General features: G+C 41.2%; 8 protein-coding genes and 2 non-coding genes across 16 annotated transcripts; 3 read left to right on the forward strand and 7 right to left on the reverse strand.

The window, feature by feature from the left end:
• Window positions 1–9,403: 9,403 nt before the first annotated feature.
• Window positions 9,404–29,651, reverse strand: rpl37 (ribosomal protein L37). Of its 2 annotated transcripts, none has more exons than XM_085169263.1 (4): window positions 29,642–29,651; window positions 12,635–12,764; window positions 12,261–12,345; window positions 9,404–9,514 (listed from the first exon to the last, which is right to left on the reverse strand). In XM_085169263.1, exons 1-4 carry the CDS (start codon window positions 29,648–29,650, stop codon window positions 9,445–9,447), a joined length of 294 nt encoding a protein of 97 aa, XP_085025389.1. In that variant the 5' UTR covers window position 29,651; the 3' UTR covers window positions 9,404–9,444. The 2 variants fall into 2 exon arrangements, with proteins under 2 accessions (XP_085025389.1, XP_085025388.1); XM_085169262.1 differs by lacking the exon at window positions 29,642–29,651 and adding an exon at window positions 13,504–13,618 and having other exon boundaries at window positions 12,635–12,770.
• On the reverse strand, window positions 10,930–11,009 carry LOC146514092 (small nucleolar RNA SNORD72). The gene has a single exon (XR_014875535.1). It is a non-coding gene; the product is annotated as a small nucleolar RNA SNORD72 (small nucleolar RNA).
• Window positions 12,843–12,923, reverse strand: LOC146514093 (small nucleolar RNA SNORD72). Its single transcript, XR_014875536.1, has one exon. It is a non-coding gene; the product is annotated as a small nucleolar RNA SNORD72 (small nucleolar RNA).
• Window positions 17,721–34,494, forward strand: st8sia5 (ST8 alpha-N-acetyl-neuraminide alpha-2,8-sialyltransferase 5). Of its 3 annotated transcripts, XM_085169252.1 has the most exons (9): window positions 17,721–18,518; window positions 23,141–23,248; window positions 23,577–23,672; window positions 26,887–26,979; window positions 28,752–28,838; window positions 30,163–30,307; window positions 30,447–30,559; window positions 32,243–32,335; window positions 32,430–34,494. In XM_085169252.1, the coding sequence occupies exons 1-9, from the start codon at window positions 18,373–18,375 to the stop codon at window positions 32,890–32,892; spliced, it is 1,344 nt and encodes a 447-aa protein (XP_085025378.1). In that variant the 5' UTR covers window positions 17,721–18,372; the 3' UTR covers window positions 32,893–34,494. The 3 variants fall into 3 exon arrangements, with proteins under 3 accessions (XP_085025378.1, XP_085025380.1, XP_085025379.1); XM_085169253.1 differs by lacking the exon at window positions 23,577–23,672 and having other exon boundaries at window positions 17,722–18,518; XM_085169254.1 differs by lacking the exons at window positions 23,141–23,248; window positions 23,577–23,672.
• Window positions 34,495–34,628: 134 nt separating this feature from the next.
• Window positions 34,629–74,793, forward strand: loxhd1a (lipoxygenase homology PLAT domains 1a). Its single transcript, XM_085169250.1, has 41 exons — window positions 34,629–37,018; window positions 42,081–42,195; window positions 43,873–43,953; window positions 45,692–45,876; window positions 46,531–46,629; window positions 46,894–47,042; window positions 47,130–47,253; window positions 49,314–49,564; window positions 49,644–49,779; window positions 49,875–50,035; window positions 50,173–50,259; window positions 51,678–51,813; window positions 51,928–52,082; window positions 52,184–52,344; window positions 54,508–54,584; window positions 54,667–54,863; window positions 54,960–55,152; window positions 55,265–55,425; window positions 55,513–55,849; window positions 55,984–56,135; window positions 56,844–56,977; window positions 57,234–57,385; window positions 57,502–57,606; window positions 57,690–57,818; window positions 57,918–58,085; window positions 58,173–58,354; window positions 58,501–58,617; window positions 60,420–60,582; window positions 60,834–60,988; window positions 61,121–61,330; window positions 62,041–62,167; window positions 62,286–62,494; window positions 62,628–62,813; window positions 64,343–64,470; window positions 64,583–64,700; window positions 66,130–66,307; window positions 68,376–68,561; window positions 68,668–68,838; window positions 68,933–69,065; window positions 69,349–69,504; window positions 69,620–74,793. Exons 1-41 carry the CDS (start codon window positions 36,286–36,288, stop codon window positions 70,098–70,100), a joined length of 7,278 nt encoding a protein of 2,425 aa, XP_085025376.1. The 5' UTR covers window positions 34,629–36,285; the 3' UTR covers window positions 70,101–74,793.
• A 465-nt stretch (window positions 74,794–75,258) lies between these two features.
• ark2ca (arkadia (RNF111) C-terminal like ring finger ubiquitin ligase 2Ca) lies at window positions 75,259–87,916 on the reverse strand. Its single transcript, XM_085169260.1, has 8 exons — window positions 86,885–87,916; window positions 79,816–80,116; window positions 79,599–79,724; window positions 79,329–79,458; window positions 79,145–79,249; window positions 78,814–78,909; window positions 78,614–78,714; window positions 75,259–76,323 (listed from the first exon to the last, which is right to left on the reverse strand). The coding sequence occupies exons 1-8, from the start codon at window positions 86,943–86,945 to the stop codon at window positions 76,206–76,208; spliced, it is 1,038 nt and encodes a 345-aa protein (XP_085025386.1). The 5' UTR covers window positions 86,946–87,916; the 3' UTR covers window positions 75,259–76,205.
• A 3,870-nt stretch (window positions 87,917–91,786) lies between these two features.
• ark2n (arkadia (rnf111) N-terminal like PKA signaling regulator 2n) lies at window positions 91,787–105,120 on the reverse strand. 4 transcript variants are annotated; one of them, XM_085169257.1, is made up of 5 exons: window positions 104,893–105,118; window positions 103,139–104,044; window positions 96,142–96,312; window positions 95,594–95,705; window positions 91,787–95,465 (listed from the first exon to the last, which is right to left on the reverse strand). In XM_085169257.1, the coding sequence occupies exons 2-5, from the start codon at window positions 103,977–103,979 to the stop codon at window positions 95,276–95,278; spliced, it is 1,314 nt and encodes a 437-aa protein (XP_085025383.1). In that variant the 5' UTR covers window positions 103,980–104,044; window positions 104,893–105,118; the 3' UTR covers window positions 91,787–95,275. The 4 variants fall into 4 exon arrangements, with proteins under 4 accessions (XP_085025383.1, XP_085025382.1, XP_085025385.1 ...); XM_085169256.1 differs by having other exon boundaries at window positions 103,139–104,047; XM_085169259.1 differs by lacking the exon at window positions 96,142–96,312 and having other exon boundaries at window positions 103,139–104,047; window positions 104,893–105,115.
• A 436-nt stretch (window positions 105,121–105,556) lies between these two features.
• On the forward strand, window positions 105,557–110,444 carry atp5f1a (ATP synthase F1 subunit alpha). The gene is made up of 11 exons (XM_085169251.1): window positions 105,557–105,707; window positions 106,824–106,902; window positions 107,084–107,253; window positions 107,641–107,814; window positions 108,139–108,305; window positions 108,853–109,153; window positions 109,248–109,472; window positions 109,548–109,655; window positions 109,745–109,889; window positions 109,981–110,131; window positions 110,218–110,444. Exons 1-11 carry the CDS (start codon window positions 105,648–105,650, stop codon window positions 110,294–110,296), a joined length of 1,659 nt encoding a protein of 552 aa, XP_085025377.1. The 5' UTR covers window positions 105,557–105,647; the 3' UTR covers window positions 110,297–110,444.
• A 627-nt stretch (window positions 110,445–111,071) lies between these two features.
• hwa (huluwa) lies at window positions 111,072–115,261 on the reverse strand. The gene is made up of 3 exons (XM_085169261.1): window positions 114,275–115,261; window positions 113,457–113,652; window positions 111,072–111,857 (listed from the first exon to the last, which is right to left on the reverse strand). The coding sequence occupies exons 1-3, from the start codon at window positions 114,854–114,856 to the stop codon at window positions 111,691–111,693; spliced, it is 945 nt and encodes a 314-aa protein (XP_085025387.1). The 5' UTR covers window positions 114,857–115,261; the 3' UTR covers window positions 111,072–111,690.
• Window positions 115,262–115,364: 103 nt separating this feature from the next.
• LOC146514100 (dnaJ homolog subfamily B member 5) lies at window positions 115,365–119,173 on the reverse strand. Its single transcript, XM_085169255.1, has 4 exons — window positions 118,947–119,173; window positions 118,103–118,361; window positions 117,225–117,757; window positions 115,365–116,313 (listed from the first exon to the last, which is right to left on the reverse strand). The coding sequence occupies exons 1-4, from the start codon at window positions 119,052–119,054 to the stop codon at window positions 116,080–116,082; spliced, it is 1,134 nt and encodes a 377-aa protein (XP_085025381.1). The 5' UTR covers window positions 119,055–119,173; the 3' UTR covers window positions 115,365–116,079.
• Between the last annotated feature and the right edge of the window lie 13,721 nt (window positions 119,174–132,894).

The raw sequence follows: 132,894 nt of genomic DNA on the forward strand, positions 1-132,894 counted from the left end.
TGTACAGAGTGAGTAAAGACCCGCTCACTGGCAAAAAGCGCCATCAGTATGTGACTCCATCCACATTAATCAGTCAAGTCCTGTCAGGTGTCCATGATGATGCTGGCCATCAGGGTCAAAGCAGAACTCTGTATCTAGCTAGGCAGAGATTTTTCTGGATCAACATGGAGCGTGACATCCGTGAGCATGTCAAGTGCTGCAAACGTTGTGTTATCAGTAAGACACTTGAGCCTGAAGGAAGGGCCCCTCTTGAAAGTATTAAAACTACCAGTCCTCTTGAGCTTGTCTGCATAGACTTCTGGTCCGCGGAAGATCACAAAGGCAAGAGTGTGGATGTTTTAGTAGTGACTGATCATTTCACCAAGATGGCCCATGCTTTCCAGTGTTCAGATCAGACGGCAAAACAAGTTGCGCGTCAGTTGTGGGACAGATATTTTTGTGTCTATGGCTTCCCTCAAAGGATCCATTCAGATCAGGGTGCCAGTTTTGAGAGTGAGTTGATTCAAGAGTTGCTGCAGGTAGCTGGAGTGCAAAAGTCAAGAACAACACCTTATCACCCTATGGGTAATGGTCACACTGAAAGGTTTAACAGAACCTTGGGAAATATGATCAGAGCCTTACCTCCAAGGGAGAAACACAAATGGCCTCAAATGCTGCAGACACTGACTTTTATCTACAATTGTACTGCTCATGAGTCCACTGGCTTTGCACCGTTCTTCCTAATGTACGGGCGTGTCCCCAGGTTACCAGTGGATGTCATGTTCCACAATGTTGCAAGGGACAATGATGTAGGAGATTATGACAGTTATGTAAAAAGAATGAGAGATGACCTCAGAGAAGCACTCACACTGGCTCAAACTAACACCGGAATCAGTCAGCAGCGTCAAACAGACCTGTATAACAAAAAGCAGAAAGGTGCTGACATTGAGGAAGGGGATCGTGTTCTTTTGGCAAACAAGGGCGAGCGGGGCCGTAGGAAGTTAGCTGATAGATGGGAGTCGACCATCTATACTGTGGTCTCCAAGAACCCCACATGCCATACGTATCGCATCAGGAATACCAAGAGTGGACAGGAGAAAGTTGTCCATAGGAACTTGCTTTTGCAAGCTAATTTCCTGCCCATTGAAGCTGAGGGTGAACCAGAGATGTCTTTTGCCAGTGAATCAGAACTCGGCCAGGAGCAGAGTCAATCTGATGGAGAATCTCCTGTTGCTGATTCTGAGGTTGACTGTACTGAACGCACAGCTCACTGGGTAGCTAAGATGGCAGATGATTGTGTCCCAGCTCTTAGAGGACCCCAAGAGAGTGACAGTGTTGGGGACAGTATCTGTGCGCAGTTTGATGATGAGGAGCATCAGGACAGTCACAGTGTTGACAATGAAGTAGCTGCTTACCCTGAAGTAGATGATGACAATGGCAGCAGGGTTTGCGCTACCCCAGTTGAGGAAAGAGCACCACCAAGTACCAGTTATCCTGAAAGTCAGCAGGCCAGTGAGGTTGGGAGCCTCAAGAAACCTGACAGTGTGCCCCCAAGTAATGCAGTAGGTCAGATCAGGACAAGAGTGGGCCGAATGGTGAAGCCTGTGAATAGGCTGATCCAAAACATGACACAAAGGAACCTACAAACAGGCAATGTGGTCAGCAGCTTTGCCAAGAATCTGTTTCTGTGAGGACTACTTGTTCCATATATTAGGTGATCTTCATGTTGGATGTCAACATTTATTTTGAGATTGTTTCAAGCTCAGGGTAATATTCATTACATAGTAGCTGTCGTTGTATTGTTTGTTCAGGATAGTGTATAAGGCACTTTCTCTTGCGAGTAAACATTAGGGGGTCTGGCCAGCTTTCTTTTTTCTACTCTCCCAATGAGTTGGGAAACATATTTGTTGCATGTATCACCAGTAAATTTGCAGATCACTGACAGTTACGAATTGTTATTTGCGATGCTCAGTTGCTCGCCCTTACCTAACGAATTTTGAGAAGTTCAGGGGGGAGTATGTAGCTGGGATATAATATACTGAGTGTGAACATTCTCAAAACTGTATTGTATATAGTTTATTTTTTTTATTGTGTAAATTTAATTTTTGTAAAACTAAGGTTCCACGTGTCACTGTTGAAGTGGGGCATTAATCAGTGTGACACCACTTGTAAACGTGTTGCATGTGTGGGGTTTCCCAGCCAGAGCGGCATGGATTCCACACTGGTGAGGCACACTTTCTGCAGCTCCTCTCCCTGTACTAAATTATACGTTTAAATTTGGTGTATTTGTCTTTGCTAAGTATTAGTTCTTATGGCTAAAAGCTCCCAAAGTGTTTTTGATTGCTTTGAACAAGGAAAATAGTAATTGGAACTGCGTTTTATCTGTTACACCATCCGTTTATGTGTTGCTTACTTGTGCTACACAGGAATGAGGAGAGGCCTGCTATTGCTGTGTGACACTGATTTTGCTGCTGCACTTTGTCTTTTAGGTATGTGTAAATGTATAGGTTTTGTTTTATGTATATAATGAGTTCATGACCTGAGGCTGCACACTGAATAGTATTTTCAGCCATGTTGGGAAAAGTTAAAGTTGTTTGAATATGTATTGTGTAATTAATCCATCTTAGTGGGGATTTAAATATTACAAGTTATTATTAGTGGCTTCATATTTGTCTCTGTTTTACCCCATTATAACATTTGATTTTAAAGTGGCTGTTGTTTTGATAGATTGTATTTTCTTTTATATATTGTAAGCAGAGCGGCATGGATTCCACACTGGAATGAGGAGAGGCCTGCTATTGCTGTGTGACACTGATTTTGCTGCTGCACTTTGTCTTTTAGAAATAAATCCAGTTTCCAGCCAGTCTGTGTCTGTCGTCACAACGCAGTCGACCATTTGAAATCTGCTACATCAGCTGTTTATTTGTCCTTATACCATTATTCAAGGTTTCCTAAAGCTATTTATTATGGCAAAACATAACCAGATGTCCTCACACATCTACCCTGAATTCAGTTGTTTGTCTGTGTCAGAATATGACAGAAATAAGAATCGCCTCAGTTCCCTGACTCAACATTTGTCTGCTCTAAAACAACTGGCTGGAGAACATTAATAACTAGAAACATGGAGGTCCATTGTTTATTAAACCTTAACTCTTTCCCTGTCCACACGAGCACTTTAAACCACTTCACACACGCCCTACAAAGTCTTAATAATAACACTTGTAAGCGAATCCTTTTAGACATTTACATTCCCATGAGTCTTTGCAGTGCTGCAGCATTCAACTGTATTTAAAAAGAAAGAAAAGCATTTTACTGTCAGTTTAAAGTGACTCATTCATGCATCATTTTTGAATTAGGTTGTCTGATATATGCTAAGTCACTGAGTGACTATGCATTGGCCCATTGACTGTAGAAAACATGGACGACGCGACCCCGCCTCCTACCATTGTGCAAAAATGAAGCCAAAATACCCCGCTTGTGGAGGCTGCCATCTTGCAAATTTGGAGCCAGAGTCTGCGCAGTAGTGACTTGAGGTGGAGCGACTGTGTAACGCTCCTGCCCACACACCCGCTGGACGTGACCGCAAACGCGCCCCCCTACACTTTTTACGTAGCCCGGCTGCTCGAGTTTTTTTGCTGGTTTACCGGGACTGACGACTCGTTTAATTAAGGTAAATACAACTATGTCACTGTTATAAAAAAGACACACAGCTTATCATCTTATAGTTCTAAAATCACTCTGTTGTTAACTCGTTAGTTAGATTAGCCGCTAGCATACGCACTGTGTTGGAGGCTTGTTGCTAGCTAGTTAGCGATGCTACACACCTGCTACTCTTAATAGTCTTCAACACTTGTTTTTAAATCCATTTTTAGACAGCAATGAGATCAGCTGCACACTCTACAGAGGCCCAGAGTTACTGTTAATATCAAAAATATAATGCTGTCCTTTGATATTTTAACATAAGACTGTGAGTATAATGGATCTAAAACTGTTTAAATCTTCAGAGCCGTCTACATCCTGGTAACATGGAGACTTTAAAAACATCAGCAGAACGTTTCAGTAGTGTAGTCTAATTTGTTCTTTTCATTTAATAATAGAGTCCATATTATATCAACAGCTACATTCACCCTGCAGAGAAACTAGTGAGGGAGACCATCAGGACCAAGCTGGGTTTCCTGGGTCCAGAGGTTTGGAGAAACTTCTTCCCTTTCTTTCATCACAGCTGTCCTGTGCCATAAGTTCTGTTGACCTGCTGTAAGAGGCATCATTTAAGAAACACCAGGAAGACTGAAGCTCATCGCATTGATCAAGCAGGACTCATAATCTTCACCAGCAGCTCCCTCACAGGGAAATCTTCAGCACTCCTCCGTAGGCCCGCCCCAGGAGATGGATAAACCCAGCATTTCATAAACACTGTGATGAGACCTTTGGTTTGTGTAATGTTATAAATACTCAGATACTCCCCAGAGGCTCCGGACTTTTACATAAAGATATTATATTCAGTCCTGTAGAAAGTTATATATTTAAAAATATGTGATCCTCTCTGGTTACTCTGGTATGAATAACTCTGAATTACTTTATGGTAAATAACACACTATGTGTAAAAAAAACAACAAAAAACTGTGAATAATTCCAGATGACAAGTTTGTAGTTCAACATTCAAGTGACGACCTTTGACCTTCATCGGGTTTTATTTAATTGTGTTAGAGAAAATCTCATATGCTCTTCATGCAGCTGAGTACATCAAGTGTTTAAAACGGAAGCTGTGCAGGTGTGAGATCAGCAGCTTTGTGAAACACCAAACTGAGGTCCTGTTAATGCTGATATATAGTGACACAGTTACATGAGTGATTAATCCTTTTGTTTTTTTGTCTTTAACTTTATCAATAAAACAGCTGCAGCTTTCACTACAGCACGTGTGGTACTTTAACCTTTGTACTGTTTTCATCAGTTCATTTTGCAGTGAACATGTTGGATGATCTGTCTGCTGTCACTGGGTGGTGCTGAGGTCTGAATCTGAGGGCAGCTCCTGTAATCACAAAGACAACAGAACCATCAAACTCAGATATAAATTTTATCCCTCAAAATTGAAATAAAGCTGATTCTTCTGTCCCCACACACTCAGGATCTGAAGTTCTTCTCTTACATTTTTTTTCAGTATTACAGTAAACTACAGTACTTTAATCCATAGTTCCTGATTAATGAGGAGTTACTGAAGTACAAGCTTTTTTAAAAAAATGTTACTGTCTTTACAGATGTGGCAAGAGACTGAAAACATGCTGTTGTTTGCACATATTTAATATTCAGCTCTGCACAGGAGCTGAAGCAGGGTGCAGCCTGTTGCATTTACAGTATAATACTTGTAATAAAAGTACAGTAACAGTAATTAGTGACTGAGCAGCCCGGGGCGTTTCTCTTGATTTCTTTAGTAAATTCATTCACCTGCACAGATTATCTAAACGAACCCTGACAGCCGAATGCTCATTTTAGCTAGCTAGGTCTCAGGAGCTAGCTAAGGACGGTAGTTACGGAGTAGCTTACAAACACATTTAACTTACCGAAAAAGTGCAGCAGGGCCTCGGGTCCTTCTGTCGGGTAGTCCAGTTTACTGAAGAACACCTCAGGCTGTCAGGTTAAAACACTCGGTCGTGTTTTCGTAGCGTAAACGCTGGGCGTCCTCTCAGAGCCTACGCTCTATCTGCTATTCGCGAACAGAGATACGCAAGTTTCCCCGTGACTGCAGCTGTCAGTCAAAGCTCTTATGATGACGTTTTACCCCAATTTAACATCACCGCGGTAGGAATTAGAATCAAACTTATGGGAGAGGAGACCCCTTGAACATCAATCAGCGTGATGAGAACTATTGAAAACAAAAGAAAGAATCTTTGGAAAAAAATTATCTTAGGAGAATTTATTTATTTTAGTCTGACCCCAGTCCCATCCGCTAACATGGAGGAGGCGGGGTTTATGACCTATACTGCAGCCAGACACCAGGGGGCGATAGAGACGTTTTGGCTTCATTTTTGGGGAGCTGTCGTGTCATCCATGTTTTCTACAGTCAATGCATTGGCCATGCGGCAGATTTACAAGTTAAAAATGTGAAAGGACAACACAGTTTTCACAGAGGTGGAGGATTATTTTGCCAGTGCAAAGGAGAAACTCTGCCACAGCATCAGGAAGAATGTTGGGAATTACTGCTGCTGCAAAAGCCTTCGAGGCTTATCTGTGATTGAAGCCATCCTACCCCTACACACAAAGAGGCTGTAAATCAACTTGACAGACTGCCCGGTAGATTACATTTGTCAGCATACGCATACATAAGCACAAGGAATTGGGAACAGTGCTGAAAGCAGCTCCCGAGGCTCTGGTGTTGTATCTGCAAAGTTTTTCTAAGAAGCTCTCCACTTCTTAGAAAATGTTTGGATTTACTGGTAACAGGAATACTTTGAACATCCATCATCACTATCTGGTAATCACCATATTCAGATTGTTGGTAATTTCATGTTGGATCTCAAGGAAACCTCTGTTGAGAAATCACCACATACTTCCTACAGCTTGTTTTCTTGGGGAATTTCCAAATCGCAGGAATAAAAAAATCTGTATTTTGACTCATTTGTAAACAGACTTTCCTCTGAGAAATTTCTGCATTATTTATATTATTTAAATATTTAGACATGTTTTGTCATTGAGAATGTTACACAGCAACTAATTGCTATTCGCCTTCCAGCTGCACTTATACTATGCAGGCATGGGTGCTGTTAGCGACTTTGGGTAGCTTGAAAAAAGGCCAGCTCTGGGACCACCGAATACTAACTCTAGTATCTAGATCAGTTCTGTCCGAAAGCAATCAGTGGGCAGACTAATTTGTATTTAAGCAATGTTATATCCAATAAACAACTTCGCTGAACAGATGTTCAGACCAGCTGCGGCTTGGAAACAGTTCAGCCCTCAACTGAATTCATGTCAATGAAAACACTGCACGCTAGTATTGTTACGCTGAACTATGCTAGGATACTATTAGCTTTAGCTTTTCCACAGAAATGCATATTTTCTTTTTCTTCTATTAATCTCTGGCACTTTTCCACAGCACGTCTTTTGTCCCGTTTTCTTCTCCTCACCCCCAACCGGTCACAGCAGATGGCCAACCCTCCCTGAGCCTGGTTTCTTCCTGTTAAAAGGGAGTTTTTCCTTCCTTCTGTCACTAAGTACTTGTTAAAATTAGTGATGGGATTTCCGGATCTTTTTAGAAATCCGGCTCTTTCGGTTCGGCTCACTAAAAAGAGCCGACTCTTTTGGCTCCGAACCGGCTCTTCAGGTTGTTTTGTTGCTTTAATTAATTTATTATTAACAATAATATAAAATTATGCACAAAAGGAATTACTATGGTAAAAAAAAGTGGTTTTATTTATATATGTTTATATATAAATATATGCGGTGGCCCCTAGAGACAAAACACGTACAAACTCCAAAACACATTTCTAGCATGAAATGAACTTCCAAAGCAGAGCTACTAGATCACTTAAATTACACAATTGCAAGTATGTGTGTATTGTTTGTGTATTTATACACAGGCACTCATATACATTCAAATAATTTAAAAAAAAAAGTTCATTTACCTGTTACTACCACACACCAAATCCGGTCGTTGGTACTTGCTGGCTTGTGTAGCCACTAGGTAACAAAAGCTCAACACTGCGCCCTAGCATCCTGGAGCACTTCTGTTGTCTTTTGTACGTGTTTTGAGTTTTTACGTACTTCGGAGTTTGTACGTGTTTTGGAGTTTGTACGTGATTTGAAGTTTGTATGTGCTTTATCTCTAGGGGCCACCGTAAATATACTTTTATTTATTCACTCCACATAAAATGTAATAAATAAATCATACAATGCAAAAATCAACTATTCACATTTCAAATTTTAACTATAACAACACAAAACACTGCAAACCACAACACAATTAAATATAAATTAAAATATGAAAACAAAAAGAACATGCATATTCTCTGTCATATGGGCCTGCATGAATAAACTTTCTGAATCCTTTGTCATCTGCAACCGAAAATAGTTGTGGATGATTACTATACCTTTCTAATGTGACGTTGTTGTCCCTGGCTCTCTTTCTCTCCCTCCGGCTCTGTTCCTGTGCTACTGAGTGTAACTACCGCCCCTCCCCCCTCTGCCCAGCGTAAAGCACAAGGCTCGCGTGCTGAGTGAAGCGGAAAAAAGTGCGAGAGAGAGGCTGAGAGAAAGGAAAAAAAAAAAAACACGTGACGGCTGCGATAAGGAGTCGGCTCTAAGAGCCATTTCGTTCGCGAACAACCCATCACTAGTTAAAATAGGGGTCATTTGCTTGTTGGGGTTTCTCTGTTATTGTAGGGTCTTCACGTCACTGGAGTTGGTCTCTTTTCTTTCACAACACTTTTATAAGCACAACTTTTTCTCACCAACATTTTTCCTACACATACAAACAGATTTGTGTTTCCCACAAGAAAATGGGACAATGAGGATTACACAACCTCCAGATTATTGTTACCCCTTTATGATTTCTCTCTTCCCTGTTAGTGTGCGTGTTTTGGGGCTTCTGACTACATGACTGGCCAAGAGTCTGTCTCCATTTTTCTGTTTCACACAGCCTTTCAGTCTATCATAGCGTTATGTGAGCAAATAAAAAATATTTTCTTGTGAAGCTTAATGTTAGATATTTCAAGCAGATAATTTAACCTTACAAACTGTTAGAACAATATGCTTTATTTCCCTCAGATCTACTGTGGAAAAATTAAAAATATTTTACTTGGAATAAGATGCTAAAGTGTTTTGTAGTGTCTTATGGCTTGAGTGATTTTGCTTCCTACTAAACTGATTTAGCCAGATATTGTTCTTTGAGATTTAAGAGACAAGAGATGAAGAAGAGAGATTATTGTTAAAAGGTAAGGACTGCTCAGTGATGTTTGATAGACTCATCGGCGTAACTTTGTGCCTAACATTGGTGGGGGTGGGATCAAGATCTCTGTCTAAATAAATAAATCTGGGTAAATTCCCACATGATTAATGACATTTTCTATCCCCACTTTCACCACCACAGTGTCACTTTAAAACCATTTCACAGTGTCACAGGTGTTCTTTCACGAGACTGTTATATTTTAACCCAGTATTTCCATAAACCAGACATTAGCTCAGATAAAGCTGGTCTTGTAAGAAAACCTCCAACATTAAGACACCAGCTCATGTGTCTGAAAACCTTTTATTCAAAGTTTGTTTCCACTTTTCACAAACCCCTGAATTTTTTTCCCCCTTTACACTGGAGATGTATACAATGTAATCAAGAAGAAACAAAGTCAGTGTGTGTATATAAATCTGTTTACAACAACACTGTTTATGGCCACTGATGGATGGATAGACAACAAGGACCACAAAACGAGACTGCAACTCCTGTTTATCATCACATTTATTTAACCAAAAATGTGTCTTTTAGGATGAGCTTGAGGCGGCCACTGCAGCGCGTCTGGGCTTGGGGGTGGTGCCTTCCCGGAAACCATTCCTGAAAAACAAAAACAAAACTGATGATGCTGTTGACATATTAGACTAGTCTTACTAAGAGGTAATCATGCTAAAGAAGTCCAAGTCACGTTGTTTGTTATTCTACAAAAATGCTAAAACCACTACATCGATCCAAATATTATTCCCAACTAACCTGCTTGAATGCTGATGATTAAATCTTAATATAAATAATGATTTTAACTTGTTTTATATGAAGAATGAATAGAAAGTGCAGGAAACCTTGGCACAACTGAGACTGGAGGAAGTTTGTGACGTTAAGAACGCAAATGTTTATTTCACCAAAAACGTCATTCTGGAAAACACATCCCTGAGTCAATGGAAGTAAACCATTTTCATACACAAACTACACACAATGTTGGTACTGACGTGGTCCTCCCCTACAGGCAGCACGCAGCAGATAATACTTCTCTCTACCTCAAACACTGAAAGACAGAGCGCTCAGGAGGGAGGAGACCACATGTCAGGTCCAAATGAGTCAGACATTTTAGATGCTTCACTTCTGGAGGGTCACCGCTGTACCACATGTAAAAGCTTAAGATCATCACGACAGGAGAAAACACCCACGCAACTACTAAAAATATTTACTGGGTTCCCTGATTTGTCCCAATTTAACACAGACACGATGCCTGCTACCTGGACTGGGCTCAGGTAAATTATTCATGTTATCAGAAGCAGTGGAGAGGAGATTAAAGATAGTTTGCCCTCAGATCTACTGTGTTTTGTAAATTTTGGCCACGTTTGAACTGTTGTGAGGCTGGCACGCAGCTTTGACCAATTATGCCACCAACACACACACATCGCCATCCCTTATTTATTTACACTGAATATTTTCTAACAGCTAGAACTGTGAAACTGTGCAGTAACTGCCAGCGTTAATGAGCCAGTGAAGGTGATTAAACTGAATTGCAGCTAAACAGGCATTCTGCCTGAGACAGTGGAAACTCAACAGCTGCCGCCAAGGTTGTGTTGCCAGATTGGAGTACAAGTAAGTTATTGGCATCATTACCCACACACACACTTAAAGAAGAGATGGGAGAAACACCCTTTAACCTTACACGCACTTTGTCCACCAGGGGGCACCCTAAAACTTCCTTTTTGGCAATGTGCCACAAACAACAAAAAGCTACTTACTACACACAACAAATCTTAGGAAAATGTTCCTGTGCTTCACGTGTCTGGAAATAATATCAGCTGATATATTGACATCAGAATAAAAAATAATTCAATAAGTAAAACCCCAATATAGGTCGACTTGGTTTACATAAGCTGAAATGGGATAACTGCTCACTGTGCAGCTTGAATGTTTTGTAAATGATAACATAAGTTTTAACCACTCACTCTCAAAAAGTCGTAAGACCGACAAAATTTCCTTCTGTATGACTTGTCTTGAAATGCCACTCACCTCAGAGAAAAGAGTGATGTCATACTAAGTTCATTTGTTCAGACATTTTTTTTTCCACCATCATTGGTGAGCAGCATTGAGGAAGACAAACCTCATTTTCATACACCCTGTCTGTGAGACAGTAAAACTATCTGGGCTAAATATGACAAGACAACCCTGATTTGCATCGGGCCACAACCCTGTTACTCTATGTTCAAACGGTTTAATAGGAAGTGTGAATACTAAATGTTTGGCAACTTTTTTCTGCTGTTTTCTGCTGCAAGACGAGTAAGTGGGAGAGGGAAGAAACAACCCCAGCTGCACACTGCAAGCCTAACACTCTGTTTAAAGTCTACAAATAAAAAAAAGGGGGGAAAAGGGTGGTATGCTAACTACAACTGCCAAACAAGTTCAGTATTGAGAGTTTTCTTAGATTTTGTAAACACTTGCTTGAATTGTTGATACAAATACTTGCTTGTGCACACAAATTTTACCATCCCTTAAAGTCAAAAGGCAAATATTATGGTCTTATAAGACATCTTTATATAAACTATTAATCTTTTATGTCAATTTTTTTTTGTCAAAGTGTTTTTATCGAGCTGATAGAAGATACAGAAATCCTGCTTATATTTCCTGTTGGAAACACATCAACACAACTTGTCAACATATCCAAGGTTTATAGATCAAGCTAGTAAATCAAGTGAATTTACTCCAGGTTTACTTGTGTTTAACAAATTGTGATTTCCTGCAAACATTTTCATTGAGGTGTTTAAATTCATTACATGTTTAAGAGTCCTGGCATCAAGACAACTTTGTAATACTGATGCTAAAGCTAAAAAACAATTTAAGACTCAGAAAGCGAAGAACTGAAGTAAAGCACAGACTACATGCAGGACTATTTGCTTGAAGTGGAACTTATGTTTACCCATTCAGCACCATGGGAAGTTTTTTTAAACGACATTTTCAAGCTAAAGGGAAATTTTAACCTGTATCCCTCAGGTACAAGTAATTAACAATAATTTACCTTGCAACCTCAGTTGTAACCTATTATTCTTTAAGGAAATAAAAACCGCCACACAAAACAAAGGCTACATTCACATGTACACAGGTATCATTGTAAACCATTTTCTATATGTTTTGGCCTTTCATCCACACCTAAATGCTATTTCAGCAAACAAAGCTTTACAAAAATAAAATCCTGTCGGTGTGACGATTTTCAAAAACATGTTAAGGGGAAAAAGGAAACGAGGTGTGCACCTGTTAGATTTTGACTGAGAGAAGCATGATAAATTAACACACAGAACACCTTGAAACACTTTGTGATCTGCTCCTTTTTACATCTTACCTGAATCTGCGGTAGACGACCTTCATGTGTCTCAGACGGCCTGTGCCAGTGGTGTTCCTCCTCTTGGCCTTAGCGCTCCAGTTGTCTGAAAATGAACAGCACCATAAATCAAGGCAGCATGGCACTTCACATCAATGAAGAGCTAAATAGCATACTGACAGTGCTGCTCATAATAAGGAGTTAAGTTCCACCCTTTTTGACAGGGCATGGGTGCAAACCAGTGGGCTGTTACACTAAAATATGCTGGAAGACAGCAACCTGCTGGTTTTTGCCATTTAATATAAAAATACACCAACACTAGAAGCAAGCATAAAGTTTGCCAATATCACATTTAAAAACAGTGTATTCTATTACATGCGTTAAAGGTTACTTACACTTTCTCTTGCGCTTCTGAGGGTAGCCACACTTGCCGCAGGTAGACTTCTGCAGGTGGTAGGCTTTGGACCCACAACGACGGCACAGAGTGTGCGTCTTGTTCCGGCGCTTACCGAAAGATGATGTCCCCTTGGTCTGAGAAGCAAGACAAACATGTGAGATCAGGGACAACTCAAGGAGATCTGATTGTAGACCAGGCCTGGGCCAGTCTTGTCTCAGTGAAAAAGGAGGAATCACAGGCAGTCATTTGTTCAGACATTTGTGTTTTAAAAACATCACTGACAAGACTGAACTTCAGGTGGTAGCAAACACTGAATCACGGTGGTTGCAGCAACTCGTGGCCTCAGCTTGCCACAAATGCTCAAATGATAGTTACTTTACGGTCACTGAACGCCGGTGTGCTTTCCTCAGACAAAATCTGCAGTGGCTGACGACACTAATTTTGTACACGTTACCAAAAGAAATTGACCACATGAAAAAGATGCTAGCTATGCTAACACCGGCGACAAAAACCGGTTGCCATTTTGCCAACGAACAACCGTAAATGTATTTTCCATGCATTTATTTTTCTGATTACCGGAAAAAAACACAATCGATGATAAAGTCAAGCTTGCGATATTTTGTCCTCTTCTAGCACTATTTAGCCCATTCAGTGCAACTGTGCTAAAGGCTAACGGCAGCAAACAAGTGCTGGATGGATGTGACAGGAACAACAGTATTTTTTACTAAAATCAAACTTTATCTCAAAAATACATCATCCAACCAGTTACAGTGTTTATTCGACACAGAAGTGGCTTCAGTTCGTGTCAGATACATGGCACATTAAACAGATGTTACGAGATTTCTGTCTACCAGCGCTGCAACATACCATTTTTCTCCGGTGGCTGTGGGAAAAGAGACCGGAAGAGGAGCTGGAGCTGCATCAAATTACATCCGTGCTTTTTCCTGTGTAACAAAGAAATGTGACCCCTCCGTACAGCATTTTGTGCAAAAGGTAAAACAAAAAACAAACAAAAAAATATAATTTTATTTTATTTACCGGCTGACTGGTGGTCTGAGTGGCGACGTGCATGTTTTTATTTAATGAAAACACGACCTTTCAGACGCATGCCCGTATGAAAGAAAAAACTTATAGTAAAAAAGTATTTTGTTTTATTTTGTTTTCTATAAATTGTATGTCGAGTAAGACGTGTTTCAGATTAGTATTTATTTAATATTAAGAGTGATATTCAAAATATAAGAATTTGATGAGTTAACAGAAGAAACGCACTCATTATTACATCGTAGTATGACACATGTCATCTTTATAAGGCTTACATTGATATTGTATATAAAAACATCAAGAGCTGGAAGAAATACGAAGTGTGTTTTTATCCTTTTGCTTTTTTTAATGTCTGTAGCCTAAAAACTAAAAATACTTGTACAGTACTTCATAATATTTATTAAAACTCAATATTTAGTTAGAAACTAGAACAAATTTTTGAAACCCTATCTTCTAGATTCAAGTTACACAGAAACATGTTTCCTATGCAAGGAAATCCTTTCTTTTTTTCCGCAGAAAAAAATAGAAAAAAAATCATAATTTAAAAACAATAGAAACAATTATAAAGAACTACACTAGGTACAATAAAAGAAATGCAATAGAAATATAAGATGCTAAATATATATAAATAAAATAAAAAGACTGAGCTGCAAAAGGCTATGCACACATTTACACAATTTACATTTTAGCATGCTACAGTAGCATGTGCAGTAGAAACAGTAATGAGTGGCAATCACCCTTGTGTAACTTGAGAAAAAGCAGACGGTTGTAAAACCATGGTTGTACGCTCATGTCAGATGACGTCTAATGGCCCCATTATACCTGCCGTGACACCCATGACAGGGGGTTGTCATGGGTGTCGTGCGGTGAATTTGACATCACATCCTGTGTCACTTTGGCTGGTTGTGCACCTCTCGATTTTTGTAACCACCACCACCACAGCTGGGCTGAAGACAGGAGTGTAGAATTGTGCTGGTTTTTACCACCACTTTAATGATATTCCAGTACAGAAGCTCAGAGACATGCAGATGTACAGTGAGATATTGGAACGGTTTGGAAACCTGAGAATTTGTGGGGGGAAAAAAAGCTTGACAATGGCTTCCAGTTTTGACTTCTTTTCTTCCTATATCAGCACTTATGTAGCAATATTGTCTTAGTGGTCACCCCTGTTGTTCAGGAGAATACTGCAGCGGCTTCTTGCACCTTAATGGTTTGTATGAATACAAGTGACTGTGAGATGAAGTTGCAGCAGGTATAATGGGGCCCAAATGGGAGTAGCAAAGGAAGAGTTTTTTAGTTTGGAGATTCTAGGTTTCATGTTTTTATACCTCCAGCCTGAGGGTAGAAGTCTGAACAGTCCATGTTGGGGGTAGGTAGAGTCACTGAGGATGAATACAGCTATCCTATGAACTCTATGATGGTAGATGCACTGCAGAGAGGGCAGTGGAGTTCTAGTCATCTTTTCAGCAGTCCCAACCTCTCTCTGCAGGTGTTTGTGGTCCATAGCGTTGGTGTTGCCACATGGTGGTTCCGTAGGTTTTGTCGCTGCCAGTCATGCGTCCTGTTACTGCAGTATCATCCGTGAACTTTAGGATGATGCTATCTTTGTGATAGGTGACCCATTTGTAGGTGAACAGGGTTGAGGATGCATCCCTCAACGCATCCCTCAGCCCATGTTTGTAGTAATGCTGACTGAAGTTCTGATAGGTGTGTGTCTATATAAGTGAGGGAGAGAAAAGTGTAGGATCTGAGGTGGACTTGTTGGATCAGTAGGCATACTAAAGGGAGTACAGAGTGTCTGGAGTTTCTGAATGTGGGCCAGCACCACTCTCTCAAAACACTTCATGATGGTCAGAGTGAGTGCTCATGACAGGTTGGCGGGCTTGTCTTGGGAAGCAGGACACTGGTTGCTTTTTTTAAACAAGGGGCGGCAGTGCTCTGGCTGAGGGTAATGTTGAGGATGAAGTTGAGAACATCAGCTAGCTCACTGGCACATGCTTGAGGAGAGCCTGCCCAGGGATGTTGTTTGGTCCTGCTGCCTTGTGAGGGTTGACCTCTTTCAGTTCTTTATGTGCCTGACCCAATGAGCCAGTTAGGGGAGGGGGTGAAGGGCAGGTTGTCCTGTATGCATGCCTCCTCTCTGTGCTATACCTGAGGGTCTCAAAGCGGGTGTAGAAGGTGCTGAGATTATCTGGAAGACTGTCTATGGAGCTGATGCTGTAGTCTGTGATGTGCTGTAGGCCTTGCCACATCCACCTGGAGTTAGCAGTAGAATAGAAGCCATCCAGCTTCTCTCTGTACTGCCTCTTGGCTGCTTTCCTTAGTCCATACTTCGCAGTACTTTCCCAAATATGCTGTTATAATGAACATTATGAAGAATAGTACAAGTACAACCTTAAAGTCCTCACTCGCACTGTGACCACAATCATGCGCAAATGTGTCGGTAGACCTTACAAATGCCAAGAATTAAAATAAGTTAGGTTTTATATGATGCTTCCCTTATGTGTACTATAAAAATAATAAACAATACTATTTATAAGTAGTTTATGTTTTTTCCCCATTTGTCTCCCACTTTTACTCCAACTGTCCTCAATTGTACCCATGTCAAGTGCAGCTGAAACAGTAGTGTGGTGCTATTGAAACATCCATTCATAATTCTGTATAGCTGCCTAACAACTTCAATGCAAATGCAAAAGTCTTAAAAAATGAATTAAATTTTTTTTATTTCTGTTAACAATTTAATTTAATGAGCAGCAGTAAAAAGTTTATAATTTCTAAAACACAGAATAGCAACTGCAATTGTCTAGAAGTATTTAATTACATTTAATTTAATTTCTAGCAATACTTAAAAGTTATTCACTTGAAGAGTGATTGCAAACAGCAGTAATAACACTGCAGGGTACAACCACATAACAACAGCCTAATAAACTATTCAAAAAACAAAGATAATCACTCATTAATTTACTCACACATTCAGCTAGACTTTGTGCCAGACACTGTCTCAACTGTATCTCACCACCACGCTGCACACAATTGTCCCGATTGTCTGATAACCTTGAATAACACCATGTCGTGCCATATATCAGGCTTTAGAGCCCTGCATGAAAATGACAAAGATTCGGTTTAACAGTGATACAAGCACAAGGAACTATTCAGTCTGATGGGACAATAACTTTTGGCTCGCTACTACAAATTTCCTATGACCAAAGTGAATGCTAATACACATGTGGACATGTTTTACATATTTGAGGTGTTTCAAATATGGTAAACTGGCCCTCTGTTCCATCCGTACTCTGTCTACCTATTGAATAAAAGACTACATGTTAGTTAGCTTCAGAACAAAATATAATACTGACATAGTCTTTGTGTGAGGTGCACTTGCTGATTATTCGCCAGACAGAGGACAACTTAATGAATCAATCAATCCTCCATCCATCTATTCATTTTCTTAACCTTGTACCCATTTCAGGGATGCTGGGATTATTGTAGCTGCCCTATAAGGCAAAAGGCTAAAGGTGGGGTATTAACAGGTAGAAACAAGGCAAGCTGGAATGCCTTGGAGTGAATCTGCACAGGCCCCAGGAGATCTTCCAAGTCCATACACCCACAACCTTCTTGCTGTGAGGCAACACATGCCATAGGATGACAAGACACATTTTTAAAAAATCTTTTATTTTTTAGTTGTATGTATTGTATGTACCTTGTATTAAAACGGGTCAGTCAGAAATAGGAGAAGTCAGAAGGAGTCCTGCAGATACCGTCCAGTTACAGATCAGCTTGGCATCGATGGTCTGGCTCTGCAGGACAGTCTTTACTCATAGTACTTCTACTACTTCTCTAGTTCTTACTCCATCCGCCTACTGCTAGTGTGGTTTTTGTAATGGAAGATAATCTGGTCATTTCTTTAAGTTTGCCCGGGCTCGCAGTTTAGAGGTGGAATATGGTAAACTTGTTTTTGTTTTGTTTTGTTATCAGCTTTGCGAGGTCATGTGAAGTGGGCGGCTGTAGATGTCGTGTCTGCGCAGACGCATACTTGAACGGCAGACCGTGACCTTGGGTTTTGGCTGAGTATGGAGCATCTAAATGAGTTACGGCGCGCCCCCGTCCGCCTGGCTGGGAAAAGGCGCATCCTCCTTCCTTTTTAGATTTCAGTCACGCACCTTTGCTCAGATTTGACAAGACGCACGAGGGATGTGTTTCGCTGTTATTCTCTCAGCTCCCCGATTTAAAGAAAAAGAGCGAGAATCGCGCTTGTAAGAATCGATGCCTTTGCTTTGTCTGACTTGAGATTTCTGGATTTAATCTGCACCCAGCGCGCATTTTACACAAATCTGCACCGCTTGCACACGACGGAGAGACTGCGCCTCCTCGAAGCGGGTATAGGGCGATAACCGATAGGCACCAATAATATCCTCCGGGCCGTTCGTGCTTTTCTACTCAGACATTAAAAACAAAAACAAAACATAAGAATCGCGTCTTTTAAAACAAGGTCAGTAACAATTTGAGATCTCAAGCGCAGATCCCGGTACACATCACCTTCCTCCGGTGATGCTGTGGTCAGAGAACAGTAAAACAGACTAAAAGGGAAAACAATGTGATGGACAATGTCCACTCCAGCGGGTACGAGACACCTGCCATCCTGGTTCTGAATGCAGCGAAGAGAGACACCGAAGCGGGTGTCACCGTCAGCCCTGGATGCTGCGCCGAAAAATGGGATACTCCGACCCATCGTCGGGTAAAGACTTGCTCGGCAGCAGATCTCTTTGTTTCATATTTATTTGCGCGTTTGGGCTCGTCACACTTTTGCAGCAGATTCTCTACGGGAAAAACTACATCAAGAGGTAAGTGCTGATATTTTTTTTTACCCCACTCCTTTCTTCTCTTCAGCCACGATTAGAAAGCAAATTAGAGCGCAGTCAGTTTCCAAGAGTGTAAGGATGACAGTGAGCGGTAAGAAGCATGCCTTTGTAGTCGTTGTTGATCATATTAGTGGCTTTTAATGGAAAAGGTAAAAATGTGAGTGATGAGGTAAGAACATGCTCAGTAGAAATGAGAGTAGTCTGGATGGTCTACATGTCGGGACAAGCTTTAGTGGCTGCAAAGAACAATAGCAATTAACCATCCATGTTTTTCTTTCTCCCCAGTGGCATAGAAACAGTTTCCATTGGATTTCTTTTCCTTTTTGTTCCTTTTATTTTTGTTTTTTGATCTTTTCAGAAAACGAAGCATCACATTCATACCATACACAGTGCTTCAGCTGTGCATGGTAATGTTTTCCCCTTCTTTTTCGTTTTTTCTTCAAAGACCTTTCTTTGATTTTCCGTTTCAGCCTTCTTGACTGGTCGTAGCCTACATCTGACAGAGGCATCAGATTTTCATAACACATATGAACGCTACTGGAGCTGATGATGGTGATGATGATGATGGTGATGATGATGACAGAAAGCAGCATGTTGAAGATGATGTGTATTTCTTTTTGGTCCCTGTTAAATAATTCATTTTACCAGGCTGCACCCTAGTGCACATGCTGCCACTGCAGAGCCACGTTTCATGCCTCTGCATCAGTATTTAACCCCTTGACAGGGGCGTTCTTTAGTTGGACCCTGGTTTGTAGTCCACTGTAAACCCACTGTAAGATTTATTTCCCAACTTTCAGGTCACTTTCTTTTATACTCTGTGCTTAAAATCCCCGTGAGACGAGCAGATGTTGAGAAGCTGGGATGTTTGAGCTTCAGGTGCTTCAAAAAGAAACATAAAACTTTACCCCCCTCTCACCACCACCTCCAGATACTTTACCGACAGGACATATATGCTTGCTAAAGCAAACATATATGTGCTGCAATCTGAAAGTCCCCCTCCCTCCCTCCCAAAAAACACACACGCACACAACTAATCCCTCCCTTGCCACCCTGCCGGGCTGGTCTGATAATACTCGGCATGGATTCATGGCATCCTGACTTCTTCAGTGAGATGCATGAATTCAGACGCGAAGCACACACACTTTGTTTCGCCCCTGCGCCTTTTTTGCTTTCCTCTTAGAGCTCGGCCTAGGAGAGAAGGGGAACAAGCCACACAACAGAAACCAGTTGGCTCAGCGGCAGCCATTTTGCTACAGTCTGTCTGCACACACCTCAGTGGGAGCGAGGGAAAGAGGAAGGGGACTGTGAGACACCCAAGGAGTGTGATAAAAGGAATGTGTTTTCATGCATGCGTGTGTGTGTGTGTGTGTGTGTGTGTGTGTGTGTGTGTGTGTGAAACAGAGAGAGAGAGAAGGCGTCATCTTATGATACCTACCCATGCATAAACAATCAAAAGTCATCCACATGGATTCGGCCACACCCAGCCTCTTCCCTCCTCCAAACCTTGGCCGGAGAACACATTGGCAGGATGCTTGCTGTGCACTTCTTTGCTTCAGTGCTTCACAGAAAAAAACAAAACATAAAAACAGATTGGTAATTATGTGAGGCATGTAGGCTGGCTAGGGTGGTTGCAGAGGAGACATTTGGGTGCTGGCAAACTGAGTGATGGCTTATGGAGTAACAGTTTAGATGTATCATCACTCTTACATCAACTCACTCTGTGTATACGTCAGTGTTATAGGGGCTCTCGCTTCAATGCATGAGGATACCCATTAAAGTCAAACAGTACGACGTGCACATTGATGTACTTGATAAATCTGTCTGTGAATCTGACCGTTCAGTTTGAAAGGAGGCACCTTAGAGAGACACATAAATCCGCTCCCTGTCTGCCATCCTGGTGCCATCCAAAGGGGTGAAGTGGAGAGTGTAGGCTTATAAAGTGGCAGCCTGAGATCGTGGAGGGACACCGCTGACACACTTCTGAGAACGAAGACATTAACTTTCAACTCCGCTTGACTTGAGGAGGGCGATCTAAAAATACTCTTGGATAGAGAGAATAGCACCCCGGGCTGCAGGGAGGAAGGGATTAAGAAAGGCACAGATGATGAGTGGCGGTGTAAATGCAACTAATTATGATAGTCATTATCAGTGAGTCTATTACTGCTTCAATTAATCATTTCACAAAATTACTGGCTGCACCGTGGAGTCATGCACACACGGCTGTTTATTAAATCTTCCGGTTGCATTATGTAAGTGAGCTGTATCTCCCTGATTTTGAGCCTTTTCTCTTTGTGCGTGTGGTTTTTTTGTTGGTTTTTTTTTGTGCTGTTGACACAGCTGTAACTGAGCATTGATGTTAGCACATGGTATCAAGTCACCGCACTTTGAACATGTGGGAATATGAAGAGAAAAAGTAAGAGCACAAGCAGAGGAGAGGCTCAGCTACAGCCCAGTTTTCAGTTTTGGTCTGAACAACAGACGAGGTCGTCTTAGAGAAACACACAGCAGTGAAAAAGCATCCAGATCGATGTGCTGATGGAGTCAGAACACATTAGTGCTACAGGGCAACTTAGTGATTGTTGCTTGTCTACAAATGCTTGCATTAGCGTCTCATGTGGAGTTATAGATGGGCTCCTAAGGGCTGATCCTGATCCTAAGCTGATCTGTGAGTCAGAAGTAATATAATGTAGCTACATTTGTATGGAGCTTTTATAGTCTTACCAGCCTGTCAAAGCACTCAAGTAATCACTTTTGGAGTTTGGATTTTTGCTACAACACTAAAGTATGTCAGATTAAACTCAAGCCTGCAGTAGGCTTGTTGTTTTGACTATGAATAATTAAATTCTATTTATATCACAGCAGCAGTAGCCCCATGGTGCTTTATACTGTAAGAAAGAGACCCTACAACAATACAGAGAAAACCTCAACAATCAAACAGACGACTTTGAGCAAGCCCTTGGTGACAGTGGGAAGAAAAAACTCCCTCTTAACAGGAAAAAGCCTCAGGCAGAACCTGGTTTAGGGAGGACTGGTGGTGATGGGAGGAAGACAGGACAAAAAACACACTGTGGAAGAGAGGTTTATGGGTTTAAGGTGTAGGTTAGAGAACCTAATGAACCAAACGGTGCCGCTTTGAATAGTGTTGATTAGCTTTTGTCCTGTCTGAGGCACAAGAAGAGGGACAGAAACCTCTCGAATTTTAGCGTTCGATTCTGCAGCCGTTGCCATGGAGATGTTGAAGTGGCACTCAGAGCAGCTAAGCGCGCCTGCGGATTGGTATTGATGCGAGCCCCTGATGATAAATGCTCCATCACATAATGCATCCAGAAATGCTCTTTGGGTTCAATCTCCTCCTGCTGAAATTAGCACGACACCCACAAAGCACTTCTAGAAATGAGTCACGCATGAGTACTTGCATAATAGTCAGCATAACAGGAGAAGTTGTACTCCTCCAGATATTTGGATGTATGGAATGTGATTAGCGTCGTCACAAGTGGAGATATATTAATATGTTGAGAAAATCAAAGAAAATCAAATTTTAAGTAAAAAAAACAACATGTGAAAAGCACAAAAATTTTCAAATCACTGGACATTTTTCACCACAAAACTAAGGACTATACTTTAACGTGCTGACATTTCCCTTCATAAAGATCACATTTACCATTTAATCCTGGTGCCAGAAACCAGGATTAAATGCACAAACACTGAGCTGAAAATAGCTTTCAACACATTTTCCTCCTGTCTAAGTAACATCTGCTGCATGTGCAGCAAAGGAGGAGGATGGATTTATTGAGAACAACAAAACAATACTGCCATTTTCAGATTTGATTGACAGCTAAAGATAGCTGCATTCCTCCATTTTCTCCCTCAAAGAAATCCTGGCTCTCGCTCCTGTAGAATGAGCTTTTTTATTCCGGGCACATTTATAACATCCTATAAAGCACATGCACCAAATGACCTCCTCTGATAAACGTATTGTGATGGCATCCTGCTGAAGTTAACATAGCGAGACCAAAGGTCAGGTTAAGCTTCTGCAAGCCATTGCATCTTTTTATTAAGTACAGTATTGATGTATTAGTCTTTAGCTCTAAATTGAGATACCTCACCTGGGTTAGGTTCTTCTCACTCACTGAATACTATTAGATCTGGTGGCTTAAACCAATCTTCCCTTTGTTTCTCAGTAATATCTGGATGACAAGATGGTCTAGATTGGCAGCTTAATACTATATTGGCAAATCTGCTGGCCAGTTGGAACTGATTATCGCTCGTCTCTTAAATCACTCACTTCAATATATTGATTTACAAGTCTAACGCTCGCGCAAGCAAAGTGTGAATGTTTGAATCACACTCAGATTAGTGGCATCAACCCAGCATAAATGTATCATTCAGATCACGGTGTCACTGTAACCCTGCTTGGTGTCATATACTGTCTTTCTTTAGCCAAAAAGCTGGTCCCCTCTTCCTCTGTATGTGCATGTGTGAGTGTGTAAAGGTACAACGTTTTCTGGGTTTTGTGACTGAACATATGCGATTGGGAGTATGTGTTTGACATTTGCACAATGGGGAAAATAAATCCCAAATAAACTGACTGATTTTCTTACTAGTGCGCAACAGTTTAGCCGACTCAAAGGGGACGAGACAGGAAATTGGACCGGTCCCGTTAATTTCTCCGATGACGGATCTCTGAAGCCTGCCAGAAATGGAAGGAAAAGGTACCTTTCCAGCGCCACTGACTGCACAACACCTCTGACAAAAGAGAGTGTGTGTGAGAGAGAGAGTGAGAGAGACTGAAAGGCAGAGTGAACGAGAGATCACAAGTTTCAAATCCACCCTCTCTAGTGACGACCCAGCCCTGCATGCGTGGACTGGGCCGCTGATACCCCATGACTCCCCTCAGATGCTGTAGAAAGGGCAAATTTGCACTTTTTTTCTCTACTTGTTATTGACATCTGCAGGTTTAGGAAGCTAGCAGGGGGTTGCTGATGTCACAGGGCTACATCACAAGTTTAACTCTAACTTAACCTGTCTGCATGTTGACAGATGTTTCCGTCAGAATTTTCAGCCAGATTCACAGATCTCCGTAATAGTCACACCCTGCCTAGCTGATATTAAGAAGAAAAAAAAACGCCCTCAAAGGTAGGCCAGTTTGAAGGCATTTTTAGCATTTTCACAGAAACCCAAGAATATCTCTCTCTTTTTTTTTCATTAGTTTAAAAGGGATAAACTCTCATATTTTTTTCAGTGGTGGTTGCACTTCAGATTTGCTCTTGCATGTTGTCTGATCCCGTCCACCTCGACCCCTCCCAAATCCCTAAATCCCACCCCCTTTCCCCACCCCCTTTCAGAAGCTGGTTGAACCACGGTCTCCTGTTGATGTACTGGCTTCTCCTTGTATCTCTGTGTCGCATCCAGCACCCATTTCAAAATGCCTTGTCAACCTATGTCTCATACTGTTCTGCACAGCTCTGTGTGTATACCATATGCATAGTGTGGACACTCTTCTCCGCTCCTCCTATCTCCCCTTCTCACATCTGCATTGTCTCTCTCTGCGACCTGGATTTAACCCCTTTTCCCCACTGTACTCTCTTTGTTACAAGAAGACAGGAACGTGCCCGATGTTTTTCCCTCCCCGTCTCCCACACCCCACAAAATTGTGCTAAAATGCTCATCTTGGATTGGTTTTTTCAACCAGCAATTGCGCAGTCAATCTAAGAAGCCATAAGCGACGAAATTCACCTCATGGAGTAAATTGTTGTCTTGATTTCAGACCTGAACAGAGAACACTTGCAAAGGTTTTATCATCTTAGCTAAAACAAGAATGAACAGCCTCTATTCAGCGTGTCAAATATATTCTATGAGACCACCGCTCCTCTCTGTATAACCTCAGAAATACACTGCATCATCAGGTGGATGTAGACAACCAGTTTCATTGTTCCTTATTTGTACAATCTTATCCCAGCATCTTGTTCCTTTAATGCATCTCTCCATTGTATTGCTTGTTGCATCCTTTTATAATCTTTTTTTTCTTACTTTGTTAACTCACCTCATTTACCTCACAGCCACAAGTAATATGCAGCAGTTTTATTCATCTTTCAAAACAGAATGCTCCATTTAATGTGCGACAGATACCAACATTCATTCTAACAAAGACACATTGCAGGTTGCCCCAATTCACATCATGTCCCCAACCAAGCATTATCAAAAACACTGGTAGCATTGCAAGAGCCCTCTAAAATTCTGATGTAGTTCTCCAGTATATAAATTCTTTCAGTTTAACAATAAGATGTAAAGAAAAGTAAAGTCTCTACCACAAGATATACAACAGATCAATATGTCCTTTGGGTTAAACAAGCCAACAAAAAACATTTAGGTGAATGAAGCCAGAAAGAAATGCATGAGTTCTGTGGCTCACTGCCGTACCTTAACAGGAAGATTTTGGATCAGGATAAAGATAGCAATCTCATGAGGGTAAGACAGTTTACAAATGCATCATATTGATGGTGTAAGAACATGTGAGTATAGAGGAAAAAACCGCAAATGTGAAAAAAACCCATCTAAATAACCACTAAAGCAAGACTGGGGCCTACAGTGCTAATGGCAGAATAACTTTATATAGTGCTGAATTTTTATTGAGTCCATGCATGTTACATGTACTGTCAAAGAAGCGCACGTGGAAAACCCATGACAGATTTCAGTCGCACATCTATTTACAGTTAGCTAGGGTTAATGTTAGCAGGCATCTGTAGGAATTGAAGGCATCGCAGCAGAAATATAGCAAATGGTGCTGTGGTAATAGGATAAGCATGAGGGAAAATATATGTGTTTCCTTATTTTTTTTCCCTCAGAACCTAAATCATGTAACATGTTCAGTTCAATTTACATCCGTGGCTTCTAAACATGTGCAGTGTGAGAGATGGATGTAGCTTCTGGGTCTGAAGGTGAGGCCACCATGGCTTGCATTATTTTGAATGGTCAGCAGGGGGTGAAGTCCCTTACTCTTTGAACAGTCGGAGCCTGCTCACCACACCTGGTTTTTAAAGCACCAGGATGACCACGTGAAAACGTTCAACTTAATAACTCCTGTGATGGTGGCTACGTGCAGCTTTGATACTGTCTGTGCTTCTAACCCTAGGATGAAACCAAACATCTCCATAACAGAGTCTCTTTGCTTCACAGATGTATATCCAAACTATTTCAACAAAGCATTATATTAATTAGTGATATTTAAAAATCCCTTTCGACTACCCAACAAAACATAATACTAGCAGGCTCCTATTCCTCCATACTAACCACGCCCCCCGCCACACACACATTTTATCCTGACCCCTTTCTGATCACGTTTAAACAAAAGGCTGGAAGAAACGAGGCATCAGTACACAGAAATACGACAGCCGACTTTAATTTTCCCAGCCAGCATGGCTCTTTTTCCAGCGTTCTCCACACGACCATTTTGTGAAATCAACCAAAAGCACACCACACATTAAAGACATTATTTTTGTATACTTTTTGGTTAATGTTGCCATTCCAGTGTAACGATTGTTTCACATGTGTCTAAAAGAAGCTCTTCCAATTCTTTAGTCCTTATTAAAAAAGATAAAATTCCTCCCAAACTCTTTGTTTGTTATTACCTCTTTGTTATGGTTACTTGTTTGCATGACTACTGTTGTATGTGTTCATGTTTACAGTGTGACAAAATTGTAATAAATCAGTCAAACTGTCACGTTACTCCAGCCAGCACAGCTGATATACTTACTCCTCACACAAAAGCACCGACATGGCCACGCTCATAACCACCAGATGCTACACCGCTAAACCGTCTAATCCACCATTTTAGCAAGCCAAGCACTGGAATCAGCCCTATTTCCTTGTCTGTTTCCCTCCTAATTCAACATATGAACATACAGTGTATGCACACATTTTAGCCACAGAGTACCAATGGTACACCATGCAAGTTCTCATCATAGCCAGTGAACTATATAAAAATATGAGAGGTGCTACGTTTCTTCACTTAGTGTATGACATTGGTTTAGACTAAGATGTAACAGAATCTGGTGCAAGTGTCCAGTAGACATGTTACTATCTTGTTTGTGACGCCTAAAATCAGTGACATCATTTCTGTCATTTGTCATTCCACAATGCTCTACTGATATTCTAGTATTTCATAAAGTCAAACCATAGACATTTTATATTAAAAATGAAATATTTTTTTCTTATTGTGACCTTTAAACACACTGTTTTACATATATACATATATTATTTAAGCATAGTGTATTTTATCTCTTCTGTTTATTGTTAAATTCTCTTATGTTGAATAGATGTAAGCAGAGGATGACTCTTTTTATCCCTCCAGGTATCTGGAAAACTATGATGGCTCCTTTGACTACAACTCTACTGCATGCAGGGAGCTCAGACAGGAAATTATAGACGTCAAAGTGCTGACAATGTGAGTGTCCAATTATGTTACATCTAACAAGGTAAAAAAAATCTCCAAGGTAATCCTACGTGTTTATCATGTATGAAAGTATTCATGTGTCAGGAGTAGGGTTTACTGGTACAGTGTCAGTGAAGATAAATCGAGTAGCAGAAGAAAAAAAGTAAAGTATTGGTTAGGTTTTAGTGAAGTTGTCCTTCTTGACAACCTTGACACATCTCAGCAGATTTAAATTCTCATTAGTTTACAGTCATTATAGCCAACTAATGACTGCAGAACTTTTCATCTGTATGTCACACATTACAATATCATGTGAGTGTGATGAATGCAAGCTAAATGTGTCAACAACATTCTGATTATTTCTTTGTAAGGCGAGGCTTTGTTGGCAAAAATGGGCTTAATCTATTCTAGCATGTTAACATTCTCAGTGCTACAACTTAATACTGCACAAGGCACAAAATAAATCTGAAAAGGATAGTATGTGAAGATACTTGAACATGATTCCATTAAAGATGGATGAGAGCTCTGTTACGTTAACTAGCTGTCTTTGAAGCTCTGTTTTGGAAGCCCCTGTGTTAGCATTTTGACTTCTGACATGTTGGTTTTTTAACGCTAGAAGTGGCTATTTTAAGATGAGAAGGTGGTGTGTTATCAGCTAACATTAGCAGGCTTAATTTGCAAAGTCTCCCTATATACAGGGTGTTTTAGTGCGTAGTGTAGAAAGCAATACTTGCTTATTTTGGCTAAACTAGCACTAGCACCATGAAACATGGTGAAGAGGCCCACCAATAGAAGACCAATATTATTTGTTTTCTTGCTGTTGGGCAGCAGTTTTTGACACTGTGTGCCAACATTTTTGGCGTGATGAAAGATTTCAAGGCAACCCAATGAATTTTGTCAACCATCCAGTGGTGCGAAATAAAACAGGATCATAAAAGTTCACCGTAATAGTTATTGAGTTATTAAAGGTCAACCAGCTAAGTAAACAACACTTTCAGGTCTGGAGTCATGCCATAGTGTGACCAAAAAGACAAACAAAAATAAGTACATGTTTCAGTAAGTACACACAGTGTCAATACATTTGACACATTTGCTAGCGCAGATTATTTTATGTTGTTACTTCAGGCAATTCTTGACCATTTGAGCAGTTTCATTACTCAATAACATCCATTTTGTTGCCAACACTATTGAGCCAAGTTGTTGCTCTCCTTATTTTCTTATCACTACAGGACACTATGAATAACATGCTTACAACATACAGTAGATCACTGGCCAGATTCATTCAATGAGCCACTTGCTCCAAAGGCAATCTGAGCAGCATCTTTCCTCTTGTGTGAATATGAACAATGTCCACTGACCTTTTCCATGTGGCCCTCAGGCTGGCAGCTTAATTATCAAAATCATACTGAGTGCTCAATGAAAGCCCTAGAATGACTCTGGCTGCGGCAGGGAACAGCTGTTGTCACTCTGGCAGGCAGCAAAATGAACGCACAAGCCTGACTCCCAGAGCAAATCACGCTGCCCCAATCATCTCCAAGGAAATGTCAGTTCAAGGACATCTATTTACAGATGTGCTTTCTGTTAATGAGTCGAGATCCAGGGTGATCAGTAAAGTTGCAGTAATTTTTTTGGGCCTCTGGTTTATCTTTTTGAAACATTTAAGGTGTTTCTTCAATTTGTTGCCTCTGCAGAAATAATGGTTAATTGGAAAAACCATGTCAGTCGGAATAAAGTCGTCTTTCCTCATCCCACAAGTCTCTCGATCCTGTCCGTCTCTCTACCAGGGTGAAAACGTCAGATCTCTTTGAAAGATGGCGAAACCTGCAGGTGTGTAGGTGGGAGCAGAACAAGGAGGAGGCCAGCAACTTTAAGTAAGTGTTACTCATTCTGAGCAGAGGAATTATGTATGTAAATGTCTGCATTTATCGAAAAGGTCTTTTTTCTAAAGACTGTGTTTTTTGTGAAGTGCACTGGTTACCTTTTGAATAGTTTAAAAGAAACATACTTAACATTTTTATCTATTATCACCTTGACGTTTATTGGTTTGGAAGTCCTCTACAGAAAATGAATGATTACTTCTGCTGATAAAATGTAGTTAAAATAGAGTAAACTTTACAAGCCAAATATGTACAAATAGTACAGGATATGGAGAATACCAACCCCAAATTTTATAGAACAACATTTCGATGAACTGACTGTTGGGGAATCATAAATAGCCAAGTAGAATAAGATGAAGAATTAGTATACTGGATAAAATACTGTATATTCTGACATGGAAAAGAAAAAAGCAAACATGTTCAGGATCTTACCATATACACTCAATGGGAATGTTTTTGGTTACACCCTGCTAATACTGGGCTGGACTCCTTTTTGTCTTCAGAAATAATTTAACTCTTGGTGTCACAGCTTCAACAAGGTGCTGGAAACATTCAGAAATGTTGGTCCCAATTGACATGATAGCATCACACAGTTGCTATAGAGTTTTTAGCTGCACAGCTATGATCTTGATCTCCATCACGTCCTTGGAGAGCCCATGTGAACTTTAGCATCAGTTTCTGTAGCCCATCTGCTTCAAGCTTTGATATGTTGTGTATTCAGAGATGCTTTTCTGTATACTTTGTATGCAATCAATGGTTATTTGGGTTTCTGATGTCTTCCTGTCACCTCAAAACAGCTTGGTCATTTTTCTTTGACCTCTGGCAACACCAAGACATTTTTGCCCAGAGAACTGCCACTCACTAGATATTTTATCCTTGAGATAGTTGTGTGGGAAATCCTTAGCTCCTGAAATACTCACAAATACCAGCCTGTATGGCAACAACCACTCAAAGGAATTCACCACCTAGTAGGTTGTCTTGACCAGCTCTACATGCCAAAAGGCATTGAATTGCTGGATGACATTTGCATTAACAAGCAAGTGTATTTAACAATGTGACCAGTGATCTATAAAACTATCATCTTTGGGTTCTGGGCTCTTTAAAAAATGTGCAAACTCAGTAATCAAAGGTATGTTTTAAGAAGATATCAAGAGCTGAAATAACATTTTATTTAAAAAGACATTGTTAATTTGTAATTACCATCTTTTGATAAACAACCCAAAGCAATTAGGATGTAAAGGTTGAAATAATTTTGGTTTTGATCTTACCGTGCATCTTCTAAAGCTAAGTTTTACTTTTCTTTGGTGTCGTCCTGAAGGATGTCTCTGTCGCGCTGCTGTAATGCTCCTAACTTTCTGTTCACAACCAAGAGGAACACTCCTGCAGGGACCAAGCTAAGGTATGAGGTGGACACCAGTGGTATCCTTCCCATTACTACTGAGATCTTCAAGATGTTACCAGATGTGAGTTCACCACCTCTTTATGAGTGTTTGCTATTTTCTAATGTATCTGTGGGCATTTCCAAACCTGCTGATCTGATGTGTTTTATTTCAAAAGTTCTTGTGTTGTGTTCATTTGACATTACCACCTCATGTCTTTCAGGATATGCCGTATTCCAAGTCGCAGTTCAAGAAATGTGCTGTCATTGGAAATGGTGGTATCATCAAGAACAGCAAATGTGGAAAGGAAATTGACTCAGCAGATTTTGTTTTTAGGTATTCACGATGCAGTCTTTTAGTATTTGATATGCAAGAGTTGTACAGTGTTACCTGGAATTCTGTTCTGATTTAATATTCTTGATCTTTATATTAATTTCGAGGAATACATACAAATTGTCATTGAACAATTGATGGTTAATTGAGAATGAATAATAAAAAATAATAATGAATGAATATTAAATATTAAAACTTTAACTTGGGAAAAATTACATGACAAGAAGTCATCAAATAATAAACTAGCACTAAATTCTGAAATCTATACACTGAACGGCCACAACATCAAAACCACTGAAGTGTATTACTTGGATCATTGTAGAATCCAAGTTTCTGCTAGTAAATCCTTGGTTCTACCATTCACAAAAATGGAACTTCGTAACTTTGACATTTAACTTCCAACCAAGTATCGTTGGCTTCCCAAAAGCCCAAGGTATTGACAGAGCCTTCAAACACCTTAAATCCCAATTTGATTGAGTGTCTGGGGATTCAGCATGACAAGCTGCCAATGTTGCAGATCCACATTGTTAATTTCCTGAAGGATCAGAGTTGTTTTAGCAAAATGAATATGAAGTGGTTTAACATTGTTGCTGATCAGTGTAGTCCCATAGACCTCGCTTCACCAAGAGAAATTCAAATGTTAAAATTCCTGTTTATTCCAGTTACAGTGGTGGAAATAATTATTGATCCCGTGCTGAATATGTGAGTTTTCTCACTTACAAACAAATGAACACTTTCTAATTTTTATGGTAGTTTCATTTTGATAAAGATAAAGAAAAAAAACATTACATAAAAGTTAGAAATTGAGTTTCATGTCATTGAGTGAGAAAAGTATCTCAATACGTTTCTTGTAGCTGGTCAGTTTTCACACATCTCAGGAGGGATTTTAGTCCACTCGTCTTTATAGAAACTCTCTAAATCCTTTAGATTTCTTGACTGCTGTTTGGCAACTCGCAGCTTCAGCTCCCTCCATATATTTTCTCGGACTAAGTTCTGGAGACTGGCTGGGCCACTCCATGGCCTTAATGTGCTTCTTCTTTCCCCGCTCCTTTTCCCTAGTGGTTTGTTTTGGGTCATTGTCACGCGGAAAGACCCATAACCCATTTTCAGTCTTCTGACTGAGGGAAGTAGGTTCTCATCACTTTATGATTTTATTTTTTTTTCTTTTCTTAATAATTGCACCAGCAGTTGTCACCTTCTCACTAAGCTTCTTGCTGATGGTCTCGTAGCCCATTCCTGACTTGTACATGTCTACAATCTTGTCTCTGACGTCCTCTGACGAGTCGTTGTTCTTGCCCATGGTGGCAGACAGGTTTGAATAATAGAAACAGATTGTGTAGAAACGGCTTTATGCACATAACAAACTGAGATCAGGAGGATCACTAATAGTGGGAGTCACAATTCTGGCTGGGTGGTAGGGGATCAATACAGATTTCACTTAATGACCTGCAAATCAGTTTATGCCTTTTGTGTAATGTGTTTTCTTCTGGATTTTTGGTTGGTTAGCCAATTTATGTAATTTATTGTAAAAAGAAAAATACCCCAACAACTTCTTATTAAAACTATTATATGATTACTTGTGCAGCTCTTCAAGTTGTCTCCTCAGCATGCCTCTTTTTAAACATATCAAGTCAAATCTAAGTGATTATTAAACTCTAGTGAAGCGTTATTTTCCTTTTTTTGCAGATGCAACATACCGCCCATTAATGACAAATATTCAGCAGATGTTGGGACTAAAACAGATCTGGTGACAATAAACCCGAGCATTATAACTGAGAGGTACTGTAAATATGGGTCTGAGAAAGAACACCTCTTTAGCTCAGCTTCTGCCACTGATCTTTTCCTTTTATCACACGAATCACTTTCTCTGCAGATTTCAGAAGCTGGAGAAATGGCGCAGGCCGTTTTATGACGTCCTTCAGAATTACGAAAACTCCTCAGTGGTGCTACCCGCGTTCTACAACACCCGCAACACCGACGTGTCATTCAGAGTTAAGTATATGCTGGATGATTTTGACTCCCAGAGAGGTGTGTTCTTCTTCCACCCGCAGTATCTGCTTAACGTGCAGCGCTTCTGGGCGGTGCAGGGCGTCCGCGCCAAACGGCTCAGCAGCGGCCTGATGCTAGTCACCGCCGCATTAGAGATGTGCGAAGAGGTCCACCTCTACGGTTTCTGGGCGTTTCCTATGAACCCCTCTGGCATCTTCATCACACACCACTACTATGACAACGTCAAACCACGGCCGGGCTTTCACGCAATGCCTCATGAAATTTTCAACTTCATTCACATGCATACACGTGGGATCATCAACGTACACACAGGGCCATGCGCATGATCCCTCACTCTAATTAGTAATTTGCTTTAATGCAACGGCTCAAGATTTTACCTTTTAATTTGTGTTTAGGCCAGTTTTCATCACGGCAATCTCAGTTCAGGCAACTATTTTGACCCCAGTTCAAACAGAGTTGGCCTTGGGACACTCTCATCTACATGTTGAAGATTTCTCTTCTGCCAGCATCTTTCAAGTTTTTCACTTCAGTAAAATCACCATGGTTATCTCCGACTGTCAGACCATTGGATGCTTGTTTTTAATGTGAACAAAGTGGTCTTCATAGTGATGTTGTTTCTGTGGAGTTTTCTAGTGGCTCGGCTGTACAGAGGTGTTGTTTTTCTACTTGGTCACACAGATATTTAAGCCTGTCTTCTTCTCTCTTTTTCTCAGACACTCTGTGGGTGTGGCAGCTTTTAATGTTTGTGTAAAAAAAACAACAAAAAAACAAAGTCTGAACCTTAATATTCAGCTAATATTTTAAAAAATATGAAAAGAAAATCAAACTGTAAAATTCAGTTGTCTACTTTTGTAATCTATTTCCTATTCACCATATTCCCTCGGTGAATATTTTAAAAACACTCTTGAAACGGCCTGTTTTCCACGGCCTTCTTTCTCCCATTTCCAAATATTTCTCATCATTTCCGGTGGAAAAGAGGCAAGATTTTCTTTTTGTTTTTTGGGGGAGGAGTGGGGTGTCATAGATTAGGGTGAAAGCTAGAAAAATATTTTGCAATACACCAACTCCACAGAACTTTTGGCTTTCCAGTTTTTAAAGCAACCCAGCCTATCGCTGTCTTTCATGTCTTAAGCCTTATTGCCTTATGAGGTATGGAATCCCTCTGTATGATGTGCAGACAAAGTTTTTAGTTTGCCTCTTTTCATCCAAGCACAACCCTAACATGCTAAGGTAAAGCAATTCATGTGTAGTTCATGGCTTGTATTCTACTGGAGTCCCTCCCTGTAAACTCCACTCATAACCACGTAGTGCTCTGCATGACTTTACTCTATACTTGGCTTTGTGTGTGCCTGCTTCAGCGATCACTGATATAGCCTATGTTTACACTTAAGCCTCAACTGAAGCTCACAGTGCTTTTGGAGATGTACACAAGACTCTTGCTTGGAGAAAGATTGATGGATATGTTAAAGTGGCTGAGATGATGTGGTATCATTTTCACTTATGACCCCCAAAAATGTATTATGCTACTGTGGTACACTGGAAAGTCATAAAAGGTTTTGCTATTTGTTTTGTTGTATGCAACAAATTATTTCACTTGTAAGACTGTAACTTTACTTTTCAGTCACTCCTCTGTTCATGCTCAGCTGTGCTCTTGTCCATTATTTCTTTGAATGCATTACAAATAAGATAAAAAAAAAAAAAAGCTGTTTCCTTCATGTCTTTATACAGATTCTTTGTGTGTTTATGCAGCACCAAAAAGTTTCGAGCTAAATTGCTCTACAGTCACAGTTAATGAGCAAGAGTGGAAATAGAGGGGATCTGGTCTGTGTAAAGAATGGAGGTAATATATAACACAGTGCTTCTTAAATGACTCTGGATCATTCTTTATACTGCTACTGTGCTTGTAAATAAACTTGTCTGAATTTTCACTTGTATGTTCATTATTTTGTGTTGGGATGAGAGCGTGAATGAATGCACTGCTGTGTGAAGTGAAACCAAAATGTGACCACACATGAATAAAAACATGCATTAAAACTCTGCATTAAAAAAAGTGTAAAACAATAAACTAGTAAAACCACAGCCTCAATGTGCACTCCACAGCTATCCTAAAAAGTTGATTCTGTTCAAGAACAGGCAAAAAAAAGGCTAGCTAAAACAAATACATGTCCTCAACTCACAGGTATAAGTAGCCGAGTGGTGCATTTTTCAAAAAATTATTACACACCTGTGAAACTGAAATTCTAGGGCAGCTGAGCTAAATGTGAATTAGAAAAAAGTTTGAAATTTTGGCAGGCGAGAGAAAAACGATAACTCCTGGGGAGGAAAAGTGCAGTGAAGCAATCCAATGAGGTTTGACTCTTTGCTGTCAGCCAATCTTTGGGTAATCTGATGTTGAAAGACCAATATGACCAAACTCTGCCCTTCTCCTTGATGCCTGCATCATCAGGTGTCAGATGGCAGCAATAAGGCTAATGAGATGATTTGGCACATTGTCAAATGCAGATGTGTATGTCAGTGAGGCAGAGATACAACAGCAATGCAAAGGAACTTATGCATGAAACAGGGTGTCATTATTATTTATTTCTTAAGTTTATTTTTCTTATTTCTATTTAGAATTTATTGTATAAGTCCCTGATATATGGAAAATGATGCTAACGCAGATGATTTAACTTTTAATTTAGATTCAATAGTTCCTTCAGTTCTTCATCATTAAAGTACAACAGAAATCGTTTTTTTTTCTGGGCAAATGATGTGATGAAATTTCTTCTGTATTGTTTGGGGTATTAAATATGTATATATTTATTTGGTTTTGACTTGCATCATGAATAATGTCCAAAAACTAGAAACTTTCTCATTTACTTCATCAATTTGTAAACTACATTAGAGTAATTTTAATTTTTTTAACTGATTTGATTATTTTTAAATAACTATATATGATGTTTATGGTGTTTGTTTGGTCTGTAAATAAAGAAGAAACTGTAAAAAAAATTTTTTTTCTAGACATCAGCCAGAGCCAGTACTTTTTTTTCCTGACTGAGACAGGCCATAGCCTGTTCACAAGCAGCATATTTCCTAAAACGTGCTGCTCTTACCTTTGTTAGAGTTCATTATAAGTTGCACTGAGTAAAATAAATCAATGCTGTCTGAGTATTACATAGAGGTAGAAGTTGCTTTTACCCTGTGAATGTGAATTAGACACACTCGATGCAACAATAAACAAAGAGAAGTAGTTGTAAAGTTGTGTGTGTGTCTGTGTGTAGGGGTGTGTTTGGATGTGTACATGCGTGTCTGTGGTCCTGTCTGTATGAGTGTGACTGCAGGTAAAAGCGAGACACCCCCGGCCCGTAAAGCGATCCTGACACCATGAATAATACAGGGTGCCGTGGCAGAGAGGATAAGTTGTCTGTGCAAGGCTCCTTTTTCACAGGGCTTTCTCCTGTGGGTCATGTGAGTGCTGAAGTGACACTAATTTTTCATGAGTGATGTGTGTGTATGCATGGTGTGTTTGTGTGTGTGTGAGTGTGTGTGTCTGCAGGCTGTGTGGCCAGGTAGGAGACGTCCAGGCAGTCATCCTTCCATCTGTATGTCCTCAGTGGCTGCTCCGACCCCACGATCCAGGAGCATCTCTGCAGCCAAGGGTCAAATGAATTGTCTTACACCATTAGAAACTCTGCGCAGCTCTTACGAAACTAAGGGCCAGGGAAGTGAATGAATAAAAGATGCCGTCCAAACAGAAAAAATCCACAGCTTCAGGAGAAACTGAAGAGGTTGATGACGAAGTGGAGGAAACTGAGCCAAAGTTAAAGGAGAGGAGCAACGGTTTGACCCGAGGGGACACCACTAAAAGGGGGAAGAGTCAGAAGAAACACAAGAGCTCAGAGAGCACTGAGAATCAGGAGCTTTCAGAGAACGTGAAAGCTAAAAAAGAGGGGGAAAAGGGACGAGAGACAAAGAAGAAAAAGAAAGCAGATGAGGACGAGGATGCTGAGGCTGTGATTGAAGGCAAAGATGATGAGGGTGAGCAGAACAACAATGATCCCTCAACCAATACCAAAAAGAAGAAATCACAGAAACTCAAAGAAGAAGTGACCGAGGGAGTGAAGGAGGAAAAGAAGAAAAAGCACAAGAAATCCTCTGCAGAGAACCCGGAGGGGGACGCGGAGATGGGTTCCAAGGATAAAAAGTCCAAAGATGGCAAGAAAAAGAAAAAGTCTCACAATGATGATGATGAGGAGCCTTTAATTGAGGAGCAGGAAGAGGAGGAGGAAACAAAGAAAAAGAAGAAAAAGAAGGCAAAAAAGGGATCAGCAGACAGCGATGAAGATAAAAAGAAGAAGGGGAAAAAGTCCAAAAGCAAACAGGTGGACTACTCTGAAATCTACCAGAATGAACTGCTGAACTACCACACAGACTCATCCGATGGATATGAAGATGAATACTTCAAAAAGAAAGGTAAGAGCATCTGATTGCAGAGCAGATGGAGAAGCCTCGCATGTTGCTTTTAAAATAAAAAATCTGAGTCAATATGTTGGAGTGTATCAGCTGCTCAAACCTTGACTCCAGTTCTGTCAGCATTGAGCAGGAGCGCTCCGGGGAATCCCTCTGTTATTGTTCTGGGTGAAAGCTCAGTTATGTTCTACATGAATGACGCCAAACAGTGGCTCGGGGGCAGACAGGTGCTGGGTGCCATCCCAGTCCCAGGGGCTGGGAGCACAGCCGGGGCCAGAATCAGGCCTGCGAGTCAAAGGTGCTTTCTTAAAGCAGATCAGAGGCCCTCAGAAAGATGTTAATCAACTCTGCAGGACTATTTTGTGTGTTTTTTGTTAATAATGTTAATAGCATAAGATTTTCTTGTCATGTAACCTATTTTAAGCATCCTCTGATTAGACTAGACTTATTTTTTACACTGATTTCAGATATGGAATTCAATTTAAGCTTGCAAGTCAGGTTTTTGTCATGCAAATCATTGACTTTTTGACACAATGTTGGAATTGTTTCCTACTTAAATTGTTTTCATTGTTTATTCTGAAAACAAACCAATACCATAATATCATAGCATAGTTGCCTCAAGCTGGTTTATATTGTAAGGTAGAAACGCTACAATAATACAGAGAAAACCCCAACAATCAGATCACCGCCCATAAGCAAGTGTTTGGTGACAGTGGAAAGGAAAAACTCAGTCTTAACAGGAAGAAACCTCCAGGAGAACCAGGCTCAGGGAGGGGTGGCCATCTGCTGTTACCAGTTGGGGACAAGATGATGATAAAGAAATTTCTGTCAGTTTAGCTAAAAACAAAAACCAGGCGGGTAGCGTGCCTCAGGGTAAAGTGGTCCAGCGTTCAAATTCATAATCTGGCTGAAGCTTTTCTGTGTGAAGTTTGCATGTTCTTCCAATGTTTGCATGGGTACTCCAGTTTCCTTCTGCAGTCCAAAGACATGCAGTTAGTAGGATTAGGTTACAAATGCCTTTTCACGAGTACTGCTGATGAAATAACCCAATATAAAACATGCTTACTAGAATATTTATCGCAGTTTATCAGTCATCATGAATATCCTAACACAATGTTCTTTGTGTGCATCCAGTGAGAGAAATTAATTAGATGGCGTCATAGTTCAAAAGGTCAAGCTCAAAAGCCCCTTTATTCCTTCTTGTCCTTCTTGTGAGCTTTTTACAGTGGAAGCTATTTGCAGAATGAAGAATTGAGCAGATTCCTAAATGGTAAATGGACTGGCTCTTATATAATGCTTTTTTACTGTGCTTTAGTGCTCCAGACACAAACGCACAAACACTTATACACATGCACAAGCACTTTTTTCCATATATATCTTGCTGGATATATATTCAAAAAACCTTGGGAAAGGCACAGATTTAGTACTTTTGCCCCAAAAGAAGTTTTGTTTTGTTTCATCATAATTTGTCTATTACATTCAATTACATTATTTATGTGTTTCCACATAAACACCTCCATAAAACTGACTTTATATAGTTAATGATTTACTTGAAGCTCTTGATCATCTTGCAGATTATAAAAGGAACATTAAGTATTTGTAGCTGTGATACACCTCTACAGTGAGAACATCTTTGTTACCTAACTGACCCACTCAGGTTTCTGACACTCCAAGGAGATTATCATGGTTGAGTTTTACCAGGCCACTGTCTATCTGATTTTATCAGGTGTCTCTCTTTCTCCTTAAGCTGGTTTTAATAGCTTGCCTCACTGTTAATTAGGTGTCAGATTGACTTTGATCAAATTGCTCCTTTATCAGATCTGTACATTTCCTCTCTCCATCTTCTAGAAGGTTTAAGATATTCTCTTGCTGTCTAGCCTTCTTATGTATTTATCCTTAGTATTTAGTTTTATTTAATATGACACCTCAAACTGGCATTTTTAACATTTACCTAGAACAGTGGACACCCTGCAGCATATATGTCAGATTCACTTTAGTCTAGTTTTGTAGTCCTATATAGTAAAAAAAAAACGTAAAATTAAGGGAACGCTCGATAACACAAAGCCACTTAATTTCAGGGATATCAATCCAACCAGTTAGAAAGCACTAACCATTATGAATTTGTTTTATCTGCTTTGGTGCAAAGGAAAGAGACAGTAGGTACCCTGCAGAGGCAGCAGGACATTCTCGAAACAGCTCCTTATCCACTAACTCCAGCTGTAGCTCAGGAGATAGGACAGATCATCTCATTTTATCCCTGGATGCCTCAGTAGGGGCAACGTAATAATCATCCGTAAGAGTGTGAATGTTAGATACAAAGCATAACAAAGTGCTTGGGTGAATTAGGCCTGTCATATGAAAATGTAGAAAAGAGTTAAGAACCAGTCACTTTACTATCTCATGTGTATGTAGTCTGAGTACCTCTATAAACGCAGACATTTTTGCATTTTGCTGTTCTGGAGCATGTAGATGTGTTGTGTGCTAACATAATGCTATCATTCCAGATTCTGCAGGCCACGGTTTAAATTTAAATGTTAAATTTCATGACAGCTCAAGTACAAAAAGACTGAACATGTATGGCTTGTTTGGAAGGTTTGCCAGGAGAAAGATTCTTCCGTCTAACCAACATGGCAGCACAGCTTAGGTTTGCAACGTTGCATCTGAACGAACCAAAGAACTTCTATAACAATGTCCTTTGGAGACCAAAGTGGTCATAATTAATCGCACCGTTTATGGCAAAAACCAAACACAGCATATAAGCACAAACACCTCAAACCAACTGTGAAGCATGGTGGTGGAGGGGTGATCATTTGGGCTCCTTCTGCAGCTGTAGGACCTTGGCACCATGCAGTCTTTGAGTCAACCATGAACCCCTCTGTATATCAAAGTATTCTACAGTCAAATATAGGGATGGGTACCGGTGCCATTCTGACATAAACGGTAGTAACCAGACCGAAAAGCAGCGCATATTTGGGTGCTTTATTTCGGTTCTTTTTTCCCCTGAGATGTCATACACTTTGGATTCTAGCCAATCATTTTACCTTTGCGAGCGTAGTAGGCGGGCCCAGGTACATACGTTCTTTTAGAGCAGAGCTACAGATTAAAAATGCCCAAGGCAAAGCGGTCAAAGTCTGGCTGTACTTCACAGCAAAAGATGCAAACTCAACAGCCTGCAACAAGTGCTTTAAGGTGATACTGTGGAAAGGAGGTAACACCTCGAATCTGATGAAACACCTGGCGACGCATAGCGTTTTTTTAAAAGCCGAGAAATGCGCTGTATTTGATACCTTGCTGCAAGACCTCACATCTAGCACATCTACTGTGGGTGTGGTCTGTTATCGGACCCGGAGTTTGCAACATCCCCCAAAAACCCGAAGAGGAGAGTCCTGGCCCCTAGCCCTGCCAGTGTAGCAGAAATGATGATGGATGATGATGGCAGCAGCAGCCGTTCTTCTCTGCGTGAGTAGCTTAATGTTGTCCCTGTGTAATTTACCTTGAGTAGGCTAACCACGTTATTAAATTAATGCACGTAAGGTGAACTAGCAAACACCGTTGTAGTTACATGACTGTCTTCTTGTTTGATGGCAGATACTCCCTTCACTCCCTTCAAACAGTTAAACATGAGAGGTTTTTGGACAAAGTTTGTGTTTTGTCCCATTGATTAAGCACTGCTTCCAGCCAAGAGTGATGCCATATATGCCCTATAGCTGCAGAAAAGTCTAACATTGTTATCGTTTTACAAAAAAACAGCTAAACATGAGAGGTTTTTGGACAAAGTGTCTGTTCTCCATTCTTTAAGGACCGGTTCAAGCACCATTTAAGCACTGGCACCGTTTCAAAAGTACCGGTTTGGTACTCATATGATAAAACCTAAACGATAACCATCCCTAGTCAAATATTAGGTCATCTATTGGACAGCTAAAGCTTTGCCCAACAGACTGACTGAAAAAGAAACGAGTTAAGGTATTACAATGGCTCACTTAAAGTCCAGACATCAACCTGATTGAGATGCTGGACCATAAGAAAGCATAAACAAATGTCCACAAACATCAATGGAGTGAAGCAACCGTGTAAAGAAAAGTGGGACAAAATTCCTCCACAGCTATGAGGGAGATGGATAAAGCCAAATATATATAAACTTCTCCAAATCTATCACATTTAATGAGCCACTCATTTACAAAATAGATGATAAGGCTAGGAACTTTTTCAAAATGTTACACACATATTAGAAAGGGTTAGTGGTGCTTCTCATTCCCGCACTATGTATGGCATACTTTATACTGGTTGTTTCATCCCTGGGTCAGTAGACTTTCATCTCAAAGACCAATACTTTCAAATGAAATCAAAACAGAAGAAATCCATTTGATACTTTAACGTTGCTGGACCAAAGTGTTACCATTTTATAGTCTGTAACAGAATAAACATCCTTTTGAAATCTTCTCTAAAACAGCAGATTTTTGTTTAGATTGTTACCCTAAAGATCCAAAACACTAAAACTTTCGTCATGGATTAAACCAAAGTATTACTTTTAGGAAAATAGTTATTTTGATCTGCTAATGAATATGAATGTAAAACAGAGGGAACTTAAATGCTGCCAACACTTATCCCGTGCCGTACTTCATGATAACCCACAAATTGAAAGGGTGTTTCTTGAGTAGAAGTCGAGCGATCAGCAGTCAAAAGAATTTATTTTCTGCACGCCTTGATTTTTTTCTTAGTTTGATTCATCCTCTCTTCTCCTCCATTCAAATGATGTGAATGTCACCACCTCAGGTAGATTTTACAGACGGATGAAATGTGAGAGAGGATTGGCTGGTGTATAATGCCAGACATGGATTCGTTGCAGTTTCGCCGCATTGAATTCCCTGGCAACTGTGCATGGAAGGAAACATAATGCTCCATAATGTTTATAGATTATTGGACACTGAGGATGTGACTTTGTGTTCGTCCTTTGGTTCAAGTGATTATTCATTAAGTTTTTGTATTAGATATAATGTAATTTGTGACTGTATTTCAGATTGTATTTTCCCTTTTATTCTATTCTCCCTTCTCCTCTCTCTTCCAGTGTATGAGGTAGTTACTGTCACTGGTGATGTTAAAGGAGCTGGGACAGATGCTAATGTATTTGTTACCCTTTTTGGAGACTTTGGCGTCACGCCCAAGGTCCACCTGGCAAGCAAGTGAGTTTAAAAGGGGTTTTGGTGGTGTTCTTGAATTCGTTTGATGAATATGCTTTTTTTTTGTTTGTTTAAATCAGATCTAAGTGACTTACTGAGCTCTGTTTCACCATTTCAGTTTAAGTTATGCCAGTTTAGCACCTTTTCAATGTCAGCTGTTGACTTTTTAATCTTTTCTATTCTTCTCCATTCCTTCAGCACAGAAAAGAGGTATTTTTTATTTAATCAAACTGTAAAATGATGCTTATGATCCTGTCCTTGTGTTGGCTTGTATTGTCAATATCACACTGTATGTAAGAGAATTCCTGTTTAACATCAAAACCTGATGTCCAAAGAACCAGTGATGCAAGATAAAATGAGTTTGCACACCAGCCATTAAAAAAAGGTATTAACCAGCAAATTCTTTGACGTCAGACAACAGAGCAGAGGTTTGTTGGTAAATGGGAATGTCTCTTATATACAGTGCATTAAGTGTTGGACACAGGATATCTGGAGTAAGGAGGAACTATGTGACATGGCTGGTCTTCATTTCCATTTAGAGATAAATGAAAGTAGACCACGATGTCATTTCTGGGGACGATCAAATGACTCTCAGGGGATCTTAGCAGCAGGCTTCCTTTATCTCTACACACATTGATTGACAGATAGGACTACCTGTGAAGCGTAACGGATATACCATGTTACTGTCAGCCACTCTGGACCATGTCACCCACACCTTGTGGTGGTCTCGCTCATCCACTTCAGACAGCGTCCACATCCTTTGCATTTACTGTCTATCTGCTGTGTGACTGTAGTGTTGCTCAGCTGATGAGCTACACACACACACACACACCTACACACACACACACACACACACACACACACACACACACACACACACAGATGTTCAGGAGCCCCTTTTGGTGACATATTAAACAAACTGCATTGTAAGGAGTTTCACCTTACTCCAATATAAGTTAGGTCCTGCCTGTATTGTGTTATCGTCACTGGAAACGTTAACAGCATGATACAGGTAAGGGAGGGTTGCTATGTCTCCGAGAATATTTGCCCTACTGATCAGTGAGGCAGATTAAAAATGCAACTCTTTGGAAATTCAGTGTAATTATAAAACACGTTCAAATTGCATGAATTCCAAAGTTTGCTGTGAGTTTTCTCCACCCCTCCACCGGATAATCAGTTTCTCCCCATCATTCTCTTGCAGGTGATTTGACATTGAGAATGAGGGCATGTATTCATGTGTGTTGTACAGTATTTCAATCTTGGCAGTTTGTTGCAGTATGATGACACTGTGCACCTTATTTTGTGAGCCTTGGCATTGTCTGTCCGCTGAATGTTGCAGGAAGATGAGAACAGATGGAGATATGGGTCAGACACAAAGGCAGGTATTCTCTGTTAATGGAAAAGAGGGTGTCTGATTCACGGTGTTGGGCAGAGGGGGGTCTGGTGTACTCATGGGCCTGGTTCAACTCCGGGAGGGGGTAAATGTACTTGAGGAGGAAGCAGGAGAGGTGAAGGTTTCAGATTATACCACTGCCACGAGACAACCAGGGTACCCTAAATCTGCGTCATTAAGGGGGATACGATTTACTGTTCCAGAGTTTAGTTCACGTGTCTCTGGGTCTCTAGACTGGGACATTCAGAGCATTGTACTGATATTATTCACATTTTGACATTTTCCAGAAGCCGGACTGCATTTGAGAAGAATAAGACGGATGTTTTCCGTATCAAAACACACAACGTGGGGCCTCTAAAGAAACTGAGGTAGTGTATCGCTAATAGTCGACTGTGATAACTCGTATAAAAACTCACATGTATGCACTGCGCTTTAAATACCCCATTACTGTGTCTGGATTAAATACCCAGAATGCACAGCTACAGGTCACTGACAACATCACAATTTCTGCTTCATAGTTAAGCATTCCTCACACAGCATAACAGCAGCTTACTAAGAGGACCCCACAGGAACATTTCTCGCTGTGCGGCGGGCCATCAAAGGATTTCATCCAGTGACAGAAGGTTAAGCCCCATCTGCTGTGTGAAGTTTATCTCCTCTAGAGAGAAAGACACAGAGTTACATCGCAGCCACAAGACATGACCTCTGAAAACAGGCCCCAAGATTTAAACATGCTGAATTGTGAGGAATTGCTAAAAGAATAATGTTGCATTGTGATTTAAAACTTTGCAAGAGTTTCTATTTCTTTTTCTAGCATGCCAGACACAGTTTTCTTACCTGTTGTGGAGACAATCCTCAGTCAAGGTCCACCTATTTGCTTTTTTTTTTCAAGGTCAAGGCAAATCAGCTTAAGACATTTTAAGAAGAACTTAAAATTCTAAGGGCTACTCAAATTGCATGTGAATAATTCAACATTTGCTGTAGAAAAAAGCAATACAATTCAAAACTCTGGAAAAAGCTAAAATGGTAAGGAGATTATGTGCGGGGATTATTTGGCCAAACTAGAACTTAATAAAGCTTCTTCTGTTGTAGACATTGCCAGGGCAGTGTGAATCCTTACTGTAATGAAAGTGCTGTCATATATATTGAAGTGGGCTGAGGTGGGGACCCAAATGCAAATACACAGGGAGGCAAAGATCAACACAAGTAAGCTGTTTATTTGGCCAATAAAGATCTACAGATTAAAAAAACAAAACAAAACAAAGACAAGCCCAAACTACAAAGATAATAAATCCAGGAAACATGCTGGATGTAGACCAGCAGGCGATAGGACAACACAACAAGGAACACAAGCAAACTGAGGCTTTAAATACACAGAAGAGATAATCGGGGAGATAGGAACCATAAGCTGAAACTAATCAAGGATCCCGAGACAAAGGAAGTCACTAACTAATGCCGCATTCCAGGTTAAATCAGACGTCGACATTTCCAAGTTCCCAGTTATAGTTTCAATTTGAGACACCCCTTCATCTCAGATTTCCTACTTGGAAAGTCTGAGCAGCTCCACCAATCTTGAGTTAGCAAACCAAACATAAACAGCAGTAAAAGTGTAAAACTTTTAACCTGTCCTGTCATTGTTGTTTGTGACTCACTATATAAGCCACACACAGAGCACTGACCAGATGCTGAGATGGTTAGTTACCAATGTTGTTCAATAACAGCAGAGCTCTAAACCTCCTGTGGCAATAACATCAGCACAAAAATTGTGCACCAGGAGCTTCACACCATGTGTTTCTATGGATAAGCAGCTCCCGTTGTTGTAATGTGTAGGTGGCTTGGTATTTTTATCTACATAGTGTAGATTTCTAGATTTGACATGGGAGTGCATTATTCATTTTGTTATTCTACCCCATCGTATTCATTTTCAGTGTCTGATAGTGTGAGCTGCAATACGTAAACACAACAACCATTGTTGTATAGTATTAAAAACTGAAGACATTCAAACAGACATTTAAAATAAAAAAAACAAATGAGATGTGAGGCTCTCATCTGATATTACCTCCAGGCTGCATTCGTGTCTCTCTCTGAATCTGCTGATTTCCTCAGGATCGAGCACGACAACACAGGGATGAGTGCCAGCTGGTTCTTGGATAGAGTGGTGGTGACTGACATGAACCGACCCCATCTGCGCTTTTATTTTGCCTGCAACAACTGGCTGAGTCGGGAGGAGGGCGACAACCTGTTTGTCAGGGACCTGCTGGGCAGCATGAACCCCATGGACGTCCCGAAATGTAGGTCAATCCGGGACAAACCTGTAATAATAAGCAGACCAAAATGTTCACAGAGGTTAAAACAAAATAACAGTCCTAAATACCTTCTCCACATGTCAGAGAAACCCCGGAGATTAGAAATGGTTGACTCTTGTAAGAAGATGTCTAAAAGCCAAATATTATGTAATGCCTCTAGAAAGCACTCTGGTCTCTACCACTCAAAGTGGACAATCATTTTAAATATTTATATTTATAAATATCTATTTTTCTAAATGAGAACTACGTCTGATGTTCAGGCATTTGTTTTTATGTGTTAGAGCCATGTGTCTGGCCAGTTGCACACAACCAGTGCTCGATAGCTTAGTGTTTTAGATAGAGTTTCAGGCTGTCATTGAATTCCACTAGAGAGTAATCCTCAGGTACAGCCCATGTGTCCTCTGTGGCAACGTGATCTAGCATTTAAGCGACTGTAGCCAATCAAGCAAAGCACTGTGAACGCAAAGACACAAGGGTGCTGTGCGGTGAGGGAGTGGTCACAGCAATATAACTGTAATGAACAGACACGCACTGTCATGAATATTTAAAATGGAAGCCATCTGAGTGTAAAGAGACTGCTATGTGCTACTTACATACCATTCAGATTGCTTGACTTGTTTTATGTTCCATGTTCTGCAGTGAATAAATATATAGTGAGCGTGTTTACTGCTGATATGAAGGGAAGTGGAACCGATGCTGATGTCTTCCTGAATATTTTTGGAGAGAACGGTGACACAGGTAGGGTGGGAACGAAGGTTTTTTTTAATATAGTTGACAAAAAAATGTAAAGCTGTACAAAGTAATAAAATTTGAAAGATAATACTGTAAATTTACAGTTACACAAGCAGAAGTAACTGTGTGAAATCTTCATAGTTATTAAGCTAAAGCCAGAAAGTGTTCAACATTTGGTACATTAAACCATAATCACTGGTAAGATTTGCAATGACATACGTGATTATTGTGTGTGTGTGTTTGCGATAAACTGTGTGTTTATCATCAAAGGGGAGAGAAGACTGGACAGTGACAAAGACAACTTTGAACGTGGGTCAGAGGACAAGTTTACAATAGAGGCCCCAAACCTCGGGAGGCTGAAGAAAATCACTATAGGTCACAACAACAGAGGCTCCTCAGCTGGATGGTTTCTGGATAAGGCATGTAAACCAGCATACGCAATCTGCTCAGATGTGTACAGATATATATATAAAACGCTGATGATAGTGTGTAATGTTCCTGTGTAGGTGGTAATAGATGACATGGGTAACAAAGAATTGTACGAATTCCCGGTGTATAACTGGTTTGCCTTGGATGAAGGTGATGGCAAAATACAGAGAGATGTGTTGGTTGGATCCACGCAGCCAATGGGTGAGAAAAAAAAACTGTTGGAACCAATTTTTCGAGGGTAACTGAAATTGCAAATAGTTTAAACTAATAAATATATAATAAAGCTAATAATAAAGCTCAAAGTCTGTGGAGACAGTTGGCTAGAAGGCCAGTTTTTCAAATTCGTAACATCTTTAAAATTGAAGAATTTTTAACAGCCCTGTTAAAACTGCAAATGCTGACAATGTTGTGTCAAGTATTTCTATTTCCATGTAGAGGTTTTTTAGGTCAAATATTGAAATTCTACGAAAATTAATTCACATTGGAGAGCATGTAAACAGTCATGGCAAAAATTCAATTCAATTTTATTTACACAGCTCCACATCACAACGACAGTCGCCTCAAGGCGCTTTATATCGTAAAGTAGACCCTACAATAATACATACAGAGAAAACCCCCACAATCATATGACCCCCTATGAGCAAGCACTTTGGCGACAGTGGGAAGGAAAAACTCTTTTAACAGGAAGCAACCCTCAGCAGAACCACATACAGAGGGGTGGGCATCTGCTGCGACCAGTTGGGGTGAGAGAAGGAAAACAGGTTAAAAGACATGCTGTGGAAAAGAGTAGAAAAAGACAGTAGACACTATGTCCATTTTCAGATTTTACATATCAGGACATAATAAAAAGTGATCTAGTCCTTAGCAGGTCTTACCAGTTTTTTCTTTTTAGCTATTCTGTTTTACATTTGCTGTTCTGCTTGGAATCTTTCCCTTATTGCATGACACAGTTTCAGCCAGGCTTTAGCTCTTAGACAGATGGCTTCACATGAGACTATAGGATTCTTTGGTGTATAGATGAGTTTACAATCAACTCCATGAGTACAAAGTGTTCAGGTCCTGTAGCTGCAAAAACAAACCCAAATCATGAACCTTCCACCACCGTGTTTGGCAGTTGGTAGGAGGCATCTGCGCTGATCTGCTGTGTTTGGTTTTTGCCAAACGTGCCTCTGTGCATTAACGCCAAACAGCTTCACTTTGGTCTCGAGAGAACATTGTACCAGAGGTTTTGTGGTTTGTTCAGATGCTACTTTGTAAACCTTCACTATGCTGTCATATTCTTTTTAGAGAGAAAATACTTTCTCCTGACAGCCTCTTCAAACAAACAATACTTGTTTAGTTTTAAATATTTAACATGCTAACTGAGGTCTGCAGAGTCTGTGATGTAGCTCTTGGGTTTCTGCTGTTTCTCTGAGCACAGCAGTCTTACCAAGAGGGGATTTTTACTGTAATTTCCACCTGGCAACTGTCTTTCTATTTGTGAATAATCTTTCCCACTGTCGAATGATGGGCTTTAAATTATTCATAAATACCCAGCTAAACAGCAACAACTGATTCTTTAAGATCGTTGCTAATGTCTTTCCTCCTTGGCTTTGTGTTAACACACCCTTCACTGTTGCTGACCAGCACACTGACTAAACCTCTGCTCTTATAGACGTGATCACAATAGCTAATGATCAATAAATCAAGTGCATTTCATCACCCTCCTAATCCTAATCGAAGCAGTAATGGTGGACTGCATTTTGGCTTTTTTCCCCTTAAAAAATAAGTAATGACACTGTGTAATATGCCATGTTTGGATGATCATTTGATTGTGCTGGCCTGAATTTAAGACTTGCTAAAGACCAGATTGTTTTCATTATGTCCTGAACCCTTAGAGTTGACTCACCTTACTGTTTGATGCCACTGTAGGAATAAAGAAAAAAAAACAAACAAACCATAAACTCCTGAGAAACTTTTAAAGGGAACACTGTTAGTGGTGGACCTATATGAACAGTAAAATATACCAGTTTCACCTGCTTTTTTCAAAGCAGAGTTTATAAAGAGTTTATAGCTCTAAAAAAAATGTACTGCACATTATTTTCTCAGGTGTGACACTGGGTGCTTAGTCAATGTAGTGGAGCATTTAGCTACTAAATGAGTCAAGAGGACATCAGGAGCTAGAAGAGACTATTGGTGTGGATGATGATGATGCCAATGTTGATTTCAGTGTTAACACTTTGGACCAAAAATGTGTCGTGCATTTTCCTGTCGCTCCTTAGGAATTGTGTACAATGTCCAAGTGATGACTGGAAACGTGAGGGGTGCGGGGACCAACTCTAAGATCCACATGGTGATGCATGGAGCTAAGGGCATAAAAAACAGCGGCAAAGTCTTCCTTGAAGGTGGGGCTTTTGAGCGCGGTCTCATCGACATCTTCAATGTGGAGATCTGTGAACTGATGAGCCCACTCAGCAGGGTCACCATCGGGCACGACAATGGCGCAGTTGGTGCTGGATGGTACTGTGAAAAGGTATTTTTTTTTCTTTTTCTTAAGTATGAACAGATCACTTCTCAAAGTGTCATACATCCATCAACCATTTCTCATCCAGGTGGTTATATACTGTCCGTTCACGGGGATAGAGCAGACGTTTCCGTGTGGGATGTGGCTGGATGAGGATGAGGGAGATGGGCTGATTGAGAGGGAGCTGTATGAGATGGTCTCTCTCAGGCAGAAAAAACAGATGAGTGGGTGTCTTCATTCTGCTTTACTCAGCAAATAAAACATCAAAACATAAATCTTCTATATGTACTTTAGTGTCACACTTACTGTTTCCATTTAGAGTACCCATGGTCGCTGTGGATTTGGACCTCAGATGTAAAAGGGTCAGGGACAGATGCCCAGGTATTTCTGCAGATCTATGGAGAGAAGGGCAAGTCTGATGAAATGAAACTAGAGAACAACTCGGACAGTTTTGAACAAGGCCAGGTTGATAAATTTATGGTAAGTCTTGAGTTCACCTGATAAGGTGAATAAAACAGCTTCATCTATTGTCATTTAGCACAATAATCATAAAGTCTGTCAAAGAAACTTTTTTCCTAAACTATCCATTGTTATTTTACATTTGGGGATAATTGTAGATTGAAATGCCAGACATTGGGAGACTGCTGAAACTGCGGATCTGGCACGAGAAGAGACATCCATTCGCTGGCTGGCATTTAGGAAAGGTGAAACTCGTTGCTCTGTCTGTCTGAATTGTCAGTATAAGCTGTTAAGTCTGTTGTACAGGGTCACCTTTGAGCATTGAATCTGGCACTGAGCAAGTGTTACTTGTACTGTGGATGTTGAAGTCTTTGGACCAGTTCAACTATCTCATCAATTGTTTGGGAATGTTTGCCTTTGGACTTTGTTGATTCCCGTGCTTTGACAACTATTAAGTGAAACCTTAAAGATTGCTTTAACTTTATATCTTCAACTTTATCGGACAAATGCTAGCATGCTATTATGTGTTGAAATAGTAAACAATGTATCTTGAAGCCGATCTCATCAGTGTCATGGCTACTGGACGGACTCACGCGCAGACAGTTCTTTCTTTGAGAACAAAAGGAGATTATTTATTTACAACAGGGATCACCTCAGTGCTATATATATATATATATATATATATATATATGTACAGTGAGTTGGGAGGGGGGGTCCAGGGCTCCAGGGAGAGAAGGGGGGGGGGGGGTTCGGAATCCACACACACGCTTCCTCTTCCACACAGTCACCACCACAGCTCCTCCGCACACACGCACTCCTCTTCAGCCGCACTCGCTCCAAAACTCCACACACGCTGCCACACCCGGGCAGGTCCCGTGATTTGGTCCAGAAGAGGGATATCTACACACAGAATTCAACGTTAGTTCCACAACAAAATACATACAGGGGATTCTTCTGATAATGCCGAGAGCACGAACTCAGGAGGTTCAACGTTCCAGCGGTGAGCTGCTCTGTGCCACTGCCTTAAATAGCAGCTGGGGAAATCAGTCAGATCAACAGCAGGTGGAGACAATCACACAGGTGCATGGGCCAAGAGCGAGAGCCCGTAACAAGCTCCACCCAGGTAGAGAGGAGAAGGAGAGACAAAGAAAACAAAAAAGAACAACAACAACAAAACCTGTAGCCAGCGTGAGCCAACCAGAGAGACACGGGGACCGTGACAATCAGCTTCAGCTGTTTTGGTGTTAATGAAATTAACATTTGGAGAGGTTGACATTTTTCCTCCTCATCTTTTCTGGCTGTTTCTTCACTAATTTTGCATTGGCTAGGTTCAGTGTCGCTGCTGTTAGCATGAGGTCATACCTGGATCCTACAGAGGTTGCACAAGGCGTCCATCTCATCCAGGATGGCACATCAATGCATGCCATTGGGAGAAGGTTTGCTGTGTCTCCCAGCACAGCCTCAAGAGCAAGGAAGAGACAGGGACTCTAGAAGAGCTGGACAGGGCCATATCAGTATAGATATCCAGCAAGACTTTTGTTTCCCTTTGATGTGTTTTCAAAGCATTCCTTTATTTATTTCTTTTTTTGAGCAGTGTAGATGCTGTCATTGCTGCAGTCCTGTTTGAAAGGAATATTATGAACCAAATTATGATTTTCTGCAGGTCACCTTGCTCAAGACGCTAACCATGGAGAAATATTCTTTTGAATGCGGCCGTTGGCTGGACATCAACGAGGATGACAATGAGATTGTCAGAGAGCTTCCAGCGACAGCAGTACTTATCGATGAGCCGCTGCCCTGTAAGAGGGCTCTGCAGAACACTCTGCAGATGTTCAGACTCCATGTTCACAGTCAATTACAAACAGTATGTCTTGAGTGAATGTAGCTCCTTTACTCTGTCTTTGTTTCTTCAGTGATTAAGTACAGAGTCACCATCTGCACAGGAAATGTCAGTGGCAGTGGCACCGATGCCACCGTCTTCCTCAATGTTATTGGTGACCTAGGTGACACGGGGGATCGACTCATGATTATGAGCAAAAACAACGTTAACAAATTTGAAAAGGGAAACGTGAGTGTATTAATAAACAAGAATAAACCCAATAATTAAGTAAATATGTGTGAAATGCACAGCAAGCATCTTTACATGGCTGTCTCTTTCTCTTCCCTCAGCACGATGAGTTTCTCATTGAGTCCGTATCCTTGGGCCAGGTGCGCAGGGTCCGTGTGGGTCATGACGGCCGTGGTGGAGGCTGTGGTTGGTACCTCGATAAGGTGATGGTCAGGGAGGAAGGCCAGCCAGAGAGTATGGCCATTGAATTTCCTTGTTACAGGCAAGACAATAGTTTCCAAATAACTCAAATGCTCTCACAGACACGGTTTCTTTGCACTGTTATGTAATGGCTGTGTGCAGGCAGGAGAAGGACCCAAAGGGCAGACTCCGGAGACAAAACTTGAACTCAAAACTGCTTTAATGTTAAACTCAAATATAACATAACTGGAAATATCAAAATAAACTTACACCGGAGGATAGAAAAAACACACAGCTAAATAAACAGTAGATCGCGACAATGACAAACTGAAACACAGGGCTTAAATACATAGAGGGAGCAATCAGGGAATGGACAACAGGAGGGAAACACAGCTGGGGCAAATCAGAACTGACGAGACAAGGAAGCGTAAACTGAACACACTGAGATAAGACAGAGACCTTCAAAGTAAAACAGGAAACACATAACACAGACTGAACAAAAGACACAGACTCACATGCAGGCACTACAGAGGGAACAGAGATGTGGGACCAGGGCAGACACAGACACTGACTGGACACGGGGATATAGCGGACAGAGGAGACAGCAACTAAGGATTACACAGAGACAAACCATAAGACATGACTCTAACGAAAACCCAAAGACTAGAAATATTAAATAATATAATAAACTCAAAAAACCCTGGGTCAACGACCCAGGCATCCTAACATGCACGAGGTAGATTATTAATTTCATTGCCACTATATGCTAAATCTTAAACTAAAAGCACTAGGAGCAGCAGGATGCTTGACTCTATTAAAAATCACTTAACAGAACTCCTCAGGTTTGAACCTTGGACAGTGCCCTAGCAGTTTTCTCCTGTTTCCTGTTTTAATGCTAGGTTAAGTTAACCAATCGTTGGCTGGAGCTTTAGTTAGCATACAGTCATCTTCTCTTTTCGGCTGTTCCCTTTAGGGCTCACCACAGAGGACCATCTGCCTCCAACTCACCCTATCCCTCCCATCTTCCTCTGGTACATCAACCCGCTACACGTCCTTCTTCACTACATCTCTGAACCTCCTCTGTAGTTTTCCTCTTTCGCTCCTGCTTGGCCGCTCCGTATTCAACGTATGTCCAGTATACCCACTATCCCTCCTCGCTTTGCCTCCAAACTACTCAACCTGACACCCTGAGATATACTAATTTCTAATCGTGTTCATCCTGGTCAGTCCCAGTTAAATTAGCATCTTCAGATTCTTCAGTGGATCCTCTCCGGTACTCCGGCTTCCTCCCACAGTCCAAAGACATGCAGTTAGTGGGGTTAGGCTAACTGGTAAATCTAAATTGCCCATAGGTGTGAATGTGAGTGCAAATGGTTGTTTGTCTCTATGTGTTAGCTCTGCGACAGACTGGCGACCTATCCAGGGTGTACCTTACCTCTCTGACAAAGTCAGCTGGGATAGGTTCCAGCCCCCCCGGCGACATTGAATTGAATAAGAGGATGGATGGATGTCATTCTTTTTACAAGAAGCTTAAAATTTTTTATTTTGTATATTACATACATATTTATATATGTTTTATATACAGAAATTGCATACATTTTGTAGTGTCCACTTTCTTCTGAAACCAACACAGACAGAATCCAGTCAGACAAAATCCTCCCACCAGCTCGAAATCTCTCTTAAGTGTTGTAAATTGACCGCTCTTACCTTCACTAGCTCTCCAGTGGCTTGCGTGCAAATAGTTAGGCAGCTGATGGACGAGTGTGCCATTACAAATGGAGACTAAATGAATGTGGCCAGCTCTGTGCTTCTAATAGTGGTGCCAAAACCACAAGGCTGAGGTGCAGTGTTACCTCCTCCTGTCTGTTTGATTTGCCAGTCAGGGAAAATTGATTCCCACTTTCAGTGTGGAAATTGTTACATGAATAATGTTAGGCCACTTAAATGTTTTGTAATTATTAAGTTAATGATTGGGATTTTAATCTGGAAAATGTAACCGTTAAAATGTAAGTCAGTTAATATCATATTCCGTCTGTTTCCTCTTCTTTCCTCTTCTTATTGTTCAGTGGCTTCAGAGGTTCTGTCAGTCCTATAGCATCATTCTTCCAGTGAAGTTATGAATACATAAATATTATGTCATCTTTTTAATATTTCCATTTCCAGGGATTTTCTAAGTGTGTAGGAAGGCTCCTCTGATTCTGTTTTTACTCCATTGAGGTACATTTACATGTGTGTTTTTCTTCAGGTGGTTGGACCGTAATGAGGATGATGGACAGATTGCCCGTGAGTTAGTTCCAGCGGGAGACGGCCTGCGTCTCTTCAGTGAGTACATAAGAACATTTTAAAAAGCCCAGTTTTGTAGGCATACATCAGTTTTTTTAAACCAATTGTTTTTACTCCTCAGATGTCAGCTACCAGATAGCAATCAAGACAGGCAGTGTGAACGGGGCCAGCTCGGACTCCAAGGTGTTCGTCAAGCTGTATGGGGAGAAGGGTGATACTAGCAAGGTGATTTTAGCAGTCTCCGACAATGACCTCAGGAACTACTTTGAGACAGGTCGCACGGATATCTTTACCTTCGAAACTTCTGACATTGGGAAGGTAAGTTTGCAAGACTTGTACTGCATGTAATTAAAGACCAACATTAAGACATTTATTTATGTTTCTTTTTGCCTGTGTGCTTTCTGATGCTCGCAGATCAACCGACTTCTGATAGGTCACACCAACGAGGGACTGCGGGCCGGGTGGTTTCTGGACAGCGTGCAGATCTCTGTGCCGGTTCACGGAAAGCAGTACATGTTCCCAAGTCACAGGTGGCTCTGTAAAGATGAAGCTGATGGAAAGGTGGAGGTGGAGCTCTATCCCAGCGAGACGTTGGACATTGAACAATGTAAATGGCACAAAAGCAAAAAACAGTTTGCACAGCCAGAATTAATCATTTTTAAAGTGATAGGTTGAGATACACTGCTTCTCATAATGCTTAATCCTTTTGCCTATAACAGTGATCAACTATGAAGTGACAGTAGTCACAGGTGACGTGCGTGCAGGTGGAACTAACGCCAAAGTCTTCTGTCAGATCTATGGATATGAAGGAAAAACTGAAGTTCTGCCTCTAAAAAGTCGCTCCAACAGTTTTGAACGTGACACCACTGACATCTTTAAGGTCTGTATTAATACTGCTTAGGTTATGTCAACGTCTGTCAGAGATTTGAGTTGCTGGTTTGACTTTTGTTTCATGTCTGCAACCCAGATTGAGGCTCAGGATGTTGGTAAGATCTATAAGATACGTATCTACCACAACGGGAAGGGTATTGGAGATGGATGGTTTCTGGAGACTGTGGACATCAAGCGCCTGACGATGGCTATGGTGCAGGTTGAGGTGAAGAAAGAAGAGACGAGCAAAAAGGACAAGAAGAAAGATAAGAAAAAGAAGAAGAAGGAAGAGGAGGAGGAGGTGGAGATAATTGAGGAGCTGCAGGAAGTGGTGGAGACATTTATTTTTCCTTGTAACCGCTGGCTGGCTAGGGATGAGGAGGACAGGGAGATTGTGGTTGAACTGCTGACTGAGGATAATGAAGACTTGGAGAGTAAGTAGAGCATGAATGTGGTCATGTTGACTCACTGATATCTGCTGCTGAAGCCCGTGAGGCTGAAAATCAAGCAAATGCCCTCATGTGCATTTTCATAATGTCGCTGATGATTTACCGTGTTTCTCCGACAGTGAACTCCTATGAGATACATGTGTTCACTGGGACGATGTGGGGGGCAGGGACAGATGCCAATGTGTACATCAACATCTACGGAGAGACAGGCGACACGGGAGAGCGACACCTCAAGAAATCCAACAACCTAAACAAATTTGAGAAAGGCCAGGTAAACCCGGGTTTGCTGAAAATCCGAAGGAAATCAATTTGTTAACTCTTGATTTTTGCTGTCTTCCTCCCCTCACCCCCAACCAGTCGTGGTATTGACTCCTGCTCACTAAGCCTGGTTTAGCTGGAGTTTTTCTCCTGTTAAAAGGGAGTTTTTCATTCCCACTGTTGCCAAGTGCTCATAGGGGATCATCTGTTTGTTTGGATTTTCATTGTATTGTTATAGGATCTCTACCTTACAATTTAAAGAGCCTTGAGGTGACTGTTATTGTGACTTAGTGTTATATACAGAAAACTGAATCACACTGACTCATGTATTGACATTTTGCAAAGAGTTAAAGGAGAATATGGATATCACTACCATGTCTGTCCATGAAGGATATTGCATTGGCTTTGCAGAGACTTTGTATATGGGGAAAACAGGCAGCCCAACCTGACCAAGGCCTAAAAATCAGCCTTATTAAAATGCTAAATCTCATGTTGATGTTTTTATAATGCTGTCATGGATGTGTTTAATCCACTGGCATTGTCAGGATTGCTGTAATTGATACTGTTTTCCTGGCAAAGTCTCTCATCAAACAAATGTTTGGCCTCGGTAGCCTTCTGGGTTAAACAAAGATCAGATGAATAAGTGATGAGGTTCTCATGGTCCGCTAACCTGTGGCATTTCTTGACCCTTTGTCACCGGGCTTGTTGGCGGGCGACGTAGGAGGACGTTTTCGACATCTCTGCAGTCGACCTGGGGACCCTGAAGAAGCTGAGGATCCGCCATGACAACAGCCAGGCCAGCGCCGGCTGGTTTTTGGACAGAGTGGAGATTGTGGACAACAAAGATGACACCACGTATGTCACCAGCACATCGATTTTTATATGTTTAACAGACCCCTTAATGGAGAAAGCAAATTTGCACTTTGCTGAGTCATACTAGACACAAATTCAGAAACACAAAGGGTTCACAAACAATCCCCATCCTACATAGCAGACAGAGCCTCTGCATGTGTGGTAGAGCACCACTGTGTGGTGTGAAGTGGGAGTCGGAAATATTTTAAACAAATTTTTTGACATGGAAAAATTATGTATCCTGGCATATATATTTTAGGTACTTTTTTCCTTGCAAACGGTGGCTGGCTGTCGATGAGGATGACGGACAGCTTGCCAGAGAGCTTGTTCCTGTGGATGAGGCGTTCATGAAGAAGGGAGATGATGATGACGAAGATGACTCTGAAGCTACTCTTGGTTTGGAACAGAAAGGTGAGAGCAACGTTACTGCGTACGAAGAAAGAAGTGTCTGACCGATGTCAGATATCAAGCTTTTTCTTGATTATTATTTTCTTGAGATTATTAAATGTGGTTACTTCTTCCTGCAGCCATGTCAACAACATACACAGTGAGGATAAAAACTGGTGACAAGAAGTACGGAGGAACAGACGCTAACGTCTTTATGATCCTGTATGGCACCAAGGATGACACAGGTAGCTTTGGAAGTGACTATGCTGCGCTTTTTGCCTGCTTTCTGTGTTTAAAATGATAATTAGTCTGTGTTCTGTATCCACAGGAATTATTAACCTGAAGGCTTCAAAGACCCATAAGAACAAGTTTGAGCGAGGTATGATTGATGTGTTCACTGTGGAGGCTGTGAACCTCGGACCCCTGAAAAAGCTACGTATTGGACACGACAACAATGGTACATTAGGACCAACTGGCTGCCTGTGCCGAGAATAATGCAGAAATACTCCGAATACATCTACATAAGTGATCACAGTCTTTTCTGTTAATGTTTAAGGGGGAGGGTCAGCAGGCTGGTTTCTTGACTGGGTGGAGATTGATGCCCCATCTCTGGGACAGAAACTACACTTCCCCTGCGGCCGCTGGCTGGACAGAGGAGAGGATGATGGAGCCATCGTCAGGGAACTTTTCCCTAATCCTCTTCAAACAGAGTTTTACACACCATGTAAATCAACAGTAAATTGCAGAAAAGTGCACCATATTCTAACTGTATTAAAAGTGTAACTTAATTGGTTATTATTCCATTTCATAGTCGTTCCTTATGAGATCAAAATCTTCACAAGTGACGTGTTTGGAGCCGGTACAGATGCAGACGTCTTCATCATCCTGTACGGCCGAGATGCAGTGTGCACCCAGCAGAAGTCCCTGTGTGTCAACAAGAGGGAGAGGAGAATGTACTTTGAGAGAGGAGCTGAGGACATGTTTATTGTTGAGGTAAGTTAAATAAGGGAAGCAATAAATACATTCATCCTGCTTTGGGGACTAGAACAGCAAAGTCATGAGCGTGTTTGTGCATTTACAGCAATGAACTGCAGTTCTGAAAGTTGTCCATTTATCCAAATGTTCTGTTGTCTGTGCAGCTAGAAGATGTTGGAGATGTAATTGAGAAGATTCGTATTGGCCATGACAACCGTGGGGTGAACCCAGGCTGGCATCTGGACAGAGTGGAAATCAGACGCCTCCTCAGGAAAGGAAAGGTACAGTCTGTGGAGAATGCATGAACAGAGGGAAAGTGTTTTACTGGCTTAAGTAAAAAATATGATAGTAGCTGATAATAGGAGTTTAGAAAACTTTGGTGAATATTGCAGTAATATATTGGTGAATTAATATTACTGATGGCTGACAGCACAGAAAGTGTGCAAGTAGCATTGTACTGTAGAAAGAGGTGAAGGTAATTTGAACTACTTGATATACTCAGGGCCACTTTGTTGGGTTTGTCTATTCAACTGGTTTGCTAAAGTAAATATCTAATCAGCCAATCAGATGGCAGCAACCAAATGCATTTAGTGATGCAGACATGACTGTAAACTGCTGAAGTTCAAACTGAGCATCAAAATAGGGAAGAAAGATGATTTAAATTACTCTGAAGGTGGCATGGTTGTTGGTGCAAGATATACTGGTGTGAATATTTCAGAAACTGCTGACCTACTGGGGCTTTCCTGCACTAACCTTTTTGGTGTTTACAGAGGACGGCCTGGACAAGAGATAATATGCAGTGAATTCACTAGGCAAAAATGTCTTGTTGATGCTGGGAGTCAGAGGAGAATTGCCAGACTTTTTCCAGCTGTTAGAAAGGCAACAGTAACACAAAAAGCTACTTGTTGCAACCAAGATATGCAGAAGGCATACCTTAAAGGCACAATTGGGAACCACTGCTGTCAGCTATGAGCAGGAAACTGAGGTTACAATTCACACAGGCTCACCATTATTGGACAATAGATCATTAGAAAAATGTTGGCTTGTCTGACCCTCAATTTCTCCCACAACATTCAGATGATATGGTCAGAATTTGGGTAAACAAATATGAAAGCATGGGTCCAGCCTACCTTGTGCCAACAGTTCAGACTAGTGGTGGTATAAAGGTGTTGGAGATATTTTATGTGGGCTCCTTAGTATCAACTGAGCACCACAGAGCAACACCACAGACTGCCTGAATATTGTTGCTGACCATGTCCACCCCTTTATGACCACAGTTTACCCATCTTCTGATGGTTGCTTCTAGAAAGATAGCTCATCATATCATCTAAAACTGTTTTCTTGATCATTACAATGAGTCCAATGTCCTCAAATGTCCTTTGGGATGTGGTGGGATTAGGGGTTCGGCATCACGGATGTGCAGCTGACAAATCTGCAGCAACTGTGTGATTTTATCATGCCTATATTGACCAAAGTCTCTGAGAAACATTTCCAGCACCTGACTCTATGCCATGAAAATTTCAGGGAGTTCTGGAGGCAAAAAAGGGGTCTAATAAGGTGTACCTAATAAAGTAGCCAGTGAGTGTATATTATGAGTACTTCAACCTAGTACAGGTGATCATATCTTATGAAACTGTTGCATGTTTTGTGTGTAAATTGTGAATCTAAAACATTTAAATACATAAAAAGAACCATATTTGCTTTTTAAATTAAATGTCAGCACTCAAGTTTTTAAAACTGTGCAGCCGTATATCAAATGCCCAGAATTACATTTCACCCCGCAGAGGACTGACACTCTATTAGGGCTTATTTGGGCTGCCACACCCGAAAGCCTCATTCACAAGATTGATTTCAGCACTCAGGAGCACATCCTCTGATTCTCTTCTTCTAATAACGGAACAGTTCTGTTTTTAATCAGCAGGTGGTGATGTTGTCTTCTTAGCTGGTCAAGCAGCACTGTGATTTCATTTGTGATTCAACATATTGGGTTGCTGCTCAGCCAGTCTAAATATTCTGTTTGCTGATCCTCCTCTGAGACACAAACACACAGATTAAACCGCAGAATTTAATCGTCTCTTTGTAGGGCTCAGAGACCGTGATCTTCCCCTGTGAGCGGTGGCTCGCCAAGTCAGAGGACGATGGAGAAACGGTGAGAGAGCTTGTGCCCTCTGACATCATCACAGAGAAACTTTCAAGAGATGGAAGCCTGAAAGTGACTGAAGTCGAGGTGGAAGACGCTCTGGAGAGTATGTTACCTGCTGGCTGCATTATTAGAAACACAAAAACGATTTGTCATCCTGTCTTTTTATCTGCCCTTCTGAGCATTAGTTTGGAGACAGTTTTCCCTTCTGGTCCTTTATACCCCCGAATAAGTCTTTGTTATGACAGCAGCATCAAACTACGATGGAAAATTGCTTCATTTTCAATCTATTTCCTGGCAGCAGCCTCACACAAAATCCCCTGCCTGTCTGTCTGTGATCACTGTCTCCCACTACAGCCCACACATACAAAGTTTCCGTGATGACAGGTGACGTGTATGGAGCCGGCACTGATGCCAATGTCTTCCTCACCATTTACGGGGACCTGGGGGACACGGGGGAGAGAAAACTGAGCAAGTCGGAGACAAACAGCAACAAGTTTGAAAGAGGATCTGTAAGAAAGCTTGAATTTTGTGACCTTTTTAATTCTTGTCTCCTACACTGTAGATATATATATTCCAGATTATAGAGCAAAAAAGAAGTACACAACACTGGTGTTATTTCCTGAATGTTTCTCGTCTCCCAGGTGGATAAGTTCACTATAGAGGCAGTAGACCTCGGTCAGATTTTCAAAATAAAAATTCGCCATGATAACAGTATGGTGAGTCCTGACTGGTACTTGGACCAGGTGGAGGTGCTGGACATTGATACAGAAGAGGTGTTCCTCTTCTTATGTGAACGCTGGCTCTCCAAGAAGAGAGAGGATAGACGCATCCAAAGATACTTTTATGTCAAGGTAACATGAACAATCTAAAGTGCTACTTCTTACATGAAAGAGGTTTTGATATACTGATTTCTTTTATTTCTTACACCAGTCGAGCACAATTAACGTAATGTCGTCACTTCTAGCTCCATATTTTTATTCTTAGATGTTTTTACAATAGCAAAAAAATAATAACTGCCCTTCAATTCATTTACAGACCAAATAAAAGCCATTTTAGCTCCCTTTTATTCTCATTGGCAGCCCCTCAATTACAGAGAACAGCAACTGGGTGGGGTTTCTGTGCTCACAGCCAGACCTGTGTGCCTGAGAAGACCATATTAGGGAGATCTTCTCCCAACAACAGAGCCAAGAGTAAAAAATTAATGAATTTGAAAAGTTTGAAATTCACATGAGTGTTTGGCTCATATGAATTACTTGCACATACTTGATCTCATTCTTTGAAGCTTTGGCTGTATAAACACATTTACCACTGTAACACAGAGCCCTGCTGTATATGTTACATAACACGAGGAAAAGTGTGACAGGTCCACTTTAAAGTGAATGGCGGTTGATCACCAAAGTGACTAGGATTCATTTTTTGTTCTTTCGTGGCACACCACCTGAAATAATTTCAGCACCTTTTTGAAGTCTTAGTAAAAAATTTAGTGGCTTAGCATCGACTTGGGTCTGTATCTCTGCAGATATGGCTGCTGCATCGCTAATTGTCCGTTCTGTTTTCTCAGGGTTATGAAGGAGTTCGAGAGAGCTCGGCCAGCAAAAAGAAGAACTTGGCTCTAATGCAGAAAAGTGTCGACAATAACATGAACAAGAAGAACAAGAAGAAGAAAGAAGAAGAAATTGATCTTCCAAGTAAGAAAACTCAAGTCTCTTCTGCACTGCTAGTTCACCTGATGCTCTCTCATGTGTTTGTTGTTAATCCCTTGAATGCATCAAATGAACAAATAGTTGCTCGGCCCTTTCTATGCAGTCATACCTTATCACATCACCATCTACACTGGACTGGAGAGGGATGCGAGCACCACCAGCAGGGCTTATGTCATCATTATCGGGGCTAATCACACCCAGACTGATAGGTTGTGGTTGGACCTGCGAGATGGGAGGAAGGGCTTTGAGGCCGGCTCTCTGGAGAGCTTCGAGTCCCACGGTTCAGATGTGGGGGAGATCAAAAAGGTTGAGGTGAGTGACAGGTGAATTTGTTTCACTGAAGATTGTGCACTAACATAGCTTCTCACACACACACACACACTGAAACACACAGAAAAAAATACACCCACGTTCCTGGCAGTGATTGTTTCTCTCCTTCCTGCAGCTTGGCCATGATGGGGCCACTCCAGAGAGCTGCTGGCTGGTTGATGAACTATGTGTTGCTGTGCCAACCAAAGGGGTCAAATATATATTTGCTTGCAAGTGCTGGCTGGCCAAAGATCGAGGAGATGGGTTGACTGCTAGAGTATTCAATGTGCTGGATGCAGAAGCCATTTCTATCTCCCATAAGGTCTGTAAATGTAGACGTGTTATTGAAAGCAAAGCCATGTTGCAGGCAACATACATACATCATGGTTTTACTGAGTTAAATTAAGACAAGAGAATAATTTACATCAAGAAAGTACAAAGTAGTAAACTTACCATAGTACATGTATAATAATATATAATAAGCTGTCCACAAGAGGACATCATTTCCACTGATTTCAAGACATGAAAACACCTCACATTGCACAGAGGTTTTTGCAAGCTGAGGCTCTACTAAGCAGGAGGGTTATTATTAGTGACTGTCAGAGCCGTGATTCAGGATAAAACGAAGAGCAACAGCATCTCAGGCAGCTGAAGGGAGACTGTGATAAAGAACAGGAGGAGGAAGATCAAGGCCCTCCATGGGGTCTACCATCAACAGACTGAAGAAGTGGAAATTAAGAAATCCTTTCAGTGTCTAGAAAAAGCTGGCATAAAGGACAGCACAGATGGTGATCACGGCAGCACAGGAGCAGGACCTAAGCATTAGCTCCATAGAGACAAAACCTAGTGGCTAGGATAGTGTAGATCAGGGGTGGGCAATTCCAGGCCCTGAGGGCCGGTGTCCTGCAGGTTTTAGATCTCACCTTGGGTCAACACACCTGAATCACATGATTAGTTTGTTACCAGGCCTCTGGTGAACTTCAGGACATGTTGAGGAGCTAATTTAAATCAGCTGTGTTGGTTCAAGGACGCATCTAAAACCTGCAGGGACACTGGCCCTTGGGGCCTGGAATTTCCCACCCCTGGTGTAGATGAACATCTGTGTGGCATATAGAGAAGTCCACAAGTCCTGGTGGGAGACACCTCCAGAGGTAGTTGGGAGCAACATGGCGAAGGTCCTATGGGACTTTGACTTTCACACAGGCGCAGCTTCTGGCCAACTAGCCAGACATCATGGTGGTTGACACGCACAGAAGACCGCAGTTGATGTGAAAATCCTAGCAACATCAGGATTTGTGTTTGCCAAACTGGACTCTAACCAGGGGTGGGCAACTCCAGGCCTCGAGTGCCAGTGTCCTGCAGGTTTTAGATCTCATCCTGTATACACACACTTGAATTAAATGATTAGTTAATTACCAGGCCTCTGGAGAACTTCACAACATGTTGAGGAGGTCATTTAGCCATTTAAATCAGCTGTGTTGGATCAAGGACACATCTAAAACCTGCAGGACATCGGCACTCGAGGCCTGGAGTTGCCTACAACCACTCTAAACCATCAGCATCCATCTACACGATGGTTTAGCTCCTTTATATTTCACTGGTGCACAGAACAGGAATTCTTAGCCCAGATATTCACAACTTTTGCTACACTGGAAGCACCAAAATATTGGCTGTCACCTCCCTTTTCATGGCATAGCTATTAAATAACCAATGTCTGCATTTGTGTTTATTTTATCGCTGTTTACAACCTTAAAATGACTGAATTAATTCGTATGTGCTCGTCCAGTGAAGCTTTAGATGTACTTGTGGGAGGATAGTGTTGTTTGATGTCTGATAATCTTCCCATGTTAGATTATCTATGAGGTGACAGTGGTAACCGGAGATGTGCAGAATGCGGGAACAGACACCCAGATCTTCATGACTGTTTTTGGGGCCAACGGCAGCACAGAGGAGATGCTGCTGCAGAAGAATGAGGACAGGTAGCATCGATGTTTTCTATTTTCATTCATGTATCTAACTGTAAAATAAAGAGAGGACCAATTCATACTCAAGATTCTAAACTTTGTGCTTTTATGTGGTGGTGAACAAAAGGTTTGAGCGAGGTCAAGAGGACACCTTTAACATGGAGATCGATGACGTTGCCCCACTGAGAAAAATGCGACTCCGGATAGATGGATCAGGCAGTCGGCCCGACTGGTTTCTCGACAAGGTCGGCTCACCAGGCACACAGATACAATGCAGTCATTTAGAAGATGTTTATTTGGTAAAAAGGGTTTAGAAAAAAAACCAGGAACAGCTAGAGCAAAAGGGAACGTGTGCAGATTGAGCTCTTTAGTAATATCATGCATAGAATTTTTTGTTCTTGTCGAGGCCTAATTTGTTATAAAGAAGAAACTGCAGATCTCAACCATAAAACATAAAACCAGCAGCATAAAAAGCAGACGAGTAATCGCTATCTCATTCCAAGATCAATAGTACAAAGCACTCACAGGCTTGTGTTTTTTTTATCCTGGCACCACATGCTGTAGGTCACAGGATCATTCAATCTATTATATGGCACAGACAGATACACACACACACACACACACACACACACACACACACACACACACACACACACACACACACACACACACATCTACCCCTGCCTGCAGGAGAACGGTCAATGATTCAACCACACACAAAGACACAGGCAACAACATACACAAACACACACAGAGCAGGGCCCAGAACTCCTGGAGTGAGCATATTGACCCATTTTATTCTGTTGCTTGAATCATGGACACGCTCTCTCTTACAGTACGCACACGCTACAATTGAGCACCGTGTTTGGCCTCGAGAGAGAAATCGTTTCATTTTATATATAAATTAATTTACAGAATACTAGTGCAACATATTGGAATTGACTGTCTCAGTACTGAAAGATGTTTTTAAATGATTCTGTGAGGATAATATCACTTCCCACCACCAAATTTAGTGTGAAGTCTCAGGCTAAAGGCTTTGATGAAGTAGAACACATTTCCTATGCAAATGTCTTCTCTACTAAATGCACCATGCCTGTAGGGCGGCAGAGCAGTCAGAAACAATACAAAGCCCTGTCCATCCGTGCCCGAGTCTCAGCCGCTGTGAACATCTCCTTGACTTGACCCTGAACAGAGCCTTGTGTGTTCAGCATCACAAGCAGACATGCTGCCTTTATGGACAGGTCGTCGCCTTGAAACTGACACAATGGTGCACCAGGTGGACTGCCAGCATAGTAATCTGTCCAGATAAATACGCAGAAGGGAGAGCTAATAGATGTCTGGCTGATTCTTGGCCTAACAGAGAAGTTTTTTCCTGTTATTAGAAACTAAAAACCTTCAGAGAGGCAGGATTAGTGTACCTGCTGGTAACACAGTAGTCATCCGGCCATAATATGACACAGCATTCAATACACTAGTACTGTGGTTCAAGTAATGGCAATATCAATCATAAGAGAATGCATTACTACCTGCATTTATCTGCAGGTTGATATTTATACTCCTGTTATAATACATCACACCACAGCAGCATTTATTACTGTTAAATCTTACCTTTAATAATTATAATGCAATCTTCCAAATGCTTTGCTAATTTATAAGCTAATTCTGTGCATTCAGGTGATCATGCGTAACCTGACCACGGAGGAGGTGTCTGTGTTTACCTATGAAGGGTGGCTGTCCAGGACACATGGACCCAAGAGGACACTGATCTGTGAGATGGCAGCTGTGGTGGACGAGGAGGTGATGGTGGAGGTCACTACCTACATTGTCCAGGTCAAGACAAGTGACGTCGCAGGTAGGTTCTCAACCCAGCTCTGTGGTCCCATTCAAACTATGCAGTACTTGTCCAAACATACATGGAAATCTTCAAGGTGTCCTTTTATGTTTGAATGAGTCATAGATCAATGTTAAATGATTCAAACAAACAAACAAAACGTTCCTCTGAAATTTCAAGTATAATCAGGTCAAGCATAGTGACTGGACTGCCCAGTGTCCAAAAAAAACTTTAACTTTAAAAGCTCTTCATAAATTCAGGAAAAGTATTTTTCAAAAGCACTTTAAAAAATACAGGAAAGTCTGACTCTTTGGTGATGAGGGAATGAAAGGGATTTTGCACATATGCTGGATAATTATTTGAAAATGTGTCTGTGTTTAATATGAGAACCCATCATTGTAACAGGATATATGTGACAGAAGAAATGAAAAACATAAAAGCTTCTTTCAGACACTGTTTTCTAAACTAGTTACAGGTTGCCAATATTTGTTGTGGCCACTTTAAGAGTCATATTGTTTGATCTGAACATGTTTAGGGGCTTGACGATATCAAATTATTACTTATTCACAAGCAAATAGGTAAGATTAGAAACATGAAGCACATTTTTTCTGTAAGAGTCCCAATACCCAGTTTTGATTGCACATATCTTAATGTGTCAACATAAAACCAAATAATAACTGAAATGTTGAGGTCTGAGCTGTGAGGTCAGTGAGGGCACTCTAAGTATACTTAACAGGCCTATGAGCATTCCCTGTCCATTTGGCCTTTATTGTCTGGGTTCAGGGGTGCTGAGACTGAGCAGAGTAGACATCCTCTTTCATCAGGAACATCCTCCAGCTCTTCCCGGGGGATCCTGAAGGACTCTGTGGTCAGCGGACACATTTAATTTGTCAAGCATTTCCTGGATCACATCCTCATCATCTGTTTTTCGGACCACTTTCAAAGGGTACACCAGAGAGTATTCTGCATTTGAGCACCTGCGAGTGGCTCTATACTGTGAACATCCTGTGAAACCCTCCCCATCAAAGCCAAACGAGCTGCTGCCTGGAAGAGACTAATTACTGTATGACTGCCATCCCGTGTTTTCAGTCACTACCCAAAGATCAATGCAGAGTTAGAGCCTCATTTTGCCTGCCCTTGTGCAGGGGTTTGTGTTTTCCTAAGCAAAGGCAAAGGTGGAATAATTCATGGCTGAATCCCTTGTGGCAATTAAAGAGATCCTCTTCAGAAGCCCTCCACATCGCTGCTCCATCTTTTCTTCATCCTGTATTTTCATCTAGCTCAGTTGCTCTGCTGATCAATACGATCAGAATGGCAAGAAGTCTGAGCCGACTTCAAAGGGCTGCTCTCTGCCACTGTCAGTTACTGGAAGCTGACATGTAGCCTTGCACCGCCACTAAGGCTCTGGGAGGAAAAAATGAGCAAGGCTGATAGATGCAAACACACCCACAAACAACATCACATAGGCAGAGCTGGGCCTATGCACGTATACTATAAAGAGGTACTGAAGATCAAGTGTGTGCATTAGAATATATGTCACATAAGTTACATATGTTACATGTAACTTTAAAAATATCCAGATCTCAAATATTGCCAGCGTGATAATTTCTTATTACAACTGCTGGATTGTTAAATGATCAACATTCTTGCCTACTCTACAGAAGCGAGTTTAAGCAAGGACACTGAAAACATGCTGCAGGCTGAGTGAGGTTTCACTCAGGATCTAACCGACTGTGATAAAATAATAAAGCACAGGGGGATTATAGATGCGCTGTATGAGTCAGAGAACCCAGCTTTGCTATTGCTGTACAGCCTTTTTACTGCCATACAACTCTTTGATATAGCTTAATTGCTTTGCACGTATATAATTAGAGCTAGCTCGAGTGACAGCAAATCATTTTTATTATAGTTAATTGCATTCAGTGACCATGTAGACTGGGAAGCTGTGACTTTATAGACTAAAATCCAAGCAAAGTTCTGTCCATGGTTCCACCCATGTTTATTTAAAAGTGTAACCAAACCAAGAAAAATCCCTTATTATTGTCGAGGATTATAATTTTCTAAATAGTAAACTGCTGCATCTCTTCAGGGGCGGGCACTGATGCCAATGTGTGGATCATTATTTTTGGAGAGAACGGGGACACGGGAACACTGGCGCTGAAAGAGTGCAACAAGTCCAACAAGTTTGAACGCAAGCAGGTGGACACGTTTCGCTTCCCAGAAATCCTCAGCATGGGAGACCTCTCCAAAGTACGAGTCTGGCACGATAACACAGGTCAGCTGCTCTAACTGGCACGGTGAACAGCTTAGCTCAACTGTTCTTAGAATGAAAAGTTTGAAAGCACTGCATACTGGTATTTTTTGCATCTTGTTACATGCAGGTATTGCTCCAGGCTGGCACTTGGAGTATATTGACGTGAAGGACGAGATCATGGACAAAACATTTCGTTTCCCCTGTGACCGCTGGCTTGCCAAGAACGATGATGATGGACAGATAATGAGAGAGCTGGCCTGTGCTAACAATGACTACTTGGACCTCAATGAAAAGACCAGTAAGGCTAGCACCTCACAGCATTGAATTATCCCCCCTTGTAGTTTAGTGCAACAACATTTTACTGTAACTGAGTCTCCTTTTCTCTATGACAGAGTATGAAATTTATATCACAACTGGGGACACAGCTGAAACCAAGGAAAATGCCTGGATTGTACTTGAAGGGAGAAAGGGTCGATCAAAAGAATTTATAATGGAGAACTCCTCAAAGAAGAAGAGGTTCTTGCGGTAGGTACTTGCTGCAAGATTAACTCAGTCACCGGCAGCTTGTTTGCATGAAAAAGAAATGTGCTTTCTCTCCCTCTGGATCTCTCTCTGCCCTCATGATGATTATCCAAAATACTTAAGACCAGACCAGCACCGCACTCTGATGTCATGACTATACTCCATCCTGTTAAAGATTAATTCTGACACAGAACAAACCGGCAGTGATGTGAATTTCAATTAACGCAAAGCAATTTAAGGGAATAGCTACTTTCACCAACAAATCCGTGTTCTTCTCTCTTTTTAGGGGAAACGTTGACAGGTTTGAATTTTCATCCAAGAACTTGGGTGATATTGCTGGTATCTGTCTGGGCCATACACCCAAGGATGGAAAGAAAGTAAAGGGGGAGGTTTACTGGCACGTGGAGGAGGTTGTTGTGACCGAAAGAGAACTGGGAAACAAGTAAGGCAGCTGCTTCCCCACTGTAGCCATTCATTTATTTTCCACCATCAAACAATTTCTTGATATTCTCAAATGGTTAGACTATATTCCTTCTGCTCTGCTCCATTATCTCCAGGTACATTTTCAAATGCAATTCCCTCATTCCTCTTTCTCCTAAGAGGGACGATTTCATCACCGTTGAGTGCACAAAGACCATCGAGAGCTTTGCAAGCAAAGCTCGAAGCCTGGTACCTGTCAAATATGAGATCATCGTCATCACAGGTGATGAAAAGGGTGCAGGAACAGATGCCAATGTTTTCATTACTCTCTATGGCTCCAATGGAGATTCGGGCTGCAGGCAACTGCGTCAGAAGTTTCGTAACCTTTTTGAACGTGGGCAAACAGACCGTTTCTCGGTGGAAATGCTGGACATGGGGGAGCTGCAGAAAGTCCGGGTAGAACACGACAACTCCGGTCTCAGCCCTGGCTGGCTGCTCGATCGTGTGGAAGTCACCAACACAGCCAATGGTGTTACCACTATCTTTCTCTGCGGGAAATGGCTGGACTCTAAGAAGGCAGATGGAAAGATCTCCAGGGCCATCTACCCAAAATACTAAAAAACCCTACAGCTCAAGCATGTCCTCTTATGTTTAAAAGTAATGACCAAAGAGATTCTGCTTCTAGCAAGTTTTATATCTCAGGAACTGAGACATTAAAAAAAAAAAACATGTCATGATGATGTCTAATGTGGTCAGGAAAAAGGAAAGTGCCATTCTTTTTAAATATCAGGGATTCTTTGCATTGTTTTGTTGTAATACAGATTTTATAAAATGAACAAATGAATAAATAAATCCAATTTGTTTATAACACCCAGTTTTCAGCTTCACTTCTGACTTGCTGGTACGTCTAAACTTTACCCTTAAGTCTGGTTATACACTCATTGGGCACTTCATTAGTTATACTTTGCTATTACAGTCGTCTCCTTTTGCCTTCAGAGCTGCCTTAAACACAGCAAACAAAATGCTCGAAATATTCCTCAGAGATTTTGATCCATATTGACCTAATTGCATTACACAGTTGTTGCAAATATTCGGTTCCACAAACTCGCAAAGACGCTATATTGGACTGAGATCCGGTGACTGTGGAGACAATTTAAGTGCAGTGAATTCATTCAACGAATCAAGAAACCAGTTTGAGTTGATTTGAGCTTTGTGACCTGTTGCACTATTATTCTGGAAGGAGACTGGTACACTATGGTCATAAAGGGATGGACACGGTCAGCATCAATACTCAGGTAGGCTGTGGTGTTAAAATGATGCTCAGTTGATACTGAGGGTCCCAACATGTGCCAAGAAAATCTCCTCCACACTATTACACCATCACCAGTATCAGCCTGAATCACTGATACAACACAGGATAGATCCATGCTTTCATGTTGTTTACACAAAATTTTGACCCTACCATCTGAATTTCTGCAGCAAAAACTGAGTCTCAACAGACCAGGCAATGATTTTCCAATCTTCTGTTGTTCAGTTTTGATGATCCTATGCAAATTGTGGAGAATGATATTTAGACATTACATTAAACAGGTGAATAAATGACTCAAATGGGACATTCAAATATGTCAAAGTGATTGTTAAGTAGTAATTGTGTATGAATTTTATATTTATAGCTTTTTCCTTGGCCCAAAACACTTGTTTTAATGTCTAGTCAACAATATAGGGACACACAGAGATTCCATGATTTCTTCGGGTTTTTGAATTACAATCTAACCGCTACATGTCAGTAGATTGCAGAAATCAGTCAACTGAGTTCTTTTGTCCCTGATTCAAGTGTATAATCCTAGATACTGTGGCCAAAGGAAAAACATGTTGTAGTCAGCCAAGAGAGACCATAAACATTAGATTTAGACCGTTCCCCATGGTGACATGGTCAGTCGGCATGTTTCTATTAATGTTTGGACCAGATCCGGAAAGAGTTTTTCCCTATTTGTGAAAAGCTGTCAGTCTTCTGTTTGCCTTAGCTGTCAATGCCCAGTAAGAAGCACCTATCTCTATTTTCAAGTCCAATATGTGTCACTGAGTCAGAGAAGCTCATGTCTGAACAATGACAGCCATACTAAGGTGAGTTGTTGAGGACATGCAGAACATTAGGTGGCACTATAGTTTTTGCTGCTGGTAGCCTCTGTTAGCTTCTGTGAAACAGTCTTTGAAGTGGATGTAACTTTGCTGAACTCTGACGCTCTGAGTGAATAACCTCTTATAAGGTGTGAGAATGTAATCAAGTGTGAATTTTTAGGAATTTTAGGATACTTTAGCCTAACGTTAGCTAGCATAATGTTAGCTTAAAACCAGCTGCTATTGTTGTTAGCTTTTGTCAGCTAGCTGGAGATAGAAAGATAACAGTCTAATCTTCTGACAATAAGTAATTGGAATAATATTAGGAATAAATAAGGATGTTTATATACATTTTTATGTTTTAGAGCCCTGACTTCAGTTCAGCAGATAAGACTTGAGATGAGGAGGAGGAGGATGACTTTATATCCAGATGCTGGTGCTGTTGCCTCTTTTCTTTGTGTTTTCACTTCTTTGGTAAAGGAGATCCCATCAAAGCTGATAAAACATATATTTACAGTACACCCACAGTTCTCTTTTTTCTCTGCTTTTGGCATGTGGGTGATCTCTAGCCACATACGTAAAACGCTATAAATTTATGAGTACAATATCTTTTTTTTTCTCTATAAAACAACCTGATGACCTGACTTCACCTTTAACTAAGGATGAAGTATAAAACTGCTGCATTTTGAGGGGTTAAAAAAAAGACACGCAAAAAATAGGTTCACTTCCATTTTATCAAGTTTATTACAAAAAGAGCACATATAAAAGGATAATATACAAGCCATGAAATAAAATAAAAATTAAAAACAGAACAGTTTGGGTTTAGCAATGCAACCTTTGAGATCATTATCATCATTATTAGTAGTAGTAATAATAAATAAAGTACAAAATTCCACCAAATGTAAATCTAATATTTACCCATAACAGGCTCATCCACTTCGTCATCAGCACGCTCAAAACCATTTTAATGCGCTATTGCTTTAATATTAATGATAAATAGTTCTATTTTCAGATAAAATATCCTATTTTGAAAAAACATTGCGCAGTCACAGCTAAACAGCAGGTTTTCTTACAAGGATGGCGGCAGCCCTTTCACTGGCACTTTTTGGGATAGTTTCTCTTCACTTGTTGGTTTTTGTCAGATTCAAGCAGCAACAAAATTTATAATGTTTTTTCTGTTATATTCTTTGTATATATTTTCACCATATACTATGAAACCATTGCGACTACACTGAAACCTGAGAAAACATGCATTTGTTTTTTTGTTCTTTAGAAAAGGTTGTGCTTTAAATCCTTGCCTTCCTTTTTTAGACTGTGAAAGCAAACAGAGAGAGAGTCGGAGAGGGGGGACGGACGGTAAAATCAAACAGAGACGGAAAGAAGAGGAGAAAACAGAATGGAGAAGTACATCGAAAGGACCGCTGTAAAGCCCACGGTGAAACATGCCTCTTTATAGTCAGAGCTATTTCCACAGCAATGCAGTGCTTCGGTACTACAAACCGGCAGCTAGTTTTTGGACAGCTTGACTTGGATTGATTGATTATAATGGCTTTAGTCAAATGTTGTCTCAGCTCCTTCGTTTTCCATTCACTTAATTAACTAAGCAACCAGTAAGGCATGGTGGATGGACTGATTGTTGTTCATGGTTTCCATTATATGGAAATATCCCCTAACACTTAAAGCGAGGCACTTGTTATGCTTAAATCTACAAAGCATTTTGGGGGAAAAAACAACAACATAAGAAACCAACGAACAGAGAAACACTAGAGATGACAACTGAAGAGATAACACAAAGAGTTAAAGCAAAGGAACATGTTTCATTAAGACCCTTAGTGCATTGTGTGAGAAGCAGAGCATAAAAAAATAAAAGCCAGTTCATTTAAATAATCTAAAATATTATTATTATTATTTTTTTGCCAGTGAGAGGGTTCCCATTTTAAACAAGTTAGTGCAAAAGAAAGGAAAAAAAGAAAAAAGTTGTCACAAACCAAAACCAATTCACTTGCAGTTTGTTCACTACATCACAGCATGGGGGATTGGAGAGATTGCATTGAATGGAATGTAACCAAGATCCACAGCACCACATGAAAGAGAAAAAGAGACATAGAGAGAGACAGGAAGAGAGAAAGAGAGAGAACGGGCTCAGTAGCTCAGCCTTGGTCAGTAAACATCGCACAGCCAGCTTGTGGAGATCAAACAGCAGAACTTTTTTCCCCTTTTTTTTTTAAACTTTTAGTGTTCCGAAAAAGTACAACTGCATGCAAAGCATTCCCATTTAAAACAATGCAACCAAAAAACATGAGGTATCCATTTTTAATAGCCTTTTTATGTTATATTTGTAAATAAATAAATTATGATTCAGTCAACTCAACTCCAGAAAAAGAAAAAAAAACTATATAAAATTAAATACATACCCACAGTATCTACAGTTAGTAATAAATTATGATTGTTAAATACTTAAGGCATCTCAACTGACAACACCCTGTGTAAACTATGACAACTTTCATCACGGATGACTCCACTACAGGAGGAGGCAGTGTCAACACTGGCAGTGCACAAGACAGGAAGAAGTAAGCCTTGTTAATTGAGTCTCTGGGCCAAGTGTTACCCTTGTTATATGCTATCACAGTGCAGAGAGGACAGTGAGGGTCCTAAAGGCGTCCTGTAACACACGCGCACACACACACAAACACACACAGCTCTGTGGAACTGAAGTGACAAGCTTGACATAAAGGGTAAAAAAAAGAGAGAAGAAATGGTGATAGAGAGAGTGTGTGTTTTAACAGCCTGAATGCTTTCCTGCTGTCCTGTCGTCTCGTGTCTGTGTGCACTGTGAGAGGGAGGCTGCCTCCGTCGCACCACGTTTCTACATGTTCTAGCAAATACAGCATAGCAACCAGCATAGCAACCACGAGGGGAGGTCTGTCACACAAATATAACACAAGATCAATACGCAAGCTCCTCTCCCAGCTCAAAACACTGCATGAATCCGTACCTATATATAAACCAAACGCGATGCCGAGGAGAAACTTTTGTTGCTATAACTATCGTCACATGTGCTTGTTCTTTAGGCAATAAGGTAAACATCAAAAAACAGGATCCCAAGGTCGCCACCAAAGGGAACCGGATGACACGCGCTACAAGTCAGGGGAGCAAACCACTGACTTTTTAAAAATTATTATTATTATTATTATTAATATTTGTTAGTGTTCAGAAGATAGTCACAGCTCAGATTAACTAAGTCATGCACAGGCGTCTCTGTACCTTATAAAAGTGAAGAAACGCTACCACAGCCAACAGCCCCAAACCCAAAAAATGAAACATGCAATCTTCCTTTTTGTTTTTTAGTGTGCACTGTTCTGCCACTGGCCTAGTGCCAGATGGAAATGCAGGTACAAGGGCAGCTAAATCCTCCCACCTCGCTCTGCAGTGCATGATAGCTTCTATTGTTCATCCCTTTTCAGGTTTTTTTGTGTTTTTTTCTTTTTGTTTCTTTTGGCTTTGTGTTGTATAAGCACTCCAGTGGCCGTGCTCTTCACCTAACACATTTGGGTGAGACGCAGTCTCTTGAAGTGACACATGGCATGGGCAGTGGACATAAAACCTGTGCGGAGATTCAAGCTACACTGTGACATAATGCATTTTGGTGAAAACACTATTATTTTTTTTGTCTTCTTCTTTTTTTCAATTTCAAACACAAAAACATCTCAGTCACTGGGTTTTCCCTGACAGTGAATGAGACCTAATCACATCACACCATCTGCACATGACACCAACCCAAGGTAAATGCACAACTGTACTGCGAAATGTCAAAAGCTGCATGAGAGAATTAAAACACCCAGCTAGCTGGTGCTTGGCCTCGAGGAGGTCGCACCAGATCTCACTTATTGGTTACTGCTACTCTACTACGACCACAAATGATCTTTAGGTAAACATGGCATCAGAGCATTTAGATTCTGTTAAGCTTTCTTGCGTGGCAGAATATTCATTTTGATTGTGTTTAAAAAGAGAGAAATATATATTTGTGTGTGTGTGTGTGTGTGTGTGTGTGTGTGTGTGTGTGTGTGTGTGTGTGTGTGTGTGTGTGTGTGTGTGTGTGTAAAAAGAGAGCAAGAGAGAGAGATTGAAGAGAAGAGAGAAAAGTAGCCAGCTAGGTCTGGGGTTATGTGTTTTCTAGTCTCAGGACATTAAGTCATGGCTTTGAGGACATGCTACACAGCCCCAGGCTACCTACAGTACAACACCACAACAGCAACAACAACCCCACGTAAGACCAGCAAGCTACAAGTAAACCCTGTGTACATGAGTATGTGTTTGTTAGTGTGTGTTTTGCTTCCAGAGGGATGTGCTTCTATATAAAGAGAGTCCTTTGCGGCCTCTCCGTGCAGTTAGTTTTCCTGGCTTGGCTCAGTAAAGCGTGACTCAGAAGGGTGGTGATGTCACATGAAGTCTGGAGACATTTGGCAAAGCACCCGACGGGAAGGAGGTGGAGGGAGGTGGGGTGGGGTAGGGTAGGGTAAGGTGGGGGAGGCTGGCGAGCCGGGGGTGGAAGAAAGCAAGAATCGCACCACGAGGGCGACTGAATCACAAGAGTGTCGAATCTCATCAGCTGTCGGGGTTCAGCTGTGTTTCGATGTCAACTCGACAGATTGGACACTTTCTGCTGGTGGCCAGCCATTGGTCCACGCAGCCCTGGTGGAAGAGGTGCATGCAGGGCAGCCTCCTGCAGGATAGGAAGAGAGACAAACTTTAGGGTCAGTGTGGATTCACATGATTGTGTGTTACTTTTCCAGTGCATACAGTTGTGAGCTTAAAAAGACCCTCTGGGAGTTAATTCTGTTCATTCAGGCATGTAGAGACAACTTTTGTTGTTGAGTAGTCAGTCCCAAATGCCTCTCAGACAGCTGAGACTCTTATGTTGCAAACCGATCCTCTCGCCTCACCCAGGGGGACAGTTCTTGTTACCTAAAAATTCACTCCCAACCACTGTTTCAAATGCATGTGCGTAATGGAACAGAACATTTTAGGGATTATAATTCCAGCATTTGAAAAGCAGGTTGTTGCCATGCTTCTGCCTCTGCATTAAGGCTACTTTTGGCAGCTCCATTTTCACAAGGGGTCACTGCAGCAGGTAGCTCTGCATGTTTGATCAGTTTTATGGTGGATGCCTTTCCTGATGCAACACTAAAGGGGATTTTTGTCTCCATGTGAAAATACAACTATCAACAAAAAAAAATTAACTAAATTTTGGTATGTGGGTGGCTTGAGATTGGACTATTTCTTAGCCATGATCAGCAGCTTCCTAGAGTCTCAGCTATTTGTCTGGCAACAGCTCATAGCAGAGGCTCATTTATGCACACATGTGGTACAGGACTGGAAAGATTCTCATGAATGATTTGCTCAGAAGGTCGGCAGAAACACAACGGGAAGAAGTAAATATTTGGTATTTGTCAGAAACTCTTACATTATATTACATAGACAGTGGATGAAATGATGATTTGAAATGACTGCATTTGCAAGTTTGCTCACTTCCAAACAAATGAACAGTTTCTAATTCTAATTTAAAGTAGTTTAGAGACAGAATATTAAAAAAATATATCAAAGTTATACATTGATTTGCATGTGATTGAGTAAAATACGTATTTGATCCTCTACATCCCAGCCAGAATACTGGCTCCGACAGATTGGCTGTGTCACCAAGTCACCAAGAATATAGTTGGTAACACACAGTTGATAAATCTTGCAGCACTCGGAAGGTCCCCGTTCAAAAGGCACATGTAAAGGCTCATCTTAAGTTTGCCAGTAAACATCTAAATGATTCAGAGAAGAAAGCACTGTCAGGTGAAACCAGAATGGAGCTCTTTGGCATCAACTCAACCCGCCGTGTTTAGAGGAAGAGAAATGCTGAGTATGACCCAACACAATCCCCAGAGTCAAGCATGGAGGTGGAAACATTATAAATTTTGGTACTTACGAGCACTAAGTCATATTTTGCTGGGAGATCAGATACTTATTTCACCCAATGACAGATCAAATCAGTGTATAACGTTTATGTAATGTTTCTTCTGGATTTTTTTGTTGACATTCTCTCCATCACCATTACAGTGAAACAACCATAAAAATGATGGCAAACTGTTATGAGACTTAATTTCTTTGTAAGTGAGCAAACTTGCAAATTCTTCACAAGTTTTAAAAGGTTTTATTACTCCTGATGTACAATTTTCAGCTAAAGTATATAAATCTATGATATTGTATTTATTATATTTACTTTTACAGGCCCATGCTCATGTTCTGACTTTTAGTCCTTTATTGCCAGAAAACCTGATGACATTATATCATATATACCATCATTTTTAAGTTGTCTGGATATCAATTAGATGTTGCTGTCCTTGAATCAAAATAATATACATTTTAAGGTGTTATAGCTCTGTAAAAGCTAAAAATAGTCCACTTTAGCTTGTTGGTAGGTGGTTAAGAAGCATCAGGGACCTAAGATGTACCTGTGTGCAACGTTTGGCTGCTGTGCTACAGACTGCACAGGAGGAGTTTGCAGACAATACACAGAGATGTGGTGTATCATATCATGATTATCAGTAAACCTGACAATAATTCAGGTAAAGTGATATTTATTATAAAGTGGAAAACAAAAATCAGACAAAAATGTTAGAAGGCAACGCTGATAATGGGATCTGGAGTAATTCCTGTAGTCGTGCCTCTTTTATCTCTTGCAATTGCTCGATGTCTCACTCAGGCAATTAGCTTATCTGTCTTTCAATGATGTCATATTGTCTACGATAATAGAAAAGGAAGTCCGGCTTCCATCTCGTCTTCCCCATCAGTCCCTGCTGTCTAGACCCATCCTGCAATGCATCTCTGAGCTAAGCTCATCATCTGCAGCCTGCAGCATCATGTTTCCCATCAAAACAATTTGGTATAGATTTTCCCATTTAACTCACTCAGAATAAGTGCACTTCCCTTTTTTATGATTTCTGGGTCTACAAAGTAATTATTACCTGACATCTTCTCCGTCCTCCAGCATGGACAAACATATGGTACATTTTTCATCAACATCTGTTTCCTCCTCCTCCCCAATCTTCAACTGCAGGGGCTTTCTCTGTTCGTGGGTCACATTACAGAGAGACAGAAATGTAGGGTCAAAACAAAAGGGGAAAAAAAGCAAACGTTCAACAGATTTTTGTCTCATCTGCCATACCTTCTTGTATTTGTGTGGAAAAGTAAATCTCTCTATGGTTGTCTGAACAGCTCCTCTGCTAACGCTCCCCAGTCGATCCTCCAGCTGCAGCAGCTCCTGCAGGAACAGCCCAGTTAATAAAATGAACCAGAATGCTAAAAAGACAAAAAGCTACTACATGGACAACAAATGGTTTGGTTCACTGCTGTTTTCATGGTCAGGAAAGAATGAAAAAATCTGCTTATGAAGCTCATATTGATTAAAAGAGTTAGAGTTAAAACAGTTAGTACATATAACTTAAAGTGACACCGTGGGAAGGTGCAGAGTTTGATAGATGGACAGTCAGATTTACCTCATAGCTTTCTCGCACAGCAGTGGCGTGCCTCGAAGGATTTAAACTTTGCAGCGCCAACAGGTGAAGCTGGGGGTATGGGTAGTTTCTGATTTCATGCACAACCTACAACAAAATCCTTCATTATATTACAGCAGGAATATAAACTATCAAGCTATCCAAGGCCAGGAAGTGACCAACATACCACTTGTGCAGAGGATGTGTTCCTGGGGAAGTGATGCATTCGAGGGGAGGCCAGGTAATGCTGATAGTGCTGCGGAAGCTGCTGGAGCTGGTACTGATGGTGAGGGAGGCCAGCATCTACGCTGAGATCCCTGCAGAAAGAGAGGAACGTGGCTAAATTAACAGCCCGTGCCAGGCAATGTGGCAGACAGACAGATGGGTGGAAAGATAAAAAAGACGGGATCATTTCTCAACTCTGCAGGATTCTCGTTAATCCCCAACGGTGACTCACCAGTCGGTGCCTTCGGCAAGGTACCGTGGTTGTTGTGTCATTGGCTGAGGAACATGGAGGGGTGGGGAGTACTCGTAGCCCGAACGCAGTCTGTGAGGGTTCAGGGGAATACGCTCCTGGGCTCTTCTGTAATTAGATAGAGATTTGATTTAAAAATATCTGGGTTTTTTGTTTGTTTGTTTTTTAGTTGTGTTTGTATGGATGCAAGGGTCACTACCTGGAGTGTGGGAGGATCCTGCGATGCTGCGCTTCGAGGAGCTGCTGCTGGATGAGGTATTGCTGGTGTAAGGCCTGAGGTAGGAATGAAGGCCCCGGCACATCCTGAAACTGAGGGGGTCCGGGCAGGGCAGTGAGGGGTGGATGGTGCGTCGGGGGCAGGTGGGTGGCCAGGCCTGTCTGCGGGGGCTGGCTGGCATGTCCTAGAGGAAACTCAGCTGAGATGGGCGCCTGGGGAGCACCCAGGTGAAAGTGTCGGCAGGAGGTAGCATGGCTGTGTTGATGCCTGGTGAAGTGCGCTCCTATTGGGAATAAATGCGAGGGATCAAAACGGAGCTGCGATCGCTTTCACTGAAACTTACACGACAAGGAGACGAACCAACAGCACTTTCGCACACATTCGTAAAAAAGACACAAACACATTTAAAAACCAGCCACGCAGAGAGGAACGTGACACGGGAAAAGACAAGACAGACAAAACAGCAGATGGATGACGCAGACATGGAGAACCCTGTGGAGCACCAACTAAACCCACAGATGGATTTCACTCAATGGTCTGCGTCTCCACTTGCCATGTGCAGCCAACAGGAAAGACGCATCCTCACTAACTGGGGGTCTAGGGTATTTCCAAAATGAATCCCAGCAAAACCAATAGTTTCAAACTCTGTTATTATTATTGCGTTTGCTGTTTGAAGGAACATATTAAACTGAGGCTTTCTCAACAAAAGAGTCAGATAACAGTAATGCACCATAGCCATCAAGAAAGGCTGAAAAGTTTATGGGCTTTCATTTTTGTTATTTGGTTATGTGCTAGTCCTACTGAGTCACCTTGGTGTTGCACTTGCACAAAACAATCAATACAAATTACTCAGAGCTCACAGAAATGAATGCTGGAAGCAAGCTGAGAGTATTACTCCTTTAACTTCCAATTAAAGCTTCTCTAAATTTTCTCTCGAGAGGAAAGCAGACAGCGGGATCTGGAGGATGGATAGCGCACAGTGTATACGTAAATATGTCAGTATTGTGTCTTTGCATGTCCCATGAATAAGAACTGCCCATTTAAACTGTTTACTCATAATCTTTCAAACAATAACATGAAGCCACATTGTAGATTTGGCTCTTTGTTAATGGTCTATGACATACTTAACATTTGCTGACAAGCTTAATTAACAGTAGCTGGTTCACTGAGTTGAGATCTAATTTAAAATTTAACAAGTGTGTAACATTTCTCAATGGCAGAAAATGAAATATTGCTTTTACTTCACTGTCTTTTTTTAAGACGTAGCAAATCAATTAGGGAGAGTTAGATGTGCAGGGAAGTGGTTATGATTTGATAAAGTCCTGTGCAGATGAAACAAGCGCATTTCCCAAAATGCTCTGTTTTTTGTTGCTGAAACGACATATTTGTCTGGCTTTGCTTTGTTGGATATAGCCTCGGGACATGGAAAGCCAGTGAACCCAGAGAGCCACGGGCAAAGTGAAAAACAGCATTTGGCTGAGGAAGTAGAGCAGAAATGGCAGACTGGTGGCTTGGATTGGTTAAAGGCTGTGCATCCGTTTTGCATGAAGCCTGTGACCCGGCAAAGCTGGACTGTTGTGTGAAGTTCAGGGTAAATATCAGATTATTTGTCTCTGGGAGCTTTTCACAGCATGAACTGCTGGCATTAATATTTGATGTACTGCAGAGCTGCCAGCAGCAGCAGCCCTGATGTTTCCACTGTTACATCTGAGGCTTTGTCTTTGACTCACAGACAGAAACACACACACACTTCCACCTATCCTCTCCCCTCAGCTGCTGCACAGGCGGCCCCTCCCCCACAGCATGGCTGCAGCATGGTGTCCCGCAGTGAGTGACAGCCAGTAAGCCCCACCCACCTGCGACTGCAGCAGTCTGACATGGAACCTCAACTCTTTTCTTTCTCTCTCCCTCCACTCCTCCTGAAGTCACTGCAGCTTTACATCACACCTCCTCTCTAACACACCCCTGTCCTCTGCCTGTCTCACTGGTCTCCCATTAGGCAGAAACCGTCCCCACACCCGCTGAGGTCGCCGATTATAACACTCACCATCAGAAGGTGAGGATTAATGAGGCGAAATCAGTGCATGTGTTGTACAGCTGCACTTGGTGAAGAAAAAAAAAATCCAGCATAACATGCACATGCTTGGAAAACCATTGTGCTGACCTTGCTTTTCGTGGTTTTGTATCAGTGCAGCCGTACATGCAGTGCAGCTGCTGGGATATTTAGAAGTCAGCTGCAGAGCACACATGGCTGTGCCTCGGACACACCTTTAGCCTTTTTCAGACACTGCATGCAGATGTAAGGTTCACGCAGCTGAGTCAAGTGTTAAAATGGAAGAAAAGCGTCCCACTTGGAAACTTTTCAAAGAAGCATCTAATGCCACATTTAAAGAGAAACAACAGATGTCTAAAAAACTGAAGATTTGATAAAAATGAAAAGTCATTACACAGTTGGCTGATGTGCATAGCCAGCATGTAAAGAGAAATGAGTTACTACTAAGAAAAAAAATGTGACTTCTTTTATTTCATTTGCACTCATTATTCAGAGTTTAACATATTATCTGTGCTTGAGAAACAACGTTAGCCTAACTGGGTTTAGTTATGCTGCTGTCACCAGCTAGAAAGGCAACATGAATATAAATGTGTCATGGTCTGTTGTGCTAATAAAGAAAAACACCACCTGAGGACCTGACAGCATACCACAGAGACACAAGTTTAAATGCACAGACTGAGCAGCCACCGTTTAATTATTGAACCTCTGTATTGTCTTTGCAGTACCCATTTGGAGACTGCAAAAAGGAATAGCTAGACATTTAGGACTGTCTACTTGTTCACTTTGTGCTAGAGGTCAAGTCTATATTGCTCTTATAGCTGAGTACTGATGTTAAAGGCTAGAGCCAGGAGACAGCAAACTCAATATGTAGGCAAAACTCACCAATTAATAGGTAGTCATTGTCTCTAATCTAGTGGATAGTACTTTTACACTTTTCCGTTAAAACATGCCAATGAATGATTGACAGATGTGCTGGAAGGTAGATTTTGTCACTGTAAGACAAAACCACTTGGTGGCTTTTGTTCAAGGCATCTTGCTAAGGTACAAGGTAAGGTAGCAGCACTGATTTTGTGATCATGAAGAGAACAAATTACTATCCTATTTTTCTTTCCTGGTTTTTTTTTGTTGTTGTTGTTTTGTTTTATATACACTCAGTTTGAATTGTAAACTATACTTTTTAGAACAGGGGCCAAAAAGATGGGAAAACCCAGCTAGTAAAATGCCTGAAACCTCTTCTAAAAAAACAGTATTGATTCCAGTTGGGTAAACTGAAAATAGATCAATTTTGTAATTGGGTTTAAAAAGAGAACAGAGTCTTTTAGATGCAACTATGTTGAGTGTTTCACCAATGTTTTTTTCCCTCAAAGTAAAACACAATCTCCATAATCTTCCACTATCACTGGGTTATATAATCTCCAGTTTAGTGTAGTTTAAAAGATTAAGGGAATTCTAAGAATTCTCTGTATTCAGGGGGAAAAGCTGAAAACCAACACTGAACGGCAGTGCTCTTCGGTGCCATTTCAGTTCTGTGGTGGAAATCTGAAGTGGACTAAACAACTTCTCAAAACCACTGTGAAAAAACAAACAAATTATACATAAATATAATTCAGAAAAAAATGGCACCATTCCTGATGATATGCGCATACATTAGTGAACAATATTATGAGTAACTTCACAAATCTTGATGGTGCTTTCACAAATCTGTGAAATCCCCATTAATGCTGAACAATTTGATATGTACAGGTATCGGATCAGATGACTTCTTTTTTGGAAAGCCTTTGCTTTTTTTCAGCAAGACTGTGCAAAACAACATTCCTCACGAATTACAGCAGTATGGCTCTGTACCGAGTGAGTCCAGGGGCTAAACAGGTCAGGGCCATCACCCAGTATCAACAATCTCGATAATGCAAACCAAAGCTAAATAAATAACATGTATATAACAAAGGGGGCTCTGAAGTGTTGAGCTGCTGAAATCTTACATGAAAACATGTTTCTTTCAAATGTACAGCAACCGGTCTGCCATAGTTTCCAAGCCCTTGAAGAGTGTTGTTAGAAGAGCTGATGCAACTCTGTGGTAAACATGCCCCTGTCGCAACTTATTTGAATGGTTTTGCTGGCATCAAATTCAAAACAAGAACTTATTTATGTCTTCCATAAAGAAAAGGAAAAAGGCCTGAATAACCCTTAAATTCTATTTTGTGCTTCATTAATTCACTTTTATTTTATTTTATTAAATATAGGGTTTAACTTGCTTGCAAATTATTATTTTTCCCCCCATTTTATATAGCATGCCAGCTTTTTTTTTTTTTTTTTTTAAAAAAAAAAAAAACACTTGTATTTTTATTTTATTTACTTTACAATTTTTAACTCCTTTTGAGTGTTTTTTTTTTTTGCAATATACTTCTATTAACTATATTTTAAAATATATATATTACACCTACCATGATTTCACCCATATTGCTCACAATGTTAACACCAATGATTGGCTGTGAGGGAGGCTGTGTTTTGGTCTATAGGTAGTGTATGGATTTGGACGGAATGACAGCCTGTAACAGGAAATGTCAGTGTCGAGGTTTCAATATCAAACATGCCTTTGCATTTTAAAAATGGAAAGAAAATGTGCTTGCCCCTACTCCAAAGTAAGCAGTGTGGCAACCTGAAGAAACTCTGTCAAAGACAGCTGAGAAATGAGAGCACATATAGAGTGAGGGGACCATCTCAGTGACAGCACAGTGCGGAGGGAGGAGGGGGAGGAACACATGGAAATCAGCAAAAAGCACACTGAAGGTTAGGAAGAAAACTACAGTCTTTATTGGAAAAATATTAGTATGTGTGGCACTGTGTGATAATAGTAATAATAAGAGTAAGAGACTCTACATAAGCATAATAATAATAATCCCATGCAAATAAAGACCAAAGGCAAGGCCTGACCATGCTCTCTGTAGGGTTAACAAAACAGAAGCAGCATCCAATGAGTAGATGTGTATGCTTACAGCACATTTCAGTACAGCAGGGACATCTCTACACAAAGATTACATTGGAATCTGCTGTTCAATGTGGAAAAACAAAAGTATAAAATGACCATGCATTAGGATCTAATACAAGAACATAAGGCAGAAAAACCACAACCAAAGAATAAAAAAGACATTTTGATTCTAAAAAAGGAGATCTACAGCAGTGCAGGATATACACATCCCTGTAAAATGGATAGCATTCTGGAGGTGCTGGAGGTAAGATTTGAGAGGGAGTGGTAGTGGTGGTGGTGGGGCGCTGCAAAAATGGCAAAATGGGTTTAGATTCACATCTCTCCAATTTATTGTGGTCCGCTCAGCTAGCAGGGACAAATGCTTTGACACATGGATAGGATTATGACCAGCAACCATTAACAGGTGCAGTGGACCTTCAAATATGGAAAAAAAACATAACGTCGCCAAAAACAAAATGACTTAAGCGCCGCATGCCAATTAGTGATTATCAGGATAACAAGATTATTAGTAATAGCAATTGTAAAGTGCTTCTTTGACAACAAAAAGGCGGTACAATGCACCTTTGTGAGGAGAGTAATCAAAGAGTTCGATCAAGCCTGGCTGTAATCGAATCGGGGAGGGGAGGATCAAAATGTATCCACTTTACAGAAATTTACAGCAGAATGTAGTCTATCCACACTGAATGGGAGAATCACAATGACAGTCTGTAGTAAAGTCTAACGCTACAATGGGTTATTCACTAAAGAGCAACATGACAGTTTAAATTAAGACAAACTGTTTTCTACAGAGTGTGTTATTCTTTAGTCTGTTACACAGAAGGATACGGTATGAGTGGGAACTCTGTTTTAATGCCAATGTCGTCTTCAGATGGAAAGAGGAAATGAGGAAGAAGGGGTTCACAATACAGCTAGATGCAGAGAACAGGCAGAGGCTACGGCAGACAGCAGCAGATGATCGTTAGCTACACAATGGAGGGGGACAAAGGTCTGAGAAATGCGGAATGTAGAGCCAGCCTCGATACTATGGAACAGGAAAAAAGAACACAAATAAAAGCACAATGAAATCATTGGTGCTACTGCATGTAGTTTTAACAATGCACGACAAATTACTATTATTATTACATAATCAACACAGATAGCCCTGCTGCAGTGGAGGATGATGTTATTGTTGTTATGCCCTATTAAACGGATTTTATGCTGTTTCACTACTGGAGCACCGGCAGCGAAATTTGCAGGGATTTTTTTTAAATTATAATTTTTATTAGAGGTTTAACGGGGACATGCTCCAAAAATGTTAAAGCCTATTCGCATTAAAAACCAGTCATATGCTTATAGTGATTTACACTGATTAGCCTAATGCTGTCTTTCAGTGGAAGAACCATCCAGTTAAAGTAACTCGCAGAAATGAGATTTTTTTTAAAGGATGCACACAAAGGAGCAAAATGGAAGAAAATAGCAATACACACGGTCACTTTGGATTCAGATGTCTACCCTAGCTTGGCTAAATTCCTAATTTAAGAAAACCCTTACAAAAGCTGTGGAGGTTGTAAGCTAAATAAAGCTGGGCTAGTATTAATCTGCCGTTGTTGTCCGGGCTGTAGTAGCTAGCGGCGACGGCACACACATAAACAAGGCGCAGGGATAAATAGATAAACCAGACAGAAGCGCGCTAGCCGCCGAGGGTAAAAAAGAAAAAAGGAAAAGGGGAAAAGAAAAGCTGCCGCTTGACAGCTGAAGTCCTTTTAGTGCGGTTTACAGGCCCGAAACACAACGTCTTCGTCGGCATTTGAGGGCTCACGTCTTCGGTCGCTTCATTAGCGGTCTCGGTTCGGCTACAGCTAGCAAGAAGGCTAATATAATTTCGGTATCGCTCGCTGTTACGTTGACTCGCTTTTAGCTAGCAGGTGTCAGCTCTGTTTACATCATCTGTGGATATTTAAGACAAGTAATGAAGAAGTATTATTTCGTGGTTAGCGTTAGAAAAAAAAAAGAGAACATAAAGCTCTTCATACCTCTGTTTCTAACTGAGCCGAAGACGGGGAGAACCAGATATCCGACATGCACTAAAACCATCCTGGGTCCTTCTTTGTTTTGTGAGCAGCCAGTAAGACAGATGGTCCATGGAAATGATCCTCTTCAGTCACCAGCACATTCAAACAGACTGCGCTGCCTGCACACACACACAGACCCCTGTAGCCAATCAGTGGAGCCTTCCGAGCAGGACCCTCCGGATTTGACAGCGGGATCCGCCAATAGGATCAGTGCCTGGGCGGAGATATCCTTCCCATCCGCACGCACAGTGCGGGGTACTTTCGTGGCTGGAACATTTAGATCTGATGGTACCTTATGGCTATAGTTTATCACTGAGCCTGAAATAAACGGAACTTTACATCACCAGGCTTTACTCAAGTATTTTTTTTTATTAAAGTTTTGACTTCTGCTTCACTGCATTTATTTGACAGCTTTGGTGACTAATTGCAAATATTTTTCTATTTTGGTCTTCCTTGCCCCCCTCTCCCCTTTTAAAAATAGGTTCAAGTTTTCATTACACTATGTTTTCGTTACACTTTTAAAATTGATGTGATACTACAGATAAATATCAGAAATACTATACTGGCACAGTTAACAACACCAGTATTACCCAATATATGTATAAATTACAAAAACAGCAGCTGTATCCACAACAATAGTAATCAGCAGTTGCCCCAACTTGTCCCGATTATGCCTTTATATCAGGCATTTTCAATGCAGGACTTAAATGATGGACCGAGTCTCAAAAAGGAAGAAGCATGAGATGATTCTGCTATATACATTACCTTCTTTACACGTAAGGCATAAATGTTGCATTGCAATGTAGTAGATTCATCATTTATTTAGTACATTTCCATTTAAGTTCAAAGTTGCTTTCATGTATTGCAGATAGGGTATACTGGACTGAACTATGCAGGGATTTATATGAGATATGCCCTGAAAAGTATGAAAAGGTTTCTATTCAAAGGATCTAAGAGGATGGCAAGATAGGTGTCAGTGATACTCATAATAAGGAAAATCATATGTACATGGACCATGGGTAAAATATTCAATTCAATTCAATTCAATTTTATTTATATAGCGCCAAATCACAACAAATGTCGCCTCAAGGCGCTTCATAGATACAGAGAAAAGCCCAACAATCATATGACCCCCTATGAGCAAGCACTTTGGCGACAGTGGGAAGGAAAAACTCCCTTTTAACAGGAAGAAACCTCCGGCAGAACCAGGCTCAGGGAGGGGCGGCCATCTGCTGCGACCGGTTGGGGTGAGAGAAGGAAGACAGGATAAAGACATGCTGTGGAAGAGAGACAGAGATTAATAACAGATACGATTCAATACAGAGAGGTCTGTTAACACATAGTGAGTGAGAAAGGTGACTGGAAAGGAAAAACTCAATGCATCATGGGAATCCCCCGGCAGCCTACATCTATTGCAGCATAACTAAGGGAGGATTCAGGGTCACCTGGTCCACAATAAACATTGTGGACCAGGTGACAAAAACAAAATGTCTCAAATAACATTTGAGAGTACAAATCTAATATGTGAATATATTTAACACTCTGAAGGGTCTTTTCAGTAGCGTTACTCTTGACGCTTCAGGTATAGTTGGCTTAAAAGGGAAGAGAAAATAGCATTATGAAAATTACACTGGATTCAATACCATACATGTATTGCTGGACTCATAATGGGCAGCTTGCAAAAAATTGATAAGGCAGACACAGTTGTTTGTTTTTTTTCACTTGCACTTTTCCAACCTTGTCAAAGCCTCTTGCCTATATTACCCAAAAAGCTTAACAGGTGGCAGTTCATTTAAAGAATCATTCAAAGTTAAGTTAGTAAAAGTGAGAACTTCCAGGGCTGAAAAAATGAAGTAAATTTAAAACTGCAAACACCATTAGCTTCAATATGGTAACTTCTTGTAAAAACAAAAACAAAAAAACAAACAAATTACTTTATTGTCCAATTTCATCAGATCTGCTTTCAGTGAAATCATGAAAAATGTCAGTCTTCGTCAACGCTGAAACAAGTACTGATGGCAGAGAGGAAGGATGTAACTTGCTTTAACAATTAAGGGCCAACAAGGGTGATTTGTGACAGCCAAATATTCACTGCCTGACAAGAAAAACAGCACAGGTTGTCTTACACAAAAGTGAAACAATAGGTATTTACTGTTTTTGCTTTTTAGATAGGGCAGCCAATGGTTATGCATATGCAACTGAACTCCCTTATAAACAGAATTGAATAAAGGAAAGATATATACTTGCGTAGATTATTTGCCTTGACCTTTGTCAGTGAATAGCAACCATCAGACTCGATCATCAGGAAAATGTTGCTGAATGATCTTCTTGATGATCGGATACAGTTCAAGTAAGACTTAACTCTTTGAATATTCGTGAATATATGTTGGCCAGATTTGTCGTACAGCAGAACTTGTGAAAAAAGGGGCCTGTGTCCCAAAAACCTCACTGCCTGTAGTGTTAAGCCTGAAGGATGAAGGAACAGATGGGCCTGTGGAGGCTGAGGGGGTCACAAAACTCTTACTCCCATATGTCCTCCAGTTCCCGTCATCTAATGCCTTAAGCCTGCTGTGAAACACAAAGAGCCTTTCACGATGCTTTACTATCACTGCTGCAATCAATTTCACACATCAAAACTGCCACTTTATTCCACACATTTATGTACATTTGAACACAAGCATTTATCAGGATAGCTGGCAGTAGTTGACGTATTAACAGAAGCAGCAGCTGAGCTCTCTTTCAGCAGAACCTGATGTAAAAATTATGTGTCCTCACCGGAAATGAGACTTATTTCCACTCTTTATTTTTAGAAAGCCCTCTGGAGGTGGGCAGAGCAAGGACTGAACAAATGAAATGCCATTTTGAAGAAACTGGAGATAACTTGGAACAAAACACGTACAACACAAAAATCCTAAGTGGCATCGTTTAGTGTAAAAGGACATCTGCAAGATGAAGCGCAATCATTTCTGGCTTTGAGAGTGAGCCAGCACATTCACTGCTCTGTGAGGCCACCGCTGCCCTGTGAAAATTAGCATACAGCTGATGTTCTGCCCCGAGGGTGAAAAGAGCTGGCTAAAGGGCTTTAGTTTTTCATTAAAGGGCCCCGCAGACTGCATTGCTCCACTCCCTCATTGTCTTCTTCATGTGAACTCCATATGTCCCCCTAGTGGCAGGTGTTACAGGGTGACCTCTGACCTGGCATGCTACTTTGGTGGGTGAGGATGAACCTGCATTGTTCACAGTCAGGCAGTCGTCTAGACTGCTTGGCCACAGAATAAAATAAACAATGAGACATCTTGTTAAGTGCTATACCTATGGTGGCAGTTATACAGTACTAAGTCTTGTGACACCCTTTAAATATTTTGTTTCCAAGGAGCCAGACGCTTGTAATTTCTTTTAAAAGTGATCTTGAGCAATAGTTCTCCAGGCTTCTGAAGATCTGTTAAAGTGTTCTTGGACATTGGCTGCTTTTTCACTCATTTTCAATCCAGACCTTGTACCTAATCATTTTGTTTGTTTGTTAAGTCACTTAACACTGACCTATCAATCATTCAAACACAATAAAGGATACGTTACTCGAAGGTTGAACTAGTGTTGTTGTTAAACCAGTTTTGTGGCAGACAACTTAGAAAGAACTTGAAGTTGTAAACACATAACTTGTTCCCATTTCTTTATTTGCATGTAGGAAAACTGTCAAACTTGACATGTGTAAAATTCAATTTCTGCACTAACAAGGCCATTTCCAAAAAGATATTAGCTTAAAACTTGGCACATCTTGGTGTGGTGTGCAGTGTCTCCCTAAAAAAAATTGAGGAAGCTCGAGAAGTGGAGTACAAAAGAAGAAGCATCAGGGCTAAAAAATGAAAAATCTACAGCAGATGAGCAGCATCTGAAAGTCATGTCCTTTAGAAGTAAGATGGAGAGATTCATGTGGGCCTTCACTTCATCCATCTAATGTTCACTGAATCATAAATGGTCTTAATGGGGTCGCTATCAAGGAGTTATGCTTAAGGAAGAGAAACAGGCAGAAAGGTATGTTGAGGTATGCCAAATTACACAAGAACTGGACTGAAAACCAGTGGCAACATGTCTTATTATCATGAATATGTACCAAGGACGTCAGGGTAGAGGTACAACAGTGAGTGTCAACAGTCATCTGTAAAATTTGTATTGGCCTCCCCAGAGCTTGGACCTCAAATTATTGAAGCAGTGTGGGATCATCTTGACTGAGAGCAGAACAAAAGGCAGCCAACATCCAAAGAGCGCTTTGAATGTCCTTCAAGAAGCCTGGAGAAAGATTCCTGGCTGTGTCGAAATATAAAGGCGGCCATACCAAATATTAATTTCAAGCTATTAGAACTGTACAAACTATTTTTTATTCTTATATACTGTGTTTCATGTGTGCACGTTTCAGTAACTCACTTATATTGTTCCCTCTTACCTTATAGTTATATTTCATGATGGAAATGTAAAAGGAATGAGAGTTGGCTCGAGAGTTGTGCACAGGACTCTACAGATAAGAACACTCAAACAACACTCACAGTAAGCAAGAATTCAGATACATTTATCAGTCTTGTAATGACATGATTTAAAATTTTTAGGGTGAACTGTTAAAAGTGAAATTCAAATTGCACTTTATGCTACAGTTGTAAACATACCTGAAAGGCTGAAACGTGTCACCATCCTCGTCTCAGATTAATTACACCACTTTGGTCTGCCAGAAAAGGCAGCCAATTATGCATTCATTCAATCCCCCTCTTGCCTATTTTCCTAGCAAAATCTTGACACCAGTCACAGCACACGAGCAAAGACTGCAAATATATGCTTGTAAAACACAGAAATAAATGACTTGACAAGAGCTCATTAAATAACGGTCCGTTTATTTAGTTTTAAAATAGTTTCTTTTTGTTCTACAGACATAATTTCAAGGAAGTCAAGGACTTGCAGAAGCAACAAAATAAACACTTCTGTTAAGTTAAAATACTGACAGCAAAACGGAACAAAAACAGGAGAGCGAGGCTGAAATACCGGTAATGACGATAACATCGGAGCTGAGGATGAAAGATGCCACCAAACATGCTATGTGCAACCAGCATCACTGCCCTGGTTTCTACCACACTTATATCACTAAAGACACAAGTGATGCCTCGCTAGCATTTCATAATAGTCCCACAGAAAAACAGCAAAATGGTTTTTGCAAGCTGAAGTGTTGTGGTACAGACTTCTTACAGTGGTAGCTGTATATAACAGAAAAAACTGGCCAAGTAAAACCAAATATATATTCAACAATATATTCAATTTGTAACTATATTCGATCTTTTCACAGCAAATTCACTGACTTCCAAATGAAGAGATTCAGATTCACATAGTAAATTTCTAAGAATAAATTGGGAAATAAACTGAGAACATAAGCTCCATATAGACTTTGGTTTAGATCGTTCAAATTTTACCTTTCTGTGACCAGCAGAAGTTAAAATAAATCTATAATTATCAAGCGTCACTTAGAAAGTATATGTTATTAAATATGCACTTACAAGAAATGTGTTAAAATAGCCTGTAAAGTTGTTGATTACATTTTTTTTTTAGCCAGCGTGGCTGCAGTACTGCATGAGGACAAAAGAAGACAGCGGGAAAGAGAGCAAGCAGGCCCTGAGGATCAGGGTTGAAAAACAAAAAGAAAAACAGAAAACAGTTTATACAGTAATCATCTCATCTATAAATGCCCCATAACTCACACATTGGGCATAAACTCAACATCACTTTTACTCTTTTTCTATAGATATATATGTATAGATATATGTGTGTTTGTGAAATTCACATCTATTATTAAAATATTTATTGTTGCGATAGCAAAATCCGCTGCTTTGTAAGGTAAAAGAATAAGCTTTAAACCTTTCTAAAAGGAAATAGTGCACATTTCAAGGCATTCAGGCCATCTTGCTTTGCAGTATTCATTGGAAGATACAGTTCCTCAGTTATTATAAAGGGGTCCCCAGAGATTTAAAGGAGTTTGCATCCATTCAAGGTAAGCATGCAAACAATAAGTACAACCAGCCAGCACGGCGAGGACATACATTCACCGATAATTAAAGTTGCCCTTGAACACTCAGACACTGTAACAAAAGTGTGGCTTCCAATGCATCTTTGAAAACAAAAACAGCACTGTCGTAGTGTTTTGTAGCTTGGTCTTTTTTTTTTGTTGCTTATTTTCTTCCCAGGCTTCAAATCACAGGTGTGCAATTAATTTCCCCCAGGTGTCACATGACAAACTTGAATTCTTGTGGAGGGCCCAAAAAACAAGACACCCTCAACCAAAAATAAAGTTTTATTGTTCCTGTAATATAGTGGCAACAAACAAAAACTGAAATTTTAAATGAAGTGACTTCTTCAGAAATATTTATTGGCATTCTGGTGATGAGTAAACATTAGATGAGAAGATCGATAACCTGACTGTGTGAAGCTAGTGGCCAGTTAGCTTAGTAGAAAGAATAGAGACCAAGGAAACTGCAAGCATGCTCGTGTCCATCTACTTGACCTATTTATTTCTGACCATACTAAAGGTGGAGAAACCAACTCCCAAGTGTCTTAAACCTGCATTCTTTTTAACAGCCGGCAGCAGGTGACTCCTCTGGCTGCAAAAAGACTTCTGGTTGTGTGCGAGCCTATCGGAAAACAGCCGTCAACCTGCTTGCTCTGTAACCTCTCTGAACACTTCCTTGATGACTTCATGGGCTCCATCACTAGTTTCAGGTCATACAGAATGAAACATGAAGCTCATTTTGTAATTTATGGTTTACATAAGGAGTATAAAAGGAGGATAACTGTTAATGACTCGTCAGTCAAAGACCAATGTGTACACAGTGTCCGGGGTTTCACACTACAGCATGTAAAAAAAAAAATTCTTTTCTTTTTTAAACTAGTCATACTGATATACCATGTGTTAACTAGTAAATGCAAGGAAACTAGTATGTGGCTCTTGGAGAGAGTGTTACCCTGATTTCTGTCGAGCGAATATAAATGGACTGCGGTTTTAGTTTTTATTTTTTGTCACCCACCTAAAACACCCATCACACAAACATGCATCCAGCACTATCACACAAACAGTCAGATGCAGATTACACATTAATGGGAAGATTCTGGAGTTCAAAATTTTGACCCTTTTGACATGTGGCTAGATGGAGCTAGGAAATCAAAAAACCTGACTCTCCAATTATGCCTCACTCTCTGTGTGGCTCTGAAGATTAAAGGTCCTCTACTGATTGGAAGATCAGTGATCCAATCCCTGGCTCTTCTTCATGTCGAAGGATCCTTGGGCAAGATATTGAACCCAGAGTTCCCATTAATGCATGCATGTGCGAGTGCTTAGGCATGGACAGAAAAAAAGTGCTTGTATGAATGTGGGTGAAGGGAAAAGAGCAATAAATACAGTCCATTTACCACTCTACCTCAAGAACCCCATCCACCTAGCTCTAAACTGCTTTATTTTTTAAATAGATTTCCGTTACCAGTCTTCTCATCTAACTCTCTGAAAATAGTGAAAGTTTCCCTAAATATCCGATACTTCTTTTCAAATGAAGCAAAGCACTCACTGACAGGATCAGAGCATGGGTTGTACACCGTATAGTAAAACAATCTACAAAGGCAGACGGATCTAAATGCAAGTCCAGTGGCAAAAGACCTTTGAAAATGGGGGGAAAAAAAATAACGTTACCCTTGACAGATACAAAGTAAACTTTGTCATTTGTCACTAAGTGTACAAGCTGCCATTCTGTTCTGACCTAAGGTGGCTGCAGATTTACCCAAAAAAAAAAAAAAAAAAAAAGCCAAATCAATTCTGAAAACATTTCATTCAAATCTGTAGTGAAGCAGGTTCACAGCCATCTCATGATACTGACCTGCTCTAAAGCAGCAACTTGAAATGTTCACTATACGGCTTGCAAGCACATGACACACTGCCTATATCTGGTATTGAAGGGTAACTGAGGTATTAAATGAAGGGAAGATATTGCTATCATTACCAGATAAATCATTCTTGTACATTTCCACCTTCACTTCAGGTGCTGTGCCATTTAGATGCAGCTAAAATTCATAGCTGACAAGCAAAGGTCAGGGAATCACACCAGTTGAATGGCTTTGATACATGATTGTTCAACAGTAAAGTTAAAAACAAAAGAGTGCTTTGGAGCAGGAAGAGTCCACAAGCGGTTACATGCGAGGCCACAACTCTAGAAAGGATTCAGTTTAGCTTTAACGTGGAGGAGAGGCAAGATGGATGAGGAGAAGTTGGAGGAAGAGGTGTGTAGGGAAAAAAAAAAGTCTTCAGTGTATACGTTGTTTTTTTTTTGTTTTTTTTTAAAGTAGGTATTTGTGTCCGCCGTCCTCGTCCAGCGTGAGGTCCACCACTTCAGGAGGGGACACCCAGTTGGGCTGAGGGGAAACAGTAGTCCAGAGCTGTGATTGATTTGTGCTGTTTAACTGCTCCCCTGAGTTCTCTTTCCAGGAGGACAAACTCTTTATGACCCCCCCGCAAGGATGGGCGCATCTAGATTTGAAAAGGAAAGAAAAAAAAAAAAAGTAAAAAAAAAAAAAGAAGTAAAAAGTTGAATTCAGTGGAGGGGTGGGCAGTAACAGTAGAATTTTACAGTTAGTTTCCCCACTGAAAGTCTTTACCGTGCTTTTTCTTGCACTCCGACTATTTCCACCTCACTGTCAGAGGAAACAATGTTAATCTGGCCCTTGTGCTGAGAGCTCTCCTTGTGCGACAGCTCTGCCTCCATGTGGCCTGAAACAAATGTAGAGGAACACAGTCATGCTTTGTGAGGAGGGCCGAAGCAGTAGAGCGCTTCAGACCTCGCTGACACGTGAAGACAGCAGCTGCTTTGACACAGACACACAAAAAACACAAACCCCAACACAAAACAGAGATGAAGCTGACAGTGGTGTTTGTAAAACTGACTGGACAGCATGGAGTGACACATTAGATGGCTGCCTTTATATTCATGTTGTGTCGGCTGCAAAAAGGTCAAGACTTTTAGTAACATCAAATGCCAGCTGGCGGTGTGTGGGATAAAGAGTGCTTCAAAAGTGTCTTGCTGAGATTAATAAGACCGCTTCCTGCCACACGGCACATTTCAGCTTACTGATGACAACCCATGCCTTTAAAATGTCCTGCCTTCACTGAGAGGATTGGAATTTATTATACCGGGTTTGTAACTGACCTGAGGTAGAGCTCAGAGCTCTTATACACCCAGAGTGAGCTGCCATATCCTGGCCTCTGTGTGTTTTTAGCTCATGCTTTATCACCGTGGGCCGGACTGCCTCCACATTCATACTCTCGTGGTTAGAATCAGTGTCTGAAATATCATAGTGACCCACTACTGGAGGCCCGTCTGCAGAGAACAAAGAAAACACTTCATTATTCAAATCATGCCTGGGAATAGTGCGACTTCTGTTTGAATGAGAGACTGGACACTGCTTCCACAGACCCGCTAAGTCTTAGCATCTACAATAGACAAGAAAACCCCCATTGGTCCCCCATTTCCCCTGAAGTAAAGGTCTACATTAACTCTAAAATAAAACAATGCATTATACTTTTATAAATGATGGTTGTATTTGAAGCACATCAACAAACCTTTTGTTCTTTTCATTTATTGCTTTTTAAAATAACAGCCATTCACATAAAAACTACACTCGAATACAGTCGTTACAAAACACATTTCAAAATAATCTTACTCAGTGAATGAAATGTAGTGAGGATAGTCAAAAAAACTAAACAAAACAAAGCCAAACAACAGGAGTGTAACTAGAAGAGCGGGAGCACATAATTGTTCTACCCTGTAAAAAGGAGTCCCTGGGAAAGAGAGAGAGAGACACAGACAGACACACACTCTGCTATCCAGACATCTGTGGGTGTGTGAGAGGGGTTTTGTCTGGACAGCATGTACTGTGAGAGAACACTGCCTATGAATAGCTGATATAGGTAGATACTAGGGTTACCAAAGAAACCAAACACTTGCCAATATAAAGGCCATGTATTAGAGATAGAAAAGCACTAATGTAGACCAGGTTAGTGTCTTTGGTAAACAATGGACTGTCCTTGCTGTTGTTTTTAATGCACATTTTGATTTCATGCACAGGCTCTCGTTACTGTGCTGACAAAACTGTTGATTTAAAAGTCTAGTTTTAAGGAGTACAGGAGAGCTGACGCTGGATCTATTTAAATCCGTAATGGCAAAGGAACGCATTACAAAACAAGCAATCTTCACACAATATGAAACCGTTAGGTCAAGGGAAAACAATCAAAAGGAAAATAAAATATAGAGATAAAATGTCCCGTCAGTCACCATTTATCAGCATAAGGAAAAGCTATAGCTAGCACACGTGCTGCTGATGTAAACTAATTTGGCCTTGCACATTCTATATACTAATATACTCGCATGCAAACAGGTGGGGGGAACACGTCGCTTAGCTTTAGGCTCTGTAAAAATGACAGTCATAGGGCTACATATACACATATAGAGAACACTTTTTAACATCTTAACTTTAAATATGATCAGGCCAAAGATTCCTTCATCAGTCTCTGTGATGGTTGTTAGCAGTGTTTAGAAATAAGACCCAAATGGTCATCTACATCAGTGAAAACAGTGTGGGGGGAGGGGGGGGGGGGTTCAAGGAGGATTGTTTCCTCCCCCCTTTCAAAGACCACAGGATGTGAACCAGAAGGCCACTTGATCACATAGATCTCACTTTTTCTTTTCTTTTTTAAATTAGAAAAAAATCCGTAAACATTGCCATGCACCATACTGCAGCTGTATTACTGCTCTATATCTGCACGTTTGATGCCTGGGTTTTCAGTTTAAAGTCAAGATGCGAATACGCAGTGCCTGGTGGGGACACTGGATAAACTGGCAGACCAGTGCAAACAAAAATTGAAGTAGACAAATACCCATTACTATAATATGACTGAAGATTTGAGGCCAATGCAGCCAATAGCCACAACAAAAGAACCCATGCCTTATATGATGTTCAAAATCTACACCTAAGCTACTAAAATAACCACAAGGAGTTTTCTTTTCCAGATTCCTCAATCACTCGTTTCATGTTACTGCGCAAATGCAGCGCCAGCAGCAAATGTAACAGAAAGGCCTTTATTTAAAAATGTAAACACGTCTAATCCTTAATATAGATTTTTTAAAAAAAGCAAGAAATTGTGTGGGTTAGTATATGGTGTTTATATTTATAGGCATATCTATGTTTAAATGTTCTGTTAGTAAAGCTATGCCACCAAAATAAAGGTTGTCACAAGATTTTCCTGAACTGTTTACAAGCAAAGTGCAAACAGTTCAAGACAAACGGGGGGTATGCAGTGGTAAACCTGATTCTTAAGGAAACAGCACTATAATGCTTTACCCATCATTCCCAGCATGAGTTCAGAATGACAAGGCACATGCTATTACACAGCAGCACCCCACTTAACACCAATGATGGCTACCCATCATTATAGTTCATATGCTGAATGAAAGAAATAAAAAAGTTACTCTGTATGTGTCAAAGAGGGTATTCAGCTGGTGCTGAAAAAAACGAAAAAACGAAAGCAAAGCAATACAATAAGAGCCCTGACTCAGTCTATTGAGAAGCCATGTTTCCGTGTCACAGATGCTGCAGAAATCAAATAGGTGAGTTGAATTTTTCTCAGTGTCAAATCTCACAGTGATTCAGTGCCAGCACACATGCTGAGCCTCGGGGGCCCGTGCTACAAAGCAGGATTCCAAGCTCGTTTCAGGTTTTCAGGGTTCCCCTGCTTCCAAATTCAGTTCTTTCTGCAGGTACACTGCCACATTAGACCACACCAAAATACACGACCTCCTGAGTAGGTCATGTTCAACATAACAGATGAACGTATATAAAGCACCAACTACTGACCAATTGGTTGTCTTTTGTGAAGCACCTTTGGGCTGTACAGCACATGCACTGAGCGGGTTTTATTTCACTTATGCCTGTGAGCATTTGAGCCCATTTCTTCTTTCCATATGTCTTTTTATAGCAATATAATGCTAAATCAAGACTCTTTAACTGATTAAATTCCAGTGCTTTTGACCTTATAAAATTAGCAAGAATTTATAAAAATATTTTACCTGATGTCATTCGATTTAACATTACCCGGGTTGTAGCTGAAACAACAGAGCTAAAATTATCTAAATAAACAACCACAGGTAACACATGAATTTGAAGAAATACATCATTGTAATTCTAGTTATATTTTCTTGTTTGTCAGTGATGGAGCATCATCACTAATGGGCCTTTTAGTAAATTGCACATTCACACAAAATGCAATTTTATGCCAATTTTTCCTCCTGGCTTTTTGCCTGGATTACATTTTTAATTTTCTTCATATCAGGATTACTGTTTGTTCTGACTTTAAGTGGCTATAGTCCCATAGTCTTTGCAGTTGGTCATCTGGTGCCACCATCACGCATGTTATGCGAAAATGCTCATAGCTGGGTTTAATTAAAACAAACAAACAAACAAAAAAACAACAACAACCGATAACCAGACTCCATGTGACTGTTTTTGCTAGGCTTAATAAAGCCATATAAAGAAGACATGTTAAACCTGCTTCATAGCACGGGCCCCTGGTCTGCACAGAGTCAAGTTCAAATGACCAGTTCAGGCCCAGCTGCTGCTGCTGGTGGTGTTTCTGTTTAGTGCCCTCACATCCTTGAACGGGTATACCCCATTGCTTTCTGCCTTAACTATCTCTACACTTGCCGAGATCAAAGTAAGAAACTGCGAGGGGTGAAGCAGAAGTGAAATCTAAACATTCAAGAGACCAGGGTCTGGAACACCTAGATTTCCATTCTGAGTGACAACTTCAGGGTGGATGTTGTTGTTGTTGTTTATAGGGGTGTGGGTGAGACTGTTGTTCTCTCGTGCCAACATGTAGGCAGCCATAGTCTCTGCAGACTCTGAAGATGGCAAAAATGAGCTTGGGGGGGAAGGCCGTGCCCCCTGTGAGGGCTGCTGCTGCCCTTCTGGGCCGTCACTCGAGCGCTTGGAAGAATCGTTGTCCGAGTCGAGGTGTGCAAGCTTTTCCATCCAGACGCGGAAGCGCTCCTCAGTCTGACGCTGCATCACAGCAAAGCGCGTCATGGCCTCCTCCAGAACGCTGCCGATGCCGTTCCTGTCCCACGAGCCGCTGTCCAGTAACCCATGAATCTGGGATCCCACTCTGGATCTCTCCGAAGCACGTCTGAAGCCAGCTTTAAAGACATTGAGGCCAAGCCATAAGAAAATACAGTAGCACTTTCATGCTTCGGAGGTGGACTTTTGCATTACAGAGAAAATGACAGTTTGTTTCAGGTAACGTGCAGATCGACTCTTTTCATGCTGATGGACTACATCATGCAGTTGTAGCACTCAAATCTGTGTGCGGGATGTAAAAATGGCTGAAAACATTTCATGTCCCTGGAGGAAGATAATTGGTGGTCTGGGGGTGACTGATCGAGTGATTTGGAAAAGGTGTAAGATTTTAAAGTAAATGCAACCACCCAAAGCAAAATAACTTCAAATCTGAGACGCAAAAGCAACAGACATAACTAAGAGATAGACTTTATATAAGCCAAAGTACCTTTACTAATGCTCCTACATATAAACAAAAACAATTTATTACGGATCATATATGAAACACAAGAAACTAAAATTTGATTTGAATGTAAAAATGATAATAAAATGCATCAAGCTATATACTAAAGAACACAATCATGATCAAAAGATCATCCAACAGTAAACCGAGTGCTTCTCTTCCGTTGGCAGACCTTTAAACACCAGCCTGATAGGAGCTACTTCTGGAGAATTCAACTCACCCAAGAGATTTCTACAACACGTAAGCAAACTCACGGGGTCTAACGTGCATGCAGGCGTTACAATCAGCGTTTGCCAATGAGTGTTCATTCCAGGTAGACACCTCTGGCCCACAGTTTCGCAAAAAGCCATTCTCAATTAGATTTGTATATATTTGTATGCATTTACACTTTCAACTGGATGACAAGAACTCACGGGCTCATCTAAGGTGTTGCAAAATCATTTAAAGTATAGGAAAGCACCCAACTACATTTCTAACATGATTCACTGTAGGAGGAGTGAAGTGTGTGATGGGTCAGGACAAAAAGAATACTGAAACATTAAGGAATATTTAGTAAGGACAGAAATGCAGGAAATGCAATGCTAAATGCCCAGCAGTTTTCATGTGAATGAAATACTTGGTAAACTCCCTCTAACAAAACAGACTAATTACTTATGAGGTTAGGCAATCTAGTGAAACAGAACATTAGATATTGGATTTTATGTCCTTACTCATGTATAAGCCAGTATTTCTACAGCTTACTGACACCAGCAGCGGCAGCAGAGACTTGAAACTCAGTGAGATCATAGTATGTCTATTTAGAGCAAAGGCTGTGTATATTAATGGCTGACTTGTTGAACTGCAGAACTCACAGTAATGGTTACATTAACTCAACTCTTTTTTACCACTCTAAGCTGGACAATGTTGATTAGACTCCCATAGCAAATCATCAGTAAGAAAGAGTTTCATGACAATGTTTAAGTCTCTTTCAGACATGGGATATGTCAGATTGCTTGCTTTACCATTCTGTTCCAGTCTTGGTTGTCACTCGGATCAGATCGACTCGCCAGGACTCGACTCGGATCGACTGGTTTTCCATTACAATTTCGTAACTCCTAATGTGTGTGTGAACGACGCGATTAATATGTGATATGAACGCTACAACAAAGGTAGACGCCGAGGCAAAAAATATACCTGCTACTTGGCCTGTGGCTTTTCACCAGACTCGGGGACCACGGTTTTTGGTAGCCATTGTGATGCTACTGACCAGCTAATCAGTTGCATGCAGTCTGACGGCATCACATTTTAGTACCTGCTTGGATCACTGGAACCCCGGCTGAGCAAGTACGAAAAAGTACCGGGTACCAGGCAGGTACTATGACCTAACAGAAAACTCTGAAAACTGTGGCGAAACGTGCCGAGTCGATCCAAGTAGGTACTAATCGAAAAGGGACTTTATATTGTTAATCATATTATTAATGTTGCTTAGTTGTTTAAAGCTTCACTGATATAACAGTGATGGGGAGAGCCATGGTATGTGCGTCTTATTTGCAGGATTTCTCCAGCCAATCAACAAAAAAAAAAAAAAAAAAAAAAAAAGGCTTCCAAAGAGGTTTTGACCTACCACCAAAGAACCAAAGAAGAATAATCAGGTGATGAATCTATATTGAGACCATTTTTTTTAAATGATCTTTAATTTACTTTAAGCTTTAAATATAATTTTATATACACTGTTGGTTTATAAAGTGCCAAACAAAGTGACAAGGATACTTTCAACTCTGAAGAAGTGTAATCTCCTTTTTTGAAGACTTGGTTTCCTCCTTCATCATCACAAGGACCAGGTTCTGTATGTGTGAGTGTTTGCTGTAGCAGCTCCCAAATACAGCATATAGACTGTGAGAGAGAGCGAGTGAGCTTTTTTCTGGGTTGGAAAAAGTGAAAATTCTTCATGATGGATGTCTTACCAAGACAAATGCTAAGAGAGATGTGCAAAGTTGCAATTTCATTAATGCAACTGCATATATTTTAGACTTGTGTCATACTGACAGTGATATGCAAATGCGGGTTTGAACCTACAGCAGCTTCAGCCTATAAGAGTGACGCTCTGTTGAGACTTCTAGATAAAACTGAACAGAATGATTGTCCAGCCAATGCATTCTAAGATGATGACTGTCTGACTAAAAACGGTACATGTCTGAAAGGGGTAATGCTGTATTATGACTAGGTGCTGGTCCTCTAAACATATACTGTATACATCTAAAGACAACTTGAATGAATATAGACATGGATGGGAAAATAACTAAGGAAAAAAATGACAAAACAAACAAAGCAGCCCTGTTATTGATTTGATGTTAGGAAGGATTTGTACAGTCTTTGTATCAGTTTAATGATTTGGTTGACAATTTTTTTTTTTAACTCATGCAGGCAGACTCTTATGTCTAACTGATCAGTAGTCAATACTTTCTTATGTTGTAAACCAGTACTAGTCTGCAATGTGAGTCAGAGATTTATATGAAATACTAAGTGGCTGCTAGTGGACAGTGATGGTAGTAGTACTGAGCTCTTAAGCATGCGTTGTAAACATCGGTTATTACCTGGAATATCTGTCTTGATTGTCTTGCTACCCCCTGAGGTGTCATCATCCTCATCCTCGGAGGAGCTGGTGCTGGAGTCACAAGTGAGCTCGCTGTCACTTGTACTGCTGTCCTGCAGCAGGTTGTACTTCTTCCGTGCTGCTGCCTCTCGTTTTTGCCTCAGCAGGCGCATGCGCTCCTTGTGTTTCTGACTGCGGTGACCTTTCACTTTTGAAAACTTGCCATTGGTTTGTTTTTCCTGGCCTCCTGCGGCTGCTATCATGGTGGGCTGGCAGCGGTTCTTCTTTGCAGCCATCGTATTTGGAGGCACCTCACTCTCTGAACGTGACCGTCGAGACTTCCTCCCCCCTGCAACTGTGGCAGATGCTTGCATTCCTCCTGCCTGCCCAGGATCACCTGTAGCTTCCATGCTGCCTTCTTCCTCTTCTCCTATGGGAGGAGCAGCACCTTCTTCCCCTGAGGAGAGTGTATCAGAGTCAGCCAGGTGGCCACTGGATGAAGGCGAGAGCATGCAGGGGTTCGAGGAGTCACTCTCGTAGATATGACGAGACACGGGTTTGTCACTTCCTGTTGAGGCATGCTGAGACTCTGGTGAGTCTCTGCGAAGCTCCTTCATCAAGCATGGCATGGACAGGAGACTCTGCTCACCCTCTGTATTCAAGGGGCTGTCAGCCTCCTTTTCCCTTGGGGGCGAACTGGTACTGGTAGTGGTTTCTGTTTTCAGATGCTCATCCTGCTCTGCTTGAACAGAAGCTGTGGCTGATTGAGCTTCATCAAGGCACTCTGAGGGGCACTCAGCATCTACAAATTCTTCTGCCTTTTCTGAGTCAGCCATCTTCATGCTAGTTGAGCCCAGCGGCCAAAGGTCCAATAAGCATGGACCAATGTCCCTGGACAGGACCTCACCTGCTGGAGGAAACGAAGCATCACAAACTTTAGTTAAACAATCTAAATAAAAATGTATACAAGATTTTTTTTAACAACACAAACTTGAAAGACAATAACAATTGTTTTTAAACCTTAATTCTTTTAAAGAAAAGAATTACTTTTACAAAAGAATCACATGAAAAAAAACACCACAAATTAAAATAAATATCTTGCATGACATATAAATCTTTACTACAATATTTATTTGGAAATATTTAGGAGACTGAATAATTAACAATTATTACTATAACTGTAAAGTTCTTAATTCAAAGCTATACCCTATACTAAAATAAATAAAAGTGGAATATTATAGTTTAATACTTCTTCCTTTCTAATCCAATTACTGCTTTAAGTATAAAACACAGACACATTAAATGTCGGACAATATTTGGCCAGAATATGTTTTTAACGGTATTGCTAGTACGTGCTAAGCATCTGATTCAGTTTTAGGTTTCACAGACAGCGAAAACGGCCCTTTTAAACAAAGGTTTAAACCCATTATAGTACCCGTGTAAATTACAGGATGTTTATTTGTTCCCGGATAAATTACTTCAGTTAGTTGTGTCAAGGGCTAGCTGGAACTAGCACACCCTTTTAGCTGCACAGTGAAGCTACCCTCGGTCATAACCTTAAGATTCCCAAACTTGGTGACAGGCGGACGTGGAAAAAATATTCACGTTGCAAGATAGCGGCCTCTCATTAGCCTAAAAATGGAAGCGCTACGAATCCAGCCAGAGCTGTAGCAAGCAGGATAATGTCAGCAGCTATCAGTCAAAAGCGATAACCAACTTAGCCTTTAAAATAGCACTCGGCTAGTTACAACTTACCGCAGAGTTACTTATATTCTTCTTTTCCAAGTGTCACACTCGACATCTTCAGTAACGTGCAACCTCTCTGATATGTGATATGTAAACTGTGCACCGCTGAATGCACTTGACTTATTTACAACTTGGAAGAATTTGGATGTGTTTTGACGCAGAAGACTCGCAGCTCCGCGAGCCCTGTTTAGCAGTTAGCTGTATGTTTTTTTTTAAAATGTCTCCATCGCTCACAAAGCTACGTGCGCCACTTCCGGTATGCGCTACTTAGACGAGCGCCCCCTAGTGTTCGGAAATCAGTACTTCTTCTTCTATCGGCTTCTTTCCCCAAAGGGGGTCGCCACAGCGGATCATCTACCTCTTACACCGAGCACCATCCTCTGCCACCCCCACCGCCCACCCCTCGCTCTCTTTCTCTCTCTCTCTCTCTCTCTTTCCATATATCCGCATTATTCCTTAGGTTAATGATCTGTGGAGGAGCCACAGGGGCCATCTTTTAAAAAACATAAAAATTAAACTGAAGTACAGTCAGTATCCACATGATTTTATTTTACTGTGATCTATGCAGCTACCGACACACTTTTTAAAGGGAACCCGAAAAAATACAACAAAATAAAATAAAAAAAAAAAAACTACAAAAACTCTGGAGAGTGATTTATTTTGAAGTACTTCCGGGTCGCGGTGACCTCTCTACAGTTCGCTGCCGTGTCCGCCATCCTTCTCTCTCCTCTCCAGGAGCAGGACAGACCTAGTAGGACACCAACATGCTGTCGGTTCGCGTCGCAGCGGCTCTCGCCCGCAACCTGCCCCGCAGGGCTGGATTGGTAAGCACCTCTACTTATATATGTGACGTTTTTGTTCACTTCTTTAAGGAAAAACAAGAATTTATTCGCACAAAACCATGGCGGCTGTTGTGCGCGCGCATGTCTTTGCATCGGAGGGCACTGGGCCCTTCACAGTGCCAGTCACTGTTGCTAACATGTTTGTAGTTGACAGACAGCAAAACCCAACTCGAGGGGTCGATAAATGAAAAAAAAAGTAAACGCTGGTCCACGTGTTGCACTGCTAGGCGAGTGTCAGTGGAAATGACAAAGCTGTAACTTGGTGTTGAAGGTCAGGTTTGGCCCCTTCTGTATGACAGCTTTAGTCAAAATGTAATTATCAAGCAAGCTTTGCACAGCTCTTTCAGTACATAAAGCAACATTATGGTAGACATTTCACTGTTCTGGATGGATATTATAGACTCAATCTGTACCAGTCATCGGTTGAGATTGTCCTATGACTCTATGACCTGAAACCTTTTATATACAGTTTGTAATACCTAGAACCAGCCCAACCTTTTATAAAATTTTAATATAGCTGCTGTGATTAAATTACACTGTAATGCATGGTGCAGTAGTTCATGTGTATTCTGTATGTAGCTTTTTTTTTTTTTTAATTTCTGCCTGTCACCTCTGTGACTCAGGGGGCTATAGGTGATTTAAATCCAGTGGCAGTGACACCTAAAACAAGTCCAGTCTGTAATCTTTACTTTGTTCACTTATTTTTTTTGCTGTGTTTTCTGTATTTTCACAGTAATTGATGTTGAGTTGACGGTTGGTAGAAAGGTTCCCTAGCAGCTGGGGATTTTATTAAGTTTATCATCTACTTTTTTATAGACAAAACATTAGACATTTCAAAATTAACAGCACAACAAATCTCAAAAATTATCATACAATCTAATAAATAATGAAAGACGGGGTTTCATTATTATTTTTTATAATGTTCATTTGGGATGATTTATTCCATGATTGACATCATGACCTCTTTAATTTTAGTTTGCCTAATAAGCTGGCAGTTTATATTTGGTTAGACTGTTTTTAAATTATTAATGATTGAAAACTGCTGTATTTCCAGCCTGAATAAAACTACTTCTTTCGCTCTTTCTTGATGTGATAAAGATATCAAAGAATGTTGCTGCGGCTTGTGTAGGAGCCAAGAATCTACACACCTCTAGCCCATGGCTGCAGAAAAAAACAGGTCAGTGTTTTAGGAAGTCTGCTTCAGCCTAGAGTCTAAGAAATGAAATTATTTTGGAACATTTCTCCCCAGCAATGTTTGAGGAAGAACCACTATGTAAAGACCTCACAATATATATATCTTAATTAGTTTCATAGAACTTTATTAACCCTGAAATGTAAACACTTATCATACATTACAGGCACTGCTGAGGTCTCATCAATTCTGGAGGAGAAGATCATGGGAGCTGATACCAGTGCTGATTTGGAGGAGACTGGTCGCGTACTGTCTATTGGTGATGGTATTGCCAGAGTGTACGGTCTTAGGAACGTACAGGCTGAGGAGATGGTGGAGTTCTCCTCTGGTCTTAAGGTGACTATCTAAGTCTTACATAATGACCTTGTTTAAATACCACGAGTGAATAAAAATATTTAAACAGTTTCTAGATCATTTTAAGTCAAAGGTGTTTGGAGAATGATAGATTTTTACTTTAGCAGTAAAGAATATCTATAAGCCACTGGGTAAGCATACTGCCTCAAGTTTAAATCCCAGGTTAATGTGTTGTTCCTTGAAATAATAACCTCTGAAAATAAGTGGATCTGTTGGCAGAAAATTGAGTTAAAGATGTGGTTTTGATTAGTCTTTACCCACATACTGTGTCCTTTAAAATTGATTATTAAACACAGTGGTTGTTCAAGTACTTTGCATGGTAAATTCATGCAAACAAAGGTAATAATGGTTATTTGTTCTCCTACCCAGGGTATGTCTTTGAACTTGGAGCCTGACAACGTTGGTGTCGTGGTGTTTGGTAATGACAAACTGATCAAAGAGGGCGACATCGTCAAAAGAACGGGCGCTATCGTTGATGTGCCTGTAGGCGAGGAGCTCCTGGGTCGCGTTGTGGATGCTCTTGGAAATGCTATCGATGGAAAGGTACCTGTCAGAAAACTGAGAGAGTCTTGTTTTCCAGATTCTAAATTAATTGCGTCATTGCTTATTCTAGCCGAACAGCACTTGAAACTTCAAATATAATAGTTTATGATCACATGGTTAAATGTAGAGTGTTAGGTATGTTTGATAAATGATTGAAACTGCTGTTTAATAATCTATTAGTAAACTGAGGAGTTGGTTCATTAACTTTCAACTAAATTTCAATATGTGTAAAGAGATTTTTGTTCACCCTATTTTGCTAGCCTTTGGCTTTGTGGAGTTGATTGATGGTACACTTGATGGTTTTATACATCATTTTCTCCACAGGGCCCCCTGGGCTCCAAGGTTCGCAGGCGTGTGGGACTGAAAGCTCCTGGTATCATCCCCCGTATCTCTGTGAGGGAGCCCATGCAGACTGGCATCAAAGCTGTGGACAGTTTGGTCCCCATAGGTCGTGGACAGCGTGAGCTCATCATTGGAGACAGACAGACTGGGTAAGAGGCTCAAAGTGAATAGCTGAATACGACAGAGTATTTGATGTGATTTCCAGTGCCTTTTAAGTGCTTCTACAGTAGTGGAAGTGATGCTTCCAAAGAAGGGGTCACAGATACCCTATTATTATAATAAGTTGTTGTGTTTTTTTAGCACTTAACCATTATTTTTTTCACAGACAAGTTTTTTTTGTTACTTCATGAATGACATTTTAAACTCATTAGTTCATATTAGGCTAAGTTCTACCAGCTTTGTTTCATGTTTTGCAGATATGTCTCATGAAGCATCTGATTGTTTTTGTCAGATGGGAAACCAAATGTGCAAAATAATTCCATATATCTACATGAGCTTACATCACTGTGAACAAGGTGTCATTTTTGTATGCTGGAAGCTAGGATTTCTATTGTGTTTATGAATAATGGATTAGAAAGTGAAGAAATACACTCTTTATAATATAATAGACTTTTTTTTAGACTGTTAGACCTTCTAAAACTGTTCTAAGCACAAAAATGTGAACTGGTGGTTTGTGTATCCACATTTGTCTTGTAGAAAAACTGCCATTGCCATTGACACAATCATCAACCAGAAGCGCTTCAACGATGGGACTGATGAGAAGAAGAAGCTCTATTGCATTTACGTTGCTATTGGCCAGAAGAGGTCCACAGTGGCTCAGCTGGTGAAGAGGCTCACTGATGCCGATGCCATGAAGTACACCATAGTGGTGTCAGCTACAGCTTCTGATGCTGCTCCACTGCAGTACTTGGCTCCCTACTCTGGCTGCTCCATGGGAGAGTACTTCAGAGACAATGGAAAGCACGCCCTGATCATCTATGACGATCTCTCCAAGCAGGTGAGTTTATTTGGTCTCATGCTACAGAGCGCTTTTTAACACAAGCGTAAAAAACTGTGTTTAAAATCTGTCTCTGGTTATTGCTTTCCTGCAGGCTGTCGCTTACCGTCAGATGTCCCTGCTGCTCCGTCGTCCCCCCGGGCGTGAGGCTTACCCAGGAGACGTTTTCTACCTGCATTCCCGTCTGCTGGAGAGAGCTGCCAAGATGAACGACAACTTCGGCGGTGGCTCCCTCACAGCCCTTCCTGTTATTGAAACACAGGCTGGGGATGTGTCAGCCTACATTCCAACTAATGTCATCTCCATCACAGATGGACAGGTCAGTGTGCGAGTAAGTTGCCTTCCCTCATTTTAATTTGGATCCTCAGCCACCATTAAATGTTTTATCCCGCAGATCTTCTTGGAGACTGAGCTGTTTTACAAGGGTATTCGTCCAGCTATCAATGTCGGTCTTTCCGTGTCACGTGTCGGATCTGCTGCCCAGACCAGGGCCATGAAACAGGTTGGTCTTTCAGCCTAGTTCTAGTCTCTCAACTGGTTTTTGTGCTGGGAGTCTTTCACATTAACTTCATTTTTCCTGTCCATCATCAGGTGGCTGGTACCATGAAGCTGGAGCTGGCCCAGTACCGTGAGGTGGCTGCCTTTGCTCAGTTTGGTTCTGATCTGGATGCTGCCACTCAGCAGCTGCTGAACCGTGGCGTCCGTCTGACTGAGCTGCTTAAGCAGGGACAGTACTGTGAGTATTGCTGTTTGTATAGAAAATGATGCATCCATTAAAAAAAAAAAAGTTGTCTTACTTACTGTGCCCATGAACTTCCATCTTTCAGCTCCAATGGCTATTGAAGAACAGGTAGCAGTCATTTATGCTGGTGTGAGGGGACACTTGGACAAAATGGAGCCAAGCAAGATCACCAAGTTTGAGAAGGCATTCCTGCAGCACATACTGAGCCAGCACCAGGACCTGCTGGCAAATATTAAGTGAGTTTAACATTTCTAAAGCAGTAACAGATTCTTTATTTTTAATGCATTGGTTACAATACATCTCAATCTTTTCTTCATTGCAGGGCTGATGGCAAAATCTCTGAGGCATCCGATGCCAAGCTCAAACAAATTGTGTTGAATTTCCTCTCCAGCTTTGAGTAAAGTGGTGCTTTTTGGTCTGGTTGTTTTCATGTTTGCATAGTTCAGTGTCAGTTATACTTTCTATGAACTTTAAAAAAAAAACCTCAAAGGGCACTTGATCTTTAAATGTACAGATTTCTCTGAACAGAGAATAAAGTATTCCACCTAACTCTGACTCAGTTTCCTTTTTTGTTTTTACAGTACTGTTGTTATGTGGAGCTTTTGTATTTTCCCAGTTGCCTATTCTTTAATCATTTACATGTAAGCATTGAGCTAAAGCATTTAAAACTGTAACAGAAAAAGAACTGCTGCAGTTGTATATCCCTCAAATTTCAAAAGACCAGCAATGCAAATAGTTCTCATTTGTATTCACATGATTATGCACTCAAACTTTGTTTCAGCGCCAAGAAATGCATAATTCAGCTTTTTATCAGGCTAGGCTCATTATTTGAGCTCAGTTCTTTAAAGTTTCCAAACACTGTTTAAGACAAACTTCCTAGAAACTGGAAGTAAATGGTTGATGAGGATGATCGTCTTGTCGTTGTAACCATATCCCAGCCTAGATCAGTTGTATTAGAGGATAAACATCTAGAGCTCATGAGCGAGCTTGTAAAGTTTTCTAAAGGTTCATCACATGTGCTGTAGTTGAAGCTTCTTTTAACATCAAGGCTTGAAGACCTTAAACAGAAAGGAACTGCTTAAATTTTCTGTGACTGACCAAGATGCATTAATACATACATACATACATACAGCCTGTATTCTGAAAACTGCAAGTATACTTGAACCACATTGCAGCACTATTTATGAATACCGTTAAAGCCAGTGTCCTTTTATTCTGTGTTATTAATCTACTGCAAAGACTCGGCTGCCTTTTTATTTAGACATTTTTAAAAATAAGCACAATCCCATCACAAACCATATCACCAGGGGCGCCCTCTGCTGGTCAGAGACAACTGGAACATGCCGAAACAAAAAGTATGTAAACATGAAGGTTTTTTTATTATAAAGATTAACAATTTCATCAATAGGTACTTTATTATATTTTACATAGTCTACAGATCAAAGTGAATCAAAGAATTTCAAATCAACTGTGAAACTGATTGTTATGAAAATGTTTGTGATACTTAGAACCAGCCCACTGGGCCAGTACATATGAAACTGTGAGATGAATTAACTAACATCAGTGAAGCGTGTTATCAGTGCACTGATAACATTTGATAGTAACTGAAGTCAAAGTGAAGAAGAACATAGTCTGAACAGGTTCTGTGGAAGGGTGAGTTTTACAACAACAAAAACTATGTCAGTTTGTATAAAGTAATAGTGTTAATGAGACAAAGAAATTCTAAAAAAACAACAACAAAACATTTAATGGAATAAATACATGATACACATTAATAAACATTAAAAGTACAAATTTACACCCAGTACTGTTTCATGTGGATTGCGGGTCTGTGATGTTTATGTTTGGGTATATTATTCTGTTTGACATAGCAGGGGTCATAATAATCCCACTCCAGAGCTGAAGCCAGCACTCCGTTGGACAGGCCGTCACTGTCTGCAGACAGAATCCGCAGGGAGACCCCTGAAAGGAATTGCATTTCCACTTTAGATGTTTATTGGATCAAAGGTTGTACTTTGCTACACAGTCTGTTTTCAGTGATTGCAAACTGGAGGATTCATATCACACAAACTTTGGATTTTTATGTGCATGAATTACACTCCCATATCTTTTCTTCGTCTGCGGTCAAATTCTATGCCGACATTCTTCATAGTAAAAGATCAACAAGAAGAAATCTTTCTAATCTTTCCAAGAATTTAGTGTAGATATTACTGACCGTGATCACTAGTTTACAGATTTCTGCAATTATTAAAGCAATTATTCACACTTAGACACTTCATTAGGTATATCTAACTAGTTCTGGATAGGACTGCCTTAATTCCTCACGGCATAGATTCAACAGAGTGCTGGAAAGATTCCTCAGAGATTTTGATCATTATTGGTATAATAGTGTCATACGGTTGCTGCAGATTTCATGCCTAAGGTGCTACTGATTTGGATTTAGTGCATGTAGATTTCAGGTGATTACAGTGAACTCATCGCCATGCTCACAAAACCAGTTTCAGATGATTTGAGCTTTGTGATATGGTACGTATCCTGCTGGAAATAGTCAGTAGAAGATGGGCACACTTTGTTCATAAAGGGATGGACATGGTCAGCAACAACACTTAGACAGTCTGTGGCATTTAAAAGTTTGCCAGTATCCCTCACACCATTGTTCCACCAGCCTGCAGTGCTAATACAAATCATGGTTTATGAAGCACATTCTTACGCTACCATCTGAATGTCACAGCAGAAATCGACCAGGCAACATTTTTCTGCTCTTCCTTTGTCTGATTTTGGAGAATCTCTGAGAACTGTGGCCTCAGTTTTCCTTAGTTGCCACTCCTAAAGAGTGGCACGCAGTGTGGTCTTCTGCTGCTGTAGGCCATCTGCTTAAACGTTTGATATGTTATGCATTAGAGATGCTCTTCTGCATTTCTTATTTGTATCAAGCGGTTATTGGACTTACTGCACTCTACCCATTCTCCTCTGACCTCCAGCATTAATAAGCCAGTTTCACTCAGAGAGCTGCCCCTGACTGGATGTTTTCTCTTTTTCAGATCATCCTCTGCAAAATCCTCAAGATGTTTGTGTGGGGAAAAAAAAAAAAAATAGAAAAATAACAGAAGATCAACAACTTCTAAAACATCCTGGCACTAACAACCACACAATGTTCAAAGCCAATTAAATCACCTTTCTTCCCCAATCAAATGCTCAGTTTGAACTTCAGCAGGCTGTCTTTGCCATGTCTGCCAAGAGTTGCTGCTATGTAATTGGCTAGTCTTTGTATTCCTGAGCAGCTGAACAGATGTACCTGACATATTTGCCAGTGAGTGTACGCATAAAAATCATGGGTCGGTTTCCAGATCATTTCTGGGCTACAATCAAAATTTAATATGCCAACATTTTCTTATTTGTCTAGAAACTGGTGGATTTAATTTAAGAGTACTTTCAGTCAGGAATAAAATGTGTTTTCAAAATAAATGCAAGCCCCATTTCATGTATGGATCAACATCAGTTTTTGAAGACATTTGTATACAGTGAAGTTGTTGTAGTGGTGATCACTGTGAGGGGAAATACCTGCACTTGCTCCAAAATCACTATCCAGTCCAGGACCCGCTGCAGACGCGTTCAGACAGGACGCCTCTGAATGCAGGTTGGTGTACTCGCACTCCATGTCTATCTTGTCAACCCTGCACCCTGCAACACCTGGTTCCAAACCTGGCAGCATCTCATAAGTACTGCTCCTCCGAATCAGACCCACAAATTCGGTCTCCTGCAGAGAACAAAGGGATACAAAAAGCTGCTCATAAGAACACGATCTACTGCAGCCACACACACACAAACCTCTTTCAAGGATTAACATCTTCCAGTGATAAACTGCATCACATCATACTTCATTCAAGATAAAATTAGACTTATTTCTTCTATGTGCTGAAATATTGGCAAATATATTTTGCAACATCTAAAATAACCCCAAAAGATCTTAAACGTGCAGGCAAACAATATAGCAGATGGATTACCACCAAACCAGTGCTGCCCAGGGCTTTGGACTCCAGACAACCTTCAGAGATTCCTTGTGTAACAACTTTCTTTGGTATATTTTTATTTTACAGATAGTTTATTTGGTAACATCAGAGCATGCAACACAAAAGCAGTTACTAATGGGAGGGTTTTGCTGCTTCTAGTGAGGCCTTGAACTTCTCTTTGCATTTGTACTTAATTCAGCTACCACACACAGGAAACCTGTGCACACAATGAGCGGTAACAAAGGGGTTAACGGGGCCCTAAATTGGGTTAATTAAGCCAGTTGCGCAGTTTGAAGTATTTGCGACTCAACGTTTAATACTTTGTCAAAAAAAAAAAAATTGGGAAAAAACAAACAAACAATTACTCACCATAGGAGTGTTTGGAGGAACAAGGTTCACTCTGGTTTCAGTCCCTGAATCGTGCGGTAAAACTTGTGCACTCCTGCGCCAGCCTGTTTTGCTGAGGCTGTAGGTCCGTGAGCTGGAGGCCATGTTTAGTCTCGGGGTGAAACAAGCTTCTGGAGAGGTTGCCCGGATGCTGCTCGGCGCTCTCTGAGACCCTGAACCTGTAGCGCCATCTGGCCTCAGAAGCCGGATCCTGTGATCCAGACCGATCCTTTCCCTGGAAGAAGCTCTGGAAGAAGTAACGGGATGAGGGGGCACGGGCTCTGATAGCGATAAATACGCTCTCCGCCCGTCTTGGCGCAAAGGAAAGGCCACATCGGACAGTCTGACTCTCTGAGGAGACCGCAAAAGCATCTCCTCCGTGCGTTCTGGCCGCAGACTGATTTTCTTCTTTGACAGGATCAGTAACTTGTAACCCAGCAAGAGGCAGTTCAGCAGAAGCAGGGCGACCACGCAGGGAACGAGCAGGAGAACGACTAAGGTCAAACTCGTCACAGGGTTCCCTTCAGTCAGACTGGATGCTGTGGTTTCACTTACTTGCGACATTTCATTCCTAAACACATGGAGGCTGAATTTGGGAAAACCTCAGATCTCAGCTCACATTACAGGTCGTCTCTCTTTACACAGGTGGCTCGATCTCTTAAATCAATGTGGACTGTCTTTTTTTTGTTTGCCAGTATTTTCTATCTGATGCCATCCTGCATCTCAAATGTATGCAGCCTCCAAATATGAGTGTTGTCCTTAATCATTCTCGTCTCCATCACTGTAGGCATGCGCTCTCACTGCTATCAGAGCACTGGCTTTATTTGACAGGACTGTGCAGCGCTCAGTTGGCCGCCACATAAATTACAGGCCAACAGGTGTGCCTTATTGTGTGCAGGATGATGTTAGGACTGGCCGCTAGATGGCAGATGATGACTGCTATATCGCTGAGCAACTTCAAATCTGGTCTGAAGTGTGATTTAGTGGACTGCAAATGTCTGAGAGTTCACTTATGTAAGTTTAGGATTTGAAAATAATAAACTTTTATCCAATAGTGAGGCGGAAACAGAAGTCAAATTGTTCTTTTTCTTTATTTTCCATGCTTTCAAACATCTCTATATCAAGTAATAATAATAATAATAACAATAATAATAATACATCAGCAGGTGGCTCATCGCAGATTATATACAGACATTTCAAATCATTCAATAGAACATTTGACAGATGAATCTCTTTTAGAGACAGTGTTTCAGCATTTTGTACACAAAGTAGATCTTTGTAGACAAGTATGTTTGCTATTGTAATAAATCAATGCAAAAGATCAGTCATATGAACACCATATAACTATAATGATGACAGTAGTAGAAGTAATAATAATAATAATACTAAAGTTGTGTTATTTCCCTTACATGTTTCTACCATTGAGGTTTAAGGAAGTCTATACAGACTTGAATAGCACACTGATATCCTGCGAAAGGTTTGCAAGTATAACAGTACAGATAACTCATTGAAGAGAAAGGCCATCGAGTCAATGGATGCCCTCAGATACCAAAGACCCCCATTAATCAGCTGTCAACTCACTGCTCGCACAGCACTGCTAAGTTGGTGTGCATCGTGCCGAGCGCCCGCAGAAAGTCATCTCCTCGCAAAAAGTTGCACGTGATCTACAACTTGCTTATGCGCCGCTTGCCGCTTCCAAACACAATAAGAGGTTGTGATTTGGTTGTGATAGCACCTCGGGCAAGGCTGTGTTTGTGAACTGGTAAGAACTGGTAAGAGTCACCCGGCTAGCACTGCGCCAGGCTGTGCTTGATGATCTCTCGGGACTGTGGTGGGATTCTGTCTGGGAAGGCCACCTGGAACTCAACCACCAAGTCGCCTCGCTGGGATGGGCTTTTGGGCAGGGGAAGGCCTTCGCCCCTCAGCCGGCGGACGGCACCGGGTTTGATGACATCGCTGCAAGGTAGAGGCATCATCCGGTTGTCAAGCGTTGGAACGTTTACTGTGCAGCCGCAGAGAGCCTGAAGACAAGAGAAGAAAGAGAGAGTTAGCCCTGCAGACCCATGAAGCTGTTAACCTGTTTCATAATTCTTTTTTGAGTGGCCTAATTATGAGTGGAATCCAGTTTCTCTAAAAATGTCAAGTTGCATAAGAGATAAATGTGGGGTGTCTGTCCTTCTGAAACAATTCTCTGTGTTATTTTCTGCATTATGCAACAGACCGGTGTTACAGATGTTATAATCGCTGCTCCGTTTACTGGCTCAGTGTGGGCGTTAAGTGTTTTAGTGACTGAAGTGAGCCATAGGAAGATGGAGGAGCTCTTTGAAATGTCATTCTCTGTGACTGCTACCCTGCTAATCTGTGTGTGGGCTGGTGGAAGCGAGAGCCAGAGACAGAGTGAGCCAAACAAAAAAAAAAAAGGCGCCTGCCTTATACAAGCAGAGAAGTCTGCAGCCAGCATAGTAGTTGTGAGGGAGGGTGAAGTGCAATTCGTGGGGGCAGTCAGTATTGGGAGCTAAATTTAGCTCCTGCTTGCTCGCTCACTCTGCAGGGGCTGATGAGGTAAACGGAGGCGTTGGCAGACTTACTGCTGTTTCTGTGTTTGTGGGGGTATGTCAGCCCGTTGTAAGCTGAGGGGTTCAGATGCCCATAACAGAACACTCTGTTCTGTCCTCAGACTGCAATCAAAGATATTGTCCTCCCTCCCTGCATTTGGCAGAGATTGGACCTTCAATCTTATGTATTACTGCTGGTTTTTTCAGGAATCGATTTTCTCTGGCATTTAAGAAAGAACGTTACTCAATGGTTATATAAAGGACAAGAAGTGGTGCATAGATCTTAGCCTTTATCTGAGTAGGTGTAAGTGGTTGTATCTGAGTATAGGCCACTCATATGTTTCATAATGTTTCTGATGGCGATGCACCAAACTCACCTCTTTAAGGGTGATCTTGGCCGTGTAGACGAGGTTGGAGCCCTCTCTCTTGTACTGAGGATGCTCCTGGTCCCTGAGAATGAAGGTGATGTCTGCGGGGGCGCTGTTGGGGGTCTCGTCCCCCTCCCTGGGGAAGGTGATCTTGGTTCCCGATTTCCAGCCTTTCTTTACCACCACATTCAGCACCTTCTCTTCTGTTCGCAAGGTGCGGCCGTCTGGGTTGAGGCGGCTGCGGGTAATCTTCACATGCTTGGTGCAGCCCTGCATCACCTCCTCCAGGGTCACCAGCAGGTCGTGCACCACCACTTCGCCCTGCAAGCGCCTCGGGCCTTTCCGCAGGCCACCCTCGGGGCCTGCAGACCCGCTCACGTGGCTGAAGGTGAACCGTCTGAAGGGGTTGAAGAGGTCGTCGTCGCCCTCTTCGTTGCCAAAGAAGATGTCGAAGTGGTCAGAGCCATTGAAGAAGGAGGAGAAGGTGGAGTGGGGGTCGCCGTGGAAATTGCTGCGGAAAATGTTGCCTCCGTTTTTAAGGCCTGAAAAGGGGAAAGAAAACAGGTTCAAGTCAAACTGCTGCAGAACGTCTCCTAATTTGATGTTCCCTAAGTTCTCTTCATGCCACCTTCTCTAAAATGATGTAGAGACCAAGAAAACTCTTCTGTTTCTCCCTCAATAGCTAATCAGCCTCACAGCTGTCGCATTTCACATGTTGAGCTTGTTTTATAGGAGTGGGAGTCATCACACATCAATATTTAGCATTTGATGATGACATGAATAGTTAATCTAATCGCCCATGCTACACTAATCACTCAGATGGCAGTTATTAGTGAAGCTATTTAAAATGCTAGGAATCACAATTTCAGATCCTCGCCCTTCCTCACCTTCCTCTCCAAACTGGTCGTATATGCTTCTCTTTTTGGGGTCAGTCAGGATCTCATAGGCCTCTGCGATCTCTTTGAACCTGTCCTCCGCGTCAGCATCGCTGTTCTTGTCTGGGTGGAACTTGAGGGCCATTTTCCTGTAGGCTTTCTTGATCTCATCTTCATTGGATTCAGGGGAGACGCCCAGGACTTTGTAGAAGTCTTTGCCTGCGGGTTTGATGGGCAGACAGGGCACGTCCTGCTCTGACCTGGTGCTTTCCTGCAAAAACACACAAAAATGTCACATTAAGAACCTTTCTTCACCTTTTAAACATCAGCTTGCGCCAACCTTGTATCCCAAGTGTTGCCAAGCAGTGGCGAATAAGCATGCAAAGTCAAACCTCTATCACCTAGAATGTTAAACAGAGGAGCTGATGCTCAAGATATCTTCCAAAAAACTGCTGCAGAATATCTATTGATATGCAGAAAATCCCCCCACCTCTAACAGAGTCTCAATGGGAAAACACCCTTATCTCCGTGCTGCTGCATGTGCGGTCACATATCCATGAATTTCATAGGCTCATGCACAGCACAACGTGATGGGGGAAAGTCATATAAGAGGCAAAAGACTCTTCCCCACCCCACCTCAGCGACTGAGATACTCTGCAGCGATTGGCTGAAAGCGAGCCGGCAATTCTTACATATGAATGAATCCGTTACAACAGTAATGTGCCAGTTCCATACACACTGTTTAATTATACGGTGTCATTCATACGAACTGTCAGCACCGTGCAGCTTTACACACTTCATACATGCTAAAGACAAACAGCCCCAGAAACTTCCCCGCGAAAAATGCGAAACTTACCGCTGAGGACGAGGAGCCGGAGCTGTCCCCCCTGTGCATAACTCGCACTTTGCACTTGACATTGCCATTTTTGTGCTTCACACCGAACTGGGTCCAGATGAGAACCATGATGGGAAACTTAGCTGTGGTGCTACGTGTGTCGCTGTCCTCGGGGCTGGTGCTGAAATCGCTCCGCTCGCTTGCTCCGCTCGCTTTCCGTGCTGTCTGAGCTCTCCTCGGCTCTCCGTTAAATACCAGAGCGGCGGCTCCCCCCTCCTTTCCCACTAGCCGCTCCATCCGCCCACGCGGTGTGACTGAGCTTTCCCCGGACCCGCCCATTTCCTCACGCGCGGCAGGGGATGCCGGTGTCCTGAGCGCTCTCGGTGAAGAGCCATTGGCGCTCGGGCGATGATCACGCGGATGTTGCAGCCTCCCTTTTCCATCTCGAGACTTGTTTCCGGAGTTCTTTAAGGTAGATTTGAGCAGTCACGACTCGGTACACCGAGTTCTCTTTTTTTCTCCTTCCACAGACAGAACAGGCACAGTTATGAAAAAGAACTCATAAGTGCTGTCTGCCCAGACAAACTCCAGACAGAACATACCCTGCTGGGTGATGGAGCCCCTGTCCTCGAGTGCCATTTTTGCATTTAAGCTCACGCCTTGTCTTTCTTGTTACAGATTAAAAACATTTTTTCAGTGAATGGGAGGAACAAAAATGACTATATCTTCTTTATGTTGGTGGGTATGCAGAATCATTTAGGTATAGCCATTTCTGAAGTACATATTAATAATGCTATAATACCCATATTAGGCAAGATGCCCTCAGGTAAAAGGGCGTGTCCTTCACAGCCAGTTTGATTCAGAGCGATTCAAAATAATTATATTATGACACATTATGAGCCATCACAGTGCACCTTATACTGTAAGGCAATGCTTATTCAGTTGCAGGGGGAATGTATTCCAGTTAAAATGTATTGTGACTATTTTGTTATGTAGATAATAGTACATGATTATCTATCTACGACTGTCAAATCTAAATGAGGATAATAAGGATGTGGTCCCAGCTATTGAAAGGAAACTAATATGGCACCACCTCAAGGAGCGCCTTGTTATGAACAGTTTTCAGACACATGATGTCTGTCATAAATTCCACTTTTACTCTTTGGACTTTGTTGAGACCATCGGGCTTCCTCCCACTGTCCAAAGACATGCAGCTTGAGGGGGTAGGTTAACTGGTACTTCTACATTGGCCATAGCAGTGAATGTGAGTGCGAATGCTTGTTGTCTCTCGGTGTTAGCCCTGCAAGAAATTGATTACATGTCCATGGTGTACCCTGCCTTCCACCCTATGGCAGCTGGGATAGGGTTAGATAAGAGGAAAAGGAGGGATACATGGATGGGTATAGTGTGTGTATATGTAGGGATCAGTGATGTATCATCTGAACAACTGTAGTTGGTTGGAGATGATGGTTCACACAGAGTTTGGTATTTTAGTCTTTTATCCTTTCAAGAGAAATGTGAGGGCTTGTGAGATGAATAAGAAAATAAGAAGGAGTGACAAAACCATTGTTTAACATGACAGGAGTACTAACTAGACTGCTGCTTCACACGGTAGTTTTAATCAGACGTCTGTTATGTTATGTAATTCAAATCTTTCATCAGACAGTTAATAAAAACCCTGTTATAATACAGTCGGGCGGCAGGAAAAAGGTAGTATAAATTCCAAGTGTCTAAAACCTGACTTAGATATCAAGCTAATGTAGTATAACAGCAGAGGACGGAATGCAAAATTATCATTTTTGGGGCAGCATCACAGTGAGTTGGAGTTATTGTGCTGCTCTGGATTCCACTCTGTCACATCCCAAACTCCTCATATTTTATATATTGACCATAATTCAAAGGAAAACCACATTTAGACGTTCACATGACCAAGAGCCAAAGCTGATTTTCTGTACTGTAAAGAGCTGCTAATGGAGATTGATTAAAAGGTCAGAATAGTATCCAAATCCTTCTATAAGTAAGTCTTGTCAGCAGATAGCCATCTTCATAACACCACCAAGCACTTATCTAAGCAGTGATTGTGATTATCTAAGATAACTCACATTAAAATAAGGTTTTGAAATCTTTTTCTCCCCCTTGGAATTTACTTTAACCACCATCTTTGCTGTTGCTGGATTTTCCCATTGATTTCAATTTGTCCTCCTTTCAATGCCATTCCCCCTCTTGTGATGTTTTTAGTAGCCTTTACTGAACGGATGAGATCGTACAGTAGGTGCAGTTTTGTATAATTCTGTCGTCAATAAATGCAAACCTAGCAGCTGGCAGCAAACAGCTGTAGAAGAAAAAGACAGCTTAGTGTTATGTAACTGAACGTGTTAAAAAGGAAAAATCCCTTGTAAGTGTTCAAATATCTTGTGAAAATTTGAGATATTACCTGAACCTGGCTGGCTGTTGGTGTTACATAAATTTTCAACACATCGCTGTCACTTAAATGTGTTCCCACTTGCTTCAAATAAGCCAACAATCATCTCTGAAAGCCTGCAGAGTCTAAAGGGCTGCTGGCCCGCGGCGCACACTCCATTCTGGTGAAATGTGTCGACAGGCTGGTTCTCAAGTACATCAAAGACTCCATCTCAAGCCAGCCTGGACCCTCACCAGTTTGCATTCACAGCCAAAAAACTAAAACTAAAAATCCCCAAAACTATAAAAACACAAAGTGTGCCATCTCCACAGCAGCCCCCTCCACATCCCCCAATCAGTCTTCACACACAGTGAAAACAACACTTACCTCCCCCCCGAGAAACCGTCCAACTTGGCAGTCTGGGCTCATTTAACACACTCGAGACAGTTTGGATTGACAGTCACGAATCCTCAGTTTTTGTCTTGTGTCTTTGAAGCATGTTATCTGAGTTAGTCTGAGTGAAGGATGTGGCTTTATAATAAGCATGTAAATGGAACATAGCATAAGACGAGGATTTAGTAACTGCCAACAAACAGACAAACGGGTCATGTTCTCATATTTGAACTTATTCCTAGTGTGACTGATTATACTTTTTGCTAACCTTTTAATATTTTCTCCTAAGAGAATAGTAATAATAGTAGGCTGTGATGAATATGTGTTACATCGTGGCCAAACGTGGATACTAAACTAGACAATGGTGCTGGCATGATCCAGAATCAGAGGTAGCCAAATCTGCTGCTTTTGAAAAATGACATTATGGCTGACATACATGGCTGGCATTTTCTCTGTGTATCTGTGCCACTGAGCACCTAGAAGTCAATTTTTGGTTGTAATGACTACATTAAGCATAAATCTGTGGTTCTTCTACTGGTCCTGGATGAATGATCCACATGATGACATGTGCTGATTACTACACTAAGGCCACTCTTTTGATGAAATTCAGCAAGTCATCTGCTTTTAGTTTTTTTTTTTTTTTTTTACTCCCATTGAACAAATTAGTGTTTCTATTTTGGGATCGTACTACACATACTATGAGATTACGACACACACAGAGCAGACTGCAGTCATGGATATGGAGTCGGTGTCACAGGGAGCGTACATACATGGCAGTGCTTCCTCCTCCGTGATGCTTCAGACATCCAATGGAGGATGGAATATCCTCAGGATTCTCCCTTCGTCTCACAGGAAGCAGCAGACAAATTTGGTTCGAACATGTTGAGCCAGGAGCATCATGCAACAGATAGCAGCTCATCCATACTATTCACAGACTGAGCAGGAGAGAGTGAATCACAACAGCCAGCATTCATAACTCCTGCCCACGGGAACAGTCAGTGTGTTTGGTCCTGTTTTTCACACATTCACACTCTGTGTCTCTCTCACAGAGACACATTCAAAGGTGCCTGTCAGTCTCGGAGAAAATAATGCTAATTAAAGAACCAAGCAGCGGTAACACTGTTATTGTTAGGTGGCGAGAAGGCGGACAGCTTACATGGAGCCTGGTGTTCTTTGTGGTGTTGTTCGCGTGTTCTGTAGTAGCTGTACTGAGTGTTCACTCTCGTCTTCCTTTGTCCAGGCTGCTGTTTTTCTCCCCCCCTGCAGTAGTACATACTGTACTGCTTTTTATTGTTTGGAATCAAATACATGAAGTTAACTTTAAATTATATATAACATGTCTGAGTAGACTAAAGCAGTGGTTAAACTACCTATTTCACACTATCAATTACTATTACTTCACGAGCTTCCATAAGCTCACTGCAAACCTCATTAGGTACATCACTTTAATTCTTTGAGGCACAGATTCAACAATATGCCAGAAACACTCTTCAACATTATACCATCACACATTTTCTGCAGATTTGTCGATGATGCAAATGTTCCAAAATTCTCCATTAGATTGAGATCTGGTGATGGTGGAGGGAATTTGAATACAGTGAACTCATTATGTTCAAGAATCCAGTTTATGACTAGGTGTGTTATTCTGCCAGAAGCATCCATCAGATGTGTGTACTGTACTGAGGTTATAAAAGGATGGACATGATCAGCAACAATACTCATGCAGGCTGTGAAGTTTGAAAAATTGTCATCTGGTGTCCACAGTGAGTCAGGAAAATGTCCCTGTTATGCTCCCTCTTTCCAAGGAAGGATCAGTACTACAGCAAGGTCTGCAGGCCCAAACACAATAGTTATTTTTTTCTTTAGCAGTAGAAAATGTCACGGTGGGCACATCCAGAAAAACCAACAAAACATTAGGTAAAGGGAACACAACTAACGTAACCTAAACAAGAGAAAATGTATTAAAAGAAAAAGGCTTCCCACCCCTGCATCTACCAGGTGCATTGTTTTAAAGAAGGATATTTACAATATTTACAGTGTACATAAAAAGATCTAGCTGTTCTAGACACAGAACTCTCGGTCACACAACACTATGCAATTATACACACAGCCCAGCCTTGTTGGAAACAGGAAGTAGGCAGTGCCCAGCCAGCGCTGACAGGTACCAATTTATAGCGAGTACCATTCAGTCTCCAACCAATGGTCAGCTGTCGCCTGGAGCTTACATAATCAAAACACAACAGAAACAATGAACAACGCCACCCCCAGGTGTGGAGGAGCGGACAGAGTACACACAATGATGACTTGGGTCATAACAATCCTCCAACACACAACTACATTGCCGTCACCTGAACCACAAGTGCTTATTTAACATATTGTTGCCTTCCTATCGATCTTAGCCGCTTCTCTCTCTACCAGCTGTCCACTATGCTGTCAGTCTGAAGCAGTCTTGCCCACCCTTCTCTGATTTCTGGCATCAAGGAGACATTTTCACCCAGACAACTGATGCATGATATTTTTTCCTTTTTTTTGACCATTCTTTGTGAATGATAGACACAATTTTTAGGGAAAAATCACAAGAGATTAGCAATTTCTAAAATGTTCAGACTAGCCCAAATCCATGTGATTTGCCTGATTAGACACTAATGAGCAAAGGAACAGGAGGGTTGTGGGTGTAAATCACTACTACTTAAGAAACCATCTTTATGGCAGACACACTCTGTCCTCCAAAAGCATAATACCAGCCGACTCATAACGATGCTTTCAGTTCAAAACAAGGTGATGAAACAAAAGCAGACACTGAACCCACTGAGCCCTGAGCCGACCCCCCCACACACACCACCACCACCACCACCACAAACTGATGGGCAGGCAACCAAACAGCTGATATTGGACTTCACAAACAGATCCCTGGCAGTTTGGATTGGCAGTCACACCACCTCCACTCTAGCACTTTGCCCCCCCCCCCCCCCCCCCCCCCCCCAGTGTTGTGTGCTCAGCCTCCTGTTGTGTCCTTTCTATTCATTCAATTGACTTGTACTTAATGTCGATGTTATTAGAGCCCTGCCCACGTAAGAGTAATATTCTAGTTGTACATCTTGATGTATTTAACAGCTGTGGCTTACATACTGTTGCATCTTATCCATGGAAAGTGTGCCCAGTGGTTTAGACTGGGGGTGATGAACATAAGCACCGGGGGCCAGAATCAGGCCAGCAGATACTCCAGTCCAGTCCGTTGGATAGCTCTGGAAAATCTGAAGGAGTGCATGATTTTTTACCTTTAACTGCATTTTCTGCAGTTTTATTTTCAAAGTTGTACAGCTTTTCCTGTGTATAAAGAATGCAAGCGTATTTACCCCAGAGGCTAATAATTATATAACGAGGCCGTGCAGATCAAGAAACTGCAACACTGCTCAATAAAACACCCTTAAAAGAGCAGGCATATTTAACTGATACCATCACTATTTGTACCAAACAAGTACAAGTGGATAATGTAACTACAGTTATGGAAGACTTTGGCCTACATTTCTGTACCAGACATGCTATTCTTATCTGACAGCATAGTAGACAGCTGGTAGAGAGAGATGTGGCCAAATACTTTTTATTTTCACTCATTTCTTTCTTTTTTTCTTTTTTTTACAGCACTCATACAGACGACTGTTTGCTAATGCTTCAGCCCTGTCTCATTTTTGTGGGAGTATTGGGTGATGCCTGCAGGGGATGCAGAAAGGTGAATCATACTGCTGAGAGCACACGGGAGGAAGCGACGCCAACCTCATCTCACATCATGACACCGCCACCCTGTCCTTCAAATGTCACCGGATGAATCGACATTGCTCGAAAAGGCCACCGAAAAAAATCTATTGTCTGAGGTCTGGTGTACTTAGAGGCCGTTGGGGAAAGTTTCCTTATGTAACGTAATGCACCAAGAGTTTAAGCAGAGATCTTTTTGAGCGTTGTGTTCAAATGAGGGCAGAATTAGGGAATGCATATCAGATATTAAGTTTAAAAAAAGACAGTCATAACAAGCCATATTATATCACCAGGAAAAGTAATGAGACGTTCTCATTTTCGACTCTGTCGCCTTCTCCCGTCTCGCACCTACCCCCCAACTGCAGCTCCCACACATGTCTGGGTGTGTGACTGGCTCGTATGTGTCGTACTGGCTAGACTATAGCCATCCGCCTTCAAGTGCAGCAGATAGAGACAGGCAGATGGCAATAAGGACACAGAAAGATACAGGCAGAAATGCACACAAAGATACAGACTGTGACCCAGATAGAAAAATCATTTTGGTGGAGGACAGAAAGCTAGATGAGGACAGATGATGGCTGAACAGAGATGAGCAAAAAGAGAGAAAAGGGCAGAAAGGAAAGAAGTAAGTAAGCGGCTTGTAAAATTTATCAGAGAGATGGGAAGGAAATGATAAGAGAAAACATTAAGACAGATTGTGGAGTACAGAAGGCGGTGATGGATTATGTCTGGCAGTGAGGGAGGTGTTTTTATTTTTGTTTCTCTGCTATGGGGGGGGGGGGGGGGGGGTGGGGGGGGGGGGGGGGGGGGGGGGGGGGATTTATGAAATCTCCCCTGCAGCTCATTTTTTGCACAGCTGAAAACACTTCTGCATTTCCTCTACAAATCCTCTACCAACAGCCACTACAGCTGTGCTGTCGAGGAAAGACTGCCCAGATCCCCCCCCCCCCCCTCTAATTTTTTTGCTTTGCAGTCATAACTAATCAGCACGACTAAAATGTTGTGGTTTGCAAAGTGAAGCTTTTAATAAAATACGCTACAGCTAAAACACCAGCACACACACACACACACACACACACACACACACACACACACACACACACACGCACACACAGATGTGCTCAGCCTGTTCTCTCAGTATGATTAGATTTACATCCACTGTTGTTACACCCTTTTATTGGAATGTACTGCCCTCTTCAGGGCAGAATAAATACTGAAGAAGAAAATATTTGCTGTTTAGAAATTCATCATTTGTCACCATACACAATGCCAAATTATATAACAAATTTAGTTATGTAAAGGGAGGGGGGGGGGGGGGTGCAGCCAGCATTTCCATCACCATTCCACTCCTACAATATAAATGCTCGCAAAGGTAAATGTTAAGGACAAATTCTTCTTCTCTGCAGCCAGATAGACACTTGGTCCTTCCCTCTCCTTCAGCGGGGCCTCCTCTTGGCCGCTCTTCTGCTGACTGTGCTGAGCTTTCTTTAATTGTCTCTGGTAGCAGAGATTTACCTCGGGGTAGGAGGCCACAGACAGAGGCAGTCTGCAGATTGCTGGAATCTCAGAGGAAATGAGGAGAGAGATTAGAGTTGACAGGCAGAAAGGCCACGTGCAGGCTGGTAATGCAAGCTGAAAGGGGATGCCATAGGAGAGGAGAGCGTGACACATGACGAGCACGTGGAAATGATGTTTGCAGACTTGGGAGGAAAGTTTCTGAGTTACTGCAGACATCAGATTTGAGGTTGCTGCAATCATCTGTGTGTATGTGTGCAGAAAAGTTTATGAGTTTCACCAAACAGCAGAACCAGAGGAAGACACCCCCAATGGCACTGGAGGATAGTGCACTATTACATCCCCACAGCCTTGTGTAAATATCCCTTTGAGGAGCAGGCCAGAGCAAGCCATCCACCACACATCAGTGAAAAACACTTTAATCCCCCCATTTGTGTGAAGTATTACACAAATAACAAGCAACTGCATGAATCTGAAAACTGAACGTGTGCATTATTTAAGAAAACATTCCACGGTGCCATTTAAAGAAGCCAGAGCTCATTCTCGAGGCTCAGACATTATGCATATTTCTATGCAAATTGTTTTGAGACTTTCAGCAGCAAACATGCCAGCAGCAGAGCCCAAACGTGGCATGAAAACAAATAGCTGGTAAGCAGAGCAGCAGGGACAGAAGGATGAGACCTCCTGTCCAAGGACTGTCACAGCCGTACACCTGGCCAGCACCAACTGGCACTGACAAGAATAGCTGCAAAATGACAGCCTTTGTTTATTTACATTTTAAACAGTTAGCACTGTTTTTTTAATGGCGCTGATGGAAAATGTCAAAAAAAAATAACCACCGTTTAGATATTCATAGCTAGTGGACCAGAAACATGCGCCTAAGAAAGAAACAGTGAGGCTTTCAGGGGAGTCATTTAAAAAGCAGATTTGACCTTATTTTTTTGCATATCTTATGCACTCTGTAAGATTATCTGTGTGAGTAGCTCATGTAGCTGCAATGTGCAACCACATCCACAAAATTAGATGGAAGGATCTCATTTGTTAGCAACTGAGGGCAAAGCACTGACAACTACTGGGCAGGAAATGAATTAAGAGGAAACTTGGAATCGCTACAGGGTGACATTATATTTGTTATTATTTATGGGGCAAATGTCCAATCAAAGAGAGCCAGATGAGCAGATTCCCTGCTGGATATTGCGCTTTCACATCTTTTGAAAAGAACAAACAGAAAGGCAACAGCGTGATAGTTCTATGCAAAAGTGAGGCGCTGACCAAACACATCAGAGACCATTATTTTTAACCATCCAATTAACAAGCTGAAAAATTCAGCCAGCAGGAGCTTTCATTTGCACTGGAAAATTGATGGGCAAAGCTGCTCTAAAATTAAAAAAAAAACATGTTGTCCAAAACCTCTAAATCAAGGACTGAGACTTACTAATCATCGTGTTATTGCTGCCACTGTAGAGTTATGGCTGTGTCCTAAAAACGCTCCCTTTACAATGCAACATACTGGGATTTATTGCCGCAATTAAAGTTTTTTTAAATGGTAAAACGTAAAGTCATGTTCACTCGCTCATCAGTATGTGTCTCAGTGTCACAGCGTAAGCTAAAGGTAGTGTTCGTGGCTTCCACACCTCTTTCTGCTAGCAATCGTATAATCCAAAGAGCCACATTTACAGCTGACAGTGAAACTAAATGATGCAGCACACTGCCGAACGCTGCTGTACTTAGCTGAAAATAACAACCATGTAATTGACCCCTTTTTCCCTTGAGGGTTTTTTGAGGGTGCTTTATGGTAGATGCATTTAAACCATCGTAATTTAGACACTCAGAAAAAAAAGGACAAACATATTGCACCGGAGTATATCAGCTGTTCACAGTGCAGCTTATTATACTGGTCTTTAACATTTGACAAGGTGCCTTTCCCATTTACAGGATGCAGCAAATTAATTTCTGGAGGAGAACACTTACTGCAACATGGACATAAAAACATTTGACATGAAAAGCCACCAGTGCCAGTTTCTTTAGGCAGAGAACACGGCCATCACTATGTTCCGTTGTAGGCATATAATCCCACTGACATGTCCTCCCTGAGCTGAATGTGACAAATATAGCCAAAATTAGTGAGATGCAGCTAAATGAGAAACTGTGTAAAGTACACATGTAAAAGTCAATGGAAGTGTAGGTAGAGTTGGATGTCTCGAGACCGGTCTTGGTCTCGACCACTTTTACGTGGTCTTGGTCTCGTCTTGGTCTCGACGGACTTTTGTCTTGGTCTCGGTCTTGGTCTCGACGGACTTTTGTCTTGGTCTCGGTCTTGGTCTCGCTGTCTCGGTCTTGCGCTCTCAAATCGACATAGTGTTCGGGAGATTTGGAGTCAACCATCAGCGGAGCGGGGGGTGTCTTACTGGGCTTAAGCCCGGATCATTTTTTTCTGAAGCATGGGGTTTTTTGGAGTGTAATTTGTTTGTTAGATGCCTGACTGACAACTGTATAAAACAAAAACAACACACGAAGCACAGAGCGCACCGTCCTAAATTCCCCCTGATTTTGGTATGATCCGAGCTTTGGCACTAGGCGACTGAGCACAGCACCCATGTGAGCGAGGGGGGAGAAGCTGCTGCCTGCGAGTTTGCTGCAGAGGAGAGCTTAAGTTTGACCAGGTACCAACGGAAATCATTCGTACTGAACTAATAATGTAAATATGACGGTGTATCACAAAAGATTGATATCAAACTGATCACTTGGTTGCGTTACTTACTCTTCGAGTGAATCAACAAATGGATAAATAAAAAGCCGAACGACAATGCTGATTTTTTTTAGAGAGTCTTAGCTTACATCTCATATTTTCAGTTGTTACCCTCCACGGCTAAACAAACTCTCTAAATCGGTTTCAGTTGTGTACTGATGAACACAACAATGGACATAAGGAGCTTCTTTCAAAGAAAAAACTCAGGTAGATGTTATTTTATATATTATGCTTTGTATGTTGTTGTTGTATGTTCAGTATATCTATGCAAAACAAGAGGAATTTCAATACACAGCAGTATATTCACAGTTGAAACCAGATATTTACATACACTTTAGGGAGAAAACATAAAACCTTTTTTTTACTGTTAAACATCAATTTAGAGTAAACTTTTGTTTTAGATAAATAAATGTTGCAATGTCTTTTGAATTAGTTAAATGTCAGAATAAAAAGAGGGAGCTGTCTATTTTAATCACTTTCATCAAATGTAGGAGTACATATACACTAAGTTTATTGTTAATTAAGATTAATTAAGAAAACTCCAGATGATTCCATTCTGAGCTTAAGAAGCTTCTGATTGGTTAGTAGAGTCCATGTGGGTAAATTGGTGGCACAGCTGTGGATGCATATAAGGCAAAACACAGAGCCTGTTTCTTTGAAATGGGAAAGTTTCTTTGAAAAATCAAGAGATGTCAACCAAAACACCTGGAAAAGAATTCTGGAAAAGAATTGTGGAGCTCCATAAGTGTGGCTCAATTTTGAATACAATTTGGTGCCATTTACAATTAAGAAATACAGACAGTTTCTCTCTTTACTCTTAAAGTTAACAAATATGTTTTTTATATTTATCAATCTAAAAAAATAAACATTTAGTCTGATTTGATGTTACAATTAAAAAGTGTTTGTGTTTTTATCTGAAGAGTATGTAAATATCTGGTTTCCACTGTATATTTGTGTTTGGCTTGATTGTCAGCACAAAGAGGGAGAGAGAGGAACAGAGAGGGAGAGAGACGACGAAAATGACGACAGAACAGAGATGGAACAAGAGCAGGTGAGACACACAAGTTAGTCAAATGGTTGTTTGCCAAAAACTCATCAGAACATGTATCTCGTACCTATTGTATCTTTTTAGATAGCGTTTGTTACTTTTAAAATTCTATATTTATTAAGTTATGCAGGCTTATTTGCTCAACAAGGCTGAATAATTATATAAACTTTTCAGAATCTAAATAGTGTACTTTGGTAGAATTAAAAAATAAGTGTAGTGCAGGTCTAAGATGATTTTTAGTGCTGCTATCATCTAGTTCTGATTCTGGTTCTGTCTTGGTTACTGTTGTAGTCCTGTTTTAATTCTGGATCAGTTCTGGGTCTGGTTGAATTGGGGTTTAGTCCCTGTGTCTTGATACAGGCCCGACTTTGTTCTGCCTTGCTGCTTAATTAAAAAACTATATATATATATATATATATATATATATATATGAAGTCATTCTTTTTTGAACAAAGCTCAAAACAGAGCCTAATAATCTTTCAGTCATTTCTACCCCCACTTAATTTCCCTTGGCTGCTCAGCTCTCACACAGTGGCTCAGCTACGCTCCAATCCCTCCATATTGTGGCCAATCACATGCGAGGATATAGGATAATATCATTATGTGAAAAACAGAGAGGGTGAGAGACGCAACAGTCAAGTGGAGCATGCGTCAGTCCTTTCAGTGAGTGAGTGAGACAGTAGACAGCGGTGAGGAGGGCTGTGCGAAAGCAAAAACACATAAATATGCCCGAGACCCGTAAACGAAGCAGCATCTGGCTGCAGTTTAAAGACTTTTTTTGTCTCGGTCTTGGTCTTGGTCTCGTCTCGTCTCGGTCTTGGTCTTGTCTTGGTCTCGATACCCTCTGGTCTTGGTCTTGTCTTGGTCTCGGATTAGGCGGTCTTGACTACAAGTCTAAGTGTAGGCCCAGGCAATATAAGGTGTTTTTTTTCTCCCTATTTTCACGATGAACTCAAAGAAGGTTTATTACAGATAAGGAGATGCCATTGGGTCTCTTTAGTCCCAGCAAAGAAGCCAGAACCAGTGGGAACTAGAACACCTAGAAGACCATTCAGAGCACTCCAGTATTCTGTAGGATGAGGTTAACCACAGTTAGGAGCCAACTGAGAGGGCTGATGACAAATGTGTCTTGGGATACCCTTTAAATGATGCGGTCTAGCACCTGGATTATTATAGCCCATCTAGTGATAGACGATAAACTGTGATAAACTGACTTCAGTTTTATTAGTAGTACTGTGAGTCACCATCAATCATGATTATTCGCACTCAAAATTAACTCCTTGCTGAAATCTATTGCATATCCATACTTCTATTAGTATAACATTACATGTTCCCTGTAAAAAGGATGGAAGCAAAAAGAACCAGCTGGACTTTCTTCCTTTGAAGGTTTTTGGGGGTGTTTTTTGCTGTTTTTGTTGTAGTGCATGCTTGTTCATGCAGATCATTAACTGGATTATGTACACACTGCAGGTTATGGCAGCTACAGGTTGAATTGTATAAGAGTTTGCAGAGCCATTGTCAAAAGAAGATAAAGCCTGGAGTTCAACCAAGTTTTGGTTATATAGCGCCAGTTGACAACAAAGGTTGTCTTTGTATTGAAAGGTAATTACCCTGCAGTATTAGAGAGAAACCATCAATGCCCTGCTTGGTGACTGTGGGAAGGAAGAACTCCCTATTAAAAGGAAGAGACCTCTGACAGTGTTTCCCTGACCTTTCCTCTATGGCCACCGCGTTCTGTCCATCCATCTTCATCCAGCGCAGGCAGAGTGCACCCTGGACAGGTCACCAATCTATTGCAGGGCTAATACTGAATAGAAGTGCCAGTTAACCTAACCAATGCATGTTTTTGGATTGTGGGAGTGAGCCAGGAGTCTCTGGAGTGAATCCATACAACCACCCCACACAGAAAGACCCTAGCTGGCCAGTGGTTTTGACCATCATCAACGTTGCTAACCATCACACCGCTGTGCTGCTTGGACCACAATGAGGTTGAGCATCTTTAAATGAGTTTTTCCTGATGACAACATCTGTCTAGAAGTAAACATAAGCAGTCCCTGTTAGTGAAATTCATTTTATTAAGGCCAGTTCATAGATTTGTCTTTACCAAGCA

The sequence above is a fragment of the Neolamprologus multifasciatus genome, chromosome 7 (genome assembly GCF_963576455.1).
Source record: "Neolamprologus multifasciatus chromosome 7, fNeoMul1.2, whole genome shotgun sequence".
Lineage (NCBI taxonomy): Eukaryota > Metazoa > Chordata > Actinopteri > Cichliformes > Cichlidae > Neolamprologus > Neolamprologus multifasciatus.

Coding starts and splice junctions, on each gene's coding strand:
- st8sia5 (XM_085169252.1), top strand. CDS start 18,373: ATGCTGCGCCGAAAAATGGGATACTCCGACCCATCGTCGGGTAAAGAC. Junction 23,249..23,576: donor GCCAGAAATGGAAGGAAAAG/GTACCTTTCCAG, acceptor GCATGTTGACAG/ATGTTTCCGTCAGAATTTTC. Junction 30,560..32,242: donor TCAGCAGATTTTGTTTTTAG/GTATTCACGATG, acceptor CTTTTTTTGCAG/ATGCAACATACCGCCCATTA.
- rpl37 (XM_085169263.1), bottom strand. Junction 12,346..12,634: donor TCAGAAGCGCAAGAGAAAGT/GTAAGTAACCTT, acceptor GTTCATTTTCAG/ACAACTGGAGCGCTAAGGCC. Junction 9,515..12,260: donor GTCGTCTACCGCAGATTCAG/GTAAGATGTAAA, acceptor TTTGTTTTTCAG/GAATGGTTTCCGGGAAGGCA.
- loxhd1a (XM_085169250.1), top strand. CDS start 36,286: ATGCCGTCCAAACAGAAAAAATCCACAGCTTCAGGAGAAACTGAAGAG. Junction 57,386..57,501: donor TCTTGGTTTGGAACAGAAAG/GTGAGAGCAACG, acceptor TTCTTCCTGCAG/CCATGTCAACAACATACACA. Junction 58,086..58,172: donor AACAGAGTTTTACACACCAT/GTAAATCAACAG, acceptor TCCATTTCATAG/TCGTTCCTTATGAGATCAAA.
- ark2ca (XM_085169260.1), bottom strand. CDS start 86,945: ATGGTTTTAGTGCATGTCGGATATCTGGTTCTCCCCGTCTTCGGCTCA. Junction 79,459..79,598: donor CTTGCCGAAGGCACCGACTG/GTGAGTCACCGT, acceptor CTCTTTCTGCAG/GGATCTCAGCGTAGATGCTG. Junction 76,324..78,613: donor GAGGACGGAGAAGATGTCAG/GTAATAATTACT, acceptor CCTATCCTGCAG/GAGGCTGCCCTGCATGCACC.
- ark2n (XM_085169257.1), bottom strand. CDS start 103,979: ATGAAGATGGCTGACTCAGAAAAGGCAGAAGAATTTGTAGATGCTGAG. Junction 96,313..103,138: donor AATCAAGACAGATATTCCAG/GTAATAACCGAT, acceptor TGTTCTCTGCAG/ACGGGCCTCCAGTAGTGGGT. Junction 95,706..96,141: donor AGCTCTGAGCTCTACCTCAG/GTCAGTTACAAA, acceptor CATTTGTTTCAG/GCCACATGGAGGCAGAGCTG.
- atp5f1a (XM_085169251.1), top strand. CDS start 105,648: ATGCTGTCGGTTCGCGTCGCAGCGGCTCTCGCCCGCAACCTGCCCCGC. Junction 108,306..108,852: donor ATTGGAGACAGACAGACTGG/GTAAGAGGCTCA, acceptor TTTGTCTTGTAG/AAAAACTGCCATTGCCATTG. Junction 109,473..109,547: donor TCTCCATCACAGATGGACAG/GTCAGTGTGCGA, acceptor TTTATCCCGCAG/ATCTTCTTGGAGACTGAGCT.
- hwa (XM_085169261.1), bottom strand. CDS start 114,856: ATGTCGCAAGTAAGTGAAACCACAGCATCCAGTCTGACTGAAGGGAAC. Junction 113,653..114,274: donor TTCCTCCAAACACTCCTATG/GTGAGTAATTGT, acceptor TGTTCTCTGCAG/GAGACCGAATTTGTGGGTCT. Junction 111,858..113,456: donor TGATTTTGGAGCAAGTGCAG/GTATTTCCCCTC, acceptor AATTCCTTTCAG/GGGTCTCCCTGCGGATTCTG.
- LOC146514100 (XM_085169255.1), bottom strand. CDS start 119,054: ATGGTTCTCATCTGGACCCAGTTCGGTGTGAAGCACAAAAATGGCAAT. Junction 118,362..118,946: donor CCGGCTCCTCGTCCTCAGCG/GTAAGTTTCGCA, acceptor GTGTTTTTGCAG/GAAAGCACCAGGTCAGAGCA. Junction 116,314..117,224: donor CCAAGATCACCCTTAAAGAG/GTGAGTTTGGTG, acceptor TCTTGTCTTCAG/GCTCTCTGCGGCTGCACAGT.